General features: G+C 39.3%; 18 protein-coding genes, 2 long non-coding RNA genes and 2 pseudogenes across 30 annotated transcripts in view; 13 read left to right on the top strand and 9 right to left on the bottom strand.

The window, feature by feature from the left end:
• The first annotated feature begins 1,186 nt into the window (after positions 1–1,186).
• Positions 1,187–5,784, top strand: LOC116196805 (26S proteasome regulatory subunit RPN13). Of its 2 annotated transcripts, none has more exons than XM_031526710.1 (13): positions 1,187–1,391; positions 1,967–2,063; positions 2,204–2,263; positions 2,485–2,523; positions 2,648–2,722; positions 2,824–2,890; positions 3,885–3,966; positions 4,390–4,505; positions 4,606–4,620; positions 4,806–4,900; positions 5,021–5,098; positions 5,190–5,202; positions 5,455–5,784. In XM_031526710.1, the coding sequence occupies exons 2-13, from the start codon at positions 1,977–1,979 to the stop codon at positions 5,580–5,582; spliced, it is 855 nt and encodes a 284-aa protein (XP_031382570.1). In that variant the 5' UTR covers positions 1,187–1,391; positions 1,967–1,976; the 3' UTR covers positions 5,583–5,784. The 2 variants fall into 2 exon arrangements, with proteins under 2 accessions (XP_031382570.1, XP_031382569.1); XM_031526709.1 differs by having other exon boundaries at positions 1,190–1,391; positions 5,190–5,244.
• An 84-nt stretch (positions 5,785–5,868) lies between these two features.
• Positions 5,869–9,940, bottom strand: LOC116196800 (probable serine/threonine-protein kinase PBL17). Of its 2 annotated transcripts, XM_031526702.1 has the most exons (7): positions 9,493–9,940; positions 8,901–9,022; positions 8,257–8,591; positions 7,687–7,822; positions 7,131–7,267; positions 6,806–6,929; positions 5,869–6,562 (listed from the first exon to the last, which is right to left on the bottom strand). In XM_031526702.1, the coding sequence occupies exons 1-7, from the start codon at positions 9,588–9,590 to the stop codon at positions 6,078–6,080; spliced, it is 1,437 nt and encodes a 478-aa protein (XP_031382562.1). In that variant the 5' UTR covers positions 9,591–9,940; the 3' UTR covers positions 5,869–6,077. The 2 variants fall into 2 exon arrangements, with proteins under 2 accessions (XP_031382562.1, XP_031382563.1); XM_031526703.1 differs by lacking the exon at positions 8,901–9,022 and having other exon boundaries at positions 9,493–9,935.
• Positions 9,941–22,916: 12,976 nt separating this feature from the next.
• LOC116196799 (beta-amyrin 28-monooxygenase-like) lies at positions 22,917–25,139 on the top strand. The gene is made up of 4 exons (XM_031526701.1): positions 22,917–23,432; positions 23,689–24,200; positions 24,294–24,481; positions 24,590–25,139. Exons 1-4 carry the CDS (start codon positions 22,990–22,992, stop codon positions 24,887–24,889), a joined length of 1,443 nt encoding a protein of 480 aa, XP_031382561.1. The 5' UTR covers positions 22,917–22,989; the 3' UTR covers positions 24,890–25,139.
• A 6,411-nt stretch (positions 25,140–31,550) lies between these two features.
• On the top strand, positions 31,551–35,302 carry LOC116196802 (serine/threonine-protein kinase STY13). Of its 2 annotated transcripts, XM_031526706.1 has the most exons (4): positions 31,551–31,784; positions 31,897–31,984; positions 32,358–33,380; positions 34,674–35,302. In XM_031526706.1, the coding sequence occupies exons 3-4, from the start codon at positions 32,470–32,472 to the stop codon at positions 35,011–35,013; spliced, it is 1,251 nt and encodes a 416-aa protein (XP_031382566.1). In that variant the 5' UTR covers positions 31,551–31,784; positions 31,897–31,984; positions 32,358–32,469; the 3' UTR covers positions 35,014–35,302. The 2 variants fall into 2 exon arrangements, with proteins under 2 accessions (XP_031382566.1, XP_031382565.1); XM_031526705.1 differs by lacking the exon at positions 31,897–31,984 and having other exon boundaries at positions 31,553–31,784.
• Positions 35,303–35,672: 370 nt separating this feature from the next.
• Positions 35,673–39,251, bottom strand: LOC116196801 (chloroplast envelope membrane protein). The gene is made up of 6 exons (XM_031526704.1): positions 38,220–39,251; positions 37,804–37,977; positions 37,292–37,406; positions 36,872–36,969; positions 36,132–36,267; positions 35,673–36,042 (listed from the first exon to the last, which is right to left on the bottom strand). Exons 1-6 carry the CDS (start codon positions 38,942–38,944, stop codon positions 35,974–35,976), a joined length of 1,317 nt encoding a protein of 438 aa, XP_031382564.1. The 5' UTR covers positions 38,945–39,251; the 3' UTR covers positions 35,673–35,973.
• A 1,459-nt stretch (positions 39,252–40,710) lies between these two features.
• Positions 40,711–43,659, top strand: LOC116196807. 2 transcript variants are annotated; one of them, XR_004154898.1, is made up of 3 exons: positions 40,711–40,877; positions 41,379–41,453; positions 42,992–43,659. It is a non-coding gene; the product is annotated as an uncharacterized LOC116196807 (long non-coding RNA). The 2 variants fall into 2 exon arrangements; XR_004154897.1 differs by having other exon boundaries at positions 41,379–43,659.
• A 391-nt stretch (positions 43,660–44,050) lies between these two features.
• LOC116196798 (pentatricopeptide repeat-containing protein At4g31070, mitochondrial) lies at positions 44,051–46,243 on the bottom strand. The gene has a single exon (XM_031526700.1). It carries the CDS (start codon positions 46,099–46,101, stop codon positions 44,320–44,322), a length of 1,782 nt encoding a protein of 593 aa, XP_031382560.1. The 5' UTR covers positions 46,102–46,243; the 3' UTR covers positions 44,051–44,319.
• A 3,668-nt stretch (positions 46,244–49,911) lies between these two features.
• LOC116195167 lies at positions 49,912–52,331 on the top strand (annotated as a pseudogene).
• A 551-nt stretch (positions 52,332–52,882) lies between these two features.
• LOC116197684 lies at positions 52,883–55,870 on the top strand. The gene is made up of 6 exons (XM_031527884.1): positions 52,883–53,276; positions 53,475–53,528; positions 53,618–53,698; positions 54,762–54,831; positions 54,922–55,010; positions 55,425–55,870. The coding sequence occupies exons 1-6, from the start codon at positions 53,112–53,114 to the stop codon at positions 55,557–55,559; spliced, it is 594 nt and encodes a 197-aa protein (XP_031383744.1). The 5' UTR covers positions 52,883–53,111; the 3' UTR covers positions 55,560–55,870.
• A 1,268-nt stretch (positions 55,871–57,138) lies between these two features.
• On the top strand, positions 57,139–61,105 carry LOC116197988 (zinc finger CCCH domain-containing protein 16). The gene is made up of 10 exons (XM_031528278.1): positions 57,139–57,295; positions 57,773–57,932; positions 58,050–58,132; positions 58,240–58,335; positions 58,461–58,554; positions 58,768–58,958; positions 59,160–59,293; positions 59,560–59,755; positions 60,202–60,274; positions 60,654–61,105. Exons 1-10 carry the CDS (start codon positions 57,258–57,260, stop codon positions 60,687–60,689), a joined length of 1,101 nt encoding a protein of 366 aa, XP_031384138.1. The 5' UTR covers positions 57,139–57,257; the 3' UTR covers positions 60,690–61,105.
• A 1,024-nt stretch (positions 61,106–62,129) lies between these two features.
• On the top strand, positions 62,130–65,613 carry LOC116193586 (leucine-rich repeat extensin-like protein 2). The gene is made up of 2 exons (XM_031522326.1): positions 62,130–62,168; positions 62,709–65,613. The coding sequence occupies exons 1-2, from the start codon at positions 62,130–62,132 to the stop codon at positions 65,307–65,309; spliced, it is 2,640 nt and encodes an 879-aa protein (XP_031378186.1). The 3' UTR covers positions 65,310–65,613.
• Positions 65,614–73,451: 7,838 nt separating this feature from the next.
• Positions 73,452–75,743, bottom strand: LOC116193587. The gene is made up of 2 exons (XM_031522327.1): positions 75,648–75,743; positions 73,452–75,302 (listed from the first exon to the last, which is right to left on the bottom strand). The coding sequence occupies exons 1-2, from the start codon at positions 75,741–75,743 to the stop codon at positions 73,452–73,454; spliced, it is 1,947 nt and encodes a 648-aa protein (XP_031378187.1).
• A 2,483-nt stretch (positions 75,744–78,226) lies between these two features.
• Positions 78,227–82,372, top strand: LOC116193588 (annotated as a pseudogene).
• Positions 82,373–83,410: 1,038 nt separating this feature from the next.
• On the top strand, positions 83,411–85,458 carry LOC116195737 (cytochrome P450 CYP73A100-like). The gene is made up of 2 exons (XM_031525063.1): positions 83,411–84,427; positions 84,530–85,458. Exons 1-2 carry the CDS (start codon positions 83,532–83,534, stop codon positions 85,266–85,268), a joined length of 1,635 nt encoding a protein of 544 aa, XP_031380923.1. The 5' UTR covers positions 83,411–83,531; the 3' UTR covers positions 85,269–85,458.
• A 119-nt stretch (positions 85,459–85,577) lies between these two features.
• Positions 85,578–93,440, bottom strand: LOC116193589 (DExH-box ATP-dependent RNA helicase DExH10). The gene is made up of 17 exons (XM_031522329.1): positions 93,212–93,440; positions 90,820–92,042; positions 90,325–90,639; positions 90,102–90,206; positions 89,914–89,982; positions 89,278–89,445; positions 89,122–89,193; positions 88,930–89,046; positions 88,321–88,530; positions 88,027–88,185; positions 87,379–87,468; positions 87,200–87,292; positions 86,785–86,938; positions 86,561–86,709; positions 86,373–86,468; positions 86,168–86,260; positions 85,578–86,005 (listed from the first exon to the last, which is right to left on the bottom strand). The coding sequence occupies exons 1-17, from the start codon at positions 93,438–93,440 to the stop codon at positions 85,895–85,897; spliced, it is 3,453 nt and encodes a 1,150-aa protein (XP_031378189.1). The 3' UTR covers positions 85,578–85,894.
• Positions 93,441–99,843: 6,403 nt separating this feature from the next.
• Positions 99,844–103,311, top strand: LOC116196888. The gene is made up of 3 exons (XR_004154928.1): positions 99,844–100,622; positions 100,736–101,007; positions 101,130–103,311. It is a non-coding gene; the product is annotated as an uncharacterized LOC116196888 (long non-coding RNA).
• Positions 103,312–103,458: 147 nt separating this feature from the next.
• On the bottom strand, positions 103,459–113,456 carry LOC116196887 (L-arabinokinase-like). 7 transcript variants are annotated; one of them, XM_031526817.1, is made up of 29 exons: positions 113,097–113,456; positions 112,578–112,660; positions 111,993–112,061; positions 111,760–111,827; positions 111,559–111,635; positions 111,392–111,458; positions 110,847–110,904; positions 110,540–110,607; positions 110,392–110,454; positions 110,120–110,173; positions 109,925–110,027; positions 109,739–109,848; positions 109,538–109,657; positions 108,736–108,792; positions 108,265–108,437; positions 107,930–108,092; positions 107,235–107,318; positions 107,006–107,131; positions 106,489–106,619; positions 106,307–106,388; positions 105,991–106,078; positions 105,825–105,868; positions 105,614–105,709; positions 105,457–105,533; positions 105,107–105,325; positions 104,654–104,819; positions 104,282–104,353; positions 103,991–104,194; positions 103,459–103,808 (listed from the first exon to the last, which is right to left on the bottom strand). In XM_031526817.1, exons 6-29 carry the CDS (start codon positions 111,428–111,430, stop codon positions 103,689–103,691), a joined length of 2,517 nt encoding a protein of 838 aa, XP_031382677.1. In that variant the 5' UTR covers positions 111,431–111,458; positions 111,559–111,635; positions 111,760–111,827; positions 111,993–112,061; positions 112,578–112,660; positions 113,097–113,456; the 3' UTR covers positions 103,459–103,688. The 7 variants fall into 7 exon arrangements, with proteins under 7 accessions (XP_031382677.1, XP_031382675.1, XP_031382672.1 ...); XM_031526815.1 differs by having other exon boundaries at positions 111,760–111,830; XM_031526812.1 differs by having other exon boundaries at positions 111,760–111,843; positions 111,993–112,064.
• Positions 113,457–116,026: 2,570 nt separating this feature from the next.
• On the bottom strand, positions 116,027–119,287 carry LOC116196439 (arginine decarboxylase-like). The gene is made up of 3 exons (XM_031526159.1): positions 118,516–119,287; positions 117,607–118,158; positions 116,027–117,452 (listed from the first exon to the last, which is right to left on the bottom strand). The coding sequence occupies exons 1-3, from the start codon at positions 118,696–118,698 to the stop codon at positions 116,382–116,384; spliced, it is 1,806 nt and encodes a 601-aa protein (XP_031382019.1). The 5' UTR covers positions 118,699–119,287; the 3' UTR covers positions 116,027–116,381.
• Positions 119,288–119,445: 158 nt separating this feature from the next.
• Positions 119,446–123,165, bottom strand: LOC116196440 (methyl-CpG-binding domain-containing protein 2-like). Its single transcript, XM_031526160.1, has 6 exons — positions 122,958–123,165; positions 122,130–122,205; positions 121,128–122,030; positions 120,958–121,011; positions 120,690–120,844; positions 119,446–119,983 (listed from the first exon to the last, which is right to left on the bottom strand). Exons 3-6 carry the CDS (start codon positions 121,928–121,930, stop codon positions 119,757–119,759), a joined length of 1,239 nt encoding a protein of 412 aa, XP_031382020.1. The 5' UTR covers positions 121,931–122,030; positions 122,130–122,205; positions 122,958–123,165; the 3' UTR covers positions 119,446–119,756.
• Positions 123,166–124,819: 1,654 nt separating this feature from the next.
• LOC116198173 lies at positions 124,820–126,772 on the top strand. Its single transcript, XM_031528522.1, has 2 exons — positions 124,820–125,052; positions 126,418–126,772. Exons 1-2 carry the CDS (start codon positions 124,885–124,887, stop codon positions 126,463–126,465), a joined length of 216 nt encoding a protein of 71 aa, XP_031384382.1. The 5' UTR covers positions 124,820–124,884; the 3' UTR covers positions 126,466–126,772.
• A 5,894-nt stretch (positions 126,773–132,666) lies between these two features.
• Positions 132,667–134,732, top strand: LOC116197728 (pre-mRNA-splicing factor ISY1 homolog). The gene is made up of 2 exons (XM_031527958.1): positions 132,667–133,206; positions 133,940–134,732. The coding sequence occupies exons 1-2, from the start codon at positions 132,795–132,797 to the stop codon at positions 134,428–134,430; spliced, it is 903 nt and encodes a 300-aa protein (XP_031383818.1). The 5' UTR covers positions 132,667–132,794; the 3' UTR covers positions 134,431–134,732.
• Positions 134,733–135,596: 864 nt separating this feature from the next.
• Positions 135,597–138,352, bottom strand: part of LOC116195978 (DNA-directed RNA polymerases IV and V subunit 2-like) — a 5,970-nt gene continuing 3,214 nt past the window's right edge. Inside the window, exons 5-8 of the mRNA XM_031525456.1 lie at positions 137,899–138,190; positions 136,792–137,742; positions 136,367–136,638; positions 135,597–136,240 (exon numbers count right to left, since the gene is read on the bottom strand). Of these exons, the coding sequence (XP_031381316.1) occupies positions 135,739–136,240; positions 136,367–136,638; positions 136,792–137,742; positions 137,899–138,190 (2,017 nt within the window). The 3' untranslated portion in view covers positions 135,597–135,738. The remainder of the gene's footprint in view (positions 136,241–136,366; positions 136,639–136,791; positions 137,743–137,898; positions 138,191–138,352) is intronic.

Raw genomic sequence — 138,352 nt, forward strand, 5'->3', positions numbered from 1 at the left:
AACTACCAATGATTGCTTACGCTGCCCAAGCTCAACCATGATCACCGAGGCCATGGGTGGGAATGCTATCTCCGACGAGGATGACTCTAGCCTTGTCGCAACCATGGCCTAGTACAACTGCCAACATTTATGCCTTTTCTCGTTCAAGAAAAGTACCAAAACCAAAATTATTTACGTGGATTTTGAACAATAAGAAAAGATAAAAAATAATTATTACAAATATTAAAAAATATATGAATATAAGAGAATATATATATATATATATATATATAAATAAAGTAGATCGAGAATTTATTATCAAAAAATTAATTATAAAAATGATTAAAAAATATAATTGAAATATTATTATTAAAAGAAAAAAGGACAAAAAGTAATAATTACAATGTTAAATTTGTATAAAAATAAAATTGAGTTTGGTAGATTAAAATTTTAATCCTAAAACCAAATGAGTTAAAGAGTTACGTGATTTTAACTTTAACTTTAACTTTAACTCAACACACTATACAACAAAAATACACATTTTCCAATTCAAAAATTTTAACTTTAACTTTAACTCAATACACTACACAACAAAAACACACGTTTCCCAAATCAAATTTATAATCACATCTCATTTGTCATTTTCCACGATCAAAATCAAAATCAAAATAAAAGTAACTTTAACTCTGAATTCAAACGGCCCAGGCTTCGGCCACCTAGCTAGCACCACCCAAGCTCGTCGACGCTGGGGGCAGTGATGGCTGTTTAGGCATATAATAAATGTGTTGCGGGCATATAAATAGAAAATTTTGTGGTAATCGTCATGTCAATACTTAATATCACAGATATTATATAAAGAATTGAAGGTTTAATATTGTGGATATTATATAAAAAATTGAAAATGATAACAATATATAACTACCATCTTGAAAGTAAAATAATTTTATATTTATATATCATAAAAGATTTCATATTGAAAGTCGAAAAAGGAATAGGGATGACAACTTGGACCTGGCTCGTGCGAACTCGCCTTGGCTGGATTTTATTTGGACTGCATTACCCGACTCGTAAGAGCTGGACATGAGTCTTGGCGCGGACTCCGCCCACCCCCAAGCATCTATTCAAAAACATATAAATGTAATTTTAATAATAAAAAATAAAAAATATTTGTTTAATACAATCCCTTTTTTTTTTTTTCCATTAATGCTATTCCCCTTTGTTGTCCGTACTATTGTGTGCCCTAATAGGCTTTTTCTTCCTTCCGTCTTCCAAGCCTCAGTCTCCATCGATCAGTCTCTCTTCCTCACCTCACCGACGGAGCGAGCTCCGACTCCGAGCACCGTCCCTCGGTCTCCCTCTCTCACTCTTGTTCACTTCACCGACCACCGCTGGCCCTGAAGCTCCACGGTCAGGTTAGACCCGCTCTCAACTGTTGCTGTTGCGATGAGGTCGTTCGGTTAACAATTTCGTTCATTCATTCCCTCGGGCATATAGAAATTGAGAACCATTAAATTGCTTCAGCTATGATTAGAAGGGAGAAAGTTGGATTTTTTTCGCGGGGATCAATATCGCGAGAAAAATCCTCAGAAGGGTTTTTGCTCGTGAGTTTCGTCGACTGGTTTCAGGCCGATAGTGATTGATGCACTGATTGTGAAATTGAAAATTTTGGCCGTCACTATGGAATCATAGCAATTGTATTTGTAGGAATATAAGATGTAAATATCATCGGGTATTAATTCAGAAAAATATTCAATTGACTCGGTCGATCTAATGGTATGTCTCGGTATGTTTCTTTGTAGTGAATGATACAATCTTTGCAGATTAATGGGGAAACAGTTTAAGCTAAACAGAGACTAATTTTATTCTGTATTTGTGCCAAAAAGTACCTCTCTCTCTATCTGTTCATACTGTTCCATGCGTGTCCTCAGCGAGAATTGGATGCAAAATCTGCACAAGAATTGACGCCTATCTTTGTGTCTGCGTGCAGGGAAGGCGAAATGATTGAATTTCGGGCTGGTAAGATGACCCTTGAGGGGAAAAGGGTTGTCCCTGACACCCGCAAGGGGCTTGTCCGCATTGCTCGGGTATGCTATTCTGGCAACCTCTTACATTATGGTTGATTCTTCTGTGCTGCTTACCCTGAGTGCAAGCGTACCTGTTGCTTATGATAGTAGTCAAAGCTCATAAACTAATTTTGGCATGATTTCTGGGTTTCTCAATTTAGGGTGAGGAAGGCCTGATGCATTTTCAGTGGCTTGACCGCACTCAAAATGTTGTGGAAGATGTATCCTATCTTTTGTTGCTATACTTATGAACTAACATGAAAGTAGCTCTGGATGCACCTCTCTCTATGTCTCCTCATGTATAGAGAGCTATCTATTTGTTACATATCTTGTACCTTGTAGATTTAATGCAGTTTCCATACCAGGCATATAAGCTAAATTAACTGAGATTATTTCCATATGGTCCAAGATGTTTGCTACTCCTTGACAATATCTGTATCAGGACCAGATAATTTTTCCTGATGAGGCAGTTTTTGAGAAGGTAATTTTATTATGTTTATATTCCCACCATTGAGTCGCTCTTTATTGTTATTTGAGATATCTATGTTTCAATTTCTCTTCTCTTTCTGCTGTTTTACAAAATTTCTTGCATTTCTTTCCTTTAGGTGAATCAAGCTTCAGCGAGGGTATACATCCTCAAGTTTAATAGCGACGACAGAAAGTTTTTCTTTTGGATGCAGGTAAAATATATATCATTTTTGTCTTCTAATATTCAGCGCCCATTTATGTAATGGTTTGATTGAATTGTAAGATTTACTTTCGCTGCTGTCATTTTGTGTAGGAGCCTAATGTTGGTGGTGATGCTCTGATATGTAGCTCTGTCAATTACCACATCAATCAACCACTAGGTATGCATGAAGTATGCGAAATTATGGCCCTTTCTTTGGCTATATACAAGAAGCAATTGTTGTCAGATTAATGCTCTACTTTACATGAGATGATCAACCAATTGATTGCAGAAAAGGTGGAAAGCAATTTTTCAATTGGCATATCTTCTACAATTCACTAAATCTTTCATTCTCCTTGTGGTCTAAGAATTATAAATCTAAGTAGCATATTGGGTTTTAATCTGTAAGGAAAAAAAATATTTTGTTTAAGGTAAAAAGATACCAAGCTCAATTTAGCTCTTGTGATTTTATTATGGGCAAAGTGACCCTAAGTGTGGATTCTCATTTTAGTTCATATATTTGGAAGTATTATTCAGCTCAATTGCTCATTGAAGTCGCATGAGTGTACGCGAAGTCTTTCTGATAAATCTTTGGATGTTTTAAGCACTTGAGTGCATTGGAAAAATGCACATGATCTGAATGGCAGATCACCGAGGTTCCTATAAGAAAGGAGAGGAGTATATTTGTTTACAAAAGTTTTCTTTTTTTAATATTTTCAATTTTTGCATCTTCTTGTTTGCTAGTTTTTCAAGATTGAGAAATAAATGCTTTGGAAAGCTATTGAAATTGGTTATCTCCTGGTAAATAAGCAGGAAATATTAAGATCTTTTCCCCAAATTTTCTTCTTTAGCACTTCATGTATTTTCTCATATAATCACTGTATAAAGAGATTTTGGCTTGGAGGTACACTGAATTTATATCTTAATTGGGGAAATTGCCAAGATTGCAAGGTTTTGATAGAAAACTTCCATTAGAAACAACTGCGCAGCATCAAATAGACGTAGTTATTTTATCTTCAATACAAGGGAAATAATTCCTTATTCTATGCATAGTTATACTGATTTTTATTGCACAATGAAATACAGTGTGATTAATGCTGAAGATTGTCTTGGTGCCTAACTGGACAAAATATATCCGTTCTGTAAACAATCATTATTGATTCTTCTTTGAACAGAAATACCTGAAGAAGATGAGCCTGATGCTTCTCCTCCTCTACAAGTTTCAGAAGACATTGCTGAAGATGACATCTCATCACGGTATGACATCACTTGACGCCCTTTTTTAGGTACTGTAGTTAGTGACGTATTGGATCATTAGTTATAATCGGGGCCATTGAGTAGACACCACTTATTGCCCACTTAAAAGATTCAATCTTTGAGGTGACGATTCTGTACTATGCCTTTTGAATCATTGAGCCCGTGATGTCTTTTCATCATATATGACATAATATGGGGTGTTAAGTACGTATTCCTCTCATCTATTACTGCTTGCTGTGTTTGGTTGCCTGGATATATTATGATTTATATGCTGTGTATATACGTACCTGTGGTGTGTTTTTGCCAGTCATTATGACTTCACTTTTCTTCAGAAGAGGTCATCTGTGATTGCAAATTCTTGATGTATTACATGGGCTTTATTCTCTACCACGTTTCATACATATAATGGATGTTATTGTCCAGTGCTGGAAACTTGGTTGGTCCCAGTTTGGGTGCTGAAGGAACTAGTGATGTGACATCGTCTGGACCGGTAAAATTGGAAGACTTGCAAAGAATTTTAAGTAGCATTGGGCCTGAAGGTATTGTGTCTGACCTTGAATGTCAGCTTTGCTGATCTTTCTGGTCTGCTTATAATACCTTCTGATATCTTTTCCTTTTTATGGTCTGCATATATTGCAGGAGAATCAGATGCAGGTAATTTTATCTATTTATCCATCTTATTGTCTATTTTTGGTTACAGAAATGTATTTGATTAGTTTACTGGAAATGCCCAACTAGAGGCTTAACATTGTTCTTATGCGAAAAGAGAATGCCATGCTAAAAGGACATTTACATGGTATCGGTATTTGTTTTATTTTTTCTCTCCTCCATTATGTTAGGCTTGGGATTAGGTGACATTTTGAAGCCCGAGTTGATAATGCCATTGATGGACACCTTGCCATTGGAGCAGTCTTTAGCATCATACCTTCCCGAGGTATTAATTAGGTCCTCATATTTGCTTTTAGCATTTTTCGTATTTATTGCTCTTTCAGCTTGCTGCCTTTTTTTTTAGGTGTCTTTTTTACTTCAATATCTGTCGTTTCCTTGCATGCAGGGTCAGTGGACTCCAGAGGATATTTTGGAGTTACTTCAGAGTCCACCTTTCCGCCAACAAGTGGATTCATTCACCTATGTGAGGCTTCCGATTACTTGACTCATCTTATTAACAACCTGCTGTTCAGTTGTTTGATTTGTTTCAAACTCTTTTCATGTTGATGATGTAGGTGCTCCGAACAGGTCAGATCGATTTGTCTCAGTTTGGAATCGACCCATCAAAATGTGAGATGGATGTGGACATAAATTGTTAGCTATGAAATTATTGAACTTCTTTCTGTTAGGATAAACTTGTTTTACAAGGAAAATCATTGAGAAGTTAAAATTATTTTGGAGCTGACATCAGATATAAAACTCTTTGGAGAAGCATCATTTATTTCTTGTTATCTTTATTATGTTAGGTTAAGTCTCATTCGATTCCTTTTCCCTTTGCAGACAAGTTCACCGTGTCGTCCTTCCTTGAGGCTTTGGAAGATTCAGTATCGAAATCAGTGGACACTGAAGACGAGGATTTAAGATCTCAATCATGTCAAAGCAATGATCCCATGGACGAGGGACAATAGTATGGATAGGGCCCCCGTAAGATACATAGGTTTGTTTCTCTGTGCATCCTCATCCCGATTAAGTCTTTCGTCTGATTGGTGACATTAGAAGATTGTTAACATTACTCTTTGCACAGACAAATAAGCACTGCCATCTCCATCTGTTGTGTGACCGGATAATGTTATTTGTTTCCAAGCCTTTATTGGATTATGTTGTTTGATTTGTCATTGTTGTTCGGAATTGAAGACATTGTAGATCAACAGGACAACTGGCTTTTGGCTCAGAAAGTAATATCAAAATCATAGATGATGACAATGATACTGATAATTTGAATATTAAGAAGAATAAGTCTGTGACAAGTTGAACGTTTTCATCGAGGGCAGGATGATAAACATTATGACCAAAAAGGAAAAAACCCTAATGAACGGTGAAGTCGATCCGCTTTTGCTTTTATACAATTCCAACTTCACCATGCCTATTTCATACCAAAATCGAACCCGTCTGGTAGATTGCCTCTACTTGGATTCCACATCATTGCTTGGATCTAACTCATTACTGGGCTGGCTCTTATGCCCATTGCTGTGCCTTCTCCTTCGGTGTTCCTTCGTCTCTGGAGAACCATCATTCGGGGCAGCTTCAAATAGGGTGATGCTTCCACATCCGCTCTCAAGCATTACTTCTTCGTGACTTACTTCCTTTATCTTAAGAGCCTCGAGGATTTCAACCACCTCGCTCATCAGTGGCCTACCCTTGGGGTTGGGGCTGAGGCACTGGTATGCTAAATTGGCTACCTTCATGGCAGTTCGAAGTGAGTACTGACCATCGATACGGGGGTCAAGGATCCGGGGAAGCTTCTTGTTATTAGTCAAGATGGGCCGGGCCCACTCGACCAGGTTGTGCTCTCGGCTTGGCCTATTCTTCTCCATTGCCCCCCTCCCGAGAAGCATCTCGAGCAGCACCACCCCGAAGCCATAAACATCGCTGCGAGCTGTTAAATGACCTGAAACCACCAGACCATACTAGTTAAGCTCTGGACCTCAAATCCCACAACTGGAGAGAACGATAGCTGAGGGGAGAATCCAATCAATGCCCTCCAGTCGGCATAAATATTCTGACCTCCCGTAGGACACCCAAACCCCTTCCCTTGGTTTGATATAATGTTATCTTTCTCGCATCTTATGAGAAAAGCAAAATGTCACATTCGAGGGGTCGGAGATCCAGAATTGCAATTTATTGGACTTACCGGTCATTATGTACTCGGGAGCAGCATAGCCATATGTGCCCATCACTCGTGTCGACACATGAGTTTGGTCCCCTACGGGCCCGTCCTTTGCTAGCCCAAAGTCTGAAAGCTTTGGATTATAATCCTGCAAAATTTTCCAAACAAAATTCAGCTACAGCCGAGACTCCTAGATGAGAAACTTCCACAGAGTCTCTGTTTCATTCCCTAAGCAAAATGAACAATGGCCATTCGCCCATTCTTAGTTTCCCAATATTTAATATTCTAAGAGGGAACATTTGCTTAACAATCTTCTCCCATAAATGTATCTGCTAGGTAACCAACTAACCGCGTCCAGCAATATGTTTGATGGCTTGAAATCACGGTATATGATGGACCTTTCAGCACCATGAAGAAATGCTAGCCCTTGAGCAACTCCCAAAGCTATCTTCATTCGTCTTGGCCAAGTCAGTGTGCAACCAACTCCTGCCACACGAAAAGCAATGCTGTAAACATCAACCCACCGGCCAATACTATGCACAATGTTCTCGCTCGAATTATAGTCATAATATGTATAGATAAAGAACTACAGGGTTGCTTTCCACTGTTCTTCATGTTATGAAAAATGTATTTAGAATATAACGACATCAGGGCATATTGTTCAAATTTGTCGGTTGTTTACTTTTATGCTTCAACATCTGGGTTATAAGTACAAGCCTTGTAACTCAATTCAATGCTGCAACTCAACATGATTTCTTTTGTGTACCTTCAGAATATCATTGCCTAGTTCTTTGGTGTTCTGTAAATAGAATGCGAAATTGGTATATGCATTTAAATTATCAAATAGGCAACCAAATATGCAGTTATCCAAAATATATCAGATATGCCAAGCATATGAAACGTACTTCGGAAAAGATTCTTTTCAAGGCTGCCACCTGCCATGTATTCATAAACTAAGATCCTATGCTCGTCCTCACAGCAGTACCCTATAAGCTTGACAAGGTTAGGATGACTAAGCTGGCCCAGATAAATAATTTCAGCCTGCATAAAAGAAGAATGCGAAGCATAAGTATACTCTGATGGCACTTGGATATGATTGCCATATGGACCCTTCTCATGCAACAATGATGGGAAAATTCTATGATTTCATATATTTCTTTCTTGTTTAGGGGCCTATTTTGTGAGGATTTTAAAGCAAACAAAACCTTAGTAAGACGAAAGATACCTCAAGAAAGCAGAGTGATTTCCCATTAGCAGACGTTGAAAAGATAGAGAACTGCCCAACTAAATACTATTTTTCAAGCACTTTGCTATGAATTAGAGAAAAAAGCCCAACTAGACACAATTATGCAACCGCATGCTGCTTCATCATCATCTAATTGAAAATATAATCACTTATTTCTCTCTGTCCCAACCTATACCACGTGTTCTCCAATGTCATAGTTAAAAGGGATATCAAAGAGGTAGATCTGTACCAGCCATTCCCGGTCGCCTTGAAATCCTTCTGGGTTAAGCTCCTTAATTGCAACTTGCGTGGTTTTGTAACCCTGTCTCACTCTATCATCTATAACTCCTTTGTACACAATCCCGAAGCCACCTTCTCCAATGATCAGATCTGGACGAAAATGCTTTGTTGCCAACCTCATCTCCTCGTAAGTGAAGATATCCACATTGTTATTTACGGGGCTTTCCTGGAGATCTTTAACATTCTTGGGTGCTGAGGGAATGCTCCCTGAGCCTGAGCTTTTCATCTTTCTGCTCAGCTCAGCTTCAGTTGGAGATGTTTTGAGTTCACTTGTGCCTGTCGCAACTGGTATTTCGAGAATGAAACTGGCTCATTAGATAAAGTTCAGAGCTGCCAAAAAGATAAACACAAAGATGAAAGCACATTTTTCTTTTCATTTCACCGGGCCCTTTTACCACTCACACTAAACAAAAAGATTTATTTTTCCACATACATTCCCCGAATTTTCTGATGCAAGAACACCAAAAGCTGCAGGGTGAATCTAAAACAGGCTCCATCTCATTAAAGGTGGAGCTCTTCTGGCCTTCAGTAATAAAAGAAGAGAAATGCACTTGTCCCCACTTCCCAGATAGACCTATCAAAGTCATAACTCACCATACACTTTCCCCATGCTGTATACTGCCCATACTATGTGCAACGAAAAGAAGATGGGGGCTTTGATAGACATGCCGAATCTCATGGACTGAAAACCGCTGAAAGCACGAGCAGGGGCGGTGCTGCAATTATTGACAAAGAAACGGCTATTTATCCTCTAAGGGACATTCGGCACATGTAGCCACGAGGAAACTCACCGTCCATTGCTTTCTACAAGATAGGGGCATGAAGTTGACCCCGTGCAAAGACGTTCTTGTGTCTTCAAGCACACAATGCAGAAATCATACACGTGTATATGCAAATAACTATTTAATCACTCACCAAAATGGACAATGTTGACTACTTCCTACATATCAGGCAATAGCATCATTACCATTAAAAGAGATCAATCAATCCACTTATCATGTGCAAGCTGTTCGATCGAACCGAACAGCATAAATCCACGGGCCCAGGAAGAATTATAATCCCACCTAACAGCTCACTTGCTTCGAACTCCGTATCGAGATCAATCACAATCGGGGCAATTACGCCGCCGCCACGAACGAACGCAGAGATCGGAAGTGAAAACAAGGCGAGAGATTTGAATGGGTACCTGGGTTTGTCATCAGAATGGATTCTTCGCAGCTGAAACAAATCCCCATGAATCTCTGTCAATCCTACAAGAAACGAATTTCCCCAGAGACCCTTCATCTCATCGTCACCGCCATCGAAGATCAGAGACCCTACCTAACGTGCATTCGAGATTAAAGCTCTCATTTTTCCGGGAGATTCAACGGGTGCCGGGCACGGCATTGGGGAGGAGGAGAATGGGGGAGATCGATGAGATGGGGAGGGAAGAAGGGTCGACAATGGCTGAGGTGGGGGTGGGATTGATGAGGTGGGAAGGTCAATGGTGGAGACTGCAAAATGGCAAGGGAAGAGGAAGGTTCGCTCAGTTCAGGGAATGGCCATAGCCGCCGGAAACGCCAAATGAAACGCGCCAAAAGAACGCGCCAACGAAGAGATGACTTGGCCCCTTCGCCACCGGCCCCCATACCCCACTCTCTCTGTCTCCCTCACTCCATTTATTATCGCCTTTGCTATGAATGGAAATGACCAATTGGGATGTTTTTCGATTGAATCGTGGGCCAGTTCGGAACTCTCGGCCCGTGTGATGTCGGATCGTACCTGATGGATCCTATCGCATCACACGGCGTGAAAAAGATTTAATAATGTGCGAGTAACAAGAAATATATGGTCGGTTCTTAATTGCCGCACAATTGGGAGTCAGGACCATAGCGTCGACGATTGCCTTGAGTTATCAACTTCTAGGACGTGTGAATAGACTAAAAGGGCATATGAGAACATTTCACTAAGGGTTGTCCGTTTCAATGTAGAGTTCGAATTTTTCCAAGAAAATTTGAACTTTACCCCCCAATTTTAACTGGAAAAAGAATACATTTTTTATTCTATAAGTTAAGCCTTTGGTCAATTTTGATCATTTAAGTTTTAAAAGCGTCGAATTAGTCTTATACGTTTATTTCGTAAGGGAGTTTTGGTCCATTTCGTGACTTGTATGAGTAAAAATGCCTTCTTTTTTGTTTTCAAAACTTATGGAACCACATTTTAATTGAAAGTCAACTTATAGAACAAAAAAATATCTTTTTCAAAACTTATAAGACCGAAATTGTCTTATAAGTCGATAGTTTTAAATCTTATATGATTAAAATCAACTGAATGTCAAACTTATAGAATCAAAAATATATGTTTTTCCCAATTTTAACTAATCCGTTTATTATACTTGAAAGCATCTAGTTCATCTTCAAAATTTTCATGATATCTTGACCTGGACGAATCTAAGGTTTCTCTATATTTATATGGTCACTAGGCCCGGAAATTGACCAAAGTGATCTCTTGTTCCTACTTCCTGAGGAATTCCTAAAGAACAAGGAATCCCTAAAGAACAAATGAAGGCTCCGAGCTCCTTTAATGGAGCCTTGGCCTGCCTTGACCATTGTCATGTGCCTAATTGTCAAGTGGCAATTTTGAAAAATCATAAGGACACTATTCACGAAGTAGAGAAAATTGGAGGATTCTCTCAAAATTAAATTATCTCTAGATTAACTGCCCAAAGCAGGTACTTCTCTAATGTATCTCTCATTTTCGAAAGATCTTAAAAGGACAACTCTAAAGATGTTTTATAAAATAGTGACTCTTGTTATTTGGAAAGAGACTTGATATTTTTGATAGATTGCTTTCTTAATTATTTTGACACTTTAAAATAACTTAATTATATTGGATAATAATTTTTTGCCACAATAATTTATTATTGAATAATAATTTTATACGTTAACTAGTATTTAAAAATAACATTTTTTTATCAAATATCTAGAGTTTTACTATTTTCCAAAGACATATGACCATTAATTTTTCGATAATATGTGACGTGGCGACTCTGTATTGGTACCCGAACAAACACTCCTTTAGGGGAATCCTTCCTTAAACCTAAATCCTGTAAATATATCATAGTATTATGCTTAAATCTCATTGAATCACCCTTATTTAACTTTACATGATAGCATGCTCTTTCAAGCTGCTACCCATATTTAAGCGCTACATTCTTTTTTAACAAATTAACTTATTATACAGAGAAAGAGGTGTAACACGATATCATGCGCCCTCACTTAAATATTAAGAGGTCAAAAATTCGATTTTCATCGAGGGACTATTAATGCCTTTTTTTTTAATTTTTTATTTTCTTGTACTAAATCCTTGAACCTCTACTATTAAAAAAAAAAAACTCATTATACGGAGCAGAGCATTATCTAGATAAAAAAAAAAAAACTCTTCCATTAATGAGTAGCACTTCTTTACTTCTTTTAATATTTATCCCTTACTTTTGTAAAAAGAATGCTTGGCCGGTTAAAACTGATTTTTAATTTGATCTTCAATCTCCTCAGTCACTGCTACGAACCTAACTCTAGCACTCATTAGATTGAATCAATTAATGCAGGAAAGCCGCATGTGGTTCTTTGTATTATCGTACTATTGAAAATGATTCTCTCTCATCGCCAATAAGGCGATCATTGTTCTCACTTCTAACGTAATGTATCTAAATGGACGGCAATGTAAAAGGCCACAGCCATGCACAAAGGACAATGATTAATTATAATGCAACGTCGTCTTGCTCCCATGTTTTACTTTTCTTCACTTATATTTGGTAGTACAGAATAAATTCCGTTTAGTTTTTTTCCTTTCTTGTCTTTTTTTTATTAAATACTTGAATGGCATTTGGTGCATGGGAATATATGTGTATTCCTTGAAAAGTTTATTTAAATTTTCTGGGCTCAGAGTATTCCCATATTTAGTTAGATCATTGCAATCCACATTTTCACTCTTACATTCCTACTAGAATAGTAATGCAAATTACCATCAGTGGAACGGGATTGTGGATTCCCACCTTGATGAAAATGTGCATCACTAGTAATTTAATTGTCGAAAATCCACCAAACGCTTTCTTAGTTCAATCGTCGGTTTTCACCCAAAAAAGTTACTTAGTTAAATATATCAAAGAGAATATTATGCAGTAGCCTTCACAAGTCGCAAGGTTAAAAGCTTTCACATTATTGCAAGTTAATTCCCTGATGTATCTCAAACTCACATTAATATTAAATCAAATCCGAGATTTTTGTGACTTTTTAAATGCTTTATATATTATTTTTAACATAATCTCCGCAATAGAGACTGATTTAGGACTATATTTAGTTTAAGAGCACAAAATTCAAAGGGAGGCAAAGGAATAGTAAAAACATTATTAAAATGAAGAGGTAAATTAAGATAATTTCACCAAAAAAAAGCTTAGTAATAAATTAGAAATTTTATAATTTTTCCAAGTCCAAGAAGCCACACCCCTGAACCCCGCCCTGTGCTGTAATCAAATTGTTAAGTACGTGAACTATGTTAATTATGAGAACAAAATATAATGTTTAATTAATTAAATATTAATTTTCCAACATGAGAGTTTGAATAGTGCATAACAGGAGACGATTAGGTCGCTAATATTGCTGCCTACCTTTTTATTCATAAAAGTAAATAATTTTTTTAAGAGAAAATAGAGAGTTAATTGCTATTTTGATCTCGAAAGATTTGCGAACCTTCACTTTAGTTTAGTCCCTTAAAGATTTGTTGCCAAAATAGCCCTTAAAGTTCATTCCATCAGGCTAAATACTTTGACGTCAAATGACCCTTACAGAATGTTGATGTCGTATATAAAACCATTAATTCAATTTTAAAAAAATAAGTAAAAGCAAAACTATGCCGTTCTAGGTTCAATATCTTTAAAAAACAATAAGAAACTTTCTTTTTTTATTTGAGATAGGGGCAGGTCATCAGTGGGGGCTCTTCAGCCGACAACCTGTGCCCTAAGCGAGGTTGCTAGTGGCTACTAACACATCTGGAAAGCTCACTCAGAGGGCAGGTCGCCAGCTGGAGCCCCTATCATAGCTACCCTATCTCTCTCTTGCCCCCAGCCAAGCTGTCCCCCCTTTCTCTTCAGGTTGAGAGCGATAGAAGGGGCAGCCCAAATGGGCGCTCCGCAACCAATGACTACACTTGGGGTGGGGTTGTTGGAGGCCACTAACGCCTCTAACGACCCTATCGGGGGCAGGTCGCTAATAAGGAACTTCCACCACAATTGCCACCTCCATCTCTCTCTATTTTTCAGTTGAGAAAGATAAAGGGGGCAGCTCATGTAGGAGCTTCCTAATGGCGACCTGCCACCTAGGTGAGGTTGTCGGAGGCATCCGATTGAACAAGTTGTTAACTAGGGAGCCCCCTCTATCTTTCTCTCTCCGAAGAGAGAGGGTGATAGAGGGGCAACTCCGTTGAGAGCTCCCTATCGGTCGAGGTCGCCGAAGCATTAGTGGGCTTCGATAACTTTGCCTTAGTGATAGGTCACTGGTTATGCGAGATTTGGGGGGGGGGGGGGGGGGGGAGGAGCATGTCATGTTGCCCCAATTTATATATATTTTTTGAATCTCTTTTTATCTTTCTAAATTTTTTAGTCTTAAACTCGAAATCACGTTGTTTTGGTTTTATGTTTTCTTTTTAAATTTTTTTGAAATAAATTAACTGGGTCATAGGCCACGTTAGCATTTCGTACTGATCATTTGATGTTGGACTATTTTGCCAATGGAATGAACATTGAAGGACTATTTTGACAGCATAAATCTTCTTAAAGACTTGTGAAGGTTGATGAATGATTCAAGGACCAAAATGGTAATTAACTCGTAAATAGAAGTTTGGAATTGTGAAATATATGGCAATATCCAAATTAACACTTAGGAACACATGGAAATTAGAGCATTTAGTGCGTTTGGATTGAGAGTTGAGTTGAGTTGAGTTTTGGTTTTAATTGGTTTGTAATAATTGTATTGTTGAATTATGAGAAAAAGTGTGAAAAAATAATAAATAATTAAGATAAAATAATGATTAAGTAATGATTGTGTTGTTAAATTGTGAAAAAGTAATGAATAGTTGAGAGAATTTAATATTAAAAATTGAATTGAATGGTTAAAAATATTTTAAAAATAAAAAAAGTAATGATTGTGATGTTGAATTGAAAATAAGTGGAGTTGAGTTGAACATTGTTTATAAAACAAACACACCCTAAATGAGCATGGGTCGTGCTTGGATAAAATTTTGATGACATGTTAAAGAATTGTTTTAGAGTCCTTTGACATGGCAATATTAAGATTTATATAAGGGTAAAATGCAATCACCTTTTGAGATACGAAGAAATGACACTAAACGTCAATTGTTGAAAATTTATATACTCGACCCATTTGACTTATTTGACCAAATAATTATTTTCGGGAAAAATACCGATGGTGGTCATAAGTTTGGGGTTTTTACTTTTTGAGGCCATATTTTTATATTTATTGAATAAGGCCCACATTATGTAAAATTTTAATATATTTTTGATATATTTTCTTCAATTTGAGAAATAAAAATTATAAATAAACGAAAAACTTCAAACTGAGAGAAGTAAAGAGAGGACGGGTCTATGAGGCGTCACCGACTACCGCTGACTAGACAATGTCAATAGATGATGTCAGAAACCTCGTCTTGAACAATGGTGTCTGGAGGTGGGCCACCAAGAATGAGAACAGTACAATAAACCGAAAATTGTATACACAGATAAGAATACCACTTTTTGAACCGCATAATCATATCAAATGGTTTTAGGACGGCGGTGGCAAACTTCATTGATCCCACATGGACCAATGTTGCCGGAGACCTTTCTCCTTTTCTTTGTCCAACTTTTTATTTTTAACCTTTGTTTGATTTTTCAATTTTTTATTTCAAAAATTAAAGAACATATTCTAAAAATAGGAAAGGACTTAGACAAATATTTTATGTAACATGGTGGCCTTATTCGGCAAAATTATAAATGTATGGTTTTGAGTGAAAAATTCAGAAGTTATGGCCCAAATTGTATTTATCTCAAAAAATAATAGTTGGTCAAATAAGTCAAATTAGGTCAAGTGCCTACTTTTTAAACAAATGAGATTATGTATCATTTTTCCAAATCTCAGAAAAAAAAAATGAGTGAATTTTACCTTTTATAAAAACGATACAAAGCTAATTTATTGAAAGCCTAGTATTTTCATTGTTCTATAAGTTGTTCAAATATTTTATAAATACACTGATCTTATGATTCTTTTTTTTTTCTTCCATACTTATCAGAGTATTAAAATATAAAAGAAAAAGAATTCGAGTATAATAAGTTTGTCACTCCCAAAATTGTCCCTAACATTTGATAATGAAGAAAATGTGCAAACAAATTTCAAAGGTAATAGTAGAGGTTACAAAATGATGCGTATATTATGAAAATAAAAATAAAAATTGAGAAGAAAATTTAAAAGGTACATGGAAAAGAAAGAGAGATAAAACTTCAAATTAGGAGTTACACAAAGAAGGAAAAATTGAAAAATGAAAAAAAAAATCATATTTAAAAAACTTAAAAATTATGCCACATGTCCATGGAGGAGTTTTTCCCTTGAAAATTTCCTTGGCTTAAATTGATACTAGTGCTTTCCACGCGCTTTGTGTATCTAACATTGCTATCGCGTTTTTACGTAAACTTAAGATTGCTTATTGTAATAAAATTGACTTAGACTTTTAAAATCCTTTTAGAATTTATTGATGTTTCAAAATGGACAGTGGATAAGATAATGGAATAAGATTTTGAGATAATAGAGAAGCATTATTTTTTTTTATATTTTCCTTGAAAATGGAAGAGATTTTAGTAGTATATGTAAATGATAAAGTTTAATTTCGAAAAAGTTGTGGTGGATATAAAATAAATTCTTTTTAAATAATAGTATAAGATATAATAGAAGATATGTATATGATCATCAAGCAATAAATTAGGAGTCGATATCTTGCCCTCTGTTTCAAGCACCAGATTGTGCCTACGGTTCCATCATCATTATAAGGGCTGTATTGAGCATGTGCAAACTCTGTCCTTGTCATTGCTGGCCTTCTTTCCTTGCATTAATTAACCGAATTTTCAGTTGGAAAAGTAAAATAACACACTACCAAAATCCTAGCTAAGAGCCCTTGTTGATTTTCATAATATTTTTACTAAGGGCCTTTTTTTTTGAGAGCCCTTAATTTCTTTGTATGTATCGATTTTTATATATATCCCAATAAGGAAAAATTACTTTGATAATTAAAGAGGCAGTAGCGCAGTAACACACATCTTCGTCTGTAATCAATAAGTTTCATATTCGATAATTATTGTGGGACTACTCGTACCTTTCTAGTAGTTATTAGGATTTCTATTTGATTATACTAGGCATAAGACCTACTTTTGCAATTGGAAAAAAAAAACTTACTTCGATAAATAAATATGTATATATATTAAAAAATAGGAGTAGACTGATTCAAGAATTGAAATCTCACTTTTTAATTAACCTAAAAAGAAATAGTGCACTTTTTCAAAGATACCATTTTTACTTTAGGTTTGCACATGAATCATTTGACCCAAGAGTTAAAAGTAAATACAAAGGTTGGAGAAAACCAAGCAAACATATTCATTTTTATTCCGTAGGAGGTTTAGATCGAGGCTCTAGTGTGGGTTTAATTGCATTGTATTGTGCTGATTATTTGAGTGTTCTTCACCTTATTTTTCCTTGGGGTTGTTTAGGAGATTCCAAATGTTTTTTTTTTGTAATTTTCTTGAATATTTTTTCTATGTACTTTTCAGAATAATAAATGAAATCCTTATCACTATTGAAAAAAAAATTCATTTTTGTTCGAAAATCAGATTATGATTTATTACGTATATTGCATAAGTACATGACTAAACAATTATTATTTATGTCCAAAAATGAGCTGATATAAGTTAAGGAGACATTGCACACCAAATCGTATGTATTATCACTTCTTTTTTTTCGATGTGCATCCTGGTATCAAAAAATTCAATGGATTTATGATTAATCGAGTCGAGTCGGATCAGTCTACTAAAGAGTAAATATCATATATTATCGCTGTCATTTTGAGATTGAACTTGAGGAGTTAATTAGCTTCAGTATGGCAACGACTCCTTTATTTGTCTTCATAAATAAGGAATTGCATTAAATTTGAAATATGCAGGAAAGGGAAATGAGATTTTCGTTTTGAAGAAAATTTTCAGTGATCTTATCTCATCATATGACGTGAAAAATAGCAATCAAAATTGTTGATCACGCGAATAACTAATTTTCTTCTTCCTCATGAAAATCAAATCAAATGATAATATATGAAAGCAAATCAGCAATGTAATGAACCAAATGCAAAGGAAAGTAGTTTCATTTGGTAAAAGCATGAGTGAGAAACTATTTATAAAAAAAAAAAACTTGAGTGAGAAACTAGATGACTTCTCTTTTTTTTTCCCAAAGTAAATGTATTATTCATTGAAATTAGATTAAGCTGAAAGAAAGTTTGAGTAACCATCAAAGGTACAAAAGAATCAAAATTCGACATGAAGCTAACATGGCCCAAGTCGTTTGCTAAGAGGTTATCCTTACGAGAAATTCAAATACATCGTCAATTCGAGAGTAAATGAAAACAAGCTAAAATATCACTAATAATTGTTCGAATTTCCTAAGGTGCTTGCTCGGATTTGAAGATTGCTTCGACAAGGACAAGGGCATCATTTTCAATCCACACCTTGTGCCGGCCTCTGTCAAGAGCTATTGAGGGGGTGAGAGGATAGCTTGACCTTCAGCTTGGAGAGAAGAGGTTGTGGCAGATTTGTAGAACCAAGAGAAGATGACTTCATTATTAGGGCAGTGACCGCTCCTGAGATATATGATGTCAAATTACTCCATGCGGCATCAGTGCTCAGTTTCACCCATCCCAGGTCTTGGGGCTTTGGGGGATGTTGTCATGTCAATCCTTACATATCACTCTTTCTTCCGACAACTAATATTTGTCCAAATCAATTACTTGATCACGGGTAAAAACTAAAAGCGTTTTTTTTTTTCCTTTGGGATATTTGTCGTGTTTTGAAGAAACTTACATACATATATATTATATATATATATATGATATAATATGAAATAAAGTGTAATAGTAAACAACACTTAAATTCCAAGGGACCGGCCGTCATGGTAGAAGTGAAGAACCCATCAAATTTGACTCAACCACCCCTATTTTTCAATTAGACCCACCCCTCTCTTCATTGCTTAATTTATCATAAGTCCTAAAAGAGCAGCCGGCTTTCAATTCTGGATGTAATGCAATTAAAACCACAAACACGTAGGAGCTAAAAAAAATTATTATTTTCCAGTATCGATTTAACTAACTTTAATGAGTGATTACATGTGTATGTATTTGCCCAAAAAAAAAGTTAATGACTACATGATATTATTATTATTATCATTTGACCTTGACATCGATCATCGACTGCCCATATTTGTCTGATTGAGAGTGAACCAACTTTTTCATGTCTATCAAAATAAATAGCAAGTGAAGAAAGAATTAAGGAAAACTGAGGAACTTGATATCTGTAAGCTTATTAAAGCAAATATATATACATGACCCACAACCACAAGCCAATAATAAATTATTAATGATAATAATAATTATTATAAAAAGAAAAAGATAAAAGAGAAACAACAAAAACAGGCATTTATGTTAAGCACTCCAACAATGGAGTAGACCCGACCACCAGTGTGGACTTAGCTCATAGTCATAATTTCCGTGGTCTTGTCACTTGTTTTTATTTTTTTATTTTATTTTATTTTAGGTACTTGTAACTTGTTAACTTAGCAATTTTGATTCCTTTTCATTCCATGCCCACCAAACTGGCAATATTAACTCAACTCTCGAATTTATCGGTGCGTTTGATTTTAAAATTAAAGTAATTTTAAATTTTATTGTGAAAAATAAAAAATATTACGTAGTGTGTTGAGTTAAAGTTAAAGTTAAAATTTTTGACTTGAAAAATGTGTATTTTATTATGTAATGGGTTGAGTTAAAATTAAAAATTAAAATTTTGGTGATTTTATTCTAAAAACAAATCAACTATATATTTTATTCAGATGCAAATCTCAGCACTCATTCTTATAATTCGATGCTATGCATCAATGGGTAAGGGCAAGTTACAATCTGATAGGAGATCAGTATCGACCAATTAATGGATTGGGATCATGGTATGATCTCACAAAAAGTATTATAAAGAAAATTCATCAATCTCGAAAAAAATCGAAAATAAATGAAATCATTAACTATGTATAGATATTATCTAAAGATATATAGCATATGAGAACTGAAATGACTTTTTGACACCTATATCTAGCTTGCACGATCAAATAAACACAAATAATAATCAAATGAAAACAAGTGAAGAAAATGAACAAAGTTATTCACCAAAAAAAGAAGAGAATGAACAAAAGATGACACCTGTATTATTATTATTATTATATAACTACATATATCTCTTTAGCGGCAGCAGAGTTATTTTTGCTCCTTCATTTCGAACTTAAAGAGCGGGTACCGATCGTGTGAAATTAATCGATTGATGATCATATTGTTTCTCGTGAAAAATTAAAGGGTAAATTGCACCGGTGGTCCAAAATATTTCATTATGGTCCAAAAAGTTTTTTTCGCTACATAATAGTACAAAATGTTTCAAAGTTGTTTCATGATGGTACAAACCGTCAACTCGAGCTTGACGCCGTCAAGCCGACGCTGACGTGGCTACTACGTGTCACCTCCTTACTGACGTTGCCGAAAAATTTAAAATAATTCTAAAATTTTTAAATTTTAAAACTCTTAAAAATAATTTTAAATTTTAAAAAAAAAAATAATTTTAAACTTTTAATTTAAATTTTAAATTTTAAATTTAAAATAATTTTTTATTAAAAAAAAATTTTTAATATTTAATTTTAAATTTTTTATAAAAAAATTGTAAAATTAAAAAAATTATTTAAAAAAATTAAAAAAATTTAAATTATTTAAAAATAATTTTCAAAATTTTAAAATAATTTTTTATTTTTTTCAAAATTTTTACTCTTTTTTTGTATTTTTTGTATTTAAAAAAAATTAAAAAATTATAAATTTTTTAAAAATAATTTTATAATTTTCAAAAGTTTAAAATATTTTTTTATTTTTTTCCAAAATTTTTACTCTTTTTTGTATTTTTAAATTTTTTTTGTATTTTTTTGGATTTTTTAAAATTTTATTTTCTCTTAAATGACGTAGCACACTATGATTGATTCCACGTAACAAAAGTGACACATAGGACTAGCCACGTCAGCAAAATGTTAACGGCATTAGGGCCAATTGACGGTTTGTCCCATCATGAAACAACTTTGAAACATTTTGTACTATCATATAGCGAAAAAAACTTTTTAGATCATAATAAAATATTTGTAAAATATTTTGAATCACCAGTGCAATTTACTCAAAATTAAAAGGTGACAGTCTCAAGTGGACATTGAAAATCCTGCCTTTGATTAGCCCAGACATTTGAATTGACCCGCGGGCGAGTATATAACCAACAAATTATGGCATCAGTATCCAAAGAAAATTCAAAATATAAGAATCATGTAAATCCCCCTAATTTGTATATTATGGATCAATAATATATATATATATATATATATGTGTGTGTGTGTGTATGTATTAATGGACTCTATGGGCATCAATTAGTTTCACTGGTTTTCCAATGTGAATATGATGCTGCGGTTTGTTTGACTCGACCGATCTGTCGACAAGATGCAAAAGATTCCAAAATTATGTTATTCCGTTTTCAAGCACACCTTCTTTGCCCTTTGTCTTCTCTCTCTTTGTGTCTTAAACACTTCCTTTCCTTTTTTTTTTTGGGAGAAAATAATCACTTGAATTGACTATAATATAATCTCTTTTTGCGCGAAGTCTCGGAGCCAAATATTGTTGACTGATTATTAGTTAAGTTGGCTGTGGGTGTGTCTGTGATACTCTCACTTTCTCACACTAGAATTTTGTGTTTGCATGGAAAAGTGATTATTTACGACTGAGTCAAGTTCAGCCACATGCTTTTTTCAAATTACACTTTAGTTTGTTTTTATCTTGAAATCTTGATTTTAAAATCTTATCGGAAGGCCATGGGAAATAACTCTCATAAATTAGCCATACCCAATATAAATGACCTGCTTGAAATAATATGGAATGAAGGAAGACTAAATTTTAAACCAGGAGATTATAATCGTCATAAATGAAAGTATAACACTGTGTGCATATATCTATTATTCTACGGAAGATTTTGTTTCACATGATATCTCACAAGATATCATAACGAGCACCTCAACTATTTTAATATAAAAAAAACATTAGTATACAATTAAAATGGTACAATAGGCCCAGCTCTCTCATTATACAATGTTATATTTAATTATAGGTACAAGCAAATTCACATGCTAAGAAGTCAACGTACGTAGACCGGCTTACACTGCAGCGCCAAATCCGATCGAATAAAAATATTGTTCTCTAGCTTTCTTTCTTTTTCATTTCTTTTTTTTTTTGAATTTAGCAATCAAATGAAAATGGGTTCATAAAAAACAGCATTAACTGAAATTATATTTTAATTTATCAAAGATAATAGAGTCGAATTAAAATTTACTCAAAGGGCAGGAAAGGAGATGAAAACATTATATGACTTTACTTCTATCATAGAGATTGTCATTTTTTTCTTTGGTAAAATTGGACAACCGTTAATTTTATAATTTCACCTCTAATTTTCAATTAAAGTTTTTTTTTTACGAGATGCACGGATTTAGTGAAAGAAGAGGAGGAGGAATTAAAGGAACATGAAATATTGCATTGGCGCGAACCAAATCTAAATCTCTAGTGAGGTTTGGGATGAGGATAAGTGTGCAACCACGCAACAAATTAAAGTTTTATATAACACTCCAGTATTTTGTGCCAAAATATAATGTAATAGTCCATATTCTCACTTAAAATTAAGAGATTTTGGATTCAATTCCCTCCTCTAATACTGCATTTTTCTATTCCCTCTTCCTCTTGTAATCGGACAAAACAAACTCCATCAATGAGGTAGAGGTGACTAGGTGTTACATTCCTCACTGATATTACTGACTAAGGGAGCTTATCCGCTCTCGAGCCGAAACCAGCCAAGTTGAATATAGTCAATTACAAAATGAACATAGTCGATTGGAATAAACTACAATCAATTATGTTACATTTTCAGTCGATTATGTTCAACTGGATCGATTTCACCACGGAACTGAATAAATTTCCGACTGACTAATAGATATATACATACCTATATATATATATATATCCTCATGGAAAAAATACATAGTGTGTTTTCAATGACCGTATAAACAGCGTTAAATTCAAGGGAGCCAGCCTTATTTGACTCTTACTACTAAGTATACGGCCATTGGCTAAATCCCCATGCAAAATGACCAAATTACCCCCACCCATATATTATTATAATACCTGATACAATTTCTCATATTCATATATATATATATATATAGCAACTCATAGCTACCCAAAAGCTCATCAGGACACAAAACATAAAGAAAAAGATCTCTTTGGGGAAGACACGACAATGGAGCATTTCTACCTCTCCCTCCTCCTCTTCTTCGTTTCCTTCGTCACCATCTCCCTCTTCGTTGTCTTCTACAAGCACCTCTCCCACTTCCGGGGCACCAACCTCCCGCCGGGCCGGTTTGGGCTCCCGTTCATCGGGGAGACCCTCGAGTTCCTGTCCGACGGATGGAAGGGCCACCCGGAGAAGTTCTTCTTCGACCGCATGTACAAGTACTCGTCCGAGCTATTCAAGACCTCCATCCTCGCTGAGCCCACCGCCGTCTTCTGCGGCGCCGCCGGCAACAAGTTCCTCTTCTCCAACGAGAACAAGCTCGTGACTGCGTGGTGGCCCGACTCCGTCAACAAGGTGTTCCCCTCGTCCCTCCAGACCTCCTCCCAGGACGAGGCCAAGAAGATGCGCAAGATGCTCCCCAACTTCCTTAAACCCGAGGCGCTCCAAAGGTACGCATCCATGAAATTCCTAGACTGACGTCTTTGCTGATCTAAAAGTTTTAAACTGTATATAATTTTTTTCTTGTGACCGAAAACAAGAAAAAACGTTTAAACTATATTGTTGAGAGTCATTGTGTCTTGCATCGGAATATATAAAGAAATCAACGTGTTATAAGAGATTGGGTATCACAATTTATCGCGACTGTTTGAAAAGTTTGAACATGACCACGAGCTAGGCCTGATTGACTCATCTATTATCTAACAGGTACATCGGGATCATGGACCACATAGCGCAGAGGCACTTCTCGATGGGCTGGGAGAACAAGGACGAGGTTGTTGTCTTCCCCCTGGCAAAGAGGTTCACCTTCTGGTTGGCCTGCAGGCTGTTCGTGAGCGTGGAAGACCCGGACCACGTGGCCAAGTTCGCTGACCCCTTCAACGACATCGCCTCTGGGATCTTCTCCATCCCGATTGATCTCCCTGGAACACCCCTCAACAAGGCCAAGCACGCTGCCAACTTCATCAGGAAGGAGCTCATGGCGATCATCAAGCAGAGGAAGATTGATCTCGCCAACGGTTCCGCGTCGCCCACCCAGGACATCCTGTCCCACATGTTGCTGGCCACAGACGAGGACGGAAAGCACATGAATGAGCTTGACATCGCCGACAAGATCCTTGGACTGCTGATCGGCGGGCACGACACTGCCAGTGCTGCCTGCACGTTCATCGTCAAGTACCTTGCGGAGCTTCCCGACATATACAAGGGCGTCTACGAAGGTAAATATATCATATCCGTTCAGCTCCACAACCATATTCTACACGGTTGATCACCGATCTAACCGACATAATGGTTAAATTTGGATTGAACAGAGCAAATGGAGATTGCGAGATCGAAACCACCGGGCGAATTGCTGAACTGGGATGACCTCCAGAAGATGAGGTACTCGTGGAACGTCGCGTGTGAGGTGCTGAGGCTTGCCTCTCCCCTGCAGGGTGCTTTCAGGGAAGCCCTAACCGACTTCATGTTCAATGGCTTCTCCATTCCCAAAGGCTGGAAGGTATACTTAGATCTGCCTACCTGAGTTTGGTTCCGGAAAAACCACCTATAATTCTTCTTTTCTTTGTTTCTCCGGTCAATAATAACCCGGAAATATGGTTTGGTGCAGTTGTATTGGAGTGCGCACTCGACGCACAGGAGCCCGGATTACTTTCCCGACCCGGAGAGGTTTGAACCCTCGAGGTTTGACGGCAAAGGCCCGGCCCCTTACACTTTCGTCCCATTCGGAGGAGGGCCCAGGATGTGCCCCGGGAAGGAGTACGCGCGCCTGGAGATACTTGTGTTCATGCACAACCTCGTCAAGCGGTTCCGGTGGGAGAAGGTGCTGCCGGAGGAGAAGATCATAGTCGACCCCATGCCGATGCCGGCTAAGGGCCTCCCTGTCCGCCTCTACCCTCACAAAGCCTAAGGAACGGCTAAATCAATCATTATGATTGAGCCGATTAATTTCTTTGTAATTTTTATTATTTTGGACGGTTTTAATTTTCTTTTTACTCGTGGAAAATGAAATTGTGCAGTTGAATGGAGAAAAATCATGGATTATGTTTACCCACTGAAATGGAAAAATCAGAAATATTGTAATAATAGTGGCAAATCTTTTGTTGCTTCTCCGTATGTATCATGATATATGAAAGTTCAAGTGATTCCGACTAGTTTAATTCATTGGTCCATAAGTAAAATTATACTAATTGTGAATATTTTTTTCGAGCGTGTACCACTTTATATTAAAATTTCAATATATCCCTACTATTTCAAGATCGAGTCCATAAATTTATTAAAAGATTAAGCTCTATCAATGTGAAAGTTTTTTTTCACAAGACTAAGATGCGATACTTTTGTTAAAGAAAATAAGCCCTGTTTGGATTCGAAGTTAAAATCACCATGATTTTAACTTTAACTTTAACTCTACACTACACAACAAAACACACATTTGAAAAGTCAAATTGGTGAGTCCCATATCTTATTCAAACACACAATCTCATTATACACAATTATCTACTACATCCATTTATTTTATTTAAAGTCAAACTGATGGGCTCACAAACCTTTATCTTCTTCCTCAGTTAAAGTTAAAGTTAAAGTTTCGTTGACTTTAACTCCGAATCTAAACGATCCGTAAGTGTTAAAACACTTGAATCAATTTTCATTGACATCCAATATCTTAATTAAAGATAATAATAACTGTCGAACCACTTAAAAGATATTCATGTTTACATGTAATTTTCATGCCATATGTCTATATATATAATTAATTAAACATTGATGTTGATGCCAAGTGTCTAATGGACATGATATTTGCAGGTACAGATAAATGAGATCTTTCCGTGCTGCCCATCAATTGACCAGAAACGAGATTTCTTGGCTCATTTATTACGAAGTTATATATATGTATATGTGGACACATCATTGAGATGGGAAATGAGGAGATCATCAGATCAATCTTGGCCTTTCGATGGACGGCCGGCGATCGATAGGAGATTGTCGGTAATTGACTTGTATATGTCACTCGTAAATACATATATTTTTGCATTTTTTTCCTGTTATGGTGGTCCCCAGACTGCCCGGATTGCATGAGTGAATAGAAAGTTAGATTTATATTGAATCTCACATGAATTGTCCTATCTATCATCATGAGGAAAGGTTTGGTTTCAAACTCGATTCGAATAGGATAAGTATGCCATGCTAATGTGCCTTGGATGATTCACATCTCAGGCAAGATAAGCTCATATGAGCTTAAGAGGAGAAAATTTATATGTAGTGGACATATCACATGACTTGTTTATATGTCAATAAAAATTTCTTAAATCAACATGAGTTTTTAGAATTATCACATATAATTTATTGTTAAAAAAATAAAATCTTTTATGTTGATACAATAACATATAATATATCATTCGTTACACACAATATATATATATATATATATATATATTACTTAAGAGGTGAAGTGATGAAGTGAGGAAGGAAAATAAAGGAGACAGAATGTTTTGTACAAATACCTCTTAATTTTGAACCTAACGCGAGTGCTATTAGTCTATTATCCCGAACCCCGCACACATTCATTTGCATAGCAACGTGTCCAACCAGGAAAGGGAATCTTATCATATCACGAGGGAGTAGAGAATTATGGAGGAGATGTCCTGCTAAATCGAGCTTATTGTGTGAAATATATATATATATATATATAGAGGTATATATGTATATATATGTGTATGTATATAAGTGCAGCTGCATAATATTTTTTACTCGAGATAAAGGTGTTCGTGAATCAACTTTTCTTTTTTTTTTAATAATTACAAGAGGGGCTCGTACATTTAGCAAAGAAAAATATAAATAAAAAGTATTATAACTCGAAATATCTAAAGAAGAAAATGCGTTCACACCACCCCCTTCTCTGATTTAATTTTCATTACCAGGTATTCACACGATCCATCAAATTATGTATATATATATACACACACATGAAAGATGTATCGAATAAATACTGCATATATAGCTCTCGTTGAACATGATAATTGCCCTGTCATTTTTCTCTACATTTAAACTCAACTATGTCGTGGCGTTTTCTTGGACCATACATTTTTATATATTATATAATCGATCACCTATTGTCAAGGTGATTTTGCTCTTCCTTACCTTACCAATCAGTGTAAGCTTGTAGATGGGTTGGTCAAGCACATCGGAGTTGTCCACAAATTACTGAGATACTGCCATAGCTTGGTGGAAAAGAATTAATACAGCTTATATTATATGTGTAGAAGAAACGGACGTTCATTCTTGTTGCCTAATAAAGTAGGGATGAGTTTCGCTCCTTTGCTGCAGACACCAAAGTCAAGATTTTGCGTGCAAATGGGAATTCAGATGAGGCATGCAGGTAAGAAGAATTAGAAGCGGTTAGTTAATGCAACGACTAATCCAGTTTGAATCGGATCAATTCACTAAGGGGTAAGCATTCTCATTTAGAATTTTCTCAATTCACAAAACTCGAATTCGAGATCTTACTTCATGGGAGCAAGCGGTAGGGGAACAAACATCGAATCGCTTGAATTAATCCATGTTGGTAGATTTCATTTTTTTTCGATTTGAAAAGCTTAATTGGTCCTGACTAATGTAGGTGTGAAAAGCACAATTGGCCCCAACTAATCCAGTTGAGCCGGGTCACTTAGAGGTAAAATTCTTCCAGCGTGAATTTTTATGCATTCACAAGAAACTCGAACTCGAGACCTTGACAAGAACTCGAACTCGAAACCTTGCCGAGACCTTATTTACGCTAAAGAAGCGTCGAACCTACTTGAATCAATCTACGTTGGTTGGTAGATTTCATTTTTTTGGGTAATATGGGAGGCACATAAGTTTAGTATAAGAAAAGAAAATAAAGCTAAATAAATTGACATATGAGTCTCATTAGTAGAATCAAACTCATGACCTCTTGGTTACGGATGACGTCTTGTGTCACTGCAACAAGACTCCTTCTTATGGTAAAATTTCATTTATATTATGGCAAATTACAAAAAAAAAATCTAAATTTTGTAAAACGTCTCAGTTTTGTCCTAAATTTTACTTTTTAACAAAAAAACAACATATTTTGATAATTGTCTCAGATTTGGCATCGGTAAAAAATAACCCGGCTGACCCAATTATGAATAGTAACCATGAGTTTGTTGGGTCTTTTTCTATAATAGTTTTCGAGCTGTAGTCAGGAATGCTATTGATATTCTCTCCTGGAGTCGGTGGATTAAAACGGAGTGTTGACATATATTTTTTTAAAATTACAGATCAAAATCTAGAACAAAATTGAGATTTTTATGAAAAATTAGGTTAAAAAAATAGAATATGATCAAATGATGTTCAAATTTGGCAAGTCCCATAAAATTCACGTATGCAAATAGATAGAAATCTTAACGGAATAGTAACAGAGGTCAAATTTAAGACGATTATCAAAACATGAGATTTTTTTGTTACAAAGTAAAATTTAAGACAAAATTGAGACGTTTTATAAAATTTAATTTTTTTTTTGTAATTTGCCCTTTATATTAATAAGGCTTTTGGTGTCTCTTTCATTTTCCTTTTATTGATCCGATTTCTGGACCTTTCTTGTAACTAGAAAGGAAAAACGTGTAAGTATTCTGACCTTGATATTTTATTTAATTACTTGGAACCATTATTCCTATAGAAGTAGATTATATATGTGTATAGATATTCTTTTTTCCATTCTCACTACAAATTTTGGGCAGGTCAGAATCAAGATCCTGTATTATATTCTTATCCCCAGTTCTAGGGGTAGAGTAGGTTTTTCATTTTATTATCTTTTTTGCTAATCACTATTTTTTATATGTTTGGATGTGTAGGATCACAATTCATAATATAGGCCGAAAGAACACAAGGTGTTTAGGTCATAGTCAAATAAACGAGGTCTCGCACTTCTTGTTATTCCGAATAAGATAAATAAATTTATATTTTACTTTATTTGATCTAATGAATGCATTGGACAAAATTGGGGCAAAATCAATACCTTTCTGTTTTCTAATTGTAATTATGAAACAAGTTCTTGTGGCACTCTACACTCTACATTGATCCATATTTAGTACTAGAGGTCCCCTGGTCGATTCCCATTCTTTATGACCTTCCCCCGAATATGATTTTTTAGTCTCACGGATTTCTTTTGTATTGAAAAAAGACAAATGAAAATTAGATATGAGCCATGTTTTTATGTCATATTGGTGGAGAGAATCCCGATTCGATCCGGAACTTATTCCGAGCGGAATTCGGAACTTCTCTAATTTCTGGACGAGAGCGCTAATTCAGTAATATGCATGACGCATCCATTTCCGGAATTGGCGGAAGGTCCTCCATGGCTATTCCTTTCGGGTGGGATTAGCTTCGGTTATCTAATGACAGTTTTGCCCTTCAATGTTCTCCAAATTGCAGTACTGCCTGGACGCCCTCAGAAGCTCAATCAGCCACCTCAAACTGCTGGGAAAATTATATGCTGTAATCATCAATATAATGATATATTGCAATTAAGTATCTTATTATAAATTTAAGTAATTTTTTTTCTAAATTCATGCAGCTAGTTCACTATCAAGGTAAATAATCTTCGAATCCCACGTAATCTAGTCCAAATATAAATAATTTACTAGAAACTGATGTAATTTATTCAAACTAATTTCATAAAACACATGTAAATTACTTGAAATATATGTAATTTATTTAATATGGAGCGATTTATTAAAGAATACTTAATATGGAGCGACTTTTTTCGGTAGATGAAGGGGCTGAAGCCCATAATATGGAGCGACTTGCTATCACCTTAAGTAATTTATATTTTGCATGTAAGCTACAATTACTTTAAAGTAATTACACGTTAGACTTTTCCTAATCTTATGATGGAAAAGGACGACCTGTCGAAATGGTTCAATGTTACCGAATGGCTGATTGGTTAAAATCTTGATTCTACTCCAAATATTTCCGTTCACTTTCGATTCCATTCTTCATAGATCTAATTTCCAATAAACTAAAAGATTTGGTCAGTAAAAGAGTTATTCCTTTTTTCTTAAAGTAAATAACTTTCCATTTTGGAAATCAATATTTGGGATGTAACTATTTTTTTAGAGAGCCCTATAAATTTAGTATAAAGAGATAAAAATGTTTTATATAATAAAGAAGCACGGATAGATAGTTCTATTTGAGTATCGAACATGAGACTTCTTAGTTACCAGGCGAGGGAGTGTATTATTGCGCTACACCCTCTTTAATGAGATGTAAAAATTTTGATCTTGAACTAAAATGTTTTTTGGTTCAATCTTATGAACCAAAATAGGAGAGCTTTTTACTGCTTATAATAAACCGATCCACCTCAATCTTTTTGTTTTTATTTTTCCTCTGGAAATAATACTGAAATAAATATTTTTGTTGTAATATCACCAACATATAAGATTCAAGACTTCGATCGTTATAGCATAAATCTCATCTTTCTGGGACCTCACAGTGCCCTGCATTTTTGGGATAGTCTCGTATCAACTCCGTGAGTATGGTGATATCTCAATGATGAGGAGCTTGAAATTGCAAATTAATCGCGATAAAAGGTCACGTGTTGGATTTTCTAGATTAGAACTCGGCAAACGAAACAGGTCATCCAATGTATCGTACAACTTAGAAACTCGAACACCAGTCGACCGCCTTCCGGTTATAGAAAACTGTTAACACTAACAGAGTATCCAGAGTCAGTTTTCAGTTTTTACAATCATCTCGATAAACCTAGTACGACACTCGCACCGGTTGTTTCGCCGTGCAACAACCGGACGACACCCCGGCCAGGACGTCGCCGGTCAACTATACTTGAGCACCGGTCAAACAGCAGCAAAAAGGAAAACATTCCATTCCGACCCAGCAAGTTAACAAAGATTTTGGATCAGAATCACTGAATCAGAATGTTCAGAACCATTGGTTTTGGGATACGTGCAGACACTTATTACAAAAATAGAATATATATATATATATCTATAAAAAAGATGGAATAATAATAATAATAATAATTTGATAAAAAATAAATAATAATAAACAACGAAAAAGGTGAGAAAAAGAAATAGATTTTAGTGGAATGCAGTAGCCGTATAAGACGTTGACCAAACGTCAAAGCTAAGAAATCTCTGGTTCGGTATTCATTGCTAAAATTATCCTACATTTGATTTTACAACTTATTTTTAATTATATTACATTTAATATCGATTATTTTCAATTCAATAATATAATTATTATTTTTTTATTTTTTTTAATTTTTTTACTATTCAATTTAATTTTAATACTAAATTTTCTTTACTATTCATTATTTTTTTTACAATTCAATAATACAATTATTACTTTCTTTCAACTATTCATTATTTTTTTATATTTTTTTCTCATAATTCAACAATACAATCATTGTAACTCAATTAATTTATATGTATTCAAATTAAAATAGAATTGAGTTAAAACTCATTTTAAATGCCAAATAAAGCATTACGTGCTTTTTATTTCTTACAGATAAAAAAGAAAAAATAAAAATAAAATTGAAGCACAGCCAAAGCGGAAGGTAAGACCACAAGACCAGACCACTGTGTTTGATTCATTCATAACCCTCTGTCGATTTTCTCTTCCATTTCTACCTTCGATCTTCTTCTTCTTCTTCTTCTTCTTCTTCTTCTTTTGAGCTGCCCGACCCACCACATCCGCTTGGTGAAGCAGGGTTGAAGGCTCTGTCAGCTCGGAGTTTTCGATTGCCAAGTTCTTCCCGGCGGAATCGGGTAATCAGAGGGCCGATCGAGGTGAATTTCTCTCTCTGAATCGGCTAATCGGTTGGTGTTGGTTGCTGCTTCGATTGTTTTGCAGAGTTTTTTGCTTCTTTTACGTTTGCTGTGACTTCTATATGTCATGTAGGTCTTGGTTCAGCTGAAAGTTTTGGTCTTGAGGAATCTCGCGGGTCTCTTCCCCTCTGAATGAATCATTTCTTGTTCGAGTACTCGCAGTATGTCGTAGATATCTGGTTTGATCCTTGAACGGCTCTGTGTTACTCTCGAATTTCTCCGGAAGTGATATAAACGGCACAGCTTTAGAGGGCTTTCTGCTTGTTTCTCGTGCTTGAGTTAGCATTTCCATATAGATTTTGACGGTTTAAGGTCAGGATTTAGCCGTTGCTTGTTTCTGTATAGTCGAAGAAGGCTTTTTTTTTTTTTTTTTGGGTTGGGGGTCAAGTAAGGGTCTTGTTTTGTTGGGTTGCCTAGGTACCCCTCACGGTCATGGTTCGGTGTAACGTTTTTTATTTCCTCAATAAGAGCGTTTCTTGTCAGTACCTCTGCTTTTGAAGATTTTGCTGAAGTAACTGCTGTTTGCTTTCAAAGGGCTTTTCAATGGGCTTTGGTTGGTTGGGGGATGATTGAAGTGGCTTCTACAAACACAATGCAGAAGAACTGAGCTGGAACCGGGAGCCTTTATTTCTTGTGGCGAAGGAAAATGTTGGACGGGGCCCAAAGGTTTACCGGGATTATAGGCCTGAAACACCATGACAGCAACTATTATGATCTGTCCCCAGGGTTTTATCATGTACTCAATGAGGGTTCCAACATGTCGATTGATAGCCTGGCGAGCCTTCAGACAAGTAATGGCGGAGGTTCTGTGGCCATGTCTGTAGATAGTAGTGTCAGTTCTAGTGATTCCCATACTCACATTCTGAAACACCAGGAAAAGCGGAGGCGTGCTAATGATGACTACTCGGTGGCACAGAGTGTTAATTATCGCAGGGGAAGGGTGACGCATGCTCTGAGTGATGATGCTCTGGCACAAGCTCTCATGGACAGCAGTTATCCCACCTTGGGACTTGAGAATTATGATGAGTGGACCATAGATTTGAGGAAGCTTAACATGGGGCAACCTTTTGCTCAGGGAGCTTTCGGGAAGCTCTACAGAGGTACTTACAATGGGGAGGAGGTTGCAATCAAGATCTTGGAGAGGCCAGAGAACGATCCTGAGAGGGCACAGCTGATGGAGCAACAGTTTCAGCAGGAAGTGAGGATGTTGGCTAGGTTGAAGCATCCAAACATTGTTCGGTTTATTGGTGCATGCCGTAAGCCTATGGTCTGGTGTATTGTTACTGAATATGCAAAGGGGGGGTCAGTTCGGCAATTCTTAATGAAACGGCAAAACCGGTCTGTTCCGCTAAAACTGGCTATTAGGCAGGCTTTGGATGTTGCCAGGGGCATGGCATATGTTCATGGACTCGGGCTGATTCATAGAGACTTGAAGTCTGACAACCTTCTAATCTTTTCTGATAAATCTATTAAGATTGCTGACTTTGGAGTGGCTCGAATTGAGGTACAGACTGAAGGAATGACACCAGAGACAGGGACATACCGCTGGATGGCTCCGTAAGGCTCTCCACTCCTTTGAGACTTTTAACTGGAAAAAAGGACTGTTAACTTCCTTTTGTCAGATCCCCGATGCAGCATGCTTCTTTTGCCAATACGTTGTGTAATTTCAACTTGTCTCTTGATTGCGTTTGTCAAATTTCCTGCTGTTTTGGTCATGTCATAGACTTGCCTTGTAGACTTGAGCACAGTGTTGCATACAACTCATGTATATAGATGAGATGAGTGACCATTGTATCGTATAGCCTAATACTCTTCCTAGCAAGAAGATTGGATGTTTTGGAAATCCATAAACCAAAATCTTATGAATGGAAATATATGGTCGTTTAATTAGTCAGGGAAAATGATTAATTATGATATTGTCAGTGTTGTCATAATGGCCCTTTTTGTCGGAATAGTAACCTTTCAATAGAAAGCAATTCAAGCAGGAATTGTTGTTAGTACAATTATTTTGTCCATATTAATCATAGTGGAAAATATGCTATTAGAATTCAAAATAGAGAGTAGGTATTTGCGTTTTACATTTTTGTGCAAGACACTACAAAATGTAGATGATTAAAACAAGGCACTGCATTTCAAGCAAATAGGGTACTCAGTATCAGGAAGCTGTGATTTGTGAAAACTGAATGATTGGAATTGTCCCAATAATATTTCTATAAAGCAACACAATGTGCAAGTGTGCTAAGTGATGGATGCTTATATAAGCAGTAAAGATTTGCGATGACAAACGGGACACCGGGGAAGGAGTAGCTGACCTAAACCACATGGATGACTAAAAAATAAGTCTTAGAAAAATATGAAATGCATTGGCTTTTGTCTTTTATATTCCTAATGGATGAAAGACTCCTTTATTGTTCGGTTTCTTCTGTTGTCTGATTGAAATAGACTGATAGTTGAACAGTCTAATGTCAAATTACTTTGTTAGATCCATTGTCCCTCTTATGTTGTCGTTGTTTATGGAAAGTATTATCATAACAATTGATAGATGACAATCGTTCTTATCTTGTCTATATCATTTATGAAGTGAAGAACAATTACATGCTCAGCTTAAAATCTCTCACCTATCCATTGAGTAATAGCAGTAAATAATATTAATGTTTGTTTTGATTGCCACATTTCGTTAACCATTGGATATGGCAGACAGTTGGATTCTGTGCATGGTGTACATCCATCTAGATATTAAGAAATTCTCAGAAACCGATTGATCCTTCTTTTGAGAGGCAAAATAAAAAAAAGATTGATCTGTGTCGTCTTTGTTGTGTTTTCTATGCTGTTTTGCGTGGTGCAATGCAGGGAGATGATCCAGCACAGGCCCTACACCCAGAAGGTGGACGTGTACAGTTTTGGGATTGTGCTATGGGAGCTGATCACAGGGATGCTCCCTTTCCAGAACATGACGGCGGTGCAGGCGGCTTTTGCGGTTGTGAACAAGAACATCCGCCCCATCATCCCCAATGACTGCCTGCCAGTCCTCGGGGAGATCATGACCCGTTGCTGGGACGCCAACCCCAACGTGAGGCCCCCCTTCACCGAGGTCGTCCGGTTGCTTGAAGAGGCAGAGACTGAGATCTTGACGACCGTCCGGAAGGCCCGTTTCAGATGCTGCATAATGCAGCCCATGACCATGGATTGATGGACCAATTACACGAATTTGGATAGAGCAAATAAAACTTTGGTCGTCAGGTGTGTTTTTTAAGATAGGAAATGGGAAGTTTTAGTGATAAAAAAACGACTGTCCAAGATAATGCAGGGGCTGAATTTAGTGAAATACCTGTTCTCAGTATTAGTGGTGGAGGAAGGATGAGGCATTTGATGTGTATGTGTCTTTTTTGTTTCCTGGTTCTTAAGAAAAGGAATTACAAGTCCACTCTAATATTATTGTGTCAAAAGTTAAGGTTGATTAAAAGGTTGTGTTTGCGCCATTTGCGGTTGTATGTGTTCTGAATGTCTGATGGCCAGTAGGGGCCAGAAGCCAATCTGACAAAGCAGGACAAGCCCGTGCCATAGTCCTTTGGAAATGGCCACACTTCAATTTTGAAAACCAGGAGGAAACCGAGCAAATTTGCAACAAGACTTACTGATCACACGGTTCAACTAGACGAAGCCAAATCGATGGCGAGCAATGTTAGTACCGGTTCATTGATGGGAAGACTACTTGGCCTTTCATCTCAATCCTCTTCCATTTATATTCAGATGATAGCAACACGAAATCAACAGGCATAAATGGAATTCCATGTGGTTTTATACGCATTGAACTTTCTCGTCTCGTTCCTATCGAGTAGAAACCAGTCGTACAAGTAAACCATGAAACTCTTTATTTGAATGACTGCATATAGTGCAAACAAATCGACATGAAAGCTGTGCTTACATGAATAATTGCTGATACCGGGTGTATAGAACTGGAATGCGCCTTTATCGGTTACATTTCACCGAGATTGCTATAGACAAAACTCAGATGGCCTCTACTGGGGAAGATGGAGTAGAGATCTGAACGGGCAAAAAGAATGCAATGTAGAATCTTCTCAAAAAAATTGCTACTCGAGGATTTCTCCGGAGAGAGAACAGGAACTCCACGTAGGAAACCCCGCTTCTCCTAGTGCCGCTTCATTTCTCGGAATATATTTGATACCCTCGGTGAGAGTCGGGGGAGGAACTTAAACAACTGTTGCAGTGAAAGTAATAACAGGAGTCAGCATCACAGCAATGGGATTAAAAATAGAAACAGCAAAATCATGGTCTTGGAGAGTATACCCAGAGCTTCACGCAAGCATCGATCACAACCGGGATTAGGCAGACGAATATTGTTATCGCTGATTGATCAACTTCAAAACCATAATGCTCAACAATTATCTCTAGAAGAGTCTGCCAACCCGATTCAGAGTGGTACCTGCAAACACACAACCATTTAAGTTCCAACTATGGCTTCGAACAAAAGCCAAGACGCATTCATCAGGGAATGGTATTTCTCTTATCCAGAACTTGTGTACTGGGACAGCTTGGGTAGGATTCTGAAACAGGATTTGGCCGGAATAAAGGGCCGATAAAATTCCCCGGGATAGGACTGTTAACCTTTTCAGCCTCGTTAACGAAACTGACAAATCTCCTGGTGCCAATGGTGGTGACTAGGCACCTCTTCTTTTTCTACCTCGAAATGTAGTATTCATAAAACATCTTGACAGCCTATCTATAACAAATCCTCTGTGAAATGCATGGGATTTAAAATACTATCCAATGCCCCCACAAATCCTACCAATTCTGAGTACAGTCAGAAGGTTCGAAACAGGCCACTGAAGGTCATAATTAACCCACCACATGATACTAAGAACAGAGGAGGAAGATAAATCTCAGAAATTGCTTTGACATGACATAGCGGGACATATGATTGTATGAACTCATCTTGGATGCAATCTCAGTAAAACAATCATAAGTCTCCCAGAAAAGATAATAGTAACTATTAAATCTGGAAATTTTGAAGATTGCAAAAACATTACCCGAGAAAAATGTCCGTGATGAGTATAATAAGAAATGCTAACCCAGTGTCTGAGACGTTATTTACTATTTTATAACCTGTGAATTTCAGCAATGCCACCTGCAAATAGCACATATGAAAGAAAAACAGGAGATCAGCCGGATATTTGAATCTGAAGTCACAGATACATCTAGCATTTAGCAATTGGAACTAACGGTATTAACAACAGATGACTGTTATGAAATGACACTTCCATGTATGTTCTGCCCACGTCAAAAGGAATAATAGTCTGTCCATGGATGGTCCATTTCAAGGAGCAACAACAGAAACATTTATAGCCTTTATCCCCAAACACAACCAGAAGAGTACAGTTCCATTTTTCATTTCAAGATTACTGCAGTATTTGATCATAAGAGAATGATATGGATATGACATAACGTACTTTACTTTGGTTGAAATACAGAAGAACAAATAGCGAGATCCCGAACACGATATCCGACCATATATTCGCAAATGCTCTACGGTTTTCTAATCTCCATTCCTCTCGCAGCTCTAACCTGTCAATGCAACAAGGAAGACACTTAGAGCATCAGAATTGATCCGCCAAAATCCCAAAAGGAAAGGCATACCATGCTTATTATTGATGCTAAATTGCTCGATTTGACATCTTAAAATAGTTCAATAATTGGCTGTACCTGAAGGTGGCAGAAAAACATTAGAATTTATTAAAAAGTACTCTCTTCGTATCATAATAGCTCAACCAGTTCACCAGGCTAAGTCAATTTCACAATTATACGCTTCATTTCATCATTCAATTACTAACAAAGCAGCAAAACAGCATTTGGCCTCATTTCTGATGGTATATCAACTATGATTGCAAGAGATCATAATAGCATGAATTTCAAGCGGATCAAACGAAATCAATCAAACAATTAGATTCTGGGGAAATCTTACGCTCTATGTCGTAGCTCCAACCAAACCTCCTCATCAGAAAGCGGCGGAGACTTGCCAATCTCTTCTTCGAAGCGAAATCTTGCTTTCTCGACTTTCAATTCCTTAACCATTTCCAGTTTTTGCGACCTTCTAACATCAAGCACCTGTGCTGCAAGTGGTACAGTCTTCACATATCTGCAGCAGTAATAAACCTCATGAGTCGGTCAACACCAGAAACTTTCCTGGTATTCTTGATATCATCTTAAATGCAATTCACGTCATGAGAAAGGAAGTACAGTAAGGCAGCAAAACCCCCCAGTCTATACGGTAACATATCGATATGATCAGTTGCTCTCACCTCATGCTCCGATACAATATTCATGATCAACATCAAACAATAGTATTTGAATGAAATGCACTCCTACTAATGAAGTTACCTGTCCAGAAAAGGCATGAGCACGTAGTCATGAACCACAAAGTCCAACGCCCATGGAACAATTATCAGTACTGCCAGAAACTTAGCCGAGTTGAAGGAGGCATATCGGAAGACTCGATCCTCGTAGAGCATATCCTCATCTTCCCTCCCAAGAACAATGTCCCTAACCGATTCCACAAACCCCTTCTCGGGAACCAAATCATTCCCGTCAGGTACCACATTGTTTCCACCTCCATCGCCCCAATCTTGCTTCCAAGAATCCGCAGCTCTGCCATCCCCGGTGTTCGCCTCATCGTACACAAGCCAGTCCTCCCACATACGGCTCTCCTCATTCCTCACGTCTTCCTGCGCTTCCCTCAGCTCGACAATTGCCTCCGCCCTCTTCTTCCACGCCTCGAACTTGTGGCTCTCGGATAGCTCGCCATCCTCCTCGCTAGTCCCCCTTCCCCCATACTCTCCATCACCACCACCACCGTCACCATAATCAAGCATGTCATCATCCCTCAACCCGAGCCAATTCCCGTCATCGTCAAAGAAGAACCTTTGCCACCAGCTCCTCTTCCTATGGCCCTTGCCCTTCTTCTTCTTAGCATTAGCTACCAAGCCACCAAGCCTCCTTCTCCCTCTGGCAGAGAACTCGCGGGAGGGAGGCAGGAGCAGGCCGTTGAGGCAGATTCTGGGGTTAAGGGAGATGAGGCTGCGGCATAAGACTACTGAACTGCTCATTTACACAGAGCCCACTCCGCATTTTTCGCTACCCCTTTGAGCTGATTGATAAGACGGGCAAGCTTCTGAGCTCGACAAGCTTCGGAGAGATAATCGAATGTTTCCTCGTTCAGTTAACTTCTACACAAGCAGAGGAGCCCAAACACCATGGAAGGAAAGATCGTCACTTCAAGAATACCCACAAACCCAAATTCCAGGGACAACCGGAGAATCGGATAATTGGGCGCTCTGCGTACATTGTATGTTCGTAGCAGCAAAATTTCATGGCCGGGGAGGAGTACTCGTGTCGGACGATGAAGGGTCCTAGACCGGATAAAATACAATATATATACAACAGATAATATATTATTTATTTAGAAATTTTCAATATTTATTGTCTATCTATTTATTATATAGTATTTGTATTTTTGGGAAATTGCTCCAAACAATCTCATTTCTTCATGTTTAGCATCTGCCCCCCTCATATTTAGGTGAGTTTGTTTTCGGAACTATGTTTAACTCAACTCAACTCAACTCCACTTTTCTTCAATTCAACATTACAATCATTACTTTTTCTATTTTTTAAATATTTTTAATCATTCAATTTAATTTTTAATATTAAATTCACTCAACTATTCATTACATTTTCACAATTCAACAACACAATCATTACTTAATCATTATTTTCTCTCAATTATTTATTACTTTTTTACACTTTTTCTCATAATTCAACAATACAATCATTACAAATCAATTAAAACCAAAACTCAACTCAACTCAACTCTCAATCCAAACACACTCTTAGATGTGTTGTCAAAAAGCTCCTTACGGCTATGGTTCTCTCACTTTTCCTCTTAAATTTGATTAAATGTCTTGTTTTATCTCGGACCATACCAACTATTGTCATCTAATAGGGCCAAGCATATTGAGCACATACTTGAAAACTCACAAGGTACATATAAAAATATGTGCGAGTCAATTTGCTATTAGTTGAGAAGTTTTAAATGAGGTTTACGAGATCAGTTTCGCTTCGACAAGAGTAGGAGAAATTTGTTATTCTCCTCAATATAGAAATATGTAGCTTGCATTTGGTTCAGACAAAATCAATTAATTAACAAAGGATGACGTGAGATATAATAATTTATTCGATCAATTTAGTAACATTCTTTATTAATTACCAGAATGAATGTCTAAATCAAAATGGAGTATGTGCGCCCAAGTAGGAATGAGCAACTTTCTATTTGTAGGGGGAAAAAACATCAACCACCTTACTAAACTACAAATAAAATCATTTCTCTCTTTCGGAGGTCCACATTCTTCGTGAAATATTGCATTTTGTTCAATCCATACAAAGACGTATACATGTAGACATGCCACGGGTTCTTCATGAAATAGTCTGAATAGTCGCCTCTTTTTAAGTGTGAAGAAGTCTAACAAAATTCGGAAGGTCGTGCTGCAGCTTGACTACTGTTTCACATTTTGTTCTTTTTCCACACTTGTTTCGCGGATAATTGAGCAAGAGATTGAGATGATTTTCTTTTTACTGGGGAGATTCCTTCATCTCAAGTATGCGCCCGGAGAAACCATCATATGTCTCTCTTGAACTCGCACGACCACATATATCCACTAGATTAACAACATAGCGAGGAAAAAAGGGGCAAATTTTAAAACTTAATGGGGGCAAAAGCAGACAAGCTCAAATACATAGGGTACACTTTAAGAACAAAATGAATCTATTGGGGACAAAGTTGAGATTCATTAAACTGTTTAAGAAATCATTTTTCTCATTTCTCATTTGAAAAATAAATAAAATTCCTAGAAGACGCATTCTCTGAGCTCAAATTCTTCCGCCGCGCCCGATGAGCTGAAGATGGATATATCAAATTCTCTGCTTTGTAGCCAGGGCTGCTTTGATTCGGGGACAACGAGGAGGGTCAGCTGCTTTCGTAAGCTGGTAAAGACTCTTGCTTCCTTGCTCGAAAGTCAGATTTTTATTTTTATTTTTATTTTTTATTTTTTGGTTGGGTTTTGAGTTGAATCATCTTGCTTATGGGAACCCAATTGATGTCACGAGCTTGATTTTTGGTGATTTATGACGAAGAGAAGAGGGTTCCTGAAGGGGCAGTAAATAGCTTTTTAATCCTGTCATGGATTGTTGTATGTGAACCTGTGCAGCCTTGAATTGCTGGGCTAGGTTGCTATGTTCCCGCATGGTGTTTGTCTTTCTTTCTTGTATGTACTGTCATATGTTACTGCACCGTCCTGATATAGTGGCATACAATCAGAGCTAACCCTCGAACCTCTTGGGAGTTGCAGTTCCTGCAATGGACCTCTTAAGGCTTTTCAACGAACCAACAATGTCATTTTTCGCATATCACTTCTACGTGACATTCAACCCTCATTTCTTACTTCTCGAGTTACGATCTGAAATAATTGACTCGAAGCTTCTTTTCAGGACGAGTATTATTCTTACGAGGAGTTGGACCATGGGTGACATGGACCAAATGGTGGAGCGGAGTCAAGATTTCAGGTATTATCCATGCCTTTATTGTTTAAACTTAACAAAATCATTGATATGTATGTTTAGCAATAGGTTATTGATATTTCAACCCAGTTGGATGAATCTTGATTAACTACATGTCAAATGATATTTGCTCTTTCATAGAGCAGGATATGGGGCACTACACAAATATATAGTTGCTTTTGCTGCATTAGATTCTTTCTTTGCTTTCCATTTTATAAAATACGAGTAATGAACTGAAAGTGCAATGTCATGGTCTTTTTTAACTTTTCGACCATCTTTAAGTTATGTTTCATGTTTGAACGAGGCATTCTTATATCTTTGTGATTATTAGAGGGTGTGGAATTCCAAACAATACCATATGGTGTCACAAAAATCTCTTTGTAGATTCCCTAAGAATATACATGGTGGTGGAAGGAGCATGCAACTCATGTCTCGGGAAATTAGAGGTCATGAATTTGAATCTCTTTGTAGGCAAACACTTGTCAATGTGATTTATATGTGTTGATGCACAGCCTCATCTAGGTTCATAGGTTTATGGAGTATTTATGGCACTCAAAATCTTACAATCAAGGGCTACATCCAATATGATTGTGCTAGTACTCCCTTCATCATTAAATGGAAAAAAAGGAAATAAACCAAAACTCTTTCTAGGGTACGTACAATGTGTCTAATGTGAGAGTTCACTGCTACTAGTTTTATGATCTATCCCCATATGCCCCTTGTAATAATTGTAGTGTGATGATAGTGCCATGACACGGGCGAGAAACTGGGCTTCTGTCATGTAGAAGGTCGTAGCCTGTGCAGAAGCTTTTTGAGATATATCATGCCTAATATATTGGTACTTTCTCGAGCAGTTCAAGATGAAAATGTCAAGGTGCTCTATGTGTCCATCTCATATTAGGATATTAACTCAAATATTGAAGTTCACTTTAGGGTTAATTCACCAGCCAAAACGCAGTTTTTCCATTTCCGGGTTTGTGCTAAAGATGCCTTATGTGCATAGATTGTATTTTAATTGCTTTTACCCTCTGGACCAGTGAGATTTTGTTGATAAACCAAATATGAGACAATTGAAAACAATTACTGTTGTAACTGCATTCTCAGAAACTACAAAAGAAGACTGCTGTAGCTTCCTGTACTATCTATTAAGGGGCATTGCTATTGCATTAATAGTGTTCCGTAAGAGAAAAGATGGACATTACGTTTGTTTCCGTTTGAATAGGTAGCTGCGTAATGGCCCGTTTCCTTTATTGGTATTATGAGCTGCAACTTCTTCATTTGGTAGAAATGCAAATGCATCACAGTTGTAATAAAATTTAAATGCGAACTCCGTTTATGGTAAGAGCCGTGTATGATGGCATGTCGTCTGCCACGTGCCGTTCACTCCGTCCTGTGACCTAGCATTCTATTCTCCACACTGTTTGATTTTAGGGGTGGATAGCATTATATATAGCCCCTTCCTCTCATTCCTTTCATCACCATGACATAATCTCTTCATTTTGTTGGCAATCTCCTTTCCTCCTCTGCTCCTCATGGATCTAAAGCCTGAGTCCAAACCCATGAAAGCCCGTCGAGATAGAGGCCCGAAAATGTACAAGGGTGTCCGGATGAGGGAGTGGGGCACATGGGTTTCCGAGATTAGGGTCCCGAAAACTGGAGAAAGAATTTGGTTGGGCTCTTTTGACGACCCGAAGAAGGCAGCTCGAGCCCATGATGCTGCTCTGTATTGTCTCCAGGGTGAAAATGCAGTGTTTAATTTCCCAAATGAGAAGAGGCCCGTCGGCCTCGTACCTTCTTCTGGCTCCTCATTTAAAAAAGATATAAAGGAGATTGCGAACACTTTTGCATCACTGAATGATTCAGAAAATCCTGTGGATATTCAAGTACCAGGCAACGTGCAGGATTTGCCATACATTCCTGTCATTGGTGAAATGGAAGCTGCTGGCACAGGGGTTTCTGAACCATCAGTGTCCACTATGATCGCTGACGATCTTCCGGAAAATTTGTTTACTGATGATTGGCTGTCTATGGCCATGGGTTTGCTTAATGATTAATTTCATTGTCTAGTCGTGTTGTTAGGCATTTACAATCCAGTTCCGTTTGGGTGTCATTAGGTTAGTTGTTTGAAGGTTGTATTGCTAATCAAAAGGAAAACAAAGAGGTTGTATTGTTTGGATAAGTGTTAGTGATGTTCCTTGTTATGTGCTTTTTATCTCCCTTCTTTATACTCAGACAATCATTTGTGACTGATATAAGATACTGATTCTAACACTCTTCTAACAACGGCTTCCACTCGGGGTTTTACCTATATTATTGATGCTACTCTAATGTACATAGTCCTATGAAGGCAATTATTCTTGCAACTAATGATCTATAGGGCGATTCTGCCGGCTCTGCCTATATCAATTTGTGATCTTTAGTGTCATCACGTTCATCCGGACATAGCGGCTTGCTTTGTTGCATGGTTAAAGTTGTGGCTGCAAATTGTCCCGAAAAGCATATTTTAGGGGTAATTGATCTCACCCTGTGTTTTCCGGGAAGTCAGGTATTTATCCATCAAGCAAAATTCGATTAAGCAGACAGCTGAAAGCAACCCTCATCCGAACCAACAATCTCAGTTTCTCTTTAATATTGACATGGAGTGCTGTAGCAATGCCAGTATCACATACTCATACAACCGTACATGATGCAGATTATCCTATGGAAGAACACTGATAAGATTACAAATGAATTTTGTCATTGCTTTCATCTGATGGCGAGACATGCCATTTTCTGTAGCAGGTGTGAGATATGTGGAGGCAAATGCTCAGTTCAGAAAATTCAGCTGACTTCGCTCGTTTTAGAGTTCCTTGTATTTTGGGAATACATCATACTACATCACCAAAAGATCAATCCGGCTTATCCCGGAGTGCTTTTGAGGCCCTTGGCCTCTCATGAGTCTTCTCACATCCTCCACTCCGGCCCAGTCACTCCGTTCTGCACGCACCATGCTCAACAAGGTATTGTTGGATGGGTTCTTGGGCTCAGCTTTGATGAGCTGATGCACCAGCTTTTCCGCAATGTCCAGTCTTCCCTGAGCCTTACAGGCCGATACCAGAGACGTCCAAACTTTCAAGGTTGGTTTCACTGGCATTGTTTTTATGACTTCACAAGCGTCTGTCAGCTGTCCTGACTTTCCTAGAAGGTCGACAAAGCAAGAATAATGCTCTGAGTTTATCGGGATCTTATTCTCTTTGACTGCATCTTTGAACAGCTTTTGCCCTTCCTCAGCAAAGCCTGCATGGTTGCAAGCAGACAGCGCCGAAAGCAAAGTGACCCCATCGGGCTCTATGCTTCTGTCTTTCATCTCATGGAATAGCTCCAAAGCTACTTGTCCGTGACCATGAAGGCCGTAAGCGGCAATTAGGGCACTCCACGACACCAAGTCGGGCTCCGCCATTTCATTGAAGATTTGACAGGAAGCTTGGAGGCATCCACATTTGCAGTACATATCGATGAGGGAATTCTCAACAAATTCTTGTGTATTTAAGCCAGATTTTATTAGATACCCATGGACCGATTGCCCAAGAATCAGGGAAGACATAGCCGTGCAGGCAGAGATAACCGCTAAAAGGGTCACAGAGTTTGGTCCAACGCCTTCTATTCGCATGTGGCTGAATAGTTCTATGGCACTGTCTGCTTCTCCTGTCCGAGCGTAGCTCCGAATCATCGAACTCCAAGACACAACATCCTTAGACTTGTAACTATTGAAGACTGCCCTAGAACGATTCACTCCTTCCCCACACTCACAGTACATGTGAAGTAGAGCTGCTGAGAAGTGATCTTCGGAGTCGAACCCGTGACGGATGGCGTACCCATGGATCTCCTTCCCAAGCTGGAGAGAAGCCAGCCCAGGACAGGCTTGCAACAGACAGATCAGTGTCACCCTGTTTGGACTCAACCCTCGATCCTGCATCTCCCGAAGGCAACTGATGGCCATTTCGTATTCGTTGTTACTGATGCACCCAGAGACCAAGGCCGTCCAAGAAACTTCATTCTTCGTGGGCATCCGATCAAAGAGGCGGAACCCTGTCCAAGAATCATGGCACCTCAAGTACATGTGAAAGAGGGCAGTGGACAGCAATACCGAGCCTTCGCTTCTCGGGTCAAACAGAATGCGAGCATGAATCTGTTTCCCGAGCCTTATGTTCCCGGACCGCCCACAAGCAGACACTATCCCAGCGACCAGCTCCGGCCTCGGGAAGAAACCGTGCAGGCACATCTCTCTCAACGCCTCCAACGATCCCCGCAAGCACCCGTTTTGGAGGTAGCAGTTAATCAAGGCGTTCCGGGTGATGGGGTCTCTGCTGGGCATTTCGTCAAACACCCGTCGAGCGGGCTCCGGCCTCGAGAACTTGGAGTACATGGAGATGATGGAGTTGGACACGACCGCGTCCGAGGTGGACCCGGACTTGAGGGCGACGCAATGGAGCTGGAGGCCGAAGGGGTAGTGGGTCGACGGAGCGGAAGCGCATGCTCGGATGACCGAGGGGAGGATGGAGGTGTTGGCAAGGAAAGCGGAAGGGTGGATGTGGAGCTTGTACAGTTCAAGTGCCGCGGAGTAGAAGCCATTGGAGACTAGCCGTTTGACCTCTCTGCTCAGGGTTGATTTCATAAGGACGAATCATCAATGTATTATACATATGCATGTGCATATATTTATTTATACTCGTGACAGATTCAGACGTTAAAAGATTTTTCGATTAAGTGGTAACACGTAATAATTATGAAATGTTAGAAAATATATTCATTCAAAAAATATAAAATTAACTATATATAACTGATTATATAATGTCATTAGTTATCTTATTAGCTAGTTTAAAGATACCAAACGAATAAATTTTGAATTACTTAATATCATTAAAACATATTGATTTTTTTATTTAAATAAACATAGTTCATGTTATTAAAAATTATTAAAAAAAATGAAATCAATTTTTTTGTCAGAATTAAGTCGGTTTATGTGAAAAAATTAAGGTTAATATAAGAAGTGAATTATGTTAATCTTTTAATAATGCACGACCAAGTTCGAGTTGAACCCTAACTTGAGGGCGACGCAATGGAGCTGGAGGCCCAAGGGGTAGTGAGTCGATGGAGCGGAAGCACATGCTCGAACGACCGAGGGGAGGATCTATGCGTTGGCGAGGAAAGCGGAAGGGTGTGTGTGGAGCCTGTACAGTTCAAGTCCATCGGACTAGAGGCCATGGGAGACTAGCCGTTCGACCTCTCTGCTCAGGGTTGAATTCTTCAATAATATGTGCATATGTCTATGTGTATACCATACTATATAGAAAAATATGACAATATTTTTCAATTTTTAATATTTTAAAAATACCCTTATACTCTCATGATTTTTTTCCTCACATCTTTTTGACTCGTGACTTTTGATCGTATATTTTCACTATATGAACCGAATTTTTCTATTCATTGCTCATTTCGACGCATTATTGCTTTGCATCTCTCTCAACCGAATTCTTTGACCATAATCTTCATTTGTTTTCAAGTTTCAAAAACCAATTTATACTTATTATTTCCCATGACCTTTTGATTTTAAGGCACGCTTTCACACTTTTTCACTATAAAAACTACCATATTTTTTTTCCATAATTGTTCACTCTGACAAACGCATAAAATATGAAATAATTTTTGAAATAATTTCTTCATTCAATGCTCATGGTTCCTCTTTCATGTCTCCTATTCACATTGGTAACGATGAATTTTCAAAATTTATATTAAGAATTTTTAAAATTACTTTATAGATGGATATTTTTGGTGAGTTACTAGCATATATCTTGTGATTAAAAATTTTATATTTTTTGATGAATTTTTCAAAATCTACATTAATTTATTTAAAAATTTGTTTAAGACATTATGCCATCGGTAATTTGTTTTCAAAGTCCCAATCAATTTTTTATAGGATTCTATGATACAAAAATACATATTTGGGAGAATAAAAAAGAAAAAAAAGAGAAGAAGGGTTTTAAAGAAAAGAGATATCATATCATTAATTTCTTTTTCATTTAATTTTGTTTTCTCTTATTTCAGGTTTTTTCTTCTCTCCCAATTCTTATTCTCTTCTTTTTCTTTTATCCATAGACATTGACTACAGTTTTATCCATTGTCACTTTAATGTCTGTCACCACCACCTGTTAACAATGTTGCACAAACTTAAAATACTCATGCCGTCAATGTTCTCCTTCACAAGCTCTAGGTACATTTTCGTTCTTGTTCCTCAAGGGTAGGCTTGTAAAAAGGGAGAGATAAGTTACTTTCAATATAAATTTAATATCGATTATCAATACAACTCATCGATTTGCAACTGAAATTAAATTTACTCTTGTGCATTAGGTGAGATCTAAAGTGTATTGTTTGTTTTTTTATTTTATTTGTTAAGTATAAATTATAATATATAATATGAATTACTGAAATAAATTTATATATACATAAAATCGGGTCTGATCAACTTCCTTCCAATTTTCTTTCTTTAAAACTTAAACCTAACCCTTAATATCTTTAATTTTAGGAAGTTTTCGATCGATTTGGGTCTGATTTTTCTAAATTTTTGAGTTATGGGTATCATTGCAACACTATTCATGAAAATAATATTTTATTAATTATTTTGTAAACTTTTATTAAAAATTTAAATTCATTTCTCTATTTTTTCTTTAGGATATTTTATTGAAATGAAAGATTAAGTCAAAAATACATCAACTGAAAATTTTTTCTTGAAATAAATTATTTTTAAATTGCATTAATTTTATTTTTTTAAATCATTTTTAATATTTTAATCGTACTTATTAAAATTTATTCTTCATACACTAGATTCTGCACTAGCGCTACACGCAGTGTGAAAAAACATAGTTTAAACATTGCCTCTATATTTTCATCATTATATACCGTTTGTAATTCTACATAGTTGTGTTATTATTAAAAAATTAAAATATGTGATGAAAATAAAAATAATAATTTTTTTAGTGAAAGAAAAGAAAAATAACTTAGGTTGAGATAGAGATGGAGTAGGGGTTGAAGAGAAATAAGTAAAAATATAGAGTGAAAGATGACCACTTGTGAATTAATATAGGAGCAATATAAGATATACGAGATTAAAATTTGAGCCGTTTTATAATTTTATTCTTGCCTTCAGTTTTAGTTTTCTTCAATATAGTAAATAATAATGGGGATAATTTTGTAAAATTGTACAAAAACTGATATATATATATATATATTTAGATAAAGTGATTTGTCATTAGTATATTAATTTTGTATATACTTTTTTATGTTACACATATGTAACATATATAAGTTTTCATTGAATTTAATATTATTTATTTATTTTATTAATGAAATATATTTTTGTGAATATTATTAGTTTTCTTTAATAATTTTTATTTAAGATTTAAACCAATGAGATTCACTTGGTAAATTTTCATGTGTCACGTCTACAATGTTAGTGTCATGTTAGAAAAATCCATTAAAATTGACAGGAAAGTGATGACATGCTAGACGTTATAAGAAACTCATAAGTTGTAATTATTTCAATTAAAAAATTCGTGCTATAAATAATAAAAAGGCCAAATTTTTACTTTTTTGGGTCATCGAACTTCATAGATATTATTAATTATTTTTTGTTTTATTTATTTATAAATTAAAGTGAGAGCAAATTTCTGATTAAAAATTGTTACAAATCTATTTAAAATGAGATACTCTTAATTTATTTATAATTTATATATTTCTTTTTTTAAAAGAGCTTTTTTATATATTATGTCGTTCGAGGTATTATGTATTTTAACCTTATCAAAAAAGGTTTCACGTGTAACGTACATGTAAATTCACTAGTATATATATGTGTGTCTTTTGGCCGGTCGAGTGTATATTTATGGACATACATCGATGAGCATGTGTACTTTTAAAATAAAAGTTATTTTTCCCGTTTTGTGATATATACTGAACACCTTATTATCTCGAAGATGACAGAGAATTTTCTGTTGCAACTTCGCCTCCTTCCCTTGCAGATTCCCGGTGCAGTTTTCGCCGATAATGCACTCTTTTTACACGATTCAGCTAGTTCCCGCACCAGGTGCTGGTGCTGCTGGCTACTAACTTGATAGGACCATATGCGGTGATCTCGGCACCGGATGATATACTTTTTTGCCGATAATGAGTCGACCCTCTTTATCATGGTTACTAATATCTTAAAACATTTCTACTAATCTCAAATACCGAAATCGAACACGAAACAACAAAATCCAGTCTCTGTTGGATTTCGAATAGGTAACCATCATCTGTTACCATTATTTATCCATCTTAGACTTGCACGTTAACCTTAGAGTCCGCGAACTTCTTTCTTATTCATCGCATGGTAAACACAGGAAGAACATTTCGATAAAAGAGATACGTGGAAGCTAAATCCTCTGATCTGATGCTTTCCACGCTCCTGGGTTAATCTGGGCAGTGCCTGTGGTGCAAGAAAGCAGCCGCTCACGCACAATCCATGCACCTAATCCTCCTCCCAAACGTCTTGCTTTATATATTGGCGTGACCCGAACTGTGGGATCCACACTGCTCTTCTGTGATGGCAAGACCGCAGCAGGAGTCCTTCTCGACCGAGATAGTGAATCGGGCCGTGATCGAGGACCCGGGGCCGTACGCAGGCTCCCTAAGCTTCACAGTGCTGGTCCGGCGCAAGCTGCCTGATTTCCTCCGCTCTGTCAACCTCACGTATGTGAAGCTCGGGTACCATTACCTCATAGGTAATGGGTTCTACTTCCTGATCGTGCCGGTTCTTGGCCTTGTGTTATTTGCTGAGGCTGGGAAAGTGGTCAAGTGGCGCGACTTCTCGACTCTGGAGTGCAGCCTGATTGATTTGGTGTTCATAGTTGAGTTCCTGGGATTGATCTTGCATGCGTACCTTGTTCTGAATCCCCCACCTACCTATCCGGTCGATTTTTTGTGTTACCGTCCTCCCAATGAGCTCAAGGTACGCGTTCCCAATTCCGTATCTACAATGTTTTGCATTTTCTCCCTTTCCTATTATCATATTGAAATCAGATAGATTATATCGAAAATGACTCTGTTTTATAACTCGCCCCATGATGTACAAAAAACAACTGCTGAAAACTGAAAAACTTGTCCCAGATCAATGGTCTCCCAGAGCCAAACATGCGACATTTTTAGTAGCATAATCAAGCATGGCAGGGAATTTGATTTCTTTGAGATGTTGCGCACATTTGCAGATATCAAGGGAAGAGTATATCGAGCTACCAAGGGAGTCAGGCAGCTTCACAGCAGAAGCGATCGAGTTCCAGAAGCGGGTCCTTAAGAGGTCTGGCCTCGGAGATGAGACGCGCTTGCCCAAGTACATATTCTAACCGGGTGGCGGGATAACGCTAAAGGAAGGGCGAGAAGAGGCTGCAATGGTCATGTTCGGGGTGGTGGACGACCTCCTCCAAGCGACAGGGATTCGCCCAAGGGGCATTAGCATACTTGTGGTAAACTGCAGAGTCCTAAACCCGACTCCGTTGCTCTCATCACTGGTCAGGATACCAGGAAACTATATAGTTGAATGAACAACTTTGTATATTACTTCATCTCCTTTTGCTCGGATAAATTTACGGGCAGTGCCTTAGTCGATCAACTTTCCTCTGATTCGTTGGCTCTGACTGCAGATCTTAAACCATTACAAGCTGAGACACAACATTAATATTTTCAACCTCGGCGGCATGGGCTGTGCTGCTGGGATCATAGCTGTTGATCTGACCAAGGACCTTCTGTGCGCATCCCCGAGCTCATATGCTCTGGTGGTGAGCACAGAAGTGGTGAGCTCCACATGGTAAAAAGGGAACGACATGGACATAATCATTCCAAACTGCTTCTTCCGGATGGGGCCGGCAGCCATTTTGCTCTCTAGTCGCCGCCGCGACTGGTGGCGCTCCAAATACCAGCTCAAGCAGGTACTCGTATAAGTTTTCAAACCAACTCGCATAGATTTACCTAGAGTGATGTCCAATTATCTCTGCAATTCGGGCAGCATTCAGTAGGCGCATTTGCAGAGTCTGAAATATTCGAATGGACATACCTGTTATTTTCCGATGGCTGATCCTAAACCGATCGTAAGGTAGTTCAAACTCATGAGGGAATGGAAAATGAGTGCTTCAACTGCATCCATTGGAAGGAGGACGGACGAGGCACGCAGGGTCTGTCAGTGAGCAGAGGTGTGGAAGTAGGAGGCAAGGCGCTCAAGGCCAACATCACCACCCTCGGTCCGCTTATCTTGCATGTGTTGGAGCAGCTCCATTTCTTCAACTACTTCATATTCAAGAAGAGAAACAAACCATACATCCTGGACTACACGCTTGCCTTCGAGCACGTCTGCATCATAGCCACCAGCAAGAAAGTACTCAGACGAGATCCAGAAGAACCTGGACCTCACGGACGAGTACATGGAAGCATCGGGGAAGACCTTGGAGCGGTTCGGGAACACTTCAAGCAGCAGTGTGTGGCACGAGTTGGCATACACGGAAGCAAATGCGAAGGTGAAGAGGGGTGACAGGGTATGGCAGATTGCACTCGGGTTGGGATTCAAGTGCAACAGCGCGGTGTGGAAGGCTCTTAAGAATGTAAGAAAGCCGAACCACAGCCCATGGATTGACAGGGAAGGTAGTAAAACCTAGCCACCTTATTTAAATTCGGGATCGATTGTATGTAGGATTAGACAGCAAGATCATTCCAGAAGCATATGTTCCTAGAAGATTGGCATTACGAATAAAGTCTGATACTGCTTTCATCTTTCCCTAACATGGACTCAGATTTTGAGGAACGCTTCCTAATTATTTGGATTTAAAATCATGAATAGCACATTTTGGTACGACAAAATAGTAGAGGAACTGAATCAAACGTTGATGGGAAACTCGGATTCAATTTACCAAATATTTCTAAGCCCAATTTACTCGTAGAAAGCCGGATTACTCCAAGTTGAACATTTTAGCGATCTCATATTCGGTTTAATCTAGTTCTTCATTCCATACTCATTTCCTCTATTAGTAAATGTCATTCCGTTGCATCAGAACGTGTTGTTTTGTATTCCAAGCGGGAGCTTAATACGATGCACTGGTACAAATTGAAAATACAACGTGATCAACAAGCTATCACCTTCATATGCTCATTTCATTCGCAAGAGATGTGGACTTGTTGGGCAATTTTACCTGCATTGAAAAAATTCATCGAAAACACATCCTTTGATGCTCGAACGAGACTAGTCTTAATTAGTAGAACCCATGATCTCAGGGAAGGGGGGAAAATTGGAGGGAAAGAACATTCGGGAAAATTAATTAACAGAAAAATAGAGGAATAGGAATTCCGCGAGGAAGAGAATAGGAATTCCGAAACCCTTCTCTTCCTCTTTCCCCAGTCAGCTCGAAGCTTCGAGACACCAACCAAACACGACCAGAAGCTCCTCCTTCCACCTTCTCTTCCTCCCCATATCCTTACCTCCTTTGACTGCTCCGTTGGTTCGCATTGCTTCCTCTCTCTCTCTCACTCACTCATTCCTCGTTCACGAAGATCTCCTCTTCCTCTCCTGTTACCTTGCCGGGGCGCTGTCTCTCAACCGGGGAGATCGCATTTGCAATGGAGAATGGAGGGGAGGAGAAGCAAGTGACCACGTCGTACAGGTACTGGGTCAGGGAAGCCGCCGGGGACGCGGCCCCTCTCCCCGTCCCCAAGAAGCTCTCCCCCGATGAAATTGCCCCTCCCCAGTCTCAGACCCCCAACCTCGGCTCCGTCTGGAATAAGGTTGCCCTTCTCTTCCCCTGATCCTTAGTTTGGTACTTTCTTGATTGAGATTGCCGTTCATCTGACATGCTTTAGACCTGCGGAATGATTATGTGTGAAAAAGATTTCAGCTTTGCGAATGTCCCAGAAAGTCTAAAGCTTTGATGTATTCGGTCCAATGCATATTGAGCTCGAGTTGTTTGTTTGTTGTAATTGTAGGCCGGAACTTGGGAGGAGAAGAACCTTAATAATTGGGCAGCCGATAGGATCAAGGTGCGTGCCGCTTGCTCGTTTCCATTTGCTGGCATTCTCCAGTATGTTCAGCCTCCTTTTGGTTTTAATTGTGCCCTTGCGTTTTGCAGGAGCTGCTCGGGTGCATCGGATCCCTGGATTTTCCGGCTGGAAAAGCTCAAATAGCTGAAGTAACCAAATGTACTGGAGATGTAAGTACGATAGTCTTTTTTTTTCGGGTCTTATTGGGTTCATTCGTGGATATTGCTTGGGTGCTTGAGTTAGGTAGTGATCTTCTCTCTGTTTGAAGATGTAGTTGAAGCTGAATTGTCTAATATTGAGGTAACTTCACCAGAGGATTGATTGTGCCTCCTAGTAAAGTCAATCCTTTGAAGAGGTGCCTATCAAATTCTGCTAGCAATAAGGGTCCTTAAGTTCGCATTCTATTACTTCTATGGTGTGCTTTCTGGCTGCAAGTCATTCTGGTTGAGCGTTTTGTAGCATTGACAGATTTAGTAACATTGGGGCACACTGAAACTAAATTTCTTGCAGAGGAGGGGACCTTCACCCTTTGCGTAGGCATAAAGGTACCTGCGTTGCTGTGACCATTGCAGTGAATGAATGGCTGACTAATCCTCTTATCGGTTTGTTCAAATAAATTGGGCATCTTATAAGCATGAAATACTCATTTCAGTATCAGGTTATTGGTGTGCTTTGTAATGTAGCAAGGCGGTAGTGAAGGTGGACTCTTGATTGTATATTCCTTGAAAGATTGGGGCTCATTGCGCTCAAATATTAGTGTCGATTAGTGAGACAGTGGCCCTTTTTCTTTGAAGACAGTAAGTCAATGTATGAGTTTACTGGGGGATCCTAGGTTGTGGAGTTCTAGATCTACTCAACTGTTCAGACAATGTGTTTTAGGTTCTGCAGTTTACTGGGGGATCCTAGCTCAAACTCAGTTCTTTTAGGTGGCTCCACTATAATATGTTACACCATAAAGTGTTATTGCAATTGACTTCAATTGAGGAGGATCCGATTTTTCTTGAAAACCGAAGGAAAAGACTTAGTTAAGTCACAATTGTGATCTTGTTTGATTTGCACCAATATGATACAGGGTTGGAAAAGTTGTATGTCCTGCTCTTCTGGATTTTCCGTAGCTATGATGACCTTCACTTCTGCATAATTCTGGTGACCGATTAGATTATGTTTAACCCTCATTTGAGCAATACATTCTTGCATTAGTTTTTTTTCTGATGCTGCATCTATCTAATGCAGGCATTCTTGGTAACTGTACGAAACAAGAAACGTGTTGGATACACCTATGAACTAACACTAAAAGTTGAAGGTCAGTTGTTTAAGCCTGGAAGGATCTTTCCTTCAATTTTAAGTCTTTGTACAATCAATTTGACCTTGACTGACTTAAAAAATGGGACAGGGGAATGGACCATCAGGGAGGAGAAAAAGACGGTCAAGGGGCACGTAGATATTCCAGAATTCTCATTCGGTGAACTGGATGACCTGCAGGTATTTCATTTGGAAACAAATGATATTTTACTTTTATATCTCTTTTCTCCGAGAATCTCTTTAGCATGTTTTTGATATGCAGAATGCTGATTCTCTGAACTGGGCCAGTAGCTTGTGGTGAATTATTAGATTTGGGTAACAGAAGTAGAAAACAAGCGGATAGGGAGTACTGTTGGCTTTTCAAAATGATCACTTGATCATTTAGTGTTCTGAGCTCTGTTTGGTTTTGAGAGCAGCTGCGTTGTTATGTTCCTGATGCGAAATTCAACTGAAAAGCGCATCTTCGAGCTGTTCTAACTGTTTGGACAAGTTGCGCTGTGACATTTTAGAATATTCAGGGATTGTTTCAGCAGCACAGTGTACCGCTTTTTTGTTGGAATAGATGAATAAATGGTCTTCTGTGATAAACTGCAGGCAGAGGTGAGATTAAGCGAAGAGAAGGATCTCCTGCAACAGGATAAGCTGATGATAAAGAAGGATCTGAAGCACTTCTTGAAGCCTGTACGTGAGAAGTTGTCTCAGTTCGAGGAGGAGCTTAAAGATAGATAGTGAGAGGGGAAGTGTTGTCCTTCCCCTCTACTTAAGCTAAAACGTATGTAGGAGTTTTCTCTTGATTCTTGCAGTCATCCGGCTGCTACCTCATTACGTCAAAAGAAGTATTTCACGGGAGGAAGCCCCGAAATCGGAAGAGGGGAATGCTGAATTTTTATTGGCATGACACTGTATTCGATAAGGACTAAGTTGTGTTTCTTGAACGTGTTGTATTTCTTTGAACTTGCTGTGTCTTAGGCCGTTGTTGGGATGTCCAGAAGGAAAATGCTTATTATGGCTTATGAGATCTGGTTTTTGTTTGAACTGTTCATTGGGCATACTGATATTAACAAAACTACAAATCGATGATCGGGTAGTTAACTTGCTGGCCAGTTTCGCGTTCATTTTCAAGTTTTCTGGCACTTATGATGGACCCGATGCATCAAGAATGTGTTAATGTGTTAAAGTGTTAAATTCGTGCTACCTTTGCGTATCTAAGGAGCTGTTTGGCTTGTTTTAATCTGCAGATTTTCCAGGGAAAATCTGAACAAACTGATGTATTCTCCATCAATCACTTTTCCAGGTTAAGATTTAATGGACCTGGTTGGGAAAGTCAACACTCGATGTTCTTAGATTATAGTCATGAACTTCGCTTTTTTAATTGTAAAATTAAATGATATATCATATAATCGTTCACATTCGTCGCAACTCAATATATTTATCAAACACAACAATCTTATTTTTCAATGTAAATTGATTCTATGGTTAATATTTTTCTTTTAATCTTAATATTTCGTGTAATCTAATATAATAATCTACTAACCAAATGCCCCCCAAAGAGTTATAATCCCCACTTACCGTTATGTACTGTTCGGATGGACAATAGAACAAACGTTACACCATGCGGGCAAGATGTTACTGAGACACAACTCCAAGGGGTTCGGTTTAGTGGTTAATGTGCATCCAAGTTTGCACTAAGATCCGGATTCGAATCCCCTTGGGGTCACCGGAGCGCCTTTGGCGTAATTATCCACTCCATGGGCCGTCGGGAGTTCACAGAGCCTCGGAAATTAGTCGAGTGAAGCTCGGACACCCCGGGTTAGGAAAAAAAAAAGATGCTACTGAGACACGAAATCTTGCTTCATACCGATTCACCAAGAAGTAATTGACTGATTTGCTCAAATCTGGTCGAGTTACAAGAAAAAATGAAAATAACATCGATTGTCGATTTGGAACAAAAGGATTCTTTATAGTGCATATTATAACATCCAAAAGGTCACTAGATTCCTACTAATTCAGATCGAGTTAAGGTCGATTCTTTAAGAAATAAAACTCTTATAGGATAGATTTTTCATCTATAAGATAAGATATGAATTTAAGATCCGTTTTAAAGGAAAATAAGTGTTGAATCACTTGAGCTAACTTGGAAAAGAAAAAAGGGAAAGAAATTCAAGACCCTTGAATCTCCATTGATTTCATGGGCCAGTGCACCGTTAGTGGGCCTGGCCCAGTTTTGAATCCAGCAAGAGGCCCGGCCCAATTGGGAAATATAGCCGGGGGGCCTTTCCCTCCTACTTGCTAGCCTGAAGCGGAAGCTTGAAGCCACTTCCATGTCTATAATATGATCTCTCTCTCTCTCTCTCTCTCTACAGTTGAAAGAAGGAGGAGGAGGAGGGAGCACTGAACTGAAGTGGCTCAGAGGAAGTAGAAGTCGACATGGAGAAAGAGCTCTGCAGAAACTTTCAGCGCGGCAGGTTACCCCCCTCCCTTCCGCTCTCCCCTTCCGTCGAACTTGTATACTGGCTCTTCTGTGAACAACCTCTTCTCCGGCAACCCGTCTCCTTCCTGTCCGTTGCGCTATCGGCGTGCGAATTTCAAACCCTGATGATGTTCAGGCGGAGAAATTTAAGAAAAACTGCATGTTTTTTTAATCAGTGAATAAGACGGGAGGGAAATCGGAAAATCGACTATAATGAATGGCTGTTGCATGGCATTACGAGCTTCGTCTACTGAATTTGTATCTCTTCCACTAGGGTTTATCCAAGCCTGAGTGAGATTAAGATATGCAAGTGACTGAAAGAGAATTGGTTTGAGCAGGACGAGTGTTGTAACATTCTATGGGTTTTAGTGGCGTAAATGTGAAGCTGAGTTCAGTCTGTGTGTCGAAATTGCATTTTCCGTGCTAATGTTTCGATCATCGTTGTTGTCTGAATCTGATATGTTGCTTGCAGCTGCCAGTATGGTGCTCGGTGTAGATATCTTCACTCGACTCCGCAGCAGCAACGGCAGCAGCGAGCCGGGGGATTTGGATTCGGCACTCGGGCCGGTTTTCAGCAGCAGCAGAACCCAAATCCATACGGGTTTGGTGTTAAGAGCAACTCTCAGCTAAAGGTTCCTAATTTCATCATGATCGCTTCAGTTATCCTGCTACGTTTCCATCTCTATAGTGTGATTGCATCATCTTGCCATGACCTCATCTAATGGCTTGTACTTTGTGTATGAGCTCAGCCTTTTTCAAATCAGTGGACCCGTAATGCCACCACTCCTTCATCCCGCCCTGCTGATAACCAATCCCAACCGGCAAATCACACGTAAGCTTACGCAATGGTCTATGCTCCTATTCTTTAACCCATTATGTGTATGTCGAATGCTTGCTTCCTTCACATTTCCTGTTGATTAATTTCTTTCTGTTACAAAGATGCACAGATCCTGATGCCTGCAGACGCCTGATTATTGAAGATTTTCAGAATGAAAGACCGCTGTGGAAGCTTACATGTTACGGTCATTGGAGATAGTATGCTCCACTCTCAGCCTGATATGCTTTTGGAGTCTCTCTTTCTCACGCATCATTGTCTCTCTTCTTTCCTTCCCTGTATGTTGGCACAGTTTTGATTTTTCTGTTGATATTCTCTCCTTCAGTTTTCCCTGTGACATTGCTGGTGATATTAGCTATGAAGAATTGCGTGCAGCAGCGTATGATGATGCTAGACGTGGACTGAGTGTGCAGGCACTTGTAAGAATTTCATTATTCTATGTTTAACATGAAGTCTTCTTCTTGCATATGATACAAGGTTTTACGGGAGTTTTTTTTTTTTGGATGTCTGATCACATGTTGAAACTTAAGGATCTAGCCCATCTAGGCCATATAGAAACTATAGAGTGAGTCTTTGTTTAGTGGATCTTGTGTCATTTAAAAGTTATCCTCCATGAAGATCTTCTATGACAGGTTGAAAGGGAGTGGAGTTTGCTGAATTCCAAATTAGTGGAATTTGAAAACCTCTGTCGCAATCCATATGTACCTCGGTCCAATTCCAACGCAGGCGAGGTCTCTTCTCCGAGTTTAGTGGCAAGTGCTGGCCCACCTGTGGTTTCAACTTTCAGTCAAGCTGCATCACTGAGCGGAGCTTTGGGAGCAAGGCAAGAACAATTCACTTGAAATTCTGTTTTTCCCGTTTAGAAATATAAGGCATTTCTTCTGCTCAAGTACACCTATTTGATGGATATAGACAGCTTCCTTTGAACTACAGAGAGAGTATTTCATGTTATGGATATCCATAAAACATATCAAGATCTGCTGTGCCTTGTTCTGGCAACTAAGGAATCTATTTTTTTCCTCAGGCCCTCCACACCAACAGTTGCTGCTTTTGGAAACCTAAGTCCATTGGCAGCTGCTGCAAGCTCGAGTTCCTTTTCAAACTCAGGCATGACACCGAGCTTTTTTGGTACAAACAATTTGCAGTCGGGAAGCATAGGTACAGTTTCGCAATCTTGGCCCTCCCCACTTGATAATACAGCCAGCCAAAAGATAGGCGTTTAATGCTGATACCATGTTCCGTGCATGCAAAATGAGGCTGCTGACATCAATTTCAAAATCATTTGGGTAAAGAAAGGGAATAAATTATTGCTGGCACTCTGGAATTTATAAGTTTCTTAATATCTATATTTACATAGGTACATGCACTTCATTGGTTACTGTGGTGGATTTATTTCAGAGTTTCTGACGGTAATTTGTATGCAGGTACAAATAGCAGCCAGTTTCCAACGCAGATGCATGTGAACTCTCTGCCCTCTAGTGCACAAGGTTCTAATACAAGTGCTTTTGGTCCCGTGAGCAACCTGTTTTCTACTGCAACTGTCTCCCCACAAGTTTTTAATCCAGCAAGCAACCAATCTAGTTCAAGTTTTGCGCAAACAACTTCAGAAATTCAACTTATGTAAGTATAAATTGAAACTCTCAGTCAGTCGGATTCCCTGTCACAGCTTAGACAGTCTATTTCTCCCTATCCAAGCATCTACGCTGACATTTTCTGCAAATATTTAGCGGATACTAGATTGATGTGAACCTCAATTTCTGTCAGAGTAGAGTGGTGCTGTGCTCCCTTTGGTTTTAGATTTAGACCTCATCTGTAGTACTGTCAAAATGATCTCAGCCTTGGTGATTTGGACTTGTGGCCATTCATTCATTAGGTTTCGTGAAAAGGCCTATAAGTTTCATAAGGTTCCATTGGCTGGTGCTGTTTACAGGCTCATGGTAGATCCATGTGGGTTCTCCCATCAGCAAAGGCTGAATATGTTATTTAGTACAACTGCCTGTATACAACTAAACTAATTTTATGAGTTTGTCAGTCTTCCTCATATTCTTATCTTTTCATTCCGACAGAAATAGCATGCACAATGGGACTCAACCTGGAGATACGAGTGTATGGCTGAAAGAGAAATGGAATCCTGGAGAGGTAAAGGACCTTCCCCTCATTCCCACTCTCATGAATGCAAGCAAGTAAAGACGAATACAGAGTCATAGTATATGATAGGGGAGCATGGAGGATTGCATGTATTCTTAAGCATTTCCATTCACTCCGAAAATGAAAAGTAATGGCAGGTTCTCTATCTGAAAATGCAATGATCTCACATTCTGTCATTTAAAGGCTTCTTACTGCAAGTTAATACACGGCGTTTTCTAACTTTCTATAATCGTCCAGTAGAACAAGGTTGAGCCGGAGATGAAAGCTTCTGATAATAGTGCCTTTAAGCCCTCTCAGCAGAGTTGTGAATCTTCAGAGCTTTACTTGCAAGCAAGGTCGTGACAGCTGCTTTTTCTCCTGTGTTTTGCAGATTCCAGAAGAAGTGCCTCCGGATGCCTTTGTTTAACAGCAGCACTTCCGGAAGATACATACCATACGACGAGTAATGGAAGGAAATTCTTTGATGAGTTTTCTTTTAATTTTTTAAACCCCTTGTATTTCAAAAGATATAGGCATAGAGAAATCACCGGATTTTCTTGGAGCAGGAGTTACCCTGGTAAAGTCACTTCATAGAAGCAATCTCTTCGGATTGGTAAAAGCATTTAGTCGAGGTTCGGTATGCCTCAGGTGTCTGAGACGATACGAGTTCACCTGAATTCTTGCATCCTGATTGGGTCTGTTGGTATTTGAATCCCCTCGGGAAGGTTACGGAGTTAAAAAGGAATAGATGCCTGCGTAAGTAGATAAGTAATTTATGTTGTTATAGCCGTTAAGGAAATTATTGATAAATTATTTTGAATTCAATTATGGAATACTATGCTAGTCTGGTGGCAACTTGTCCTTTTATTTATAAAAAATAAAAGAAAGCCAGAAAAATAAAAAGGCAAAATTTAAGGAAAAGGAAAACAAGGACAAGAGTCAGAAGAGCTCATAGCTGTCCCCTGTGGGCCGATAAAATAAATGAGGGTTAATAATAATAAAGAAAGAGTATAAGATTTTTATATTTTAATACGAATTTTTATCTTTAATTTAAAAATATATAAAATCTTAATTTGATAATAGTTCTAGTACGGCGTTAAATTTTTGATTAATTTGGATGGAAATTGTTGATTGCAGTTCAAGTGAGACAAAATATACTTTTTTTTAATAATAAAATTATTTCAAAATTAGAAAAAAGAAATTAAAAAAGGAAAAAAAAGAAGATAAAATCGAGGAGGCAGGGCGGTCCCCCACCATCCCCTCATTTGGTGTCGTCAGCGATCACAGAGGGTATTGATGATCCCACTCGATCTATAAGTCAGTAATTTCCGTTTAATCACAAAGGGTACTGATGATTTCACTCGACCTATAAGTCAGCAATTTTCGTTTAAATTAACAAAAAATTTAACGTCGTACTATAATTATTTTTAAATCGAAAGTTTGCATTTTAAAATTAAGGAAAAAAGTTCATGATAGGGTTATTAAAATGTAAAAAATTTAGACTTTTTTTATTATTAACCCAATAAATAAATTAAAATTATATATTAAAAAAGAAAAAAAAAAGAGCTGCAGTACACAGACTTGAATGGAATCAGAAAGAAAAGAGAAGCGTGTACCGTCTACCAAGTACAATACTGACTGACGCGGTTTGATTTTCCAGTGGATTATTAATTTTTTTCCCAGAAAATATAGAATGGAGAAAGATTCGTGAGCAAAAATGTCTCAAAGGATCGTGCAGACAGGTTATATGTGGATCCCACACCCCTAACACCTACCTTGGTGCCATCTCCGAACCCACCGACTCGTTCGACACGGTCCAATATGATCCCAGGACCGAACCAAAACTCATCGAACACATAAGACGTAGATGGTTGAGTTCAATGATGATGATTATTATTATTATTCTGTAAAATCGACGCGTAATGCATCAAACGAGGCTCGTGAGAAAAGGAGGAAGGAGAGGGCTCCACGTCCTTCCTCCAAGTTCTATCAATGTGACATATAATTTGGGTTAGGAGACGTGCTTCCAAGTTCCATGTCCATAAAAAAACATTTGAAATTTCCATGATGTCTTTAAACTGTCCCTATCCATTTGCCCTAAAAACACCCAACTCACCCATTATTTTTAGCTGTCTCGCACCCCTTGACCCCACTTAAAATGTTTCACATTTGAAAGGCTCGACCTCCATCCCCCAAAACAAAAAAATTTACAAAATCAGCATAATTTAAATAATCCAATGTTTATTGTTCTTAAATAATATTTCGGGTTCGAATATTTTAAATTGAATTTTTTTTTTATTGTTAGAGCTAAAACCTTAATATTCAGCCAAAAAAAAGAGCTTTATTTTTTAATGGAGTGACTCGATTTAAACTGAATTAGATGAAAATTATTGAACTTTCGAATATTATAGTATACATAAAATAAAAAAATTTAAATTCAAAATAGAGAGAGTGGCCTACCAATACAATCTTCCATTGCATTGGGCAACAACGCAACTCCCTTTATAAAACATCAGATTTGAGACAAACCCATTCCAGACTGCCTCCTCCCCACCAATGTTCCTATTGGTGTAACCCTCCCCTCCTCCCTCTTCCGCCGCCGCCGCCGTCGTCATTGTCGCGACCAATGTCTCGTCTGCACTCCCGGGGCCGCTTCTTGGCCCTGCTTGTACTGGCTCTCGCCCTCGAGACCTGCTCTGCGGCAGAAGGGGACGATCTGAACGTGACAGTAGATCCAAGGTTCAGGTTTGAGAACCCAAGGCTGCGGCAAGCCTACATTGCCCTCCAGTCATGGAAGCAGGCCATCTTCTCCGACCCCCTCAACTTCACTGCCAACTGGGTCGGCCCCGACGTGTGTTCCTACATGGGCGTCTTCTGCTCTCCCTCCCCTTCCAACCCGTCCCTTCGGGTCGTGGCTGGCATTGACCTCAACCACGGCGACGTCGCGGGATACCTTCCCTCCGAGCTTGGACTCCTCAGAGACCTCTCCCTCTTCCACATCAACTCGAATCGGTTCTGCGGGACCGTCCCGAAGACGTTCCGGAAGATGAAGCTCCTCCACGAGCTTGACCTCAGCAACAACCGGTTCGTGGGCGGGTTCCCGAAGGTGGTCATCTCCCTGCCTTCCCTCAAGTACTTGGACTTGCGGTTTAATGAGTTCGAGGGCGGTGTCCCCTCCAAGCTCTTCGACAAGGACCTCGATGCCATCTTCCTGAATGACAACCGGTTCCAGTTCGGGCTCCCGGAAAATCTCGGGAACTCGCCGGTGTCGGTCCTGGTTTTCGCCAACAACAACCTCGGAGGCTGCATTCCGGGAAGCATCGGGAAGATGGGGAAGACACTGAACGAGATCATCCTGCTCAATGACAACCTCACGGGGTGCCTGCCGCCGCAGATCGGCCTCCTTAAGGAGGTCACGGTCTTCGATGTCAGCTTCAACAACCTCCAGGGCTCATTGCCTTCGTCCATCGCCGGCATGAAGAGCGTGGAACAGCTCGACATCGCTCACAATGGCTTCACCGGAGAGATCCCTGCTGCGGTCTGCCGCCTCCCGAGGCTCCAGAACTTCACCTACTCATTCAACTACTTCACCGGGGAAGCTCCCGCCTGTCGCGCCATCTCCGGTGGTGGAAGCGGTGGCAATGTGGTCTCCGACGGGCGAAAGAATTGTATTCCAGGGAAGGCGGATCAGAGATCAGCCAAGGAATGCTCCTCTGAAGCTGCTCGTCCAGTGGACTGCAGCAAATTCAAGTGCAGCAGCAGCAGCGGTTTTCCGGTGCCCGTCTCGCCGCCCATTTCTAGAAAGAGACCGCCGGTTCGATCGCCGCCACCTCCCCGTCTAGGCCAATCACCTAGCCCGAAAAGGAGGCTGCCTCCTCCTCCCCCGAAATCGAGTTCTTCGCCCTCGTCGAGATCTACTCCTCCACCACCACCCACATCAAAGTCGTCACCGGCCACGAGATCGGCTCCTCCTCCTCCTCCAACATCCAAATCTTCACCCTCCGGAAAGGCAAGTCCTCCCCCACCGCCTCCTAGTCACAAGGAATCACCCTCTTCGCATACTCAGCCACCGCCGCCTCCCAAGGAAAGTTACTCCTACAGCTCCCCGCCACCGCCTCCCACCGAAAAAGGGTCCCCCGTTGTACGTCTGACCCCACCGTCCCCGCCACCGCCGACTGAGTACTCCTCCCCTCCGTCCTACGGGCACATGACGACTCCACCTCCGCCACCGCCACCGCCACCGCCACCGCCATCAACTCACTATACTTACTCATCCCCGCCGCCTCCGCCACCAACTCAATACAGCTACCCATCGCCCCCTAACCCATCACAATCCCCGCCACCTCCTCACTATACTTACTCATCTCCGCCGCCGCCGCCACCAACTCATTACAGTTACCCATCGCCACCGCCCCCGTCACCGTCGCCACCGCCAGCTCAGTCTAATGGCTCATCGCCACAACTGCCACCGCCACCCTCTCATTATAGCTATGCATCTCCCCCTCCACCGTCACCGCCACCACCAGCTCACTACACTTACTCATCACCACCTCCACCATCCCCCTCGCTGCCGCCGCCACCAACTGAGTACACTTACTCATCACCACCTCCACCATCCTCCTCGCCACCTCCGCCACCAGTTCATTACAGCTACCCATCGCCGCCTCCCCCTTCACCGCCACCACCAACTCATTACAGTTACTCATCGCCACCACCACCACCAACTCATTACGGCTACTCATCACCACCGCCACCCCCACAAGAAGAAGGTCACACCTCGCCACCTCCCCCTCCTCCCTCCGCTGGTTGTGTGACCCCCGAGCTTCCGCTTCCGCCGCCTTCACCAAAGACCGAGCCGCCATCGTCCCACCACCACTCGAAGCCCCACCCACCTCCTAAAGAGCACCGGCAGCACAAATCTCCCCCACACTCGTCCTACTCTTACTCATCTCCGCCACCGCCAAGCTCACCGGAGAACGTCCCACTTCCGCCGATTAAGGGAGTCTCATACGCGTCGCCGCCGCCCCCAACAATTCCTTACAACTAAAAGTCAAACTTTCTAATTTGACCGGAAGATATTGAAGGGAAAGAGACCGGGATTCTTCCAATGCGACAAGACAACCTGCCGGACTGTAACATCAAACGTTTGCGTTTTTTCTCATGATTTCTTTCATTTTTTGGGCTCAGTATATTTCTTCAAGCCAATGGTTTGTATTAGCAAAATAATAGCTTTTGTTTTTTTCTGTGTCTTCTCCATTAATGTTTATATAATCTGTCACTCCGCTTATCCCTTTTAAGTTTGAACCTCATATATATATATATATATATGTGGAGGCATATATAGTTTCTCATACAAGGCGTACTTTCAATTCCTATAAGTGTATACGTTTTCCCAATTGATTTTCATTGTGTTCATGAGCTACCCTTTTGAAAGGAAGCCGCACGAGAAGTTCGATACTAAGAAAATATGCCTATGTTAGATTAGGTTTAGTCAGTTTTTCTTTCGTTCATGCACATATAACCATCGGCTTGTTACAGCTTCAACGTATTCCCACCGACGCATGCATTCTATGTATAGAGTAGGAAAATTCAAGTAGACCGTACTTCATTGGATGGGAGGAATTGTCAATAAATAAGGAAGAAGTGAAGAGAGGCAATTGTTCATGTATGTTCATTAATGGCGGAAGGATGGATGTCAGGTACTCCCATCTTCTGCTCGTAAATGCACTCGTATGAATCTCAAGCTGCTTCTAGCAAACGCAATTGGTGGGAATTAATACATACTATATATACATATACACACATTTGCGTTGGCCCACTTGGCGATAATTTTACGAATTCGAGCTATGCTATAGGGACAGTGCATTAATGTTTATCATAATGATGGTGTCACATATCCAGTGAGACCCACATGTGCTCTGCACTTGCACTGTAGCTTCCAATCCAAAGACTGTGTTTTTACCGTGAACGGGGATTAGTGCAGGTGACCTGATGTGAAATAAAAATTATCCGGACTTCATCTTCTCTTGATGTTCCCTAATCCCGAGATCTTCGACTGGTTCTCCCACTAATCTCTCGTGTTTCTCTCTGTTTAATCAAAAATTTGGTTCCACAGCCAGAAAATCCCCTCCAACGCTCGAGCGAGAACTTATGTCAAATCAATATGAATCTTTTTCAGGAAATGCGCACTTTGAACAGTGAACGAAGACTCTATTTACAGGTGTCTAATTTACGTCATTCTTATACATGGACAGGCCATTGTTCTAGCGTTTTTTTTCTGTGCGTGAGTCTTCTTGGGCCTTATGGGGCCCAAGGCCCATTCGGTTGCCAGAGAAACTCGTTGATGTTCGGTGGTTCGGGAAACACGTCGTGCGTGGGTTAGGGTTTTGGTCCGAGGATCAAGATAATAGATACAGTTGGAGGTTGGGACCATCAAGCCCTTCGACCTTTCGATGGGACCCGCGGCATTCTGGTGTTCGAGGTCATCGAACCTTCGCAGCCTTCGAGACCCCTAGCCACCAAGGTCGTCGAGCCTGCAAGGCTCCCTCACCCTCGAGGCCATCAAATCGTCGAGGGCTTGACCACCTTGGGTTCGAGTAGCTTGAGCCCTCGATGGCCTCAAGCCTCCAATGGCTTCAAGCCTCCGAGTCCCACGAGCTTCAAAGGGTCTCGAGTCGTTAGGGCCCTCGAGCTCTCGTTGCCACCGTGCTTCGGAGGTGCCCGTCCATGGGTTTCGCCCGGTACCCTCGGGGCTATATGGGCTCGAACCCACGGTCTTATCAATAGTAATTGTTCCTTGATATCGCATTGCTAAATAATTATTTCCCGATAATAACGTAGGTTTATATTATCATATCATGATCCGATACTTGTTTTTTTTAAACAAAGTTTGAAATTTGAATGTTGTGAATGGAGAAAAATCACGATTGAAATAACTTTATTCCTTAATAAATCAAATTAGTTGGAATTTAGATTAGTTGGCCATTTAACTTCCAAATATGATGCGCATACCGAAAATAGAAAGTACACATTTTTCGATATCTGATTGCATCTTCACTTTTATCTGCTTTGAAGCTCTTGAAAAATTGTATAGTCACGCTTAAGAATCTAAGCTAGATTTATGCTTCCCTTTCCCTCGATATATAGATAGGATCCAAGGCATCTCTTGCACAACAAATGTAACGTGGAATTCTGAGATTATCACGATGGATCACTCTAAAATTTAATCTTACCAGATAAAGACGAAGTGATTAGCTTTTGTAGATAACCACGCGGTCCGTTTATTAATTAATAATTACGTGATGACAATTATAATGATAATGATAGTTCACCCAAGAAAATAATAATGCTAGTTTGATTATTAGAGCTTTGATTAATATACATGCTCAAAGAAGGAAGTGAAAATACAAGAAACTATACGGATTCGGCGAAAAATCTCAGTATTCTTTTTCCCATGCTATATCGGATCCTCTCAATCGTTAGATTAATACAAATCCCAGCCCAAGCACTAGGGCTCCCTGGACGGTCCACATAATTATTACAGCCAGTTCGACAGATATTGATCAGTCGACACTGCTCAATCGATCTGACGACACAACTTGTGAATCTCACCTGCTCTGAAAATCATTTCTTTCATTTTCTTTTTTGAAGGAAAAAAAAAAGTGAAATTATGGGACAGAGGGCACATCAAGCAAGGCACCCACGTGAGCATTCAGAATCTGTTTTTTTCTTTCTTTTTCTTTTTATTTTTCTTCTTCTTCTTCTTCTTCTTCTTCTTTTTGGGACGCGGAGAGGGCATCGTCGGAGATTCACTGTTTAGGACAATGAATGAACGAACTGTTTTTCCTTTTCCTATTTACCCGTGTGTGTCTTGTTTTTTTTTTTTTAAATAATATATGAGGTCTATTATTTTATTACGATAAAATAAAAATTATTATAATTTATAAAATGATACAAATAAATAGCTTCATAACTATTAATTTTGAAAATTTTTTTGTTATCAAATAAAAGCGTGCGTAATTACGATACGCTTTTCTTTGATTATTTTGTTGTCTTCAATTAAGCAAAAGTATTCATTTATGATTGATTTTGTGCCTTTTGATTTCCTTTTCTTCATGTTCGGTGTGTCCTTTTCTTTGAAAGCTACTTTGTCCCGATATATCATTTCACAATCGCAAGATCTGATAGTGGGCTCTACTTATTACTAAAGTCTTAGACATTGATTCTTTGTTAATGATATTTTGTATATGTTGAGCTGGAAAACCCCATCAATCAGGTGCTTCCTAGTACTTGTCCACCTCCATTAAAATATACATGTAAATACGTATATACGAGAAATGCTACCGATCGATTCTTAACCGAACCGTCCCTTAGTCCCTTTTACGGCCATATATAGGATCAATATGAGACCCATTGCTATATCTAAAGGTTAGGAGACGATCCAATATCAAAGATGATGTAGCGCAACGACGCACGCTTTTACTTGATAATCAAGATGTTTTAAATTCGATTCTCAATGAGACTACCATTACTCATTTATTAATTATTAAAATTTCTATTTTATTATATTAATCTCATGAGCTTTTTTTTGTAATTAAAAAAAATATGGTTCAATTAAAAGATATGATTATCTTAATAGGGAAGAATTTAAATTTGAAAGTTAAAAAGGTTCCAAAAAGGTAGAACAAGGGTGATAAAGAACAATATCTAAGAATATAGCCAAAAACATCATGAAAAGCGTATTCAGGAGGAAAAAAAAAAAGAAGGAAAAACATCATGAGAGGCCTTTGGAGTTGAAGAAAAACCTTTTTTTTTTTTTTCATGTGAACTTTGTTCATGTATTATTTGAAAAAGGCTTTTTTTTCTTAGTGTTGGTGGGGCTTTTATCCTACCCTTTTTTCAGATCACAATTTAAATTTAGTGGACGTACCGGTAAATTGATTTGGATCATCTCAAAATAGAAACTTGCCCCCTGCTTTTATAACATGGCGAATTATTATAATTGAGTGTGGAGTGAAAAATATTTATTTCACTTTACTCAACTTTCAATTACGATAAAATAATAATTATTTTTATTTTATTGTACTTTTTCTCGATTATCATTTAATTCAAAATTTTAAAACTAAATTATCTTAACTATTCATTATTTTTTCAACTATTCAATAATACAATAATTACTTTTTTATATTCTTAATCAATTTAGCAATAAATTTTAACACATATTTTTTTTAACCATTAACTCCACTTTACTTTACTCCATTAAATATATATATATATATATATATATATTATCTATTGCTTGCTCTATTTAAGAAGGACAAATGTCTATTACCCTTATAATTTACAATCTTACTTAAACAAAGTGCACAAATATTTTAATATCATGAAATTTTGAAATGATTGCAATTATTTTGTTTTAAAAGATTAATCTTATTCGGTATAACTTGATTTTTTTTTCCAGTTATAAGAGTGAACTTGGCTTATTTATACTAATAGATCGAAATTGCATATTGGTCATGAAAAGATATAAAACTTACTTTAGATCTTTCAAGTTAAGGAAGATTTTAGCATTTCGCCAGCGGTATGGTACCGCCGACTTTATAGCCGTTTGATTCGATATTTTATTTATTTATTATTTATTTATCAATCAAATGGTTATAAAGTCAGTAGTACCATATTGCTGCGCGGAATGCCAAAAGCTCTTCAAGTTAAACACCATTAATATAAGCTTAAACAAAGCATGGGGAAGGGACAACAATGGCACTAAACACAAGTCAAAGTCTTTTAAAGAAATGGGATTTGCCAAATCATAAAATGTCATTCATGTGGTATAGAGCTCTCTCTCTCTCATCCCCTGAGATACAATATTAACCGGAGAAAATATCCAGTCAGCAATTGTCCCATCTGAATGTGGATAGGGAAAGTTTCAGTACTATAACTATTAAGTTTCAGTACTATAACTATTATTTTCATATATGTCAGATTTTTGATTGAGTTTTACGTAATTACGTGATTGTTACTCATTGAATATTTTCTCGATTGACCCCCAGGTCCCAACACATTCATGTTCATTTGATTTGAATTTCTACACTATAGACTACAGTTAAAGTCCGTCCACTCTGACGGCAGTCTGTGTAAGAAATTTTATGTTACGTTTGGTTTTAGAATTAAAGTAACTTTGATTTTGATTGTGAAAAAGGGCAAATGAGATGAGATTATAAATTTAATTTGGAAAACGTGTGTTTTTATTGTGTAGTATGTTGAGTTAAAGTTAAAGTTAAAGTTAAAATTAAAGTTAAAGTTTTTTAACTCTCAATCCAAACGAGATAAAGTTATAGTTAAAGTTTTAATTCTTAATATTTTGTTCTCGTGGACTCTTCTTATTATGGGACTTTGTTCTTCCCCATGGAGGGCCCTCTTCATGGCCCATAATTCAGCCTCTTTGGGCCGCTTTCTCTAATACACATGGGCCCGTTTAAATATCTTAAATCCTAATAATTTGTTACTAGGGATTAAATTAGGACTTAGGAGATTGACAGTGGCCCACTTAAATGCAATTATCACTCTAGGTTTGTTAACGATAATTCCTTAATCTTCTAATAAATATAAACAGAAAATAAAAGTTGGAAAAACGAGATTAAGTGTAAGAACACATGCTCTCATTTGAAATCTATAAGTCTTTGGTCTGATTCTTACTGATGGGATTCATCGTACTTCTTAGTTTCTTATGAGGTATAAAGCCACATATATATATATATTAAACAGATGCAGGGAACCATGGTATATACTTTTTGGCCAATAAACAGGCATCCTAAACCTTTAAATAAGATATATACTTGATCAATCGTGCATCGTTCTATAAACAATTCAATGCGTAATTCTTGATTGAGTAGGAAATAATATAGCATGAAAATTGACAAAAAATATGAGGTAGATAAACGGCGCATTGGATGTTCTGAGTCAATCGGTAAACTGATTGAGAAGTAATCATAGATGACAATGTGTTTCACGACTGATCATAGGGACCTTCCGACTTACCCAGTGAGACCTAAAAATTCAATAAGATGTTCGAAAGTTCAATGAGTCCTAGATAATTCATATTCGAATTGAGGTCGGCACACTTGAGGATAAAATTCTTCTAATCATGAATTTTTCTCATTATATTTCAGATGTGAAGTCTTTACCCATCGTAGTTATAATCTATGCATTTTGATTTATTTAATTGTCTACATATTATACGATTTATGATATATTTTACTTAAAAGTATCTTATTATACAAAATTTATTTATAGTTTTAAAATATTTATTTGTGAGATCTTCATCTTTTATATATATATATATATATATATATATATATATTGATAACGAGGTACCTATGAACCCGTCTGTAAGCCCACGGGCAGGAATTAATTGTGATACATCAATAGTAATTAATTGTGGGATAAGCGAGACTTTGTAAGCACTATGTTTATATACAGAGATATGTCTTTCACATAAAGAAAAAGAAAAGAAATAGTTTACCCAAAAAAGAAAAGAAATATTTTTTTCCAATTCAAGTGGACAAGATTTTCTTTGCAAGTAATCGATCCCTTTGTTATTTACATATGATTTTGGAGGGCAATGAAATATTCTCCTCTTTTCTTTTTTGTATTATCATCTATTTTTCTCTTCTTTGATTGCTCGTAAAATCAACAAAATTTTATGTTGTTTTTATGTATTTCAAGAAAGTGTCTCTCTTTGCTAGAGGATGATTGAACAAGTTTTTTCTTCCTCCTTTATTTTAGGAGACATTAAAAAAAGATCCATTTCTGGAGTTCAATTAAGAGGGGATTGAATTTTTTTTTAATTCGAAATATTTGCTACCACCGCAAATTACTTTCCGTACTCATTTTTTTTTATAGAAAAACGGGGCAGATGCCCAAGTTTCAAGCAAATATATATATAAACTTACTCATCCAAAAAGAATATATATATATATATATACTATTATATAAAGGATAAATTATCTCACTTTTTCTTTTCCAATTTACTCATTTCAAACAGTGTTATCAGAACCGGACCGGACATCGAACCGGCCGAGGCATGGGGTCATGGGTTCATGGGTTCAACCGGGAGTTCGATGGGTCGGACCGCTTGTTTATTTTTAAAATAAATAAATATATATTATTTTAAGAAAATAATATAGAATACAAAAAATAAAAATAAAATGGTAATATATATTAGATAATAATTAATGTGTCCAAAAAAATATAAAGATAAGTCATAGTTCACCATTACAAGTTGATAAATCAAACCAAACAAGGACTAACTAATCAGTCAATATCATCAACAATTCCATGCACTCCAATCTCCACCATAATTTCCACAAATATTGTCTTCAGCTGCAACATCATGTGGTGCTTCAGGAGCTTCAAATAATGGATTCTCTTGGACTCGGTCATTGACATTCCCTCCATCAATATTATCTTCAGCCCCATCATCCATATCAAGATCTTCCAAATTCAAATCCAACGAATCTGTACGAGGAATATAACTACTAAAAATGAAATGACAATATACAACCTATCATGAAAATAGTTGGAATGAAATAAGAATATTTAGTACCGTCATTTCCATTTTCTTGAATGCACATTTGCAAATGTCGTCTAAATGTTTGCAATTCTTCATTTGATAGGGCCCGTGGCTCATCCTCTAGTACCCATGTAGAATAAGAAGCAAACTTCTCGAAGTCAATTGGGTCATAATTTCTACCCTTGAAGTAGTTCCTGTAAAACAAACATCTCTTGTATACTTATATGTTGCAAGTTGCAACAGATCATCAAAACAAAGTAAATATCTAAATATGAGACAAAACTTCTAGTAAAGTAAGAAAGAAAAAATGGAGAGAAGCAATTGTATATACCTTTGTTGCAACTTCAAATTATAATGGACATAAACAAGGTCATTCAACCGTTGATGCTCAAGTCGGTTCCTTTTCTTAGAATGAACATGATCGAACAAACTCCAATTCCGCTCACAACCCGAGGCGCTACAAGTTTGGCTTAAAACACGAATAGCCAACTTTTGTAAATTTGGTGCACTCGAGCCATACCACATCCACCACTCATCTAATCATATATAAAGAAAATAAGAATAAGAAAATGAACAAACTCAAATAAAGTAGGAAATAATGACCAAAAATACTAGTGTTTAGAACATACCCGGAGCCATCACGATGCGATCGGATACTGCGGATACTCTTCCAAAATCACCTTCAGCATTTTTAAAAATCTTCATTTCACTTGTTAATTTTGTCTGCAATGAGGGCTTTCCATATGAATATCTCTCTATCACATCCAACAAATCGGAAACCGTTCCTCTATTCTTCTCCATCTCGGTCAAGTCATACTGATATTTGGGATTCAACCAATACCCAGCAGCATGCAAGTTCTTGTGGAGTTGCCTATCCCATCGAGCATCAAGAATGTTGATATACGGCTCAATCTTCTTCTTTCTCTTATTGAATCTTTTCAACATCTCTTCCCTAGCTTTGTACATTGCTTCAAGCAAAAATCCCATAGCAGGCCTTTCATCACTATCAACAATACGTAATACACGAACAAGAGGTTCACTAATCTGCACTATGGCTGCACATTCAGACCAGAAAGAATCCACAAATAACAGTTTCACAAATTCTTTTGCTTTACTTTCCTTTGCATGGCTTGAACTAGTCCATTCACTAGATGTTACCATAGCCCTCAAAGCATTCTGTTGTGCTAAAATACTCTGCAATGCAATGAAATTAGTGGCAAAACGAGTTGGAGCAGGGCGTAGAATTTCTCGTCCACCAGTGAATTTTCTCATTAGATTCAATGCAAAGCAATGATTGTAGATATACTTAGTAATCTTCGAAGCATGAGTCCCAATATCATTCACCTCGTCCAACTTACCAATATCACTGAGAATTAAGTTAATGCAATGAGTCGCACAAGGAGACCAAAATATTGTCCTGAACTCCTGCTCCAACAAGCGACCAGCAGCCACGTAGTTAGCGGCATTATCAGTCACAAAGTGAACGACGTTCTCTTGACCAACAAATAGGACCACCTCTCTGAATAATTTGTAAAGCATATCTCCAGTCTTCGAAGCATCTGAAGCATCGACAGACTTCAAGAAAATAGTTCCCTTAGGACAATAAACCAAAAAATTAATCAAAGTTCTCCTGCATTGGTCTGTCCATCCGTCCGCCATTATCGTGCAGCCCGTCTCTTTCCAAGTAGTTCGGTAACTATCAACATAATTTCTCACCTCCTCAACATTTTTTGTCAATAAGTACCCCCGAAGATCATGAAAGCCCGGACCTTTATAACCTGCCCCCATGCTAGCAATGGCATCGATTGCTTGTTGGTAATAAGGAGAATTAACCGTATTAAACGGTATACTTGTAGCCAGCATCCACTTAGAAATGGCAAGATCACACTTCTCGGTGACTTCTTTGCTTTGCAAAACACTCTTGAGTGTCCTTTGAGCTCCCGGTGTTGTTCTCGGTTCGAAGTACGAATTAATTTTCATCTTGTTTGACGGCGCTGCCTTTGATTGGGTATCTTGAGTTGCCTTCCCTTTTGCTTTTGAATGGAGAGGTGTCATTTCTACTATCTCCTCATCATGCTCGGAGAGTGGAGCATATGGATTTTGCTCATCTAACATATCGCGCTTCCTTTTCTTTTCCATAATGTGCCCCACCAGATGTTCCTGCATTCTAAATCGAACAGCATCTGGTACCTTCCGACATGCCTCTGCATTCCCTTTTAATCCCGCCAAATGTTGTTTAAACCGATTTATACCACCACCGGAGAGAACTTTTGAGCAATACAAGCATAGCAGCCCCTTCCTTCCACTTGCTGACGGCACTTCCTTGCAATGTGCCCATGCCAAATCAGATTTTCCTCTATTAATGCCTTTTGGTATCGAAGAACTTGGAGTGGATTCTCTAGTAGGTGGCGTAGGAGTGGGTGTGTTGCTGTTGCTAGCACCAGTAGAATTCATTGTATAGCTAGCAGCCTATAATGATGAAAAAAAATTCACAACTGTTATCGATCAAGAACATATGAAATTATGAACAGATGGAACAGATCTAGACCAGCTCAGGCTACTCAGCAAATAAAAACAGGGCAGTAATAACCCAACCACACAAAAGGGGAGATCGATCATGCCGACCTCCTCATGAGCATGGATGAACAGATAAAAATCGATTTAGACATACACAGTCCTCTGCATTGAAGTACATGCATGCATTGTTTGCTTCATATATAAAAGCTATATACCAGTTCAACAGTCTAATTTGCGGGATCTTTTCTATATCAACTGGTCAATGACAATATCTGATCTGATTGATGTTCTACCTACATGTGATGGACAAGCGGGGTTCACCTCTTCGGATGGATCTTTCCGACAACTTGTTGTGTCGAACGTTGCATCAGCAGTCAGTGACATGAAGTACATTGTCTAATAAGCAGTATCCTCAGTAATTTTTCTTAGAAGTCCATCAGGTTTCCGCAGACATATGGTTTTTGGATGAACTATATATATTGTACAGCGTTAGCCAACCTCTAGTCCGTATAAATACTGTCAAGGTCGAATGACTCTAACCCGAGATGCCCTAATTAACTCCGATTGATAATGAGATGATCATGTCATGATGAAGAGCGCTGGTTGGAAGAATACAACAGGTTTAGTTTCAGATGCTGATATGCATTATTATTTAATGGTAGTCCAACTCCAATGGCCTAATTTGCATAACCATTTTCATTTAAATTTTGTAGGATGAGAATCAATATTCAGTCAGCAGGGGAGCCTATATAGTTTATTTACCTAAGACTTGACTCCAACTGGGGTCCTGAGAGATAATAAAGGATCATCTACTCTAGTTGGGACCATGAAAATTAGATACTGCCAGATAAATGGCAACGCGGATGGTAATTTAACCTCACGGAAAGGCAGCCATCTAGAAGGATTGATGCATCTTTTCTTTATCAATAAAACATGGTAAAATAAAACTTTGTCTAAAGAAGAATAAGGGAAATAATTGATATTGGAGAAGCCTTGAGAAAATACATTTCATGAGAAAGTTGATCAACAAACCCAGGCCAAACTTCCCATAGTATACCAAATTCGCCATGTTAAACTGCTTATATGTTGTTTTTCTGAGACATGATGTTCCAGTTCTGAACTCCCTACCAGTATTGAGTCAGCAAAGGGTTCGTTCTTTTTCATGCTTATGCAATGAAATTAATGAATCTACCGCATGCAAGATTCCCTGACAGTATCCCCTGTCTATTTTCTTCCGCATTGAAATGGTATAGCAACTGCTTCATAACCAGTAATCCAATCGACCCAATGAGCTAGTGAGAGAGACTTGACTAACCTGAGAGGGAACAGGAGCAACGGGAGCTGCTGCTAGTGATGATGATACCACTGCGAGTCTGCGACTTCACGATCAGTAAGCTTCCTATGCAGGATCAGAAGAAGGTACAAAGCCAGGCAGGAATCCCGCAATTAGAATCTAATAGCGTCAATTTGGGGGCTCAAACTACTTCCTTCAAAAAGGAAGGAAGAAAGAAAAAGGCACAAAAAGAGGGAGGACCGAAGAGGAGACTAATCCAATCGACCTAATGAGCTAGTAAGAGAGACTTGACTAACCTGAGAGGGAACGGGAGCAACGGGAGCTGCTGATAGTGATGATGATACTACTGCGAGTCTGCGACTTCACGACCTTGTGGGTGGAGCACCGGTCGTCCGATTGCGAGTCACCAAGCTGGAAATCGAAGCCTCGAAGGGGTGGCAAGGAGCTCGAAGATGAACATTGACTGACTCACCGAGCTGGAACCTGGAAGTCGAAGCCTCGAAGTCGAATCGAAGGTGAACTGGTGAAGAGTGAAGACTGAACAAGGGACTAGGGTTTCCAGTGGATCGAAAATTAGGCTGATCGAAAATCGGGTCAACTAGTTCGGGTCGGGTTTCCTTTTAAAATCCAGAACCCATCCAACCGGCCGGTTCGAATGGGTTCTATGGGTTTATAGAAAAACCGGCCGGTTTTTAAAATTCACCGGTTTTTTTAGGCATTTCCGGTTTTTAAGAGAACCGGACCGGTCATAGGTTCGGTTTTCCGTCCGACCGGTCGAACCGGCCGGTCCGGTCCGGTCCGGTTCTGATAACACTGATTTCAAATATATTTTGATTAATAAGAGCCATCTATTTAAGGGTAAAATCGTAAATTACTCGCAATAACTATCCGCTTCTCTTTCCATGGAGTTGTGGATACTGTTGTCCAAACATCAGATGTTGGATATCTTACGCATCTCTTATTTCTCTCTTTTTTTCGGTGTGAACCCTAGTATTCGAAAACCTAATTGGGCCTTGATTAATCCAGTCAAGCCGGATCGACCCACTAAGGAGTAAACTCTTGCAATGTGAATTTTCTGTATTCATAATTACTTGAATCTGAAATCTTACTTAAGCAGAACAAGCGTCGAACCGCTTGAACAAATCATGTTCTCTCTTCTCCTCTTCTTTTGAACGTTGCTTATCTCGCGTGTTCCAATTACTTTTTTTATATGTAAAATAATAATTTCATTATTTTAAAATTATAATTGAAATTGTAAATTAATCAAAAGTAACAAAAATGCCCTATTATGGAATGATTTTCTTCCTATTGTATTTATATACATATCCATTTTTACTATACTTAGGATAGCCTATTTTTAGTCATAGATCTTATTTTCCTTCTATTAATCAGGACTGAATTGTATACATACCTGATGAAAATGAATAACAGAGATAAGCTTTTCTGTCCAATCTCGAATCTTGACATGGTATCAGAGCATCGATCTTGAGGGAATTCATCAAATTTTCATCGCCGGCCTACTTGTTGGTCGAGCTTCTTCCTTGCCAGTCTCAGAACTGAGCGTCACCCTTGAGTCGTAGAGATGTCGAAGAATGCAGACAGCGGAACTTCTGGTGCAAGCATGCCACTGGCATATGTCCTCTCTCCCTCAGATGGCCCCGGGACCCAGCTTATCTCCTGCAAACTCAATGGCAGGAATTACAACACCTGGTCACAGGCGGTGCAAACCACATTACGGGCAAAGAACAAACTTGGGTTTATCGATGGCAAAGTTCAGCAACCAGCAGAGGGAGAATCCTATTACGATCTATGGGTAACCTGCAACTCAATGCTCGTTTCCTGGATTTTCAACCACTTAGACGAAGACTTACAGAATTCTGTAGCTGGGGCCAAAAACGCCAAAATTCTCTGGGATGATCTCAGGGAACGATTTTCACAAGGTAATGAAACGAAAATCCACCAACTCAAATCTGACATTTGCTTGCTCAGACAGGATAGGAAATTCGTTTCAGAATATTACTCAAAATTGAAGAGTCTCTGGGATGAACTAGATTTTTACCTTGATTTACCGGCTTGTACTTGTGACGCCGGCGATCGAGGCTGCCCAGAAGGAGAAGGAGAAGGTTCATCAATTTCTAATCGGGCTCAATCTTGAATTCTCAACCATTCGCTCGCAAATTCTAAGTATGGAACCCTTGCCGAATGCCAGTCGGGCTCATTCGATGGCCGCGCACGATGAAGCGCAATGCTTGATTGCTTAAGGAAGGGATTCTAGCTCCGACGTAGTGGGCTTTGCAGCCAAAATCGCGATCGACTCCGGGGGCAGTAACCCTAATTTTGGGCCCAACTGAGGTGATTTCAAGCCTCGTGGTCGACCGTTCTGTGATTTTTGTGGGCGAAATGGACATCATCGTGCTACTTGCTACCAGCTTCATCGATATCCACCCTCCGATCAGTCGAATCAACGGAGTTCGAAGGGGAATCCGTCGGGCCAATCGCGATACGGGGGAAAAACAGGGGTGCCTTCGTCTTCTATCCCTGCGCAGAAAGGAAATGGTGTTTTCGGTTTCGGATCCTTCAATTCGGGGCAATCGGGCAATTTCAACATGGGCGGGTCATCTCAGGCACGTCCAGCCCAAATGACTCGTGGGCAATGGCGGCCCAATTCCGCGGCCCAGCATTTTAATTCGTCCAGTCCAGCGGGCCATGTAGCAGCTTAGGCCCAGGCCATGGCGACCAGTCCACAGACCTCAGCAGATTGGCCCATCTCTCTGAGGCTCAGTTACAGCACCTCGTGTCGATGGTCTCACGTGATGATGGTGAGGTTAATCGACTAAGTGGTGAGAAATTTGTCCCTATCACTTCAAAAATTGATTGGATAATTGATTCGGGAGCTTCACGACATATGACTGACCGTTTGGATAATCTTTTTGATATTACTCCCATTAATGATGGTCCGATTATTCATGTTCCGAATGGTACAACGAAAGCCACCTTTGTTGGGAAAATATCATTTGGAGCTAATATGGTCCTTCATAACGTTCTCTACGTGCCGGATTTTAATTGCAATTTATTGTCCGTGGCTCAATTATTTCGGGAACTTAATTGTAGTGTACACTACATCTCCGAACTATGTTTGATTCAGGACCGCACCTCGGGGAGTACGATTGGAGTGGGTGAACTTCACGGGGCGGTCTGGTTTCTACGACGAGTGTCTCCGTCATTCAGAAAACACGGGCAATGAAAGCAGATATTGAAAACATTTGGCACAAGCGGTTGGGACATCCATCTTGTCGGGTTCGGTTTGAGAATAACGCTATTTTTATGCATTGGTCAGATAATAATGAGCCTTGTGACGTATGTGTCACTTATCTTGATCAACATATTTTTTTTAATTTTTCTGATGTGCATTCCCATGCGTAGCATATGTTTCGCCTCTAGTATATCTATATATATATATATATATATATAATATAATATAAACTCAGTGGACAATCATTCTTACGTGAGTTATATCAAGTACTTACCATAACAATGGCACTAAAAGAATCTTATAGTAACACGAATTACTTAAGCCATTAACTTGAAGTTGTTTAGATAAAAATGAGTGCTTTAAATAGGAAAATTCTCTGATCATTTATTTGAAGTGTTTGTATGGTACGTAAGTGCATGTATTCAATTACTGAGATTAGGGTCTCCAAACCTAAATCTTATTCTAATTAATGAAATATTTTATTCAACAAAAAAAAATTGCTGAGATTTAATCTTAAAATTTTAAAAGTGAAAATTCGAATAATACATTTGTTTTTTTATTTGTTAGTGTATATATATATAGGTGCAGATTTTCTTATTAGTGTCTATATATATATATAGGTGCAGATTTTTGCATTGCATTTCTCCATCTCCATAAAACAAATCTCAAGCTCTCGCTTTGCTACTACCAATGGCAGCACTATTGGATGAGCTTTTGCTAAAACCCGCCTCAATATTCTTTCTGATGTTCTAATCTCTTTTGGTGATCACTCTTGCCATATACTTCACCTATCCCACCTTTGCCCGCTGCCGCTACCTCCCTCTGGGCCCTCTCACCATCCCGATATTCGGGAACTGGCTCCAGGTCGGAAATGACCTGAACCACATATTCCTTGCCTCCCTCGCCAAAGGGTACGGCCCCATTTTCCTCCTGAGACTCGAGTTCAGGAACCAAGTCGTAGTCTTGGACCCAACATCACCAGCGAGGTCCTTCCCTTATGCAGGGCGCCGAGTTCGAGTCCTGCCCCTGGAACATCATGTTCGACCTCTTCATGGGCGGCAGGCAGCAGGACTTGGTGTTCACGCTCTACAGCGACCACTGGAGGAAGATGCGCAAGATCCTGACCGTGCCCTTTTTCACCAGCAAGGTGGTCCAGACCTACAGCAATATGTGGGAACACGAGATGGACTTGGTCATCGATGAGCTGAAGAAGGATGGGTCGGCGAGGACCGAGGGAGTAGTGATCCAGAGGCAACTGCAACTTATGCTCTACAATATCACGTACAGCATGATGTTCAATACCAAGTTCGAGTCTCTAGATGACCGGTTGTATATCGAGTTGGCCAGACTTAACTCCGAGAGGGGTAGATTGACTCGGAGCTTTGAATACAACTACGGTGATTTCATCCCTCTGCTCAGGCCATTCCTGGCAAGGTATTTGAGCAAGTGCAGGGATTTGAAGGACAGAAGGCTCGCATTTTTGAATCTCAACTTTCACTCAAAAGAGGAGGTATGTGATGTACTCTAATTCTTAGCCATGTCGAATCGAATCCATCTGATAAGTCTGACTCCTTCTAAAGCACATCTCAAAATCTTTTCAAATACTTTGAATTTAAGAAGAGAAATAGTGGCTAAAATGGGAGAAATGGACCAGATGGGATGCGTCATGGACCACGTCATTGATGACGAGAGGACGGAGGAATCACCGAAGCAAACGTTATGTACCTTGTCGATAACTTGAACATTGCATCCCAAGACACGACTCTCTGGACGCTCGAGTGGACCATAGCTGAGCTGGTGAACCATCCGGTCATCCAGGACAAAATCCGTGACGGAATCATGTCCGTCCTGAAGGGGGAGCCCGTCAAGGAGTCGAACTTATGCAGGCTGCCCTACTTACAGGCCACGGTGAAAGAGTCGCTGAGGGTGCACACGCCAGTACCGTTGTTGATTCCACACATGAATCTCGAGGAAAGGAAATTGGGTGGATACACGATCCCGAAGGAGTCCAAGGTCGTGGTGAATGCTTGGTGGTTGGCTAACAACCTGGAGTTGTGGAAGGAACCCGAACAGTTTAGGCTGGAGAGGTTCCTCGAAGAGGAGAGCGCCACTGAGGTCGCCGCTGGCAGAAAGGTTGATTTCAGGCTCATAACCTTTAGAACGGGAAGGCGAAGGTGCCCTGGGATGATATTGGCAATGCCGATTGCCGGGGTTGCCATTGGCAGGCTGCTGAGTAATTTCAAGATCAAGGCTCCGCACGGATTGGAGAAAGTCGATGTACGCGGGATCAGAGGGCAGTTTAGCTTTCGTATAGCTAATCATTCAACAGTCGTGCTTGAGCCGGTCGATGGGATCATCAACTGAAGTTAATACTCTTATCGAGATAGGGAAAGGGAAATAAAGGGTAAGAAAAATCCCACTGACGAGATCACTCTGCTTTCACTTTTAATTTCTTATTTTAGATTTCCTTTTGGTGAAACCTGCCGCTGCACATTTCCCTCCAAAAGCAATAAAAAGAATAACGAAATATATCATAATTTCATACAAACCAATCTTACTCTTTTTTCCTTTCTGTTGTAGGGAAATTACGAGAGAATTTTGGTTGATCTTACCTCTCACATCAGTTGAAAAGTTGACAATAGAATTACCATAATGAATAAACTATTTTGTTAACATGTGATCGGTGTGTATGATGAAAAAAAAAGAAAAAATAAAACGTGCTAAGCCTTTAAGATCTAAACATCATCGTGAAAAATGATCATTAACCAAAGTAAGAAAATCCCTTCAAGTGTGAGGGACTTGACCTCAATAAGTCGAACCATCAAAAACCAAAACCAGCTATAGAAGCTTAAGACATATTGGGCAACTATACCAAGTAACCTACCCGAAATAATTTGAGCAAAACTTAAAGTGCTAGCTTAGTGGGAGTCATCTCCTTTGAGAAAAATGCCCAATAAAATATAAAGATACGATCAAAAGAATTTAGCGCAGTGACACGCATATTCGTCTAGTGATCAAGAGGTTCTATTTCATTGTACTAATCTCATGTACCTCTCTTATAATCGAAAAAAAAAACTATTCAATTTTCACAGGCTCATACGAACTTGAGTTCATTTCCACTTAAAAGCTCAAGCTAATAAACGTTGATATCTAACACTCATATAAATCAATGAATTTTGATTCATCTTTTTAACGTGAGATTAATATTATGATCATATACAAAGATATGGACCAAGTCGGCTTGCATTGAAAGACTTGATTAATATTTCCAAGAATATAATAATAATAGATTATACACACACACACACACAAACAAACACATATATTATTACAAAGGTTGGGGGGCAGAGTTTCACCTACCAAGTACCAACTAACCCCATCTTGACTTGAAACAAAGGTGAGCTAAAAGCTGACCTAATCCTACCCTGATTTCCCAATTGGAGCCCATTGATTTCCATGCAAAACCATTGGACACCAACCCCCCCTTCCTCTCCTATATATACCCCATCTAACACCTCACCCCTCAAAATCCCCTCCAACCCCACCAAACAATTACTTACACGGACAACATCATCCTTAAACACCTCCTGATCTCCATAACATCTTCCTCTTTTGCTCCATTGCTAAAGAGAACATGGGTGGAATCACAAAGTTCGTGTTCGGCCTTTCTCTAATATCGGTCGTGTCACTTGTGATAACAAAGTTCGCATTGCATCAGTTATTCAGACATTACATGTTATCAAATCCGGGCATTGTCTCAGCTTCGAAGGCGGTTCTCCCTTTAATAGTCCCCCTTGTATTGTACTTTATTTACTCCACTCTGGCCCGCCGTGCTACATACCTCCCTCCGGGGCCGATAGCCATCCCGGTGTTCGGGAACTGGCTCCAGGTCGGGAATGACCTGAACCACCGGCTCCTCGCCTCCATGTGCAAGAAGTACGGCCACGTCTTCCTCCTGAAGCTCGGGGTCAGGAACCTGGTCGTGGTGTCGGACCCCGAGCTCACCACCCAGGTCCTCCACACCCAGGGCGTGGAGTTCGGGTCCCGCCCCAGGAACGTCGTGTTCGACATCTTCACGGGCAACGGGCAGGACATGGTGTTCACGGTGTACGGCGACCACTGGAGGAAGATGAGACGGATCATGACCCTCCCGTTCTTCACCAACAAGGTCGTGCAGACGTACAGCGACACGTGGGAAGAGGAAATGGACCTTGTTGTGTCGGACCTGAAGAAGGACGAGTCCGTTTGGACTAGGGGGATTGTCGTCCGGAGGCGCCTCCAGCTTATGCTCTACAATATCATGTACCGGATGATGTTCGACGCCAAGTTTGAGTCCACGGAGGATCCGTTGTTCATCGAGGCCACCAAGTTCAACTCGGAGAGGAGCCGCTTGGCGCAGAGCTTCGATTACAACTACGGCGATTTCATCCCTCTGCTCAGGCCATTCTTGAGAGGGTACTTGAACAAGTGCAGGGACTTACAGAGCAGAAGGCTTGCCTTCTTCAATGATAATTACGTTGAGAAGAGAAGGTATCATATAATATAATAATATAATGCATATATATATAACTTTATATACAATATTTTCATTAAAATTCTAACAAGCAACTCTTAAAATTTCAATTGAATCAGGAAATTAATGGCTGCAAATGGAGACAAGCACCAGATAAGCTGTGCGATGGACCACGTCCTCGACGCTCAGAGAAGAGGAGAGATCAACGAAGCGAATGTGATCTACATTGTCGAGAACATCAACGTCGCGGCGATAGAGACGACCCTGTGGTCGATGGAGTGGGCCATAGCTGAGTTGGTGAACCATCCCAGAGTTCAGCACAATATCCGTGAGGAACTCAAGACCGTGCTTAAGGGGGAACCTATCACGGAATCGAACCTCCATGAGCTGCCTTATTTACAGGCTACGGTGAAAGAGACCCTCAGACTGCATACACCGATACCATTGTTGGTGCCGCACATGAACCTCCAGGAGCAGAAGTTGGGCGGGTATACGATCCCGAGGGAGTCCAAGGTGGTGGTGAACGCATGGTGGCTGGCTAACAATCCGGAGTGGTGGAAGAACCCAGAGGCGTTCAGGCCCGAGAGGTTCCTGGAAGAGGAGAGGGCCACCGATGCAGCTGTGGCAGGCGGGAAGGTGGACTTCAGGTTCCTGCCATTCGGGATGGGGAGGAGGAGCTGCCCGGGGATCATCCTGGCTCTCCCGATCCTGGGACTCACCATCGCGAAGCTGGTGACAGATTTTGAGATGAAGACCCCGCCGGGGACCAAAAAAATCGATGTGAGCGAGAAAGGGGGCCAGTTCAGCTTGCACATAGCTAAGCATTCCACGGTCGTGTTCGAGCCGATGAAGGCATGATGGCTTCGTTCACACGTTTGTTTGTGCTTCTTCGTCCCCCTTCCCTTACTCTTTGAACATATAGAGCAAAACATGAAAACAGCTCTACCTGTAATTCTGGCTTTTCAGCATGATTGCTTCATCAGTTTCGGGTTTAACACTCGCACGGTTTTTTTCGACCTAGTAATGCAACAAGTAATCATCCAAGAAACTCTCAAGAGTTCCCATGAAATTGTCTTGGTATGCATTAGGTCAAGAGATCTAATAGTGATAGATATTAGAGCTCAAACAGACGCACGACGGAGATGAGAAGAATGGGAGACGATGCACTTGAAATAAGCAGAAGGAGCGCTTTCCATATCCAAACAAAACAAGGCTCGTTCCGATGTTCGTTGTTTTCACCGTCTCCATACATTTTCGCAGTACGAGCAGATTCCAAAACTACCTGTACAAATTCACCGCTTCCTCCATCTGGTTATACTAGCAACCATGTCCATGTTCACAAAGATGGTTAAACAATTGGAGATACAACTTGAGACCAAAACCAGTGAACTAAGACGTAAACTAACGATTCGTCAACTTCCTATGGACGGTGTATCTGTAAATATTTCTGCATCCCTAGCAATAACTGACCCGTAGCATAATTACTAGAGGTATAGGGAATTGGCGAACATGATCCCTCGCCGAAGGCTTTCACTGGCTGCAGCGAACTTGTTCTCAAGGTCAGCTTCTCCAACAGCCTGAGCAGCAGCTCGTAACTGAAAAAGAAGTTCAAGCAAAATCAGGGAACCTTTGCATGTAAGATATAGAGAAGTGTCTTCCAATGCCACCAAACTTGTCCACATCAACATTTTTATCATTCAGTAGCAATTCCGGTTGTTTTCTTAAACATCAAGCAAAAACACTAATCCTAGGTTTACCTGATTCAAGAACTCGTCAAGCCTTCTCGCACTTCTAATAATACTGCCCTCAAAAATATCAGTCATTTGTATGATTTCTGCAAAGCTTGAGCCCTGTCCCAATCAAAACTAAAATTTAATACCACTTCATTGAGAGTAAGTAATAAGTAATCTCATAAAATGGAAGGCTACCGAACTATGGAAAGTACGACAGACAAATGAGGACCTTTGACCAGCAGTAGATCACATCCATCAAGTATGGTCTCACGGTGGATTCCACATACTCGTCGACGCTTACTTCCAACTTGCATTCATGTTGTATCTGCAACAGTGCAGTAGAAGGATTTCAATGATATCCTGGTTGTGAGACGAAAATCTGAAACAGATGATATGGTGGGGACTTATTAACAGCACCTCTGCTATTCTTCTGGCACTGTCTTGAAGCTGTTGCAATGGTCTAGCGAGTTCCATTCTCAAATGAATCTGTTCATTGGATTTATCTCCAGGAATGAAACAACTTGCAAGTGCAGCGATTTGGTGATGATCGAGCTCGTTGAATGTACCTGGTTCAAAATTTCAAACTTAGCAGAAGCAGAGCATAACTCAACTTAATTAACAGATCAATGATGAATGATCACCATTAAACATCAATTCCGTGACAAGTAACTCGTCTCCTGTGTCGATTAAGCAGGCTGCCCGGCCCTTTAACTGGACAACACCATCCGCGTCTATGTGGCCAAGTTTTTTCAAGACCCGGGAACGGTTTTTAAGTTCATCTCGGAATTTTTGCAGCTGCAAAAATCAGAGAAAATATGATAACGATATCTCTCAGCCAGCAGAAAGGTAGCACAGAGACGCAAGATGACTGATTATTTCTCTAAACCATAAATCACTTGATGAAGTTGCTTACTATGGTGTCATGGCATGTTCACTGTCAATCCAGTAACACAGAAGAAGCATCTTCTCTTTTTTTGAAAAGTTTATATTTGGATAGGTGGAAGAATTCCTGGCTGGAATAATACATAGAGTATAGGCATTTTTTGTATATAATACCTGTGATTCTCGCATCTTCGATTTGAGCTGTTGAATTTCATGGTTTACTTCTGCTTTCCTCTGAAAGGATTTCATCTGATTCACATCTTGAGACTGCAGCAAAGTACCATGCAAAGTCATGTCATTCAATCTTGTGGAAGATCATCGCCTCAAAACAAATAAACGGCAAATTGACAAACCTTGTGCAGTGGATGAGAGAACAATTTATGTTCAAGTTCCTCTATCTGATTGACTAACTGAACAATTTCAGGATCCTCAATACCCATGTCCTGATAAGTACCAGAATTTTGAAGTCAAATTTTCAGAGGCATTGTTCAATATTTCGAAAAAAATAATAATAATAATAAAAGTAAGAGGTGTGAGAATTTCTAAACTAAGTTAATGTTTTAAACATTTTGAAGACATGACCAGATGCTAATCAGAGAAAAGTACAGTAACCATCATCTGTGAGAAGTACTTAGAGATGGGAGATTACAAAAAATTAATTTCAGAAAAACCCCATCCAGCAACCCAAAGAACGAAAAACATGCACCAAAGGAAGAAAATAAGGCAAATCCCCATAACTCATACTAAAAACTGGGTAAACCCAATGATAAGAAAAGTAGTCTTTATGCAAGGCTTGGCCATTTATGCCTCAACCCAAACATTCCAGTTAAACTGTACCAAAGGAGAATGCCAACATCCAAGGAACAGTTATCCATAGCTGGAGCATGCGGAGAATGACATCCTCCCAAAAGGAGAAGCAAATGAGGCCATGACACTTCTTAAGCTTTGTTTTTTGAAGGATAACACTGGCAACACTACATTAAATTTAGAACAGTGATTACCTTTACAGGATTGAGCTTTGGGAGGCCCTGAGGGAAACGACTTCCCAGCTCCTGTACTGCAAGCAGTATGCTCTGCCTTGCTTCCAATGGTCGGAGATCTGAAGGAACATTAAGCCTTACTTTGCTAAGAGCAGAAATCAGAGGCAACTGCACAGGGACCTGAAGAACAGAGAACTTGATGTCACTATAACCAACTTACTTACTAAAATTTATATACCTAATTCCATAAGCTGCATGAAGCACGCCAATTTTTTTCAACTATTCAGTTTGCAGCTCCAAATAAGCTCAACTCACCACATGCATTTCACCGGTTTCTCCAGGACAAGGTGGGCATGGTTTTGGTCGTGAACTATTCTCACTCAGAGCAGGTGAGCAATGGAGCAAAGTATCCACTATGTAATTACCACCTCGCGAAGGCACTGTGCCTAAACCAGTAGATGGCTTTTTTATGACATTAACAACAACTCCCCAGCCCCAATCTGTTCCACCTTCCCTTATCCTTACCTGAGTCATGAAAAAACACCACGCATAAGACACTGAGTGGAAAAATTACAAAATAGAAAAAAATGATGAGATGGAACTTAGCCAGAGAAATAAAATCTATTAAGATGGAACTCAGATATACACATAATCACTCAAAAGAAGCATCCAATCACTTAGAATAAGTTTCATGAAGACAAACTCTATTGAGCTCATAGCCTCAAATAAAATACCAATTACAAAAATTATTTGTAAAGCATTTAACCCACATTAAACAATCTGCATCCATAATTGTGTTATAGAACTCATCATCTTGTAAAAGAAAAGGCTAAATGGTCAAATAAAAAAAAATGAAAAACCTTATAATAGAAAATGAAATCTTTGAATGCAATTGCTATTAAACAAGTATCTCAAGGCACATACCAGTCGGCCAGGAAGAAGATAATATAGGACTCTTTCGGGCCTGGTTATTTCTGCCATCATCTTCTTCTCAAGTCGAGCTATTTCTAACTTCAGCTTGTGATATTCCGCCACTTCAACCTAGATATGAACTAACAACTGAGTAATGCAATTTGCTCCATCACAAGAAAAACCAGTATGCGGACATCAATTTACCTCCCCTGAAGCTTCAAGCTTAGCAGCTTCCTCTTCCAGCTTCGATACCTTTTTGCCAATGTCAGGCAAGGCCTGAAGAACAGCGCATGGGTCGCATCACCCTTAAAAGACGGACACAGTTGCTAGAGAAATGAACTAGATGGGAAAATAAGAAACCTTCTCATACTGAAACTGATGGAATGAGTTCTTTATCACATGTTCTGCAGTGAATTGTCCTTCAGCACGGCTCATCAAATTCAAAATGGAGTAGTAGCTCAACCTGAATGTACTAACCAAAGGAGCTGGTTTTCCCAAAACCATGTCCTTGAGCGTATTCATCTCCATCTGAAGAGGGTAATCAGTCGTAAGTAAATAAAAAAACCAAATTCTTCAAACTTTTGAACAAAGCTTCTGCAATATCCAGTAGCCAAATAGACAACAAATCCGTTTCATTCTAATCCTAAACATACAAACAAACACTCACACACCTATGAGTCACAGCTGGTTAAGTTGCCCAAGAGAAAATAATAAAAGAATAAGCATTTAATTACATTTACTACTATGAACATAATCAACATACCCAACGAATTTGGATGTTTTACTTCCTGAAGGCTCATGAAATGCATGAGGATGCGGCCTCCCTGTCTCACAGGCACTAGGACCAGGAAAGGAGGGTTTGCCTCAACAGAGATTTAACATTTATACCATGCCAATTGACTAACTCCTTAAGGAATTTATTATCCATATGTAGATATGCAATGCATATAAACAAGAGGACAAGAAGAGAGACAGCAAAAGAACATTATTAGGTACCTGCTCATCTATCATTATAATGCAGATACCACGGTCATCTTTTCCACGACGCCCAGCCCTTCCGCTCATCTGCATCAACCTCACCATAGTCACCAACTATCAAAAATTACTGAGGAGAGCAAACTGGAACCATTAGAAGATCAAGGTCTACTATTTCTACTTTATAGGTAACATTTTCTGTTACTCACCTGAATATACTCACCAGATCCTATGTACCGATGACTATCACCATCCCACTTTTTAACCGATGTAAAGACAACGGTCTTGGCAGGCATATTTAAGCCCATGGCAAACTGTTCAACAAACCAAGAACATCCCATCAAATTTCTAACCACGTAAGATGGGGAAAAGTGCAGGGAGGATTTAACGCTTAAAAAGGCAAAACTCACAGTTTTCATGGCAATAACTCACAGTTTCCGTGGCAAAAAGGGCTTTCACCAAGCCTTCCTGAAAGAGAAGTTCCACCAATTCCTTAAGAACAGGAAGGAGGCCAGAATGATGGACCGCAATGCCCCTTTGAAGTAATGGCAGCATCAACTCAATAGCAGGCAAGTTTCTATCCTCCTCATTCAAGCAAAGCACTGCATTGCGAAAAACCTGCTCCACAACATCCTTTTCCTCCTTGCTATTAAAATCAAGCTTGGACATAGACATTGCATGTTGTTCACATTCCCTTCTACTAAAGCTGAATACTATAACCGGTTGAAATCTACGCTCCATGATCATCTGAAATTATGGACATCCCATGTCAATAACCAATGTGCAGAAAACAAAACATCAAATGATAAAACCGAATGTTCCACAAATGACAGGGAAATGTATCTTCTCATATAGTGAGCCCAAAATAGAGCAGGTCGATATAAATAGCTAATACAGCCGCTACACCAAAAGAAATCAACAACTGACCTTCACAATTTTGTAGATATCAGAACCCCCCGAAGCATTCCCGGCCCTGGCAATTCTACCGCTGCCTTTGCCATTGGACACTTTGTTGGACCCTGGGATCACTTTCTGCTTCGAGAAAGTATCTTGAAGCTTGAGAAAGTTATCCTCCCTGAACTGCTCCTGCTCGTCGACCACAAGATATAGCCCAGCCCCGCCCATTGGGAAGACATAGTGCTGCAGGGGGGTTGGACGAAAATCCGTGTACACCACATGGCAAGGCTGCTTATGTATATTGCATATCCACTCCGCGAACTCAGTAGCATTCGACATTGTTGCCGAGAGGAAGACCATCTTGATCGCTGGCGGAAGGAATATGATACTCTCCTCCCAAACCACCCCTCTTTCCCTATCCTTCATGTAGTGTATCTCATCGAAGATCACCCAAGCGACCTCCTTTAGCACCTCGGAGCCCCGGTAAAGCATTCCCCTGAGAATCTCAGTGGTCATCACCAAACAGCTAGCATTGGGTGAGAGAGTGACATCCCCTGTCATCAACCCGACATCATTAAACTCCTGACTGAGCTCTCTGTACTTCTGGTTGCTCAGAGCCTTCAAAGGGGAAGTGTATATAACCCTCTGCTTGTCCCTAAAGGCCATGGCAATGGCATACTCTGCGACGGCCGTTTTTCCGGCGGAGGTGTGAGCTGACACCAGGACCGACTCGTTCCTCTCCAAGCAAGCCACGGACACTTCCTGGAAGGGGTCGAGCTTGAAGGGGTAGGTCTTGGCCATCTCACCGGTGTATTTAGGGTTGGAAAGCGACCCGTAGACGGAGTCGTCCATGGCAGAGGTGTAGCCATTTGGGACTGCCACCTCGTGGACGCAGGTGCGGCTGAGGCCCCGCCTCTTGGAGGCCGATTCTTCCTCGTCCGGCGGCGGTGATTGTTGGGTCGGAGTTGAGGTGTCCGGCTGTTTCCTCTTCCCTGCCTCCATTTTCTCAAGTTGTCGACGGCTGAAGCTCGGCGGAGAGCTGAAGAGCCACTGAAGACGAAGAACGAGAACGAAAGTCAGAGAGAGCTGCCTGGGGGCTCGAATGCATACAGCAGCTCGGAAGTCGGAAGTTTTCCAGCCGAGATGAAACCCTACGGGGAAACCGGCCGTCGGAGGAGGAGACGACGGTAGGATTTGAATTTTTCCGGCCCAATGGGCCAAAGACCCAGTCCATAAGAGAATATGAACGGGTCCTTGAATTTAGAAAATATAAGGCTTTGTTTGGGAATTCCAACTATAAATAATTATATTTACTTGAAGTTGTAATAATTGTGCAGTTAAATTATAGAAAAAAAGTAAAAATAAATAAAAAAAGTCATAAATAGTTGAAAAAAATAATAATTGTAATTTTGAATTGTGAAAAAAATAACGAATAGTTAAAATAATTTAGTATTAAAAATTGAATTGAATGGTAGTTAAGATAAAAAAAATTGAAGAAAAAGTGAAAAATTGATCATTGTATTGTTAAATTGAAGATAAGTAGATTTAAAGTGAAGTAGAGTTAAAAAATTACTCATTTACCAAATAAGGTTTAATAATTTGTGAATAGATATTGCTATTTCCTAATGTATCTTCCCAAGTTTGGATGTACCGCCATCAACTCACATGGCGGCAGCATGCAACCAACAATGAATTCGAAGTTTGAAGTTTGAAGAAAATCCCTCCGGGTATGAGGGAATCGGTCTCGACAAGTCGAACCATGAAAAACCAAAGCCACAGACATTATATTATGGAGAAACACTATAATAAGTAATCCACCCTAAATAATTTGAGCAAAACTATACTAATAAGTGAAAGCGCATTTTGATAGTTTTGAGATCGTGGCCTCGGAGAAAAAAAAAGGGTTTATTTAGTGTAAGCGCACAATCTATTTATAATATAAAGCTGACTCCTCATATTTGTGCGATGAGAGTCCTCCGTTCGATATATGACAGCCTGCCAAGTCAGTATTTTGACTATTTCTGTAGCTTCTAGTTAAGTATCTCTTCCTTTGTACCCTCTATAAAAGTCGCCCTCTTTCTCCCTCCCACATAAATCATCAGCTCTTTTCTTCCCCTTCCGAGCATCTCTTTCCTTATTGGTCGTTGTTGCTTGCCATGGCCTCACTCATGTTGAGTACTTGTGCTCTGTCAACTGCCTTACTTGGGCCACCGACAACCAGTCCCCTGAGCGGGCCTTTAGTGCGCATAGCAAGATCCTCAATTCGAAGAGACAGTATGTCTCATCTTCATCTTTTCATTAGTAATGGAGATCTAATCGAATTGATACCCACAGTTTCATTTCCTTTTTTTTTCATCTTCATTCGTCAGATCTAAACTCCTTCCTCCGATCCGTATCCACAGGTCATTAACGGTCGTGAGACCGGGAGGTCCCGTGGCTTCAAATTCGTCTCCCTCATCAATGAGAAGTCCATGAGAGATGCGATCGAGGAGATGAACGGCCAAAATCTCGACAGCAGGAGCATCACCATCAACGAGACCTAATCCCCTGGCAGCGGTGACGACGGATACAGAGGTCGCCGCGAAGGCAGTGGCAACGACTACAACCTCAGCAACGGCGGGTATGGTGGTGGAAGCAGTGGAGGCGGTCATGACTACGGGTACAACGGCAAATTGTCTTTACATGAAATAGAAGAATGAGGAAAAGGTGTATTTTCATATATACCTTTTTAATTATCAAATTCTTAAACTATAGTTCAGTTCTAATTTATTATGATTTATGTGCCTAAAGCCCTAAGTTGCATTTTGTGTTTCAGATATATTTTCACCATATTAAAAGATGAAGGAATGATCGCTCACACTCACACACACATATATGTATGCATATACAAAGTAATCAACACACTTTATCCATCATAACTTCCCTCATAATTTTGTGTTACATTTTGTCTTATGGATAATAAATTAAACCTTAAAATAGTTTCTTAGTGGACTAATTACAAGAAAGTAATTTTAGCAAATCAAATAAATTAATGAAATATAAAAATTGAAATGCCAAATCCGTTAAAATAAATCAAAGAAAAAAAAATATAAACTTAATGTGAAAATGCATGCATATTCTAAGTAATCTTACCAAAAAATAATTCAAATAATCCATGCATGATGGGCTCTAAGAGTTGAGCTTAACTTCGTAAATCAAGAAAATAAGAGTAAATGATTCTACTTTAATGGCTTTTCCTATAAAAGGTTCTTTAAATCAGCTAAAATTGTGGGAGATATTGCTCTCGCAATTTCGGAAGATCGAGTATTAAAAGTTATTCCCCTCCCACCATGTGCATTTTTTGATATTCGAACTTGCATATTTTTTCTTATGGGTGCTGGAAAAGATTTTAAGATTTTAATGTATATATTCATGAAATATATTGATTAATGAATTAAGTCAAAGATAGCATTAATTTAGGACTGTTTCCTTTTCTTTCTTTTCTTTTTTCATGTAAAAATAGCTTTATCACCTTTTTTGGTGTGCATGTCATATGCTAAGAAAAAATGAAAAAGTTTGATCAATCAAATAGGATCATTTCATTTAAAGAGCTAATTTCATATGAACTCATCACCTCTAATTATATAATGAAATAAAAAATATATTTTTAATAAGAGAGATCGAAAATGCCTGCGCATCACGCAGTTTAGAAGGTTAGTTAAAACGAAAGCAAGCCGCCTTCCTTTCCCTCCCCCCCCCCCCCCACACACACACACACAATCTAGTCTCTCCTCTCTCCCTCTTCCCTTCACCCATCTTTATTTCACGTGTCAAATTTTCATTATTTGTGAACTGTGGAAGACCATAAAAATGCTACTTCGTTCTCACCGAGTTGTCTCTTCTCTATTTCTCCGTTTCACCTCTCGAATTTCTACAGTCATGGATGATTTTAAGCCTATTTTTTTTATGAAGGAGGGAATGTTGACTGGGATGGTGATAAGTAAGTTGACTTATTGTGTTTTTGGCAATGAATTCAATTCCAAACGAGGATGGATGATTTTGAGCTAAGGAAGTTGCGAACTGAATCGGGCTTTATTGGCTACCTTCAGCAAGAATGGGAGTCTGAGATAGCATGGGAGATCACGCAAGGGATTCCTAAGGTAGATGATGATTACAGTATTGAGGAAATGGCTGCAAGTAGAGTGGAAAAGTCTATGCATGAGGTATATACCTCGATGGATGAGAGACAACTTCAATTTGAGCGCCGCTGACTCCTCCGCCAACTATGGCCATCACGAAGCCGGGGTTGCTGACGAGGCCAACACTACTGTGATAGCCGCCATTGAGAAGCACTGCAGCATGGCCAGGGAGGTCGCTGCTTCTGCCACGATCGTCACTTGCTCCTTCATCCTTGACACCACCGCCACCATTGACTACGCCACATTTGCGGATGACGCGGTTTTGGCCACAGAGGCCTACATGACGACTGCTGTTGCTGCCATTGTCGTTGCCTTACACTAAGTGAAAGCGCATTTTGGTGGTTTAGCTATCGTGACCTAGGAAAAAAAAAGGTTTATTTTGTGTAAGCGCACAATTGAAAGGAAAGTAGACCGCCATTCTCTCTCTTTCTCCTATCTCCTAGGGAGATGGCTATGGAGTTGGTCAACTTGGAGCGTCCTACAATATTTGTAAGTGAGTTAAAGGCAAATTGTGCAAGAATATGAAGTATGCTATTCCAATTGAAAATCTTGTGGAATTTGTTCAACAAAAGGTAAGCCACTATTTATCTTTTATTGTGTGAATCACGATCGAAAGACTCATGTTGAGATTGCATTACTCTGACAATGATATGAGAACCACAAGATTGGTTTTGGAAATGAGCAATTAATTGGATATTTCCCACAAGTTGATAATGAGAATCAAAAGCCTATGTTTCAAGAGTCACGTGGTGGCACCGTTTGTGGGAACCAGATGAAAAGTTGTGATCTTGATTTTGCGATGTTCTCGCATGGACGTTGTAGTTGTCTATCCAGTGAAACTTTGAATGGGGATGCAATGGTGAGTTTTCACAAAAGGGACTAACCATCACTGTCAGCACTGGAAGAGCACAAAACCAGTCACACTAAAATTAACTATGTGAGCACGAGCATTAATCGAAGAATTTTCCAATGTCACGTTATTATAAAGAGTTCGACTCTGGTCAAGTATTGAGCGGTCATAAGATGGTAATATTTGACTCCGACGAATGAGGTCAATCTTGGCAGGACGTGCTTTTTGTGTCGGCGTATGGCAACATGACACTTGTAGGGACTATGTGTAAGGCCATGCTTTCGACTTTATTGCTCATTGCAATGCATGAGATAATTGCATTAAAAATTATATATATATCTATTTGTTTTCTTTGTGATATATACGCATGAAAGATGACTGACATTTACTCAGAGAGATGATTGGAAGTCTAGCACTTATGTCGATTTTGTAGTGAATATTGAATTATTATTATTATTATTATTGATTTGAGAACTGTAGCACAGTAAGTTATTCTGCACTTTGTGCTAGTTGTTGATTCTTTTGTGCATTTTTCTATCACTTGTCTATGCAAAAGTTTGTTATAGTTTCAATTACCGATGGCCTAAATTAGGTTGAGAAATTACGATGTATGGCATAGGAAAATTCAATATCTCCTACTGAAGCAAGACAACCTAGAGAACGTTATTACAAAATGGACACGCAACAAAATGGTGTAGCATAATGCCAAACATGTTGTGTTAATCGAAATAATTAATGGAATTGTGTGTACAACAAATTTCCAAGTGGGGAAGCAATTTTTGTCAGTGTTATCAGAACCGGACCGGATATCGAACCGGCCAAGGCATGGGTTCATGGGTTCATGGGTTCAACCGGAGGTTCGATGGGTCGAACCGCTTGTTTTATTATAAAATAAATAAATATTTATTATTTTAAAAAAGATAATATAAAATACAAGAAAATAGAAATAAATATCAGATTATAATTAATGTGTCCAAAAAAATACAAAAAAAAAATTATTTGCATCTAATTGCGAATGACTCATAGAAGAGAACTGATAGTCATTTATGACAGTGCCCAATGTCTAGCTAGCAGTCTATAACAATAAAAAATATATATATTTCAAGCTCTACATTAAGAAAAACAGGGCAATAACAACCAATAAAGGTCTCAAACTCGACCACATTTAAGGAATAGTTTGAAAGTTCATCGCAACTATGTAGAATTCATCGCAACAACTCCGCAACTTGCCTAGGATTCTTGATGTTTATGAAGTTATGAACAGTCATCCTGTGTCAAAATTATAATCCAGATAAGTCCAAGTATTCATAATTATTTCAAATAATAAAGTTGTAAAACAATGGATTATAATGTTAGTAAAGAACTGTCTTAAAATAAAGTAGGTAGCAAACAACATAATAATGGCACAAAAGAATGGCAAAGTTCCTTTCAATTAATCTCTCCCTTGTTCATGTTAGCTAGTTTTCTATTTTTTGGATATGGCTAAGAGTAAGTAACCCTCAATTCAATGACATCGCACTTGCACAAAAACATCAAATTATGGTAAAAGAAGAAGAATGTGAACTTGACATGAAATGACTCTAAATTATGCAGCTGGTAAATAATTCATAAGGATTCACATGTATCAGTCCACACATGTTAGGTGCTTCAATAAAATTCCAAGATAAAGACTCTCAGCTTTAAGTTGAGTAACAGTTGGGCAATCAAAATATACTTCAAAAGCAAATGGTGCAGAAACATTTGTATTCTGTTTCACAAAGTCTGCATCTTTCAGAGAAATTCTAAGCTTTAAACTCCAACAAAGCAAAACGCTGGAGAATCCAAGACCCAATCGAAGGAGCATTTATCAAAGAAGACTACCACTGAGAAGAGCAAGAAAAATTTTGGACCCTGAAATTTTGCAAGGCGTGATTGATGTTCGTTGCCAACAATTTGAATTATCAGTAGACTAAAACACGACTAAGATCATTTCCCAAAACTCGTACGATGCTAAAGATTAGAACAGACCCGTAAAGATTAGAACAGAGTGTCCAAAGCATTGTTATCGGCAGCAAATCTTACAAGCAACGATTTTCTGGAAAATATATGTAAATTGAGTCTCTAATCGAAGACCCAATCGAAGGAGCATTTATCAAAGAAGACGACTACTGAGAAGAGCAAAAAAAATTTTGACCCTAAAAGTTTGTAAGTCGTGATTGATGTTTGTTGCCAACAATCTGAATTATCAGTAGACTAAAACACGACTAAGATCATTTCCCAAAACTCATACGATGCTAAAGATTAGAACGGACCCGTAAAGATTAGAACAGAGTGTCCAGACTCCAAAGCATTGTTATCAGCAGCAAATCTCGCAACGATTTTCTGGAAAATGTATGTAAATTGAGTCTCTAATCACCAGCAGATGGAAAAGGGGAGGATGGTTACCACTTACCAACTGATTGAAGAACAACGGGAGAGAATCGAGAGATCGAGGCAACCGGCGACTGAGCAGGTAAATCGAGTCGCTAATCACCAGCAGATGGAAGAAGAATCTGATGAAGAGGAGGTCGAAGATGAAGAGGAATCCGATGAAGAGGAGGGTCGAAGATGAAGATTGAAGTCTGGAGCCTGGAAGTCGAAGCTCGAAGGTGAAGACGCTGAAATGAATTAGGGTTTCCAATGGAAATTAGGTTGATTTTCGATTCGGGTCAAGAGATTTGAGTCGGGTTTCCTTTAAAAATCCAGAACCCATCCAACCGGCCGGTTCGAATGGGTTCGATGGGTTTATAAAAAAACCGGCCGGTTTTTTGGATTCACCGGTTTTTTTATGCATTTTCGGTTTTTAAGAGAACCGGACCGGTCACAGGTCCGGTTTTCGGTCCGACCGGTCGAACCGGCCGGTCCGGTCCGGTTCTGATAACAATGATTTTTGTATGTTATAAATAGGCAATATTTTATGATGAATCTAATGTAAGTTTGCGAATCAAAGTTCTCGCAAATGAAATGGTTTGGTTGGTACATGGTGGTACATGGTCTTCCTATATATCGGTTTAAGGCATATTATGCCAAGTGACTCATTTTTGATTGAGCGATAATAATTGAATTTCTAGATCGAGGCAAAATACGATCGATATGTTAATTGGAGGACTTGTAAAGGACTCGATTTAAAGAATTTAAAGGGGGATGGGGTTAAGCCCATATTTTAAAATCATCAATGATGGCATCTCGACTTAACGCTCAATACAACACAAAGTATTGAGTTCAATGATCAACCGAAAAAAAAGTATTGAGTTCAATGAGGCAAAACCTATCATATAGATGATTGTAAGCACTATAATATTTTGCAAGATATCCATTCCAGGTAAAGTGCTTGTTTTTCCGTAATGAAAAAGGAAGGTTGAGCAAAATTCTCTTAATGGACTTCTAACATATTTTTGTTGGAATGCTTTAATTATGGGGTACTTCCAATAGAGTCCACCTATATAAGTGTGAAGTGGTGCCGCTTCTCGGAGTTAGGGCTTGGCTCTCAAACACTTACGAAACGATACGGACACATGACTTTTAAAGTGTCAATATAATTTTGAGCACTTGAATGTATAATAATCTTGTTTGTGATTGATTACGGAACTAGTCAGAAATGATCATTGGTTCAAAGCTTACCTACCATGCAATTCAGATCAGTTCACGCATGAATTCACTAAGTGGAGGTTCAATTGACAGACACCTGCATTTATGCATGAAATTCCAGGATTACTCAAGGTTTGAAAATGGTGGGGATTGTTGGGAAATTTTCGAACTTCATTAATTTGAAGTTGGTCCACAATTATTACAATATTGGGAAAGTGGGGCAAATGTGTAAATAATAAAATTGATGGTGTCAAGTCGCGAGAGATGAATTTTTATGATAAAATGTGTCTAAAAAGTATTTAACTGTTTATATCATTTCAAACGTAAAATCATCTCTCTTCACCCGGAAGGACATCTGCCTTCGATGAGACACCGTGTCTTATAAATAGTTGTTTTCCACGTCAAATGGTACCAATAAAACATTCTCATCAGAAAATGCTCTTGCCTCCCCTCTCTCATCTTTTTCAAACCGCTCTCATTCTTGATCTGCTGCAGAAGACAGACTCAGAATGAGATTCTGTAATCCTGCAAACATCTGCAAGTGCTGAAGGGATCGATTTCGTCAGGGCAAGACGTAGTCAATCATTGACTTCTTTGTATCCTGGAGGTTTATTCGCGGAGATCCCGATTGCACACTATTGGTGGGGGCGAATAAAGTGTTAAAGGAAAGCGATTACATGCCTAGAAGCCATTTCTCCTGTCTGTTCGTTTTTGCTAGCCCCGACATCCTGCTCCAACATATTTTGCTTGCTTGACCGAAACGTCATTTCAAGAACCAAATACGCCTTTTATACGAAGTGTGGAAGAATGGAAAAGTTTGTCGATGAAGCTGAAAGAAGATGTTCGATTATACAGAGGCAGTTGAGGATTAACTATGATGCTCTTGAGGACGACAGAGAAGGACCTGTTCCTGGACATCGCATGCTTCTTTGTTGGGATCGATAGAGAGAGAAAATATGCAGTGAAGGTGTTAGATGGGTGCGGTCTATTTGCGAAAATCGGTATCAGCGTCCTTTAGAACGAGGTGTCTTCTGGAAATCGATACGATAGGAAGAATAAATAAGCTAAAGATGCACGATTTGATTCGGGACATGGGGAGAGAAATTGTTTGGGTGGAGTGTCCCCGACATCCTGAAAGTGTAGCAGGTTGTGGTGTCATGAGGATGCATGTACTCTGCACTTTACAGAATCACCACCTTGTAAGTACCGATCAGTTTTTGATTTATCAAGCACCATTCACACATTAATTCCAACTCCCAAAGTGTAAACTCAATCATGTATGGTAGCCTGAAAAACATGTTTTCTTTTCCAGGGAACAGAGGAAGTTGAAGGAATCGTGCTAAATTTCGCCAGAGTTGAGAACAGTAAAAGTGGATGCAGAAGCATTTGCAAGAATGAAGAGGTTAAGGCTCCTGCAGCTCACTCGATAACGTGCATGATTTCATGATCTGCCCAAGGACCTGAGATGGGTCTAGTGGCATCGATTTCCTTTTGAGCTTTCTCACCAAGGACTTTAGCATGGCAAGATTGGTCGTGATTTACTTACGGCACAGCAACCTCAGGGAACCGTGGAAGGACGATAAGGTGGTATCCAGGTCACTTAAATGAGCTTTCTTATGTCTAACATTCTTGTCAGGGTTGGACAAAAGAGAAATGGATGGTTCAATTTGATACCAGGAACTAATGTCTTGTTTTTCGCGTCACAGCTCCTAGGACACTTGGAAGGTTCTCAATCTCAGTTATTCACCTCTCCTGACCAAGACACCAGACTTCTCAAAACTGCCTAATCTTGAGGGATTGATCCTAAGAGACTGCATAGAGTTGGCAGAGGTGCACCCCTCGATCAGGTATCTCGAGAGACTCGTCTCGCTTAATCTTAGAAACTGCAAGAAGCTCAAGAAAATTCCGAGTAGCATCTGCAGAGTGAAATCCCTGGAATATATGGACATCTCAGGCTGCCCAACGATCAACCAATTACCTGAGGATTTTTGGGACATAGAATCCTTGAGAGAGTTTCTTGCTGAAGGAACCAATATAACACGAGTCCCATTCTCCATCACACGTCTGAAGAACCTGAGGAATGCATCGTTTAATGTCAGCAAGATGCCGAAGACTAGCTCCATTTCTTCCCTCGTCTGGTCACTGGTCTGGCCAAGGGGGCCACCAGAATTAAGAATGTTGAAATCGGCTAAGTCGTTGAGGACGCTGAGGTTGGCTTGCTGCACCCTATCCAATGCATCAATCTTGATGGACCGTCAAGTTTAGACCTTAGGGGAAATCAGTTTTCTGGCTTGCCCGACACAATCAAGGGTCTCCCTAAGCTCGAGAAACTTGTATTGGATGATTGCGCAAAGCTCAAGTCCCTCCCAAGCATGCCCCCGAGCTTATTTGTCCTGCCGGCAGTTAATTGCGTATCATTGGCAAGGCACTGCCTTGACCTCGACCCTTTATTGTTCTCTAACTTTCAGAGAGACATTAAGCGTGCCTATGAACTTGCTGGAGAACCTGAACCTGCTGGAGCAATAGTACACTTGGAATGGTGCGGGAACCTCATGGAGTGCAACGACCTAGCCCGAGATGCACTGGAAAATTTCATACTAGGGGTACTTTCTTTTATCCTTGCCCTTTTTTGCGCATTTTTCTATCAAATTTTAACTCATGCTCATGGACTTGATGTTTAACTCCACATTCCAATCCCCATGTGAATTCTGCCACGAAGATGTTCACAATCTACTATACCTACTATACTTATCGAGCTCTAAAAAGTCCGTTAAATTGGACCATGTGGTTAAGGAACTCGTAATTAGATTTCCTTTGCCGATAATATGTTGATCAATTTATACAAAGTTCAAAACAGAGGCTAAGGTTCTCATTCTTTTTTTCTTCGTTTTTCTCTCGGTAATCATTGATGGGCACCAAATTAAACTTGTCCTTGCATGATGAAAATAACAATGAACTGGGGATAAATTATCCGGTGATCCCACGTCCCGGAATGGTTCGATTATCAGGGCAGCGGGCAGGCTTAGAGGGGTCACAATTTGTGTCATCTACTCATCCGACCCGAACATGCTAGTGCCATCGCCTGCACCAGCTTACAGAGTGATTGTCAGAAACAGAGGCACGGCACTGGAGCTTACCCATCAAACAGGGAAAGGGGAGATGACCAGAGGATCCGTGATGCAATTCTTGGGGAAGGTATAGGTAAGGCATCCTACGCGTGGCTAGTCCACTTGCCGCACCAGGTTGTTTTCCGAGACGAGACGAGCTTCAAGGGTGAGGTGGAGCTTGAAGCGGATTCTGGCAGCAGCAGCCTCCGCGTGGAGCAGATTGGTATCCACTTTGGGAGCCAGGTCTGTCGATACTGCCGCTTTGATCCCTCGACAGGTAGGGAGGCAACAGTCAGGACGCGAACAAACCGCTCCGCAATGATGCCTTCAACATTGTTGCGCGAATTCAACTTGTTCCAGGTAATGCCCAACAGGATAAAGTGAACAACAAGCTTTGGAATCGCACGACGACATCAAAGGCATCATTGCAGAGCTCTGCAGTCTGTTTGGTGACCAGATTTGTTCACAATCTAGTTCTTGTTATCGCCTCCTCTGCAGCCAAGCTCCGGATGTTCCTTTCGGGCTTTTCAGTTAGCTGGATCCCCTGAACAGTTCCCCGGGGACTTTTATTCAGCTTGATTCCTCCATCTTCGTCGAATTGTGCTCGCACATGACATTTTCTTTTGGGTTAAAAGCCGTGCTCCTATGGTTTGGAGGGCTAAGGAATTTCTGCGCTAATTGACTTAAACGGCTTCATTTTCTTGATAGAGTTCCTTGCGGCTTAGCTCACTTGTTGACAGACATTGTTAAGACCACTATATCCTGCCTTTGCTTGATGTTATTTATTTTGGCTTCAGTCCATTTTCCAACAAAAATATCAGTTTAATATCCCTCGTGCTTGGAGCTAGCAATACTAAGTATTAAAAGCCCGTCTGGCTTTGCCCCTAGAATTCGCCTATTTCTCCATTCTTTGCAAGAACATTGTAACTAAGCGTTTAAATTCTGGCCCGACCAATTTAGACATTATGTTCGCAATGTACATTTACGTTTGCAAGTTGAAAGATACAAATCGAAGAGGTAATCTCATTGTTTCAGATTATCTTTCTTTTATTTTGATTTTGATTTTTTCGGTTCCCTCCTTTTTGAAAAGACAAGATACCCAAACTTCAGCATCAGGGGTGGCTCCAATTCCATATATCTCAGAACCGGTCTCAGGACTCAGTTCTGGGATGGGATGCGGCGGCATATTTTCAAATACCCGAACTTGCCAGCACCAGGTGAGGAACCTTCAAAGACGTAGGGTAGGAAGCCCGTGGCATCCTTGTATTTCTGTTGAATCTGCCATATGCAAGATCAGAGCTCCTTGGATAAGCAATTGAATCAGGCAGAAATATTCACGCGGATGAAATGTATAACAAGAAGTCTAAGGTAACAGCATTATAGAAGTTCATCGGCAGAAGAAAACTGAAGTATGACAAAGTTTCAAGGATCTATTCATCGGCAGAACAAGCTATCAGTACCTGAAGGATTTGTTCGCTACTTCTCAAACAGTTCCTTCCTACAATGCACACAGCTCCGCCACTACCGCCTCCGGTGATCTTTGCCCCATACAACGTCCCACCCTCTGACTGAGACAGCTCACTATGCTGCATTTCCTGTACCAGCTCTACCAATCTGTCTGTCCCTGTTGTGCCGAGCCCACAGGCACTGTAGCTGTAATGGCACTGCAAAGAAAGGTATTGGAAATATATTAATTCCAATAACTCGTACCCTAGTTTATGGTTCTTTCTAGCTTGACCTCGATTATGTACCTGATACATGAGTTCCCCAAGTGAAGCCAGCTGGTCATCTGATGTAGCAGCAGTCAACAATGCTTTGAAGGTCTGGACAAAGAACAAAGGCAGGGGAACTTCAATAAACCATCGACGCGAGGCTGAGGCTGATGTATTCACCGTTATGTAGCAATGGGCTAAAAAAAATGTCTGGACTTCACTACAATCCTCATTGTATTGGGAAGAACGGGGTTGAAGTTAAATTTGAAGTTAAATTTCGGACTCCAATCAAGTGTAGTCTTAAACAAATGGTTATATTCACTGGGACATACACACACACACACGAGATAGCGAGAGAGGGGGAGAGACAGAGAGAGAGAGAGAGAGGATTAGTCAGCAGCTTATGCTAACCTTGACGCGGAAGTTCTCATAGATAGGATGCCTTGTGGGTGCTTTGACTCCATAACTACGATTCTCATCAATGACGGTGACAGTATCATCATGACCTACATATTTCTCCAGAAATTCCTTGCCAGCTATGGATTCTGGAAGTTTTGTGCCATACACTGCCTCAAATCTGTATGTCAAAGCAGATCCTTGTCATTAACTAATAAATTGAATAGAAGGATGAATAGATGGATTAATGAAGCTTATAGTCATGCGTTGATATGATCCATTTGACATTTCTCCTTCCAAAACTTACAAAAAATAAAGAAAGAACTATAGGAATAAGGGAACCATGGCAATAGTCAACTTACAGGACAGATCAATTATCATGAAAAACTTTCTTCGTTTCAAAATGCTTTTGCTTATTTGTTTGATTTGTTCCACCGACAAGCATTAAATCCAGAAAGACGACATTACCTGTGAGGTGGAAGGTTGCATAGGTAGTCTAAAGTGGCCTCGGCTTCAAGGAGCTGCTTAGCACCATCTTCCATCTCCTCAGAGTTCAGTCCATTCCCAAGCTGCTGAGAACCATCTTCCGATGAAGTTTTTGAGAGTACAGAAGATGCCGTTGACTTTATCATCTTACGACCCATAAAAGCACCAATCCTGACTGAACCATAATCTGTGCCACCCACACTGCAATGGAGAGGAAGAGAATGGAACAGATAGAAAAGTATCTCACAAAGCATATCATTATAAGAAGACGGACAAGAAGGCACAGAAATGATTGCAGATGATTAGTAGCTGCATTATCAAAACACCCATACCTATGTCGAATCCCAGAGTCAATTCCCCAGAATTGTACATGAGGGGGGATATCGATCAATCCTAGAACCTCTGCAGGCTGTAAAAGAATGAAAATGAATGTCATGGTTTTAAATCTCACAGGACTCTTCAGCAAGGCGCAATTCAGATGCCACTTACCTGGCACACCATTGCCAGTAGTTTGTTTGCTTCACCACAAGCCGAAGCCATCTGGTCCATTACCCCGCATGGAGCTCCAACAACATGATTTTCAACCTACAATAAATAACTGATGAGTACATTCCCAAAACTATGGCAAACATTGAGTTATGGAATTTCACAAGGCAAGCGGGAGAAGATAAAATTCAAATGGAAGATTTCTAGGACCTACCTTCTGACAAAGTAAAGCAAGATCTTTTGGAGTGATGTTCAATCCTGCATCAAAGGAGAACAATGGTTTAATGCAAGAGAATTAGAAACATGCAGTAAAAAAGAGGTCTGGGGAAACAGAAAGAGAGGGAGAGGAGGGGAAGGGAGGAAGGGTTTGAGAGAGAGACCATGAGCAGCAGCAACAGCAGACATGGTAGCAACCTCCACTGCAGCAGAAGAAGACACACCTTTGCCTTCAGGAACTCCAGAATGTACCTGAAGGAAGGAGAATAACTTGTATCATGGATTGAAAGAATTCTAAACTCAAATTCTTCAGCAAAGACACTCAAATTCATCAGCAATTAAATGAGGTGCAATTAGATACGCAAAATAATTCTGAAAGCCAGGCATGCTTGACATAGAAGATCGAATCGAAACTGATAATAATGGCAAAATTCTGATTTGTAGAATAGAAGGGAGCAAGAGAAGGTACAAATTACGTACCAGTATACTGATGCTATTATCAAATCGAGCACCAAGTTCTCTCATCAATACAAGAATAGTACCAGCCACATATGCTGCCCATCTGAAAATGGATTCATGTTTTGCGAGGGTGGGGGGGTGAGGTTAAAAATAAAATTCTGTGTCACACAAATAAATATCAACTCATAAAAAGGGGACCCTACTTTTGAGAGGGGTCTCTAGCAAAATATGCCCTAGCCTTCTCATAGGATATTGGTTGTCCACCATCCATCAAATCAGACAAATCCATGTCAAAAGTTGGTCCCCGATTGCTCAACTCCGACCCAAATGATACCTAATTACAAGAGAAATCGAAAAGGAGAGTAAGATAATTATAACTGATTTTGTTGAGAACTTGTTAATGCGCTTAACAAAGCTTCACCTAGAAATAGCAGCAGTCATCATTAAGAAGATATAGCAGCTTACAAATAGACCCCAACAGCCAGTTAAGAAGTAAGTGTATAATAGGATGCAGAGGCAAATCCTTTTTTTTTTTTTTAAGAAGAAAGGATGAGGAACCAAAGGTAGTTCCCATCATTGCACCAGCATTAACTTTTCAAAACATATCATCTGGAATACCGAGACACCTTTAGCCCTTAGATAGCCAATAAATTCTCTATTCAATTAAATGTGGAAGGCACCAACAATCAATGAGAGAGATAAGTCCAAGCAGGTAAATACAATTTGAAGAACTGGAGTTGGTGTCCCTCCATTGATTTCTTGTCTGGCCTGTGCATGTTTCCACAGCTTATGCTTGCTAGGATGACTGATCTGAATAGCAACATGACATGCCTCTCTGATGGGCATCTGTGCAGGAGATCACCATAATGATTAGAACCAATCATAAGCAAATAGACTACAAGGCATAATTTTATTACTTCCAGCTAAGAAAATCGTGTGCAAGAGAAACCTGCAAAACCAGGCTTCCCGAATAGTCTGCGATCCCACCCATTACATCCAACCTCCCTGGAGCTCTTGCCACAAAAATTTCCTCCTAAAAGTCAGACAAATAACATTATGTTCAAAATATTAAGTAGAAATACACCAAAGGTTTCAAAACATCGCACAGCAATATTTTTTTTTTCCTGAAGCAATTTGGAAAAGGCATTGAAGTTTTCACACTTCAGTTGATGGAATATAGACCTGATGTCAACCAGAACCCTACCATAAACTGATCTTCCTTTCTATGAAACAAATTTGAACCTAAAGCTAGGGAATTGTGCATCCTTTTGATTAATTCAAACCATGCCACAAGAGATCTGTTTTGGGATGAATAAAAATGAAATTTTGTTGCTTATTCAGTTCAACATAATAAAAAAACTCTTAATTGTAACTATGGCTAGACATGTAGCTGCCGTAGTCTAGCTTTAAAGATAACAGTTGTCCAGCTGCCAGTCAATTTCGTCTTAGAGAACTAATATTACTTTCTTTGGTTTTCTCTGGTGACCTCCATGTAAGTTGAGACATCAATAAATTGCACTTATAATAATAATAATAATATATAACTGAATTTACCTTCTAAAGAGCATACTTAGCATCTACGAGATTTTTTTAAAATTGAAATGAAATTAGAATATTAACAGACTCAATAGCATCAATGAGTACCTGCCAGTTGAATAGTGCAGCAGCAGCCATATGTTCCCGCGTATGATGAGTAGGACTATGTCCTAGGACACTGTCCATATCGGAGGCTAAGGAAGCCAAGAAATTCTGTGTGTCTGGAAATCCCTTGAGATCTCCATGAAGAATTTCAAATTCTCCAGTTTGTCTGCAACATTAAATTTCTATAATGAGCAAATACTTCAGTATATCATAAGAGGCAGAAGAAATCATGAAATGAATTACTTTACACATGGAATGACAACTGAAAGAGACATTCAGAATAAAGAACAAATTAGTATCAAATGTAGCTTAAAAGAAGGAGAAGCAAAAGGCATAACCCTGCAGGTAGGGAGTTTTCCAGCGAAGTTGCAGCTCTTGGTAATGCCTTTAAAAGACCTAGTTCATTTTCAGCAAGAGAATACCAATCTGGAATGCTAACATCTCTCCCTGGAACTCCCTGTAACTGATATCCAAGTACAATTGCATCGCGCAATCTCCTTGCTCCACTTATCTACAATTGCATTGCAGGATAGACATAATTTTACTAATATATGAAGCAAAAACTAGATATCTACCGGAAAATTTGTATCATATATAACATGTAAAGTGAAAATGAAACTGTTTACATGACCTGCCACATTATTGATCATCCCTGCTACTTCAATTAAAAAACATGACATTAGTCTTCTTTCTACTCCAATAGCAGTTTACTTGTTCTTCTTTCCAAGGTATAATGAACTAAAAGAGAAAATCAACTCCTAATTAATCCATAATAGCCTAGGAAAGCAACAGTAATATTAGAGTTTTACCTTATGCGAAGCACAAGTTTTTCCAACAGCAAGGTCCTCTAATATCTGTGCCACTACCTGAAAATGACCATGAATTATAAGAAATGGCAAGTGAATGAACGTAAGTGAAATCAAATGATGCTCGATTAAAACAGCCAGTCCACACCAGCTCAGCTTAATATCTATCTAAATGAAGCCATCCTTTTTTTTTTCCCTCCTGAACTTTAACAAAAGGAACAACCCTAGTTGGTGCTGATCAGGCTGCCGATGACTGCAATTCAGTGCGGGAAGTCAAACCTTTGTCTGTAAGCTAACAAGCAATGACGAACAGGAGTCAAGCCAATCAATCTAGAAATAGGTATTGAGTACGCCATTGGGGATTACAGTTTCTATATGCAAACAATATACTTTTAATTGGCTAAGCCTTCTTGTGACACCGTTAAAACCTCGCCAACTCGATAGTAAGTGACTTAAGCCAACTAAGCAGTGATAAGTAATAATTAATCAGTTCACTTGCCTATGTAACATATATATCTATAGAGGTAAAGAAATTTTCTATGACATTACGCAACCCAGGATAACCGGCAGGTAAAAAAATTGAACATATTGTTAGACAGATGCATGATGATTACCTAAGTAAATCCAAAGTTTTCAAACCTACCAGTGTATTATCTATTCAGTGAGGGAAACCTTGAGTTGCTCGTCATATCACAGTATGTAAATGTAAATTGCCCTTACTCTTAATAGCAGCAAAAACATAGCGTCTGACTTAATCTTAACGACCTTTAAAATCATAGGAAGAGAGATGTATAGGTTGTAATACCTCACCGCCATTAATACCTCCCTCATAGCATGGCTTAAGGGTAAGAGCTCGTTCAAGGTAGGGCTTCCATCTTCCAGTGAGCAAGTCTCTCCTTATCATCTCAACACCACCCTGGTAGTACTGCTTGCGGAGAAAATTCAACATTGAGAAACTCTTAAAATTTTAATGAATATTAAATCTGGAATGAAAATGAGTTAGTACCTCAAGCATGTTTCTCAAGAAAGGCTCTTCATTAAAATAATCCCGCCGAACAAAGATGAATGGCAACTTATATGCCAGGGCCTCACTGAATGTTCCATACCCAATTTTTCCTGTTACAGCAGCAAGAGGTTAATTACCTACTCAATCTATGAAAGGAATTATTGCTGCTCTTGGAAAATGTAGTACCAAGCATGCAGTCTGAGGCTGCAATGACATCAGGTGTATATACATCTTTCTTGAGCTTGATGAATCTTGGAGGAAGACTCTGTTTATCAGAAGCACCACAAACCTATAACAGAAAGGGAAATGCATTACCATTTGGAAGGAGTCTTAGAAAACAGATATTAAACATCAAGCTTCTAGATTGCGAAATATACTCACCAAACACACCCAACCAGGAGGTAGAAATTCCTCCTTCAAACTCCACCCAGCTGGCTGCAAGAAATGGAGATATCAGATTTTACATGTCTATGAGCAAGTATTTCCAAAATCTCATACTTAAAAATAAGTCTAGCTATTGAATGAGCTTGTCAATCAAATTTCTCACCAATAAAGTCTATTCTTGCATTCTTAACAAAACAACAAAAAGAAGATTGGCATCTCATAGACAAGTTTACGGACTTGAAATGATCCCAAGAAAAGGCATTTCTAACCTGCCCTCCAAAATTGAAGATAAGTAGCTTCACATCGTCACCAACTCCAAGTTCTTTTCTCACCTGTTCCACAAGCAAACTCTTGAAATATCCATAAAAATGTAAATTTATATGACATAAAAGTGTCCTCAAACATATATCAGCATACCTCTTCCTTGGACCTTTGTACCTTTCTCACAAGAAGGGGTACATCTATGACATCACGAAATGCAGGCACTGAAAGGTCAGAGGCAAAAATTAGAAGAAACCCAAAATCTCCAAACACCCACATTAAAGGGCATTAAAGCATACAAAGTCGCACGTAAAGTGATCATGTAACAGAGGATTAAACATCAAAGAAGTTCTACACAACAACTGCAAGTATCAGAAAAACCAGAAGTAAAAGGAGAAACTGAGGATAGAACAGGAAGCATGAATAAACTCGAAAAAAAATTTGTGCACTGGAGACAACATACTTGGACAGTATCCAGGTAGACGAATCAGAAGCTCACAGTGAGAATAGTCCTCAGCAATCTGCACAACGTGGGTTCTGCAACTAACTTAACATGAAGAATATAAATAAATGCGTAAAAACCTAACATTCATAGCATGCTAGTCATAATTCCTATCTCTTTATCTTTCATTTCGTCTAATTCAATGCTTGCCACCTAATTTAGCATTGATTGTCATTTTATGATCTAAGTTCTTTTCACAAATTCAATTCTGTCCTGATTTACACCCTTTATACAACTTCCCAAATGTGACCATTGCAGCATTAGATATCACACTAGTGTTTTCATGTATATATTTATATACATATACACTTAAGATGCAAAGCTGAGAGCTGACTGATGCCTTTTCTATTCTCCCTCTCTCTACAAGCAAAATCTGACCAATGCTATTCTTTTTTATTTATTTTCAAATTAGTTGTGAGTTTGGTTAAGCAATTAACACATTTGTCCTGAACACTTTAGTCTTCGGTAAAAACTGAAGTGCCACTGAAGGAAGCAAGATACTTAACCTGCCATACGATGGAACGATGGTGATGCCCAGCAGCCATAACATATTCTGAGTAGATAAAGTCCCAACTGTCCGTGTTTAATAATTAGACAGTGAAGCACGTGACATAAAGTAAGCTGTGAAATGTGAATATTCCCTTTCAGATGACCTTCATTTTAAATAATATACCTAAAGTTGGTGACGCAGACAGAACGAATTCCAGCATCTGCTGCTGCTTGGCATGCAACTGGTACAACATCTGAAACCTGTTGCCAGAGGTCAGATGAAACTTGAATGAACCAGCAGTATAGTTATCGAGGAATTTATCTGGGAGTTAGAGAGAACATACAAGAAACTTAAAACTAAAGGAAAAGGGATTAGAAGCATTACCACTAAATCAGCTTTGATAGATTTCAGCCATTCAACTTCTGTAGCTAAGATCGATGCACGAGGGGCCACTGCTGTTTGAGAATACTAGATCAACAAGGAAGAGACAGATAATATTTGATACATTCAAAGATAATAGCTCAAGATAGAGAACAGTTTGTTTTATAAAAGACATATAAGAGAATATTACAAATATAAATCTCAGCTCAAAATCATTGGTGCAACTACAAAAGTACCTTCTCCAAAGAAGCAAGACGATCAACTGTTAAGGCATCAGCTTGGACAGCTCCACAGTCCAGCAACACCTACTAGTCAAGCGTCACATTGTTAAAAACATATGGTTTTCACACGGACCACCAGAACATATTAAAAGTATAGATATTAACTTGGAACAGACTTGCTACGTTTTAAATATATAGACAGAGATTTGCTTTCACAGAAAGAAAGTAAAGGAGCTTTCCACGATTTACAAATGATCCATCATTTTATTACCACATTATGCTTCTAGAAATTATCGGAAATGTCATTGTTGGTTTTCAAATGAGCGGAATATATAATTGTCTAAATCCAGCAGCTAATTACTCTTCAAAGGTCCAGAGAACCATTATTATGATAGGACTTTACTATGAACCTCCACACAGTGGGTTGCCCTTCAGTTGATATATCACCGACTGCGCCATGATCTTCTTGAAAATTTGTAAAAGTTTGAAAAGAATATCGTGCAAGCAATGTAGGATAGCCTTTCTCAAGCAATGCAGAATATCTTGCAAGCATGAGCTGATACGACTATCCTCAAAATTTCTACATGTAGTTTCACTAACCTTGCGGAGAAATAGTTTCGGAGACTTTATCTGGGAAGTGAAGACGAAGTCGGGAGCACCAGTAACTGCATGCACCTCGTGCCCTGCCAGAAGAAGATTACGAACAACCTGTGCATCACAGCATCTCATTTCAGAGCACCCCAGAAAAAAATATCTTTTTCTATGACAAAAAACTCAACTTGATATGACCAGTTCCAAGCCACGATCCAGCAACAATCGTAATGCAAAAGCCCGATTTGTGAAAGCCGAGTCAATCACATCAAAAGCACTACAACTAACCAATGAATACAATACCGACAACGGGCCTTTGGGCATTCCCCTGCCCAGTTAATCTACTTCCGTAGCATCATATCCATTCAAACCGTGGACTAAGCTAAGAGGGATCGTCTGACCATGTCATTTCCTAGAAAAAGAGAGCAGAGTCTCGTTCCGCGAACAGAAACCGCAACTAATCATCCTTTCAGAATCCCGCGCAGAATCACTCAATATCCATCAAAGAAGCAAATAAACAGGAATTACCTCGAAAACGCGAGTGGCGTGGCCGAACCCATGGCCGGTGACGTAGTAGGCGAAGACAAGAGGCCGACTACGTTCAGCTCCCCCGGCGTCCATTTCCGGCGCCAGCAATGCCTTTCCAATGAGCTGTGTTCAGAGCCGCTTCTCTCGGTGCCGATCTCGAATTCCGCGATGATTCAGAAGCAGCAGCGAGCCAGAGCAAGCTCCAATGGAAGGAGGAGGAGGAGGAGGAGAATGATGATGGGACGATGCACGACGGCGATGGTCACGGTAATGGCGAGAATGGCGGAAGAGATTGCTCCTCCAAATCGGACACTGGAGGCAAAATTGGCGTGTGGAGATCGAGACAGAGACAGAGACAGAGAGAGAGAGAGAGCGGCGGGAATTATAACAGAGGAGGGACGAAGCGGCTGACGTCAGCATTGGCGGATTCTGGGATCTGCTGACTTGGAAATTGTTGTTTTACTATTTACAATTAACCTGATCCATTTTTATCTTTTATTATCCTTTTTTCTTAATGAGGCAAATTTTCTCAGTCTATATTGGTCAAAACTAATTTTGTTTCAATTTGGCGTTAGTCACGAGATAACTTATCCATGTCGCTTCTATTCGGAAAGACATTGAATAGACAGATGTGTTACGTGATAACTTCATGCGAAATAAATCGATAGTGTAAGCATACTCAAAATCGGGAGAAATCCTCTAAATGTGGGATTCTTTGTTGTCTTAAAATTCTTCACTCTTAAGTGTAGGATCCTCTAAATGTAGGATCTTTGTTGTCCTGCAAACTCATCCATTTTCTCTATGGCTAATTGCCTAAAAAAGCATAAACATTTTACATTATTAATTCTAGGACGAATTTCTTTTTCTTAACTTAAAAATATATAAACTATCAATGTTAGCACGACTTTCATTTTTTTCGATTGGTGGGCCTCGACGACAACCATCATCTGCCCAATCGAGAATGCTAACGACGACAAAGGTCTCCGATGACACTGATTAGGGGGATGGTGTTCACCGATGAGACTTCCACTACCTACCCTCTTCATTCTTTTCTCGATTTTACTTTTTCTTTTTTCAAATTCAGACAAATGAGATGTCGCACCTATAACGTCGTCGACGGCTTTGGCTACTTTTATCGGAGGGTGTGACCACAGATTCTCCTTTAAATTAATGAAAAAGTTGAGGCGTGCTAAAATTAAATCGAATTGATAGTTCGTACATTTTTAGGTTAATAAAAAAATTCGTGCAAGAATTGATAAAATATGAAAAGTCCGTATTTTTTTATACAATTGACCCTTTTATCTATTTTTATCAATGAGACAACACTTTTTTCGGCTTATATTGGTCAAGACTAATTTGGTGTTGACTGACTTGACATTAGTTACGAGATAATTTATCCGCATGTAACATACGGCCAGAATGACATTGAATGAACATATTTCTTACATAATAACTTTATACGATATAAATCAATCAAAATCGGGAGGATCCCAGTCCTCTAAATGTAGGGTTTTTATTGTCTCGAAATTTTTTACTCAAGCCCGAAGCTGAATTTCGAAGAACTCCGTAAGGGGAGTAATAAAGTCATACCTACTCCTATGATTGAGTTTCGCAAGTGCCTTTTTTTTTTCCTCTTTTTATGTGCTCAAGTGATGTGATTTTATTACATGTATTTTTCGTGCAATTTTTTTCAGTTTTGATAGAATCCTCGTTACATCGAGTAAAAAAATTGCATTGTTGTTTTATGTGATCAATGTAATATTAGAGAAAACTTTCAATGATTATGACTCGGCACATAATGTGAGAACACTCTAATCAAATTACGATAAATAGAAGAATAAATATTAACCACTTAAGTAATTATCATAATTATTTTTAATTTTTATTATTTTATTATTTTTCTCATCAAATCATTGTAAAATATGATTATTTCAAATTTTCTCATATTATTAGTTTTTAATCAGAAAAATTTTAAAGATACATTCGAACTAACCAAAAAAAGAACCATTGACTCACTCATCCCTTTTTTTTCCAATATCGTCTCTTTTATTTATTTATTTTTTTTGCTAGAAATATCGTCTCCTTTATTATATTTTAACTTTCAATGAGATTATATAGCAACAAGAAAAATTACTTTACTCCTAAATCTTAATGGTAAATAATTTAATTGGTCGGCTTCCACCAATTATTATTATTGTTCTTCTTCTTCTTGTTCTTATTATTATTGTTGTCGTTATCGCTACTACTAGTCTACTACCACTATTATTATTATTATTATTATTATTATTAGTTTTAGTTTTATTTCTGTATTGCTAACTTTTCATCAAATCTTAAAAGGAGCAAAAAGTAGGCATCTGCTAGCAAAAGGAGAACCATTTACTCCCTTTTCAAATATTTGTTCTTTATTTTTATTTTTTTTGACATTTTCTACCAAACGCCCTCCCTTACTTTATATGTCTTTGTCTTTATTGTTGTCTTATTTGTACTAGATTCCACCTTACATATTCGTAGAATTCCATTATTTTGTCATTATTATTGTCTTATTTGTACTAAATTCCACCTTATATGTTCATAGAATTCCATTATTCTTATTCATTATAAAAAAAGCATTTTGTTATTCTTAATTATATTACTTGTATTAGGTTGTATCTTCCATGTTTGAAGCATTTTATTTTTTTTCCTTATTAAAATTAGTGCAGAAAAGCTTTGAAAACTATTTATAGGGAGAAATTCAACACCCAATGCAAGTTTCTTAAGTCAACGTGCCAATAATTTCTTCTTATTTTCAGCAAACTGTCAGAGAATTATAGTGAGTGCTCAATCATTTAGATGTACATATATATATATATATATTAACATTGACTCCACCCAATTTCCACTTGCATAGATATCGTATAAGACAAGATAATATAATATTATGAAGTAAAGAATGATATTCCATTATTTATTTTCAAAAAAAAATTGTTAAATCACATAAAAGATAGAAATTCTAATAAGCAATCGTACATCAACTTTCAGACTAATAAATCTCAACTTACAAGTATTACCTCATCTACAGGTACTTTATAACCAGCTATCTTGAGCTCTAGCTGTTCAGCCAGCGCCATCTCAAGCCTTACCCGAATTTGAGTTTCGTCAAACACCGAGTCGAGGTCAAGCCAGACGGGTTTGAGTGAAATGAAGCTTAAAAGAAGAAGAGATCAAGCTCGAGTTTTCTGAGCTGGAGTTTGTGATCGGTTCGACTGTATGCATACCTTTTAACATCTCAAAGCTACCGAGTTTGAATTATCCCTTATCAAATGCATCTTCTTCCAACAAACCTATCCGTGAAAATTTCTCACAGCACACAACAATGGAAGAGAGTTCGGAATCAGAAGCTCCACTGATGGCTGCACCATTCCTCTTAGCCTTCAGCAAATAATTCAATCCTCTCTCAGTGATGATCTCCCCGGGGATAGTTACCGGGATCCCTGGAGGATACGGACATATAAGCTCCCCGGATATTCTCCCTATGCACTCCGTGATGCTCACTCTCCTTTTCCTCGCAAAGAATGCCTCTCTGGGACTCATCCTTGTGTTGGTCTCAACAAATGGCTCGAAATGATGGTTACAACTCCCCCTATCATTGATCTTCCCAATAGATGACCTCACAGACAACTGCTTGATTCCGGAAACCAACCTCTGGACATGTTTTTCGCAGGTTCCCAGATTCAATGCGAAAGTAACAGATTGATTCTCAACGAGTTCACAGACAACCCCGTGATCTCCATACAACACGTCATCCGCTTCATAACCAGATAGACCAAGTCGCCAAAAACCGACTGTCAGCCGAAGAGGATCTATAGCACAGCAATTAGGGAAGCTCGAAGGCTCAAGAACCGTAACACCATGAATTTCTTTGATCAGTTGTCTAGCATCAACTGACAAATTGATTGTTCTGCTGAACAGAGTTCCTCGGTTTTCACTCAGCTGAGCTCTAGTAGCATCCAAGGATGATAGAAGTAGATAACTTGGACTGCTGCTCTGAAGAATTTGCAGGCTCCTAGAGATTCTGTCCCTGTCTACTATATTCCCAGACATGTGCAGCATTGATGATTGTGTGAGGGAACAAAGAACTTTATGGGTAGATTGTATCGAAATATCAGCCCCTTGCTCGAGCGCTGAGGGGGGAAGCTGGTTGTGGAGTCCTAGATGGGCACCGTGAGCCTCGTCAACAATCAGCGGGACCCTGACAGAATGACATAGCTCAGAAATCTCAGCTATGTTACTGCATAAACCATGATACGTTGGAGAAGTGAGAAATACCGCCGAAGCTTTTCCTCCTTCTAATGCCAGTTCATCCAATGCTTTCTTTACCTGCAGTAAGCACGACTGTCTTAAATCAAACATGTCATACCAAGAATCACGCATTCATCCTTCAATCTACAGGGCACGTGTGAACAAAGCAAAGTCAAAGATAGGGAAATTGTATGAAATTGCAGAAAATGCGACATGTGGTAATTGGACTTGCCTGTTTTGAACTGATCCCCCCAGCGATCTCCCATTGAGAGCTATACTCAGGGACGATATACTTCGGGATTGCACCAGACAACACCATACCAGAAATAGCCGATAAATGACAGTTCCGAGGGAGAACAATGGTGTCCCCTGGACAGCAGGTGGCCATAACAGCAGCTTGGACCCCGCACGTGGTCCCTCCTACGAGAAACCATGTCTCCGAGGATCCGAACAACTCAGCTGCTTCCTTCTGTGCCTCCAAGATGGGGCCCGATGGAGAGAAGAGGTTGTCTAGCTCGGGAAGCTCTGGCAGGTCGTGGAGAAATGGGCCTATCCCGATGAGATCCACCAATGAAGGCGGGGCAGCTCTACCTCTATTGTGTCCTGGGAAATGGAAACTTGCAGCATCTTGCTGGGCAGAAGATTTTAGGGCATTAACCAAAGGAGGAGGGCGGTATCGCTGGGGTCCCAAAGAATTTCTAACCGGAGCATTATCCCCTGTGCTGAGAGGAACTCCAGGTTCGCTCTTCTTCGTTTCCTGTGCAAGCCCGACTTCACTTCTTCCCTGTTAGATGATCCGAAGGATCGGCATTACTAACTTTGCAGCTCAACAAATTAATAAGCGAGGATCCAAATGATCTATATGTGCTTCCCAAAACTTGTGCTTGGAAACAAAGTTCCGGATTACGGAAAACAGCTTTGGAATCATTTTCCCTACTCCAATCTCCATATAGAACGAATCCGAGCTACGAAACAATTAATGCCATTTCCAAGAACTCCTCACTCAAGCATTACAACAAGCACTGACAGCAACATACTTCACTCGTCCCTTCAACAACCAACATCGAAGTTTGTCACCGAGTAACAAAACCAACGCCAGGACGGAATTAAGGAGCAAGAGTTATCACCAGTGAGCACTCACCGGATTACTACCATTACCGGGGAGCTCTCCTCGAGCCGCGAAGGCCGGAGTCGTCTCTCGGACTCGCCTGACCGTTGATGGTAATGACGCGAGAGCGTCGGAGGGTGAGACTTTTAAGCGAACTTTGGGGCGAAATGAGGAGCTTAAGGAAAGTAGAGATGGCGGAGAAGCAGCGGGAGCCATGGCTGCAGAGTGAGTGGTGCAGAAGCAATAATTTTGGCCGGTTTTGGGAGGGAAAAAAAAAAGAATTAAATTGGGGCAAAATGTGAAGCGTGTTGGGCCGAGTTCAGGCCCGATGGGCCTGCTTAAAGCCCATAGGCTCAATGGGAGGCCCACAAATGAACCTCGCAAAGAGTAGCAAAAAAGGGAAATAAATATGCACGAGAAGTCCCAATAGCAAGAATCGATGTGGCAATTTCTTTAATTCATGCAATCAAAGGTGCGTATGGATACATCTTTCTTTAAAGTGAAATGAATACATATGATCTTAATATTCTAGCAGCCTGAGAAAAAGGATAGAACTGTAGATCGAGAGGGTCGAAAATATACATGTTATACAGAAAAAGGGTAGAACTGTAGAACAAGAGGGGTCGAAAATAGACATGCTTCTCAGTATGCATCATGATATTCAAAGGCCCAATGGACCCTGACTAACCCAATTCGAACCAAGTTAGCCCTTTCAAAGGTAAAACTCTTGCAATCACAAATTTTCTCAATTTATAAGATTCGCAGCTGAAACTTAATACCACCAACCCGTGTTAATATAGACACGTTATTCAACCAAGTCATATCCGGATTTAGAATTTTTGCTAGACCTAAAAGAATTAGGTCTAAGCAAAGCCTAAAAAGCAAAGGATGAGTACCCTAACTAACAAAAGAGAACAATGATCAGTTACAAAACAAACTACTAAAAAGGCCTCAAAGGAAGGATGAAATAAGGCCCGCTACTATATAAATTTCAAAAACTAGTAAGACAAACTTCTCAAGCAAAAGTTCATTTGAACATGCTACAATATTACCCACATACAGCTTCTACTTGTGTATATATATATTGACGATGAACGTCCAAAAATCATACAACCATTGCCACAACACCTCGAAGCCCCTCCATTCCCCTTCCCCCCCTCAAAGCCACAAAAGCGGTTCACCCCAAGAAAGACATTCAAAAGTATTTCCTCCTAACTGGGACCCGAAGATGAAGACTGGCATTAAGGAACTCGAGAGATTGTAATTTTCTAGTTCTAAAACTGACCAGGCTCGCCTAGCCCAAAATTGTGTTGATGGTATGGTTCATTGCTACTATACATTTGTTCACGCAACGGATTCTTCGGTTTCTTCTTCTTCTTCTTCTTTGGCATTGGAAACTGATCGAGAGATGAGCTCCCGAAGGATGAAGAAGATGATAAGCCTGGCATGCCCAGTTGCAGTTCCGTCAAGTCCTCGGGTGCTGCCCATGCTAGTGGTCTTGCTGCAAGCATAGACCCAAATAATCAAACGAGAATGCCAGAGAAACATGCGAGTACTTTTTTCCTCAAGTTTCAAAAGGAAAACAGATAAGTAAATGCGATGCAGTTTTCTAAAGAAAATGAAGCAAGAAAGGTTTTGATGTATTGATCTGGGCAATAAGAATTCTGCTCATAAAATAAACTGAATGCCATCTAAACAGACTAAATTAATAGAAGACCACAAGTGCTGCAAGTATTTTAAGGGAACAAGCATCATATTTTTGTTGTAAAAAGCATATACAATAGAAAGAAAAAATATCCCTTAGGCTTAGTCCAAGCGACAGCACACCTTATGATTGCAGTCTCATGGTTTATTAGGCAAAAAGAGTCAATTGAACGACCTTCTTTTCTTTTAAAATGACAGCAGTAAACATCAAAGTAGTTCAGGTCATCTTATGCAAAATACAATAAGATCAATGCATAAGGCTTGAAACTATAAGCACTAGTACTTCCTTTCTTTTGTTCGTAATGTATAATTCCCCATAATTCTGACCTCCATGTTATTACTCTCACGAGACATTTCAGATCCAGATCACCCCAATTTTGACCAAGTGGGATGATAATTTTCACCATATTGGTCTGAACAAGGCCGACTAATTTTGTGAAAAACTCAATGGGCTTAATCAAACATCATTATCTTCATTAGTTCAAGGAACATGCAGCACATACCTTCACCAGCATCAAGAGGTCTGCCATCATAAGAAACATGACCACGAGAGGGCCGCTTCCTCACATAATTTTCTTGCAGCGGCCGAGGAATTTGAAAGGAAAACTGTGACATTGTCACTCCATTTGCCACATACTCTGGGTGCTCCATCAGGTATCTGTGCGATCGCAAGTGCTATAAGGGCTAAAATTCCTTCCAAGAAAAGAGGAAAAACGGCATGCTTGAATCCACTAAGAAAGCAAAAGAGGAGGGGAGTGTGCTTGGACATACTTCTGTATCTCAACCATTGAACGAAGTCTCTTGCCTGATGGAGACACATAGTACCTGAAAAACGTTCGGCGTGAAACATTAGGGCCCGAATGAACACCCAGAATAATAAACAAACGGAAAGAAAGGACTAATAAGTTCAAGGCATAGAAACTCTGACAGGTATAACTTACACATCTGCAAATTTAGTGCCCCCTTCGCCTCTAATCCTTAGAAGCCGTTGCCACCCAGGAGGTGGCTGGGCAATGTTAGGCTTGTCAATTGCCCAGAGTCTGCTACCATCTTGGGAAATGTCCTCGGGATCATCACATGATATATCGGGTCGCCACTCACGAACCGTCTCACAGAAAAAGGGGACTTGAAGGATACGTTCACGTATTTCTTCATATTTCTCCTTTGTTGGTATGAGCCTCCATTTAAAGCAGTTTGCACACTGGACTGTGAAAGCTCCAACAGACGGCAAAACCTTGGGAGGTTGATTTGCACAATGTCTCACAAATGGTGAATGCTGGGACTCCGAGGGATCAGGAACAGGCACAATCTGACCCCCTCCATTAATCAAAGGATCATAAACCACCAGTTGCTTTGAATAGTCATCATTTGATTCATCATCCACCGGCTGTTTGGAAGTCTTCCCATTTGATTCATCAGTTACCGACTCTTTCAAATTCTTCTCGTTCGATTCATCATCGGCTGATTGTCTTGAAGTCTTCTCATTTGATTCATAATCCACAGGCTGTTCTGAAGTATTCTCTTTTGATTCATCATCAACCTGCTGACCCAAAGGCTTCTCATTTGATTCATCACAACACTCTTTGTTCTCACAAGACTCTCTATCCCTTATGGAAGTAGATGTATCTGTCGGCTCCTGATTGATGTCATCCGAGCTATCAGGTAGGCTTGACTCTTGTTCCTTTTCTTTCTTTTTAAACTTAACGATTAACTTAAGTGTGGGCTTTCCAGGTGACGACTGCATCTGGATAGAACTCAAGCACCTGCTTTGACCAGTTTGTAAAATAACCAAACTGACCTTTCAGCACATTTGATCCTTTAAAACACCCGAGTAATATGAGGGTCTACATGAAAAATATGAAAAGTAAATTGATTAGAATTTCTCATGCATGGCATCTACACAGAAAGGTAATAGGTCAAAATAATTCAGAAATATAACCAACCTATTTCAGCACATGCAAAGAAGTTACTCTTCTCCTGTTATCATGCGAGTATGCAAAAAGCAGCTTATTTAAAGCTCTGCATGAGAGATTCCAATATGTTAGTGAGAAATACCATAAGAAAAAACTCGAAAATCAAACACACCCACCAGCAATCTGCTCTTTAGCACCCAGATTGTTGCTAAATCAAGAACACACAAATCATCTATTGAACATTCTTTATTAACAAAAGATTACAAATCTCAGCTAGGCAAAGGAACAGAGGATCATCATCCCAAAAAATAACACCAGGATAAAGCAAATTACCGCGTGATACAATAAGATTGCTTATAGATAATAAATACGGCACAGAACATTCGAATACCAACACTGACGAGGTTAGAGACAGTATCAAAGGGAGCCTTAAAGCTCTCTAGCTTCTCTCATTTCTCGCTTACTTGAGCAGTGCTCGATGTATTATATAAAGCTCCAAACTTTCATATCATATTACAGTTCACTTGTGAGGTCGTACCAGCAAGAACAACATTGCTATGCTAAATCAGCATTAGGAAAGACCACCACTGATGCCCATTATCGAAATCTACGGAGACTGATTGCAATGAAAATGCTCCAATGTCTAATCAAAAAGGCCCTGAGGCTGTCAAGTTCAAATGCAAGGAAGAATCAACAGACGGAAAACGCAAGCAAGCAGCGGATCAGAGGAGTAAGAACAGAGGAGACGCAAGACCTGAACAGCATGATCGGATCCAGCAGCAAATCATCCAATCGTGATCAGAAAGCTACAATCAAGAACTTGAGCTGGAGAGAGAGAGAGAGAGAGAGAGAGATTACGAGAGGGGTTGAAGAAGGAGGGGATCAGTAGGGCCGTCGAATCAGAGCCGCCATGGCCGAGCTGAGCGGGGTGACAGATCTTGCGGAGAATACGAGCTCGGAAACGGCGACGTTGCTTTCGTTGAGCTGTGTGCTATCGTTCTTCTCGATAACAGAGAAGAGAGGGGAGAGAGAGAGAGACAGAGCAGAATAGAATGAAAATGAACAACAAAATCAGAGACAAGATAGTTTTTTCTTTTTTCCCTTCATTATTTTTACAAATAAATAAATAAATGAATAATGAATGACCAATGTCTCTTTTTTCTTTTTTTCTTTTTTTTTTTTATAATCTCAAAATTCTCGAATAAATCTTTATCCTAGTGGTTATTATTTTATGTATTATATCACTGTTTTGCCACTGCAATTAATTTTGGATTTGGATTTGGTTCTCTAATCATAATAGATGAGCTCAGTCTGTTGATTATTATTGACAAGCGGACCGATTCTCAAGCATTTTTAACTTCGGCTAGTAAATTGAAAAGGAGGAAGAAATATCAGAAAAGAAAATTGTGAAAAATTATTTTATGTACTAGAAATACGAAGATGAACCTTTCAATTATAAGAATGATTTAGGAGTTGAGTAAAAGCAAAACAAAATAAATAATACACGAGATATTTCATTAGTAAGAATGAATTTACAACCTCTTGGTAGAAAGTGTATGACACTAACTTTTAAGTAAATAAAATAGAAAATCTAATTGTGCATTAATACCGTTTCATTTTTGTTTTTACATATTCAATGAAGGACTCTCAATTATCAAGAAAATATTAGTTCTTCTAAACTTGCTAGAAAGAAAGAAAGAATTGATTTTTATAATAACACTAGGAAAAAAAATCTCACGCATTACCGCAGATTAATTTCATGATAAAATAATATCACAAAATCAGTAAAGTGTGTTAAATTTGAAATTATTTTAACTTTCTTAAATATGCAATATTTGATTATTCCTAATATGTTCTCCACTAATATTCCTCCACAATTCAAATTATCAAGTATGTGAATCATATAATGGTAATTGATGATTAAATGATGTTTCATGATTCAAAATTTTTTAAAAAAATAGATAGAAACTTTAAAAAAATATGAAAATGGAGAACATTCAAAATATGGAAATAGGAAGTGTTCAAATTAATATACTCATATAATTAAAAAAACTAGTGAAATATTAAAAAAATTCCTCAATAACTGAATAAAACTCATCGAGATATGTGATTTATTTTAGTTTAATTTGTTCAATATCTTACAAATAAAAATTTTAAAATTCATTTTATGCATTGTTTTTTGATTTAATATAATTTCTCCAACACCCTAATCCCTACACAATATTTAGCACTCTTTGTATATATGGAAATATGCATATTACTATCTCTTTTTTATTTGTACTTCTATAAGGTTAAAGTAAATATTTGCTTATCATTATAATTTTCTCTTCTTTAACTCTCACTTACAATTTGTAATATTTACTCAATGGAATATGTAGCTGTTCTTATGTTCTTTTTTCTATTTATTTAAAATCATCTCATGTTTATATGTGTTGTTTACCTATTTCTGGCATATAAAAGTTGACAAAAGATTATTGCACAACACGCGGTTATTAACTGGCTTCTCATATGCTTAAGGCCATTTAAGAGTAAATAGCCGTTGAAAGCAAGATATTTACTAGACCATAATCAAAATCATTTAGTAAGATATAAAAACGGATCAGGCCCGGCCCGGCAGAATGATGGGCAGCCCATTTTGTGAAATGGGCTCTCGCTGAATCGGGTCGGATAGACTCGTTAACCCGCTTCTCACATCCCTAAGGTCCAGTGATCAGTACCAAGCCTAAACGAAATCACAGCAGCGCGGAGAGGACAGAGAGAGAGGAAGCTGAGAGAGAGAGAGAAGATGGGAGGGGGAATGGAAGCTCACAAGAACAGGTTCATAGAGGATTGGAGCACGGCGAGGGAGAACCTCGAGCACAACTTCCGGTGGACTCGCCGGAACCTGGCTCTCGTCGGCATCTTCGGCATCGCCATCCCCGTCTTAGTCTACAAGGGCATAGTCCGTGAATTCGTACGTCCATTCCTCTCTCTCTCTCTCTCTCTCTGTGGCTCGATTTCTGTAGCTGCGGATTTTGACCTGCGATTGATTGCCTTTCTGCTGACGATTGGATTCTGTGAGCTGAGATCTATCCGTGACCGTACCTACAGTTTTGCTGGTGATGGTTCTGTTATGAGCTTGAGCAGGCGGAATTTACATTGTTAGCCTGGCCGGAGTCCAGGTTGGGAGTGAATGGGGCCAGTAGTCATCAAGAAGAGATGGAAACTAGGGAAATTTACCTGGCTTGTTCGAGCTCGAGGACGATATAGTGCTGGAGCAATTGGTGATTTTGAAATTTGAAGAGATAGTCTGATTAAAGTAGAAGATATGAGGAATTTGATGGCGGAGTATTGTGTCGTAATCTGATAAGAGTTAGGAAGGATATTGTGATATGGTTAGAATATGCTGTGAATTTGGCAGCAGGATAATTATCGGCAAGTAATGTGTCAGGTTGTCGTTAGAGTAATTCCAATTTTCAGATAGGGATATTTGTCAAATCACTTCACCTGATAAGTTTCCCGGGTTGCGGTTTCTAGCGTGTGAGGTTGCGCATTCTGATCCGTAGCTGTTGAAGTTCATCGAAGATGCTTGTAAAGACGGAACATATGGTGTAGCTGCCTTGAATGCAGAGTTTGACCGTTTCTGTTGATAGATGGGATTCGAGTTTCAAGTAGAAAGCACTCTCCTTTCTTTGTTGCATTCGTGTATCAAATTAATTGGTAGAGTGAGCTTCTGGGATTTTCAACTAATTGCTGAGCTCAATTTTAGAGTGGCTCTGGTGGATCAGTGACATCGAGAATAAGCAGAAAGAAGGGTCTAGTGTTTTTAAAGAGCCTTGCTTTATGAGCTTTCCTAATGTTCCTTGCATCACTATGCGTTGAATGCTATTCATAAGCAAAGTAGGAGTACTCCTTCGACAAAATGAGTCAAAGGCATTTATCAGTCAGAGTGGTTATTAGGGCTGGAAAGTTAAATTGCCCGGTGTACAACAGCAAGAAGTTTGTGCAACAGTATCTCTGCTTGGAGCCACTGAACTTCTCTTTTGCTAGCCACACAAGCCATAATGAATGTGTGGATTGGCGAAAACAGATTTGTCTTTCCGCTGTTTGTTGCATTTGACGTTGTTTGGGTCAATAACATTGCATAGCTATTTTGTTGAGATAGCTATACAGCAGAGTGTGCCAGCTGTTGGGTTTTACCATAGCTTTCCAGTTCTATTTCTTTCTTGCATTTGATTTGGGATCTCCACTGTTTCATCCTTGTGATCATATAGATGGAGTTTATCTGAAATTGCGTTGAAACTGCAAATTAATGGCACTGTGTTAATCTTATGGGCAGCACATGCAAGATGAGGATGCAGGAAGACCGTACCGGAAGTTCCTCTGATTATTACGGAGATCGCCGGCATAATAAGTGTGGATGTGCTTTGGACCACAAACATTTGCTTTCTTGCCGTGTTTATCTATGGGGACATGTTCCTTTGCTGTTCTGGAGATCACTGTTGGAAAAATCACACCGCTATGTTCTGTTATAAGCGTTAATTCAGTGCAAATTCATTGCCAATGTTGACAATGCTTTACGAATAACCGAACAATACTCTAATTTGTATTGCAAATTAGCATGTTTTCTAAGCTTGTCCTTAAATTTCTGGGGCAAGCCAAAGGACATTGGAGAGGATTTCTGGAATGTTAAACGAGGGCTGCAATATTGTGAGACCATAAAGGAGCTATCTGATCTTGGGCATATACAACGAAAAGAAAATGGATTTAAATTGACCATATGCGGAATGCGGTCTCTTCGATAATCCAAATTTATGGTGTTGAATATGACGATGGGCTAGAGTTTTGGCCCCATGACCTAACTTATGCTATGCAATCAGAGTCTTTGGACTACCCCTGAATGCAACATATTGATGTCGGAATTCTGAAATCTTATTGGAGTATTATTGATATCAGAACTCAGTGAGATACAGAAATCTTTATATATATATATATATATATTTGCAATAGCCACTGGATCAGCCTCCGCGCATCGGCTTTCAGATTGAACTAAAGTTGATCATACGGTCACACAGCGGATTCGAAGATTAATACAACAAAGTCAATGGAAATTCGAAATAACTCGTGCTCGTAGTGAGAAGAGAAGACTTAGGATTTGGTTCCTGAAAGATCACTTTGTCATTGTTTTGGTCCATCAAAGATTTTTCCCACTAGTTTCGTCCCTCAATCTCCATTTTGTCTATTGTTTTAGTCATGTCGTCATATGCGTGGCAACTGACATGGATGTAACTCTGGTAAAATATGAATTCTTTGTTATTGTGGACAAAGAGCACGTTGAATGATATCCAAGATCATTGCAAATCATGATCAACCATTTTGTAAGTGTCCTTTATGGAAGGATGAAGCACATATTTGCGGGTATTTCAAGTGGGAAGACCAATTTCATAACACTTCAAGAATATCCTGGGATCAAAGGAATGTGATATTGTTGAAAAGCAGGATTGTGAAGTGTTAGATTCAACTAAAGAAGCTGGCTTGACTGTGGTGAATTTTGACATTTGTAGTGATTTTGTTGGTTGTGAGGATTGTTGTGGATGGTTTTTCAGCTTAGGAATAGGATGAATCTGAGCTTGGATTGTGGGTTGTTTTTTTGTAGGCTTTCACCTCGAAATATGTTGGAAATTCGGTTGTGTTTTAGAGGAACAAGTCATAAATTTTTTCATTTTGTTGTCCATCTCCATCCATATATGCAACTATTTCGTGTAGGTAATGAATTTTGGTTGTGTATTAATGAGTCGTAATGAACTTTGTTTGGGAACTTTAGCAAGTTCTTGTTCATATGCATTAGCAATTTCTTGTCCACCTGTCTTACAAGATGTTGCTAGCAATAAATTTAGGAGCACACCATGTATGATTTTTATACCATATGCACCAAAATGGAGTCCATACGACAATAAAAAGATAAAAAGAAAGGAACCAAAAGCCACAAATGATGAATTAAACCATATAGCATATACCTTATCATATATAACATTTGCCAATATTTAAAGTCACCAAAATAGTGCCCAAAATGCAAATATAGTCCAAATTACTTCTCAAAAGCCAATGGCCACAAATAACTTATCTTTTTAGTACTAACATATCAAAAGTACTTCCCAAAAGGACATCTTCAAACAAAACGATTCATAACTTTTCAGAACAAGACTATTAAGTACTCCAACCTTTGAAATTACTTATTTGGCTTCTTTGATTCCCTTTTAGGCTCGTTTGTTGGCTTCTTAGGCCTACTTAATGTTTAGTCAATATGAGAAATAGAGGGACTACATGCCAATTCCTGACACATGGATGGTGACATTCTCCATAAAGTTCAAGTACATAATTTGACCAACTACATCATTTAACCAAGACACACTAGTCCAAGTACATCATTTAACAAAAACCATCTGCACAAGTATATTATGAACTAACGTTGTTAATGCAATTGCTTGCTGAGTCTGCGATGGTAAAATGCACGCTACATAATGGTTGCATCAATCATTTTGAGATTTTCTTGGTTTTCTCTTAAGTGGTTTGATTGTTAATTTCTAAGGTCTCATTAATGCTGGATGAGGTATATTTGATGTTTGTTGAGACATGATAAGTGGTTGTTCAACCATACTTGATCGTACATGGACGATAGTTGGAGCCGACAGTTATGTCATTCCTTATAAGTAATAGTTAGTCAATTTAATAGACTAGCAATAAAAAAGCATGATAATTATGAGTTCAAGTCAGTACACCTGCACTTCTAGTCCTATAAACTGAGTCTTAAAAGGCAAAGCTGATGCACTTGAGCTAGTATCAGTCATAACTTTCTTCCTTTTCTTATCTTTCACAATTGTACCTATGCATGTCTTCACATTAGGTCATTTCCTACCACATCTTCCACATTTTATTTGTTTGTACTTCCTTTTAGACTTATATGGGTTCTTAGGCACATTATTAACCTTGGAGTTTTCTTTTTTGGACGACCACTACCCTTGTCAAATCTTGGAGCCTCAATAGGTTCTAGACCAAGCTTCATCCATTAATCATCTCATTGGAGTTATATGTAGAGCATAAATCATTTCCCACGTTGCCTTTGAATAGAAAGGATTGACATACTTCTTTGCATCAATACTAACAAACTGCATACATGCTACTACATGCTTATAAAGGATTTCACACAAATCCCACTCTCTACATGAGCATGTGGACATCTTCAAGTCAACGACATGCTGATGATTGTTGCTGTATATACTTTGGACCTAAAACCTTGCAAGGTCAAGGTCTCTAGCCCAAAGAACATACCATTTGTGACTATCCTTCTTTTCTATTTCTAACTTTGATTGGGCAGCTGGTGTGATTGGACCTCAATATCTTGCAATCTGATTCATACTAAAGTTCATCTTCCTCTTCAGATATAACCCGATCTCCTCTAACATGGTGATGATAGGTTTTCCTCGATGCTCCACAATAGCAGCATTGAACTGTTCGGATATGTTATTACACAGGCTCTGGTTCTTGGTATGTAATTTGAATGTTGCCCTCGTCCAGCTATGCTTATCCAACAAGCCTAGGTATTCATAGGTTTCCTCATTGACACATCTAAGTTCCTCAAAATGCCTTTCAAGCTCTCCCTTGGTGTTTAATTTAGCACATTGCCACACCTTTAGTTGAGATCATCACGGTTCCAATTTTTTCAAACATTTGTTGCCATATGCTTAACACAAAATCTATGAATTGAGTCTGGCGCCATAATTCCTTAATTGTCTCCCTAAGGCCCTATTTAGTAGGTTCATGCATAAAGATATGGAAAATGAAATTGCGATATGAACCAAAGACCTTGTTCCCAACCTTTTGCATGTTTGATATAAACTCCCAACCTTGTTCCCTTGAATCTCCAGTATCTTTAAATAGCTTTCTCAAGAACCAACTCCAAGTATCCTTATTCTCTTGTTCCACAACTGCATATGTTATTACATAAAATGAATGGTTAGGGCCCTGAGTGACAGTAGCTAGTAGAGTGCATCCATAGTAGCCCTTCAAAAAGCATCCATCTAACTATAAGTGGTATACACCTAGGTAGAAACCCCCTCTTACTTGCATCAAAGCATATGTACATCCTATTAAATATAGGAGGGAAGCTCAAGTTTGGTCTATCAAGCCCAATTACAGCACTAAAACCAAGATTGTTTGCTCTAATCTCTCCACAATAATCTCTTAATCTGACATATTGTTTTTGTTCACAGCCTTCAACAAGCTTTCTTGAAATATGCAAATTATTGTATATCTTCCATTCACCCATTTTAATTGGGAATACATTATATAAATACTTATATGCATCCTCTGCAGTCATGTTAGGCATCTTTCTCAGTCATTGTACCAGTTTCTGAGCAATCCATTTACTGTCTGCTTGTTTATTCTGCAACTTCCTGGAGCAGTTATGATTAGAAATGAACTTCTTCAACTGAAAAGCCCCATAAGATTCTGCTCAAGAACAGAATGTCTTCCACTCACAACCAGGTTGCCATTTAATTCTACATATGATCTTATCACTCTTCTTCATAACCATTTCCCTCCTAATTGAAATTGTGTAATCTTTCACACCCTCTTTGAAAACTTGCAAGCTAGGAAATAACATATCCAATTGAAGTTGTACTTGACCATATTCTACATTCTGGTTAAAATCTGCAGGTCTCGTATCATATTCTTCATCATCGCTTCCCTTCAAACTTTCCAAATCTTCAGAGTGATACTCAGTTTTCTCTACAAATTTATCAACAACATTGTGAAAACTAGAAACTACTATAGTTTGTTGAGATGGTTTTTCCTTTATTGTTTTCTTTACTACATCGTGAGCTCTTCATTTGGGTCTTTTCACACGAGAAGATCCAGCCTTGTTGGTTCATTCCCCACCTTTTTTCCTTGCTTCTTCCACTAGAACTTCCACTACTACCTGAACTATAACTTCCCCTGCAACTTCGATTGCTTCTTCCACTACTGCACTCCCTCTAGCTTCCCCTACATCATCATCATCAGTAGAGTCATCATCTTTAATGCCATTACTCCCGGTACCCATGCATCATCTGAATCACTATCATATAAATCTTCCTCATTAAACTCATCAAAACCATCCTCATATCCATCATACTCAAACTACCATGCATCTTCATCTTGTTCTTCATCTTCACCTTCATTATCATCTTCATCAAAAACTTCAAAATGTAGAACCTCAGCAGCTTCATTTGCAAGTGCCGCGACAAACAGTCTCTTCTTCATTTGGGATAAAGTAAAACTCGATTTCCCTTACATTTCTAGTAGATGCATATAATATGTAAGCATCTTGGTCTATTTGAAAATCCCTCAGCCTTTCATGCACTTCTAACTCGGGAACTAACCAGAAGATCTTCTTTGGTTTTTTATATCCATACTTAACATATAAAACATCAATGTCCGGATATGATACTCTGTCAATATCTACCATCCCCCATACATCAATTTTTCCACCAACATATTGCACGTTGGGTTCATAAACTAACTCAACCCATGGTGAAAAATCAATGTGTACAAGTCATCATCCATAATCTGTATATGTATTAGAAAAACAACCATATTGGTTTGTCAGTACTATGCTTTGTTTTTATATTGAAAAAAATAGCAATGGACCACAAAGAAACAACAAAAAGTAACAACATTAATGAACCACAACGAAATAGTAAAATAAAGAGGAACTAAAAGCAGACAACAATTGGATGTTTCTAATTGCCATTCGACAACAAGGGACCACAACAGTATGAGACAATAACCAAAGTCGGCCTTTTGCCATTCCCAAATATTTCAACTGCAATTTAACGACAAAACGTGAAAATGGAAGGGAATCTTGATTGATCGATTGGTAGGGACTGTAAGGGAATCAAGAGCAAATTACTTTGATCGAATATATTACCTTCACAATTGAAATTTTCACATCTTCAATGTGCGATTACCAGAACTTGTCCTCCCAATTTCAACAAACATAAATCAAATTTTGGAACGATTTCAGCATTTAAGGCTCTCTGTTTGACCTAAAACTCTAAATGACAACATATGTGGCTTAATTTGGGCGGGAATGGACGTACTTGTTAGGTCTTAGGGTAGGCAGGCAAGCAAGGAAGAGAATGACACCGTTCAAGCCAATTTTTGAAGGGGGGAGGGTTAACATGACGGCGTTACGTCCATCTCATATGCCACATTGGATTTCCGTCACATTTTTTACGCGCAAATGATGACGTGACTAAAACAATAGACTAAATGGATATTGAGGAACGAAAATAGTGGCAAAAACCTTTGAGGGACCAAAATGATGCAAAGTGATCTTTCAGTGACCAAATCTAAAGTCTTCTCTTGTCAGAAACACTGACGGGACTTATCAGTTCAATCTATAACGGGCTGGGCTTAGATATATTTATAGCCCAAGCCCGTCAAAATTGATCGGACTCATCGACTGAATCAAATCAAATGTCCTAAACGACGTCGTAAGGGTTACGCTTCGGCTTGGCTCTCAGTCCCGTCCCGCGTAATTGCAGAACCGAACGAGGAGGAAGGAAAGGGCATCCCTCCATCCTTCTTCTAACCGCAGTTAGGGTTTTGGCACACTCCCCCCCCCCCCCCCCTCTCTCTCTCTGCGGAGACCTCTGATTCGAAGTTCGCAGCACCATGGCGCGTAACGAGGAGAAGGCGCAGTCGATGCTGAACCGCTTCATTACCATGAAGGCGGAGGAGAAGAAGAAGCCCAGGGAGCGCCGCCCCTTCCTCGCCTCGGAGTGCCGGGACCTCTCGGAGGCCGACAAGTGGCGGCAGCAGATCATGCGGGAGATCGGCCGGAAGGTCGCCGAGATCCAGAACGAGGGGCTTGGGGAGCACAGGCTCAGGGACCTCAATGACGAGATCAACAAGCTCCTCCGGGAGAAGACGCATTGGGAGCGGCGGATTGTGGAGCTCGGCGGGCCCAATTACACGAAGAACGCCCCCAAGATGACTGATTTGGAGGGGAATATTGTCGATGTTCCAAACCCCAGCGGCCGTGGCCCGGGGTACCGCTACTTCGGGGCCGCCAAGAAGCTGCCTGGTAAGATGCAATGCCCTTCCCTATGCCCTTGAACTTGCAATACATACAGGAAAGCTTGTTTATTTGGAACTGGTAGCTCAATTTCTTGCACTAGTTGGTTGAACGAGTCTTGATAGTGTGACTTGCAAGCTTGGTTTTTGGGGTTTTCATCAGCCCTTGCTCTTAGCATATATGTTTCTCTAGCTCTGTACCTTGGTTTCGAACATAGCGCTGATAGGGGAAAGTTTTGTGGTGGATACTTGTTTGCTAGGCGTGTTATAATGTGTACTGCATAATGCATATCTTAGATGTAAGGCGCAGAAGAGATGCTTTTAGTTCACCAAACTAGGTTTTGACGCGGTCTATGATTATAGTGGAAAGATGCCCATCATCATATTGGGTGCACGTTTCCCATTCTGGGTCTTAGGCATTTGTTCTGCTCTGATTGAATTCAGATCGACCTTCGATGCTGAATATCGGTGCCAGCATCAGGCTGTTTAAGGGGACAACTTGCTCTTGGAGGAAGTTGTTTGATTGAACTATTGAGACTTATGGTTGCTAATACAGGGGCTTCCATTTGGTTGTTCTTTTGTAATAAAGTGAAAAATGAGTTGCAGTGGATAATCTTATATTAGATCCGAATATGGATTTGGTTGGTTTGCGAGATTTTCTATTTAAATCAATCCTATAATGCTGAAGGTTTACTTCCGAGACTGACTTGGTTTTCACTTTTGTTATATGAACTTGTGTTCAGGTGTTAGGGAGCTGTTTGAGAAGCCACCGGAGCTTAGGAAGAGGAGGACGAGATATGATATCTATAAAAGGATTGATGCCAGTTATTATGGGTACAGGGATGATGAGGATGGGGTGTTGGAGAGAGTGGAGGGTCCGGCAGAGGCAAAGATGAGGTCAGAGGCTGTGCAAGAGTGGAAGAGGATGGAGGAGATAAGGAAGGAAGCCAAGAAGGCAGTGAAGAGTGCAGAAGTGGTGAACCTCAAGGAGGTGCTGTTCGAGGAAGAAGAAGATGTGGTGGAGGAAGAGAGAAGGATGGAGAGGGAGAAGGAAGAGACTGAAAGGAGGGAGAGGGAGAGTGAGTTTGTTGCCCATGTGCCGTTGCCTGACGAGAAGGAGATCGAGAGGATGGTGGTTGAGAAAAAGAAGATGGAGTTGCTGAATAAGTACGCCAGCGAGATGCTGTTGGAGGAGCAGAGCGAGGTTAAGGAAATGCTAAATATCCAGCGGTAGCTGGTTGCCTCTATGACGTTTGGCATATACTCCATAAGATTCTACACTGCTTGCTTTTCGCAAGAAAATTGCACCTCTGATCTGTCGGTTGAACTGCTCAATATCATCTTTCAGAAAGTCAGGAACGCTCCCCCCCTTGAATTTGAATTGTAGCGAAGTTGCTCTAGCTGTAGTAATCCTCTGTAGGATTTTTGTATATGAGTAGTTTTGTGATACTCGAGTAAAGTTCACTTGATTAAAGTTTATGAACAGTTGGAAAATTTCCGAAAAATTTACAGTCATCGCGATTATCTATTGAACTATAACGGTCATGGTCCTTGGATGACTATGGAAAACTGCCTTGAGCGACAGTAGCTTCTTTGTATTGTGATTGGATCAGACACAGAATTAAGGAAATAGATCTTAAGAGTGTGTTTGGATTTAGAGTTGAGTATTGATTTTAATTTATTTGTAATGATTGTATTGTTGAATTATGAGAAAAAGTATGAAAAAGTAATAAATAATTGAGAGAAAGTAATGATTAAGTAATGATTGTGTTGTTGAATCGTGAAAAAGTAATGAATAGTTGAGAGAATTTAATATTAACAATTGAATTGAATTATTAAAAAAATTTAAAAAATGAGAAAAAATTATGATTGTAATGTTGAATTGAAGATAAATAGAGTTGAATTGAGTTGAAATTTTTTTAAAAAACAAACACACCCTAAACATTTCAAGTCCATTGTGCCCCAGCGTCCTCTAAACATTTCAAGTCCATTGTGCCCCAGCGTCCTCTGGCAATATAACGGGAAGAGTCCAACCGGAATTGCAATGGCGCTTGTAGTCTAGTGGAAGCCAAATTCGAAGTCTAGGGGAAGTCCAATCTGACTCGAATTTGGCGGGGATCAATTATGAATTGAATCTACCTCGAATTATGAATGATTTAGGCCTGAGCTGTCGAAATCGACGTAAGGCCATGGGCTTCCCAAGCCGAGTCAAAGCTACTCCAGCAAATGCCAGCACCACAGGCAATAACATCTCAGTAGACCAGTCTAATCCTGTATTATCTTCTCAATAAAGAGAATGATCTACCTAAGTCGCAAATCGTGTCCAGGAGCTTATAACTAACGGAATCTCGGGTAGTCCTAACTGTCAAGAAACTGCATGAATTGCGAAAGAGAGAGAGAGAGAGAGGAGCTAGCTGGGACATCTATTGATATCAACTTAGTGCAATTCTCCTTGCAACTTCAGTGCCTGATAGAAATCTACAAAAGGAACTATGATAACTTGAATACCTGATAAAGACCCATGAAATAAACTCCGATAGAGTCAACAAAGACGGGTGTCAAACTTGAGACATATCCCCATACTGAACAGCTCCTGGCACAGCAGCTTAGCTCCATATGGCACGTTCACCTTCACGATATCATCGGACGATTTACAGAACCTGCAGTGTGGTCCCCTGATCTTCCGACCACCAGGAAGAGCCCTCTGGATCACATTTGCAATGTTCTTGCACTTCTGGCAGATGTGCATCTGGGACGAGTCGCTGAGGGTGAAGAGCCGCTCGTGGAGGTTTGCCGAAGCCCCGTGGGCGATGAGGCAGTCCCTCTCCATCTCCCCAAACTTGATCCCACCGAAGCGTTTCCTATCGGCCACAGGCTGTCGGGTCAGAGGGTGAACGGGACCCGTGTTCCGGAACTTCACTTTGTCTTCCGCCATGTGGATCAGACGCTGGTAGAATGTGGGGCCAATGAAGATGAGTGACTCCACTGGCTTGCCCGTCCGACCATCGTACACCCTCTCATTTCCCCATCTCGCGAACCCAACTCTGCAAAAACATTATTCCAAATGAAGAGAGTCCCCAACTGAAGTAATCTCATGTAGTTAGGTTATTTTAAATGCTATGCAAGGAAATAAACTTGCAATTAGCTCAGGCAGTCAAATGACTACGAACCTGTGCAGTTGATTGGTGATGTCCTCGATGGATGGAGTGGAGAAAGGGGTGGCATATTTCACAGGCCCACCACATGCGATACCCTTTCCAAGGGCTGCTTCCAGAATCTGACCCGGTGTTTGCCTCGAGGGGAAGGCGTGTGGGTTTATGACAACATCAGGAACAATTCCTTGCCTCGTGAAAACAAAATTTTCTTGGGACTCGAGGAAACCGAGCACGCCCTTCTGCCCGTGCATGCTGGCAAACTTGTCGCCAAGGCACGGGGAGCGAACCTAATGAAAAGTATAACCAGTGGTAAGAGATTAAGGGATCAACTATTAGGCATGCACTTAAAGACCAAATACACGAGACATGTTTTGAACCAATAAAACTTCGATGCAGAATTTATGTGTAGGTCCAACATCTCCTACTAAAGAAAGGATTACCTGTCTAAGAGAAACAACAGCGTAGTTTTTCCCTTCATCATTAGCGGAGAGGACCACTTTCTGGACCATGCCTCGCTCAGTATGCTTGAGTTTTATACTGTGATCTGCCCCAGACTCAGCACACCTCCCGATGACAATATCACCACTCTGCAAGTTTGCTCCAACAAAGGGGAGGCCATCATCATCGAGACTGTCCACCCTCCCAATCTTACTCTGTATTTTTCCAAAATTGACAGAATCCTCAGGTTTCTTATTCTTCTGATAAGACTCCTTGTTGTCCACATCAGCCTTGTAGCTCCTGATGTGCTCTGATCGGAACATTCCACGCTCCAGCGAAGCCCGGTTCATCACCAAGGAGTCCTCTTGGTTGTACCCGAGATGGACATTGATGGCCACAATCGCATTCTGCCCATTGAAGTACTCAGGCTTAGGGATTGTCCCCTTACGAACAAGCGAAAGTTCCGGCTCTCCAAGACAGTCTGAGAGAAACGTCCGGAAAAGTGGCCTTTGTGGATAGTATAACTGGTGGGAGAGTGTGTCTACTCTGATGTTAGGATTTGTTGTTGAAAACCCAATGCCCTGCTGCGAATGCTTCTCAGATTCATAGAGGACTCTCCTCGCGTGATCGTGATTGGCAAATGGAATAATCCCGCAGCTCAGCCCCAACAAGAACGACATGTCAAGCTCACAGTGAGTGTACTTGACAGGATTCTTTGATTCTCTTTCCCTTAAAATGTATCGAATCCCCCATGCCGTGCAACAGTCTTCCTCTTCTTCTGCACCAATAAGCTCGATGATTCCCTTATCCAGCAGATTCTGGAAAGTGAAACTGCTGCCTTTGAGCGTTGGTATCTTCTTCAAATTCTCAACAACCAAAAGGGGACGAAGAACCCTTCCAGCATCTGAATACATGCGCACTTCTCCATGGTGTTCATCTCTCTTGATCTCCACCTACAAGTAGACAACATTTAGATAACCTTCATGTATTTTCAGCACGAATTGTTAGGAATACCATATTGATTTTAAAGGAACACGAACAGCGAGATAGAATGAACAAGTGGTGGACCATTTAAAGAGACTTATAAGTATGGATACTAAAGTTGATACCTCTGGGGGAATCTCCTTATGCCGCCGCTTGTTTCTGAGCTGAGTGACAAATGCAAGTGAATCTTCACAGACACCAATCCAGTCTCCATTCAGGAAAACTTTGACTTTGCCACACAGTGAAGTGGAAGTATCATCAACGACTCCTTGCATTCCCCAATCAAGCAGCTTTTCATACAGAGATTCAGATATATTAATTGTCACAAGCCCTGTAGCAGCCAAATTCTTGACAAGCCCACAGTTCTCGCCATCTGGTGTAGAGAGGAAGCAGACCTTGCCCCAATGTGAAGGGTGCCTGATGCCAGAATTAAGATCACAAAATCAAACTGCACTTAATAAACACTGAGCTGGAACTGATAGTAAGAGTGCAAGAATTAGTCTCTAACGTTTTGGATGGTGATGAAAGCGTACTAATAGATATAGCTCCAATTGTATTATAGAAGTTTAGCACTTGTCA

The sequence above is a fragment of the Punica granatum genome, chromosome 2, assembly GCF_007655135.1.
Source record: "Punica granatum isolate Tunisia-2019 chromosome 2, ASM765513v2, whole genome shotgun sequence".
Taxonomy (NCBI): Eukaryota; Viridiplantae; Streptophyta; class Magnoliopsida; order Myrtales; family Lythraceae; genus Punica; species Punica granatum.

Excerpts from the sequence above, each read along its gene's own strand:
- LOC116196805 (XM_031526709.1), top strand. The coding sequence starts at position 1,977 with ATGATTGAATTTCGGGCTGGTAAGATGACCCTTGAGGGGAAAAGGGTT. Across the intron at positions 5,099-5,189 it reads AAGTGGATTCATTCACCTAT|GTGCTCCGAACAGGTCAGAT; the intron begins GTGAGGCTTCCG and ends TTGATGATGTAG. Across the intron at positions 5,245-5,454 it reads TGGAATCGACCCATCAAAAT|ACAAGTTCACCGTGTCGTCC; the intron begins GTGAGATGGATG and ends TTCCCTTTGCAG.
- LOC116196800 (XM_031526702.1), bottom strand. The coding sequence starts at position 9,590 with ATGAAGGGTCTCTGGGGAAATTCGTTTCTTGTAGGATTGACAGAGATT. Across the intron at positions 9,023-9,492 it reads CATTCTGATGACAAACCCAG|CACCGCCCCTGCTCGTGCTT; the intron begins GTACCCATTCAA and ends CAATAATTGCAG. Across the intron at positions 6,930-7,130 it reads CAAACATATTGCTGGACGCG|GATTATAATCCAAAGCTTTC; the intron begins GTTAGTTGGTTA and ends AAAATTTTGCAG.
- LOC116196799 (XM_031526701.1), top strand. The coding sequence starts at position 22,990 with ATGGAGCATTTCTACCTCTCCCTCCTCCTCTTCTTCGTTTCCTTCGTC. Across the intron at positions 23,433-23,688 it reads AAACCCGAGGCGCTCCAAAG|GTACATCGGGATCATGGACC; the intron begins GTACGCATCCAT and ends ATTATCTAACAG. Across the intron at positions 24,482-24,589 it reads CCATTCCCAAAGGCTGGAAG|TTGTATTGGAGTGCGCACTC; the intron begins GTATACTTAGAT and ends GGTTTGGTGCAG.
- LOC116196802 (XM_031526706.1), top strand. The coding sequence starts at position 32,470 with ATGTTGGACGGGGCCCAAAGGTTTACCGGGATTATAGGCCTGAAACAC. Across the intron at positions 33,381-34,673 it reads ACATACCGCTGGATGGCTCC|GGAGATGATCCAGCACAGGC; the intron begins GTAAGGCTCTCC and ends GGTGCAATGCAG.
- LOC116196801 (XM_031526704.1), bottom strand. The coding sequence starts at position 38,944 with ATGAGCAGTTCAGTAGTCTTATGCCGCAGCCTCATCTCCCTTAACCCC. Across the intron at positions 36,268-36,871 it reads ATCACGGACATTTTTCTCGG|GTACCACTCTGAATCGGGTT; the intron begins GTAATGTTTTTG and ends GTGTGTTTGCAG. Across the intron at positions 36,043-36,131 it reads ATGCTTGCGTGAAGCTCTGG|TTGTTTAAGTTCCTCCCCCG; the intron begins GTATACTCTCCA and ends TCACTGCAACAG.
- LOC116196798 (XM_031526700.1), bottom strand. The coding sequence starts at position 46,101 with ATGAAATCAACCCTGAGCAGAGAGGTCAAACGGCTAGTCTCCAATGGC.
- LOC116197684 (XM_031527884.1), top strand. The coding sequence starts at position 53,112 with ATGGAGAATGGAGGGGAGGAGAAGCAAGTGACCACGTCGTACAGGTAC. Across the intron at positions 54,832-54,921 it reads ACTAACACTAAAAGTTGAAG|GGGAATGGACCATCAGGGAG; the intron begins GTCAGTTGTTTA and ends AAAATGGGACAG. Across the intron at positions 55,011-55,424 it reads GTGAACTGGATGACCTGCAG|GCAGAGGTGAGATTAAGCGA; the intron begins GTATTTCATTTG and ends GATAAACTGCAG.
- LOC116197988 (XM_031528278.1), top strand. The coding sequence starts at position 57,258 with ATGGAGAAAGAGCTCTGCAGAAACTTTCAGCGCGGCAG. Across the intron at positions 58,555-58,767 it reads GACTGAGTGTGCAGGCACTT|GTTGAAAGGGAGTGGAGTTT; the intron begins GTAAGAATTTCA and ends CTTCTATGACAG. Across the intron at positions 59,756-60,201 it reads ACTTCAGAAATTCAACTTAT|AAATAGCATGCACAATGGGA; the intron begins GTAAGTATAAAT and ends TCATTCCGACAG.
- LOC116193586 (XM_031522326.1), top strand. The coding sequence starts at position 62,130 with ATGGTTGAGTTCAATGATGATGATTATTATTATTATTCT. Across the intron at positions 62,169-62,708 it reads ATGATTATTATTATTATTCT|AGAGAGTGGCCTACCAATAC; the intron begins GTAAAATCGACG and ends AATTCAAAATAG.
- LOC116193587 (XM_031522327.1), bottom strand. The coding sequence starts at position 75,743 with ATGTACTTCATGTCACTGACTGCTGATGCAACGTTCGACACAACAAGT. Across the intron at positions 75,303-75,647 it reads ACCCCGCTTGTCCATCACAT|GCTGCTAGCTATACAATGAA; the intron begins GTAGGTAGAACA and ends TCATCATTATAG.
- LOC116195737 (XM_031525063.1), top strand. The coding sequence starts at position 83,532 with ATGGGTGGAATCACAAAGTTCGTGTTCGGCCTTTCTCTAATATCGGTC. Across the intron at positions 84,428-84,529 it reads AATTACGTTGAGAAGAGAAG|GAAATTAATGGCTGCAAATG; the intron begins GTATCATATAAT and ends CAATTGAATCAG.
- LOC116193589 (XM_031522329.1), bottom strand. The coding sequence starts at position 93,440 with ATGACCGCCTCCACTGCTTCCACCACCATACCCGCCGTTGCTGAGGTT. Across the intron at positions 86,939-87,199 it reads CGAAGATGCGAGAATCACAG|CTGCAAAAATTCCGAGATGA; the intron begins GTATTATATACA and ends TGATTTTTGCAG. Across the intron at positions 86,006-86,167 it reads TTGACGAGTTCTTGAATCAG|TTACGAGCTGCTGCTCAGGC; the intron begins GTAAACCTAGGA and ends CTTCTTTTTCAG.
- LOC116196887 (XM_031526810.1), bottom strand. The coding sequence starts at position 113,189 with ATGGACGCCGGGGGAGCTGAACGTAGTCGGCCTCTTGTCTTCGCCTAC. Across the intron at positions 107,319-107,929 it reads CTGCACTATTCAACTGGCAG|GAGGAAATTTTTGTGGCAAG; the intron begins GTACTCATTGAT and ends TCTGACTTTTAG. Across the intron at positions 104,354-104,653 it reads ATGAGAACTTCCGCGTCAAG|ACCTTCAAAGCATTGTTGAC; the intron begins GTTAGCATAAGC and ends TTCTTTGTCCAG.
- LOC116196439 (XM_031526159.1), bottom strand. The coding sequence starts at position 118,698 with ATGGCTCCCGCTGCTTCTCCGCCATCTCTACTTTCCTTAAGCTCCTCA. Across the intron at positions 118,159-118,515 it reads CCGGTAATGGTAGTAATCCG|GGAAGAAGTGAAGTCGGGCT; the intron begins GTGAGTGCTCAC and ends ATCATCTAACAG. Across the intron at positions 117,453-117,606 it reads GGGGGATCAGTTCAAAACAG|GTAAAGAAAGCATTGGATGA; the intron begins GCAAGTCCAATT and ends TGCTTACTGCAG.
- LOC116196440 (XM_031526160.1), bottom strand. The coding sequence starts at position 121,930 with ATGCAGTCGTCACCTGGAAAGCCCACACTTAAGTTAATCGTTAAGTTT. Across the intron at positions 121,012-121,127 it reads GGCACTAAATTTGCAGATGT|GTACTATGTGTCTCCATCAG; the intron begins GTAAGTTATACC and ends AACGTTTTTCAG. Across the intron at positions 119,984-120,689 it reads ACCTCTTGATGCTGGTGAAG|CAAGACCACTAGCATGGGCA; the intron begins GTATGTGCTGCA and ends CTATGCTTGCAG.
- LOC116198173 (XM_031528522.1), top strand. The coding sequence starts at position 124,885 with ATGGGAGGGGGAATGGAAGCTCACAAGAACAGGTTCATAGAGGATTGG. Across the intron at positions 125,053-126,417 it reads AGGGCATAGTCCGTGAATTC|CACATGCAAGATGAGGATGC; the intron begins GTACGTCCATTC and ends TCTTATGGGCAG.
- LOC116197728 (XM_031527958.1), top strand. The coding sequence starts at position 132,795 with ATGGCGCGTAACGAGGAGAAGGCGCAGTCGATGCTGAACCGCTTCATT. Across the intron at positions 133,207-133,939 it reads GGCCGCCAAGAAGCTGCCTG|GTGTTAGGGAGCTGTTTGAG; the intron begins GTAAGATGCAAT and ends ACTTGTGTTCAG.